Source organism: Python bivittatus, unplaced genomic scaffold (genome assembly GCF_059951505.1).
Source record: "Python bivittatus isolate LINGU-HERP-01145 unplaced genomic scaffold, Pbiv_v1 ctg000020_np1212, whole genome shotgun sequence".
Lineage (NCBI taxonomy): Eukaryota > Metazoa > Chordata > Lepidosauria > Squamata > Pythonidae > Python > Python bivittatus.
In genome coordinates this window covers 47,404,889-47,549,067 of record NW_028277030.1, presented here as the reverse complement: position 1 = coordinate 47,549,067, position 144,179 = coordinate 47,404,889, and the positions used below count along the sequence as shown (strand labels likewise).

Here is a 144,179-nt window from a genome sequence, read left to right as displayed (position 1 = left end):
GAAAACATCACCAAAACCACAAATTAAAACAACATGAAATATGGAAGACACAGGGAGAAAATCTTCTTAAGGTTTTGGAATAGTTTGAGAGGCTAGAAATATTGGGAAATCATGTTGAGAAGGCTATTTTATTTATTTTCATTATGTTTTAGATTAGTTTGTTCTATCTATATTCTGCCTTTCATACAGCAGCTCAGGATATCCTACCCAGTGCTCCTTATTTTTCCACAGAGCAATCCTGTAAAATAGATTGGGTTAAGTGAGAAAGAAAGATAGTCACTGGCCAAAGCCACTCAGGGAGCTTCCAGCTACTAGTTTAAAGCCTGATAAGTTTTGTGTGATTTCAGATGTTATAAATAAACCTCTTACATATAAACCTATCACTTTTCTTGCCACCTTTCTGTATGATTAGCTACTATCTGAAAATATACAATTGATGGCTTCACCTATTGGATTTGTTCCCAGTAGGCAGCAGGTAAGGGCCCAGGAGCCCTGCTGGGAAAGATGGAAAAAATAATCCTGAAAGTTTCACTGATACTATGTTTTAAGAAAAAATGGAAATGGTTTTGTCTTACCTGACTGGATGGGTATATTGTGCGAGTTTTGCAGAGTCTTCTGTAGCCTCAGAAGGGCTGTGCAACTGGAGCAGGAAATAAAAGGTCAATATAGAATGGTTGAAAATTAGGATATTTTCAAAAGGAAGGAATCTGAAATTGGTAATGGAAGTTATTTATTTATTTATTTATCAATTTTATATAGCTGCCCATCTCAGGAATTCAGCATACAATAAAAGAAAACAATAAAAATGATGTTATTATTACATATTTATATTTGTTTGTTGGGTTTATATCCTGCCTTTCATTCAAACAGTGTACCTAGCATGGCCTCCTCCAGTTTTTTTCCTTCAGCAGCAACCTTGCGAGGTAGGCTGAGCTGAAAGGGAATGACTGGCCCAAATTCATCCAGTGATCTCAAAGGAAATATTGGATTTCATTTTAGTCAGTATGCAAAATCTTTGAGCACCTGAGGCACTCTAGTGCAAGGGGCGTGGTTATTTTGGCAAAAAACCCCAGCAATGCTTCTCTCTCTCCTGATTGTAAAATTATAATCATCATAAATCTTAAAATACTAATTAATAAATTGCTGCCTTTCATGGTGCCCAACATAAGCTGATATATCACATTGTGAAACGACCTAACCAATTTAGGAATTACATTTCAATTACACTAGCTACACGTGCAAACTGCTTCAGTGATGAAAACCACTTTGTTCTGCTCCCTAAATGAACCTTCCAGCTTTTTTTTTTTTAAAGGGTCCTTCGTGGAATGCGGTGCGATCTTTATTATTGCCAATGTGCCAGTATCTCACATACTACTCTAGAAGTGGCGGTCACTGTAAATGTCAGACATTTCCTTCCTTTTTAGGTTTCCCCATTCACAGTACGCCAAATTGAAAGAACGCTGAATGAGTTAACTAAGGAAGACCGGCTCGTGCAGCATAACCCCACGTGGAAAGCCTGTCACCATTTATCAGTGGCGGACACACTCACCGCCTCCTCGTTTTGCACACGTTGTCTTTCGGCATCTTCTGGGGTGGGGATCCAAGGTCTCCAGAACCCTTCGGACCTGCAAATAAATTAGACACGCTGCGTTAGCCGGACCGGCTCCATTTTTCCCGCGCGATCAAGAAGCCAGCGTGGAAAAGGAGGGGACGGAGCCACCCCAACGCTTGGCGCCGGTGGCCCCTTACGGGCCCTCGAGGGGACTGCGCTCGACTGGGGCAGAGCTGGCTACCCTGAAGGGTCTTGGGAGCAGTTCCGGGAGTTTATGGGTCCAGGCGGAAGAAGGCTGCGGAGGCAGGGCTGCGAATTCGCCATGCTCCGAGGCTTGCAGCGCTCAGCCCAGCCGACGCGCTGGCAAAACGTTGCAGCCTCTCTTTCCGCGTCGTCTCCCTGGGCTGGGTTGTGGATCCGTGGTGCTGTCGCCCGAGGGGTTTTTATAACGATTGCTTAGTAGCCTCCCAGCCACCTTATCTCATTTGCCGGAGAGGTAAACAAAAAGGCTGCGCGTGAAAGCCGCATCGGGGTAAACAAGGAGCGTGGACGCGTGCAAGCTCCAAATGGCCCAGGGAGAGATTTGGCGAGTGAGTGTTAATCACACTTGAGCAGACACATGGCTGTTGTCATTAAGAGGGGACGCTCACGCTTGGGCTCTCGTTGGCCGTGTCCAGTGTGAGAAAGCCAGGGAATATCCAGAGTTTGTGCTGGAAGGAACAGCGCTTCCGGGCTTTCTATTCCACGCGCTGTTGCAATATTACTATCCGTTCATTTATTAATATATTTATACTTTGCTGTTCCAGATATGGAAATCTGAATAGTCTGAGCAATCGGATAATAGAATTAAGCAATAGAAATAGTGCTTAATAATTTAAATTGTACCAGCAAGAAGAGAAAGGAGGTAAGACAGAACAGTTAAAAAAGGAAGTTATGTGGACCTCCTAGAGCAGGGATATGCAACATAATGCCTTCCAGTTATTTTGGATAACCACTTCTATAATCCCTTGTGGTTAGCCATGCCAGCTAGAGGAGACTAGGGGTCAGAGTCTTAAAAGATCTGTAGGGCATCCACTTGCCTGGCATTTCCCACCAGAGGTTGGTACAGTCTACAACAGAAAAGGGTTTGTCTTAAGCCTTTACAAGAATAAGTAATATTTGCTGATAGGAATACTGATCTTTGAAACTTCCTAGGCCTGAGGCACTTACTTTTTTTTAAAGACCCATACTATCATGAATAACATTCCAGAATATATCTGCAGCCAATGAAAATACAGCAGTAGAGACTTCTTTCTTTTGGAGGTGGCTCAATCAACGATTTGCAACCTTCTTTGGAACAACGGAAATTTCCTGGAAGTCTTAAATCAGCATCATATAGAGTCCATTCCATATATAGGAATTCCATGTTGTAATAGTCTGATAGAGCTCAGTAAAAATAATACCCTACCTTATTAGATTCTAAAATGTTTCTAATGAACAAATATGGCTTTTTCTCTGTTGTAGTAATTTAATTTTCATGTGACTAGAGCTTGTGTATCCAGTAAAGTCATTCCTGTCCAAGAAGAATTGCAGTCCACCTATCAAATTTGATAAAAGGCACTTTAAGTCATAGAATCCATGTGGGTTCCCTGAGTAAGAGCTGTTTCTAAAATTACTGTTGAAGCTTCAAAGCCACCTTTTCAGAGAACAGTATAATAAAATGATTAGTATCAAACTAAGACTGGGGAGATCCCTGAAATAAGAGTTTCTGACTTTGCAGAAATAATGGAATGAAAAAGGTAGAGAGAGAATCTTGAAACAGAATAGGGTCAATACTACTTCGGTCTTACCTGGACTGAGTTAAGTTTTACTAGATTATTCTAGAGTACTGGAGATCCCAGACACTGATTCAGCATGTACACTGAACCATCTGGCTAAGATAGCAAGGAGGAATGGATCTGATAATACTTAACTCCAGTTCTCTGAGTTACTTTAATTAGTGGTTTTATATATGTTAAAAAAATGATGCACAAATGTCAAGGAGCAAAGCTAAATATTACAGCATTGACCTATGAATCACCAAATTATGCTGCCAACCCAGAAAAGTGCCTGATCTGTGATTGAAAGTAGGAATGTGAAAAACGTTGCATGCGCAAACAGTTCCACGCATGGTACAGCTGGTTTCAGAAGGTCTGTTTCCAAACCCAAACACACTTGTTTTGGGTGCTTTGGGTCAGGCACAAAACAAAACAGACTTCTTTTGCTCCATGCATGGAATTAAAAGAATTGTTTAGTTCTGGGGAAAGCAGTTGGCTAAGGAAAAACTAAGGACATTGGTGGCGCAGGAGAGGCAGGTAGGAAACCAAGGAAAAGAAGATGCTAGGAAGATATGAGTATGGGCAAGCTGGATCATCAACATTGGTGGCAGCAAGGAGAAAGGGGGGAAGGTGCTAAGAAAATCAGGGCAGGGAGTAGGATATGGAAGGGCGACAGAAAGCATTGAGAAGCTCGGGGAGACAGGCAGACCAGTGAGATGGGCTATTATGGGAGCTGGGGGGGAGGTAGAGGGGGGCAGCACACACCAGCATCACACTATTTGCCCAGTGAAGATTTTGCTTTGTATGAAACTTGGAACAGCCAAAGCTTTCCAACTTTTCATTCTACTGAAACATAGCTGACCCAAAAAATTCAGGGGAACCACCATAATATGAAGGCTTATTCTGGGGTTCACACTAACATTTCCCCTCTTTTGTGCAGACCCCTAAGGATCCTAACTAACAGGGGCTCCTATCTTTCTTCCAGTACTGATTGTTGTTCAGTGTGACCAAGACTGTTTCTGTATCAGATTTACGCCAGTAGCATAAATATTATCAGATAGTTTGGAAGGGACTGGAATTGGATCACCACCTGTTTTAGCATCTTTCTCAAGAAATAGATGGGAGCTGGAGTCCTTCTCTCAAGGAAGTGTTTATTATCTTTTGGACCTAACTGGCCACTACTGCTGGTTAGATCTAATCAACTAAAACAGTAAAGGTCAACTAGTAAAATGCTTTTGCTCCAACATCTTTTTAAGTATTCTGTTCACATCCTTGGCTCTAATAACTTATCCGAAGCAATAGCAGCAATCAGAATCTTTGCTAGCAGTTGGTATTTGCATGTATCACAGGCAGCATCCAGATCAACACGAATGTGAATGTATGAGTGATTTGATCTATAAAAAGCTTAAAAAAACAAGTCACAGCAGACAGCAAACAAACCAATGTAGCTTCTTCAGAATTTGCAAGAATCAAATTTTCCACCATCCAAAACGAATCTTGCTGGATGGTCTTTGGTAAATTGAATTATTGAAAGAAAGTAATTATATGTAAAACTAGTTCTAGAACCAAAGCAGAATGCTTGCATTGGACACTTCAGAATTCATGGCTCCTGGAACAGATTTGTTGGATTTAAACACACAGCTACAGTCAAAAGCTTACATATCTGCCGGCAAATTGCAGAGGAATCACTAGAAATATGTCATGTTTTAAGAAAGTTGTTCATGCTGTTTTAAATGAAGTTGCTTAGTCACTTCCAGAGGATCTTATGAGCTAAGGACACTTTAAAGCAACATACCACCCAATGCAAGGAGGGGGTCCACATAAATAAAGTATTAAGGTCTTTAAATCGGTTTAACTGTTCTCAAATAATATACAAAAATCAGCATTTTAATAGGAATACTCCATTAAAAAGTAATGGTATTGGAATGATAGTCATCACTGTACTTGGAACCGAGGAGTGAAAGAATTGCTTGAGAAAGTAAGATTGCACAATGAAAAGTTGTGTATCTTTGCATTACCATAATCTAACCAAAGGACATCCTCCCCATTTTTACATCGAAGTCATCATTACAACTTGTTGGACTAAAGGGTCTTGTTAGTATATCCACTGCCTAGCTTCCACCAGCAGAAATCTCATAGTACAAATGTCACTGACATTCTGCAAATAGTTAAGACTTGGTTGTTCTCCCAGGCCTTGGGTTGAGATGGATGGGACCCCTTACTGAGTGTGTCTTTGTTGTTTTTGTCTGTATACAGTGACCAGATCCCATCTTGTTTTGGTTTCTATTAGTTTTTTATGGTATTATATTGTGAGGTGCCAAGACAGCATTGGTTGGAGCTGGGCAATCCCTAAACTGAATTAAGTAAATAAAAGTAAATGAAAAGTAAAATCTTCTTCTTGCTAACACCCATGCCGTTTTCTTGACAACACTAATGAAGGTGATTTGCCACTGCCTTCTGGTATGTTTTTTGACTTCCCAATTGAGCCTACCGCCCTGGTAATTTCCCATCCAAGTAGTAACCAGTCCCAGTTTCTTAATTTCTTGGCCCAGACTGGGCTGCTGCCTGCTGAGGCTCTGTGAAGGGACAAGTACACACATGTCCATAACGTGTAAACACGCTACCACCCTATTGAGATTCTTACTGGTGAGAGCTAAGCCAGTGATTTTCAGGCATAGTAAATGGGGGCCTCTGTGTAAATCCAGTTCCTTAAGAGACATAAAAGCAGTGTTTCGTTTCTTCCTTTTTTAAAAATAGATTATTTACTTGGTGTGATGCAAGAAAACTTTCAGGGGGATTCCTAATTCGAATTGGTGTTAGGCAGAGCTGTGTAATCTTTTCCCTGCTGTTCAGTGTCATACTTGATGCTATAATGAGGCAAGGAAAGGCAGGTAAGAGGTACAGTATGATTAAACCTGCTATGTGACTGAACTCATGTTCACCAATGACAGTGCCATAGTTGCAGAGAGTGACACAGAAGGCACAGACATCTTATATGATATCCTGAATGCTGCCCACTCATATGACACAACAAAGGTTAATGCCGACAAAACAAAGGTCTCACACTCTGCTTCCTTCTTCAACAGGGTCCAGATAGAGCAGGTTAATCAGTTTAAATGCCTTGAGCCACTGGGAGAAGAACAGAAAAGAGCATCAAAAGCAGAAGAACACCCCAGCATTGGCCAGGCCACTGCTATCTTGGATCATTAAATTGGTGCTTGTGGAGAAAACAAAATGTTTCCGTGAAAACAAAGATGCAAATCTTCTGGGCACTAGGCCTGCCAGTCTTGCTATATGGATTTGAGACACGGACATTGTTAAAAGTAGACCTAAATAAACATGATAGTTTTTTAAAGTAATAGGAGATATATGGGATATATGCCCGCATGACCATCAGATTGAGATGCAGTGGACAACCTAGAGTCAAAGATCAAATACAAGAGTCACTTTTATGTGAGATGGGCAGCTATATAAATAAGATAGATAAATAATAAATGAAAGTGCAAACTAAGAAGATTTGGACATGGATGCAGAATGACAGAACACTGCCTTTCTTACAGACCGGTGGAGAAAGCGGCCTGCATGATGGGAAGTCCAGTGAATAGCATCAAAGAAAATATGGGTGAAGAAGACTGAAGATGATCTGAAAAACCTAAGGCTCAATTTGAGCAGCCCTCAAATGGAAGCTGTTGTAAAAAATAAGGAACATCCATAGTCCAGTGACACCCACAGCAACATGCTGGTTCTGAGGTCAGCCCCATCCAGACGCTTGCTAAAGGAACAAAGGAAGAGGAGGAGCTAGAATGCCGGACTAAGCATCATAGCAGCCCCACGTGCTTGCTTTGTCAGAAACAAAGCAACTACCCAAGTTAGAGTTTCCAATGCAAAACCAACAAGGCAAAGCAACCAGTCTTGCTAGTTTCCCAGCTCCAAATAAACATCTTTTGTCATCATCGTCATCATCATTTGCAAGGCCAAAAATAGATGGGAAAGCAGGGAAACACAACTATCAAGAAGAAAGAATTAAGATTTTTTTTTTCCCTATGATATTCACCTATTGAAGCTTGCTTTATGTTTTTTTTAAAGATGCAGTTGAGTCAAGGTGTGAAGGGCCATAGTTAGCTAACTACTATCCATTAGCAAAAGGGCCAAAATGATGGCTACAGCGCAGGCTTATGAGCCTTGCCTGCATATTGCATTCTAACTAGGCATCTAATGTCAGACTGGTTAAAGGGTCTAAGCTCCCTGTTGTTGCATTACCTAATGCAATGCTTTCCTTTTTTTTCCCCATTCCCCCAAAGGGGAGAAACAACAAGGATAACCTTGCTATCAATGTATGGTAGGTGATCTTTGGGTTTTTGACCCTCCTGGATCCAGAGAGGTGACCTCTTTGACTCTTGATGGGGTAGCACTCCCCCAGACAGAGATGGTGAGCAGTTTGGCAGGCCTCCTGGACTCACAGCTCCTGCTTGAGGAGCAGATGGCAGCTGTGCCTAGGGATGCTTTTGTACAAATTAATCTCGTGCACCAATTTCACACGTTCCTGGACCAGGAGGCCTTACTCACAGTCACTCATGCCTTGGTCACTTCCCGGTTGGATTACTGTAGTGTGCTCTACGTGGGGATGTCCTTGAAGACTATCTGGAAGTTGCAACTGGTCCAGAATGCAGCAGTACACACGGTTTTGAGTGCCCCATGGTTTACCCATATTTCAACCAAATCCATATTGCTGCGTGAGCTTTGCTGGCTTCCAGTTCCTTTCCAGGTGCAATCCAAAGTGCTGGTTATCATATTTAAAGCCCTGCATGGCACAGGGCCAAGCTCTCTGCAGGACTGCCTCTCCCTGAGGATATCTGCCTGCTTCACCAGGTCAGATAGGGTGGGCACAACTCCAAGTCCCTTCTCTTAAATGTCTTCCAGCAGGACATAGGAAGCATGCCTTGTCAGGAGCAATCCCTGCCCTGTGGTGCCTCTGAGATTCAACAACCCCACACTCTTTTAGCCTTCTAGGAGGCCTTTAAAAGCTGGCTTTTCCTCTAGGCATTGGATAGGGTAAGGATGGAGCCCAGCGATTGTAATTGTGTATAGGTGTGCTTTTTCCGCCATAGTGCCCACCCTATGGAACATCCTCCAGAGGTTAGGATGGTCCCAACCCTGCTGGCCTTTCGTTCTATGCCCGGGCCTGGAGCCCCGAATGTGCAAAAGCACCTGTCTCCTGTATTAGCATTGTTGACTGTGTTGTTTTTCTCTATGGATTTTACTTTTTGTATTTATGATTGTACAGTAGTTGTTTTTATTTTTATTTAACATGTTCGCCACCCAGAGTCACTTGTTGAGATGGGTGGCTATACAAATTGATTAAATAAATAGATATTGGGGAGTGTTGCTATAGGGTGCTAGAAATTGTTTTTTGAATGTTAGTTTTTATTGTTTCTTTTATGTTCTTATTGCTGTTGGTGTGAATCGCCCAGAGTTATGCCACGTATGATAAGCGGCCATGTAAATCTCTTAAATAAATTCAATCAATCAATCAATCAATCAAGACAATTTTGGCTGATGGAGAAAATTTTCTCCTTGCTTTGCCAACCCCAGCTCATTTGCCCTAGTCTGAATTCTGAATCTTAATAGTATTACTATGTGACAAATCTGTTATTGGCTGGTGTGGGTTTTCCAGGCTGTGTGGCCGTGGTCTTCAAGTCTTGTTTCCTAACGTTTCGCCAGTACCTGTGACCGGCATCTTCAGAGTGAAATTACCATATTAAAATGGCTAGTAAGCATTAATTTGTTCTGCTATTTTCAGTTTACCAAGTTTGTTCATTTTGCTCTAATAATTACTGTTCTTAATTAATTAGAAGTAGTTGCATGGATACATTTGAGTGAAAATAAACCCAATGGATTATTGTGAAAAAAATCCATTTTCATAATTCATTCTAATTTTATTTGAACTTCATATAATTTAACTAGCTATCGTTTTTAGTATTTATGTACAGGGTTGGTTTGTTATACTTGATTTTTAATGGATTATTTAGTTTAATTATTTATGGGATATTTTTAATTGTTGATCGGGTTTTTTATTTTAACTGTGAGCTGCCCAGAGTAACCCATTAGGGGGAGATGGGCAGCATACAAATTTAATAAAAAATAAATTTTTATACAGAGAGAAAAGAAGTAACATTTTTAGTTATGGATCAGAGCATGAGGAGATACAAGTATCTTTTACTTCAGATTTCCACCGAAATAACTGGTATCTTGCCATCTGTATTGTGGACACTCTTAAAGCCGTTCTAATAAAGACATCAGTATTCTGTGTCTGTATTGTACAGATGGAAGGATAAAACACAGATAGAGAAAGAGGTTTTGGCAAGATCTCCCAAAAATCCCACAGGGTTTTGATTAACAACTTAGGTTCTTAATTAGATTCAGAATTAGATTCAGACTAAGTTCAGAAGTCCAATGAACAGTGAAGGATTTACCTCTTTAGCAAGCATGCAGGAAACCACAATGCACAGACAAATTTCTTACCAATAAAGTAACTGCTCTTTTTCTGATTTAAGCATTACTAGTGGAATAAATATGTAACATGTAACATATGATTCCTGCAAAAGTGTCTACCTTCCTGTGTTTGTATCAGAAATACTGATCACCAAGCAACTTCTAAACAGATGAGAAGACTAGATATTACATGTTATATTCTATAAATAAAAGAATTGTTAAGGTATGCATAGGCAAAAATGAGAATGGGAAAGCTGGTATTTCCATATTTTATAGAAATAGCTCTGTATATGCTTGCCCAAACTTTGATGAACTTTGGAGTTCAATTATATCAATGCTATTAATTTGAAATACATTAATTTGATTATTAATTTGATATATCCAAAGAAATATCTTCATTTTTCAAATATATGTCTATTATGTGTTTGTTTTTTTGTTGTTATTATTTGTTGGATCTACTGTATATCCTGCCTTTCCTTCAGAAACATATTTTTTACCTGCCAAATAACCAAAGTTCTCTGAGCGGATGACAAAGTTATTTTAAAAAATTAAAATAATAAAATCAATATGAATAGTTTTTAAAAGTATATTAATAAATATCAGAAGAAAAACTAAATTATAATAAAATATATAATAGACGTTCTATTTTAATACGAGCTATTAAAAAAAAATATTAACCAATATTTCTCCACTTCTTGAACCATTGCTTTTAAGTGATTCAGTGCTCACCAGTATATCTCTTATATTTCAAACATTCCAAAGAGGGATTTTTCTTTTTGGCATTATGCAGTCTGGGAGATGGAGAAGGAAGAATTATAATTCAAGTAACTATGAATTAGAACTGAATTTGTTTAGAGAAATGTTTTATATGTCCACATTTCTATCGTGATGGTATGCCATTTAATAAAAACACAAAGAGTATACAGTGAGATCCTGGTAGATTGGAGTGTGTTATTCTAAACAAGGAGTGTGCTCACAGATGGCTCAGGGTGAGACTTAGCATGATGGTGCTAATGGCACTTTTACATGGGAATACCTAGATGGAAAACATTCCATACTCTTAATATCTACTTCTGTGTGAACATGATTTGAACACTGTTCTTGCTGGAAGGCATTGTGTACTTTCAGTTGTGTATAACAAATAGAATTCTATGCCCATGTCCATATATAACGCAAAGCTGGGTGTGTGAACACTTCCTACTTGTTCAGCCAGACCTCTGCTTTGCTTCACCAGGGATGGGAGAAAAACATCCAAGATAATTAGTTTGTCACCTCTTTATCACTGAAGACTCTCTGCGGTTGAGAACCTTTTATTACCAAAGATTCCACGGTCTGGGTGACTGGTGATTTTCAACTCAGAACTGTCTTCTCTCACTCATTCACACTGTTCAGATGGAAAGTCAGTTTGAGCCTACAGTATATGCATTAGTGTATTGATAGTGTATTGGATTTCTGCATCTTTAGAACCTGATGAGTTAAAGATCAGGATATTTATTCAGACTAGGTACAAGGGTGGCCAAAAAAGAACTAATATAAAAATCTTTTTTCTGTAAAAAAAAATAGCACCAGTGTGTGAATTTAACATGTAAGTGTGATTGTATAAAGCAATTTAGTGGAAGCAAAAATGCTGCTGGAATTATGGGGTTTGCTGCAGAAAGAACTATGATCAGATATCCATTTTGCTATAGTAATAGGAACTGTGTATCTCTGAATTATATGCTGATCATTTACAATCAGTTGCATCTGTGAAATAATTTATCTCAAGTGGCCTGAAGAAGAGGGATGCAGTTACTGTCTGCCTGTTCTCGACAAATGAAATTCTGGCCCTGTGACTATAATTGTGCTGCAAATAATATAGTAATAACCTACATTGCAGTTTCTGTTTCTTACATCTGAGATACTGTTCATCACAAAAAAGGTAGTTTAAAAAATCAGTTCAACAATCCTCAATTTAGTAATGATAAAATAATTTTGTACCATTCATTTTTATGCATCATTCAAATGCGAATATATCAGATCTGACTGCAATGATCATACATCAGTTGCCTAGAAGAACATCCCTTAGATGTTAATCGATTTTTTTTTATGGATTAACCTGCATAGAAGTGCATGTTCCTCATTACTGTTGAGACTGAATGCCATTAAAATGGACTGAACCATTTGTTTTTTTAAAATGCATACATGGTTGAGATCAGAATTTTAATCAAAGTGTGCTGATTCTGAATGACATGAAGGTTGCTGGGGGGAAAAAATGGAAAAACTTACTTTTCACCAGACATAGTTTAGAAGGAAATGTTTAATTGAAAAATGAGTTTCACTGCATTTTTGTTCCACTGAAAATGTCCTTAAAACTTGCTTAGGTAGTGAACCTCATGTATCTAAGTTAAGCTTGGTTGAATGCAGGGCAAACCTTTTCTGTGGTAGTGTCCAGACTTTGATACTTCCAGGTAGTGGAGAAGCCTACGCTGTATCTCCTCATTCTTTCTGGACACCACTTAGTTCCTGAATAGAGATATGCGTTTCCCAGCAGACCTTTGGCCCTTATTTTAATTTTGACTTGTTATTTGAAGTGCTTTATCAGCTACCTTTTCCTCCCTGTTATTATTGATTATCTCAACATTTAAAAAAAATACTTGGTAAGATTTTAAGCTACCTTGGGCTGTATTTTAATGAATAAGAATATTTAGGCTGGCTGGCTGGCTGGCTGGCTGGCTGGCTGGCTGGGCGGACGGATGGATGGACGGACGGACAGACAGATAACCCAGTGAGTGCAGTGGGACACAATTCCTGTAAATGCACTTGCTTAGGACTGCAGCCTCATTGTGAAGCAGTGTGAGGCAAAAAAAAAAAAAATTAAACCTGAGGAAGCAGTACAACCCCAATTCACCAAACATAAACACCTCTCCTTTAATGTGAATAAACAAGGTTCTAACTCCATTCCAGATAAAAATTTCATAATGCTAATAAAAACACCCATTGCTTATGCAGTAGTAAAATTTCTTTCCTCACTCACATACAAATGGCCAGAAAAGCTTCAAATACGACAGTAAAGGAAATGAGTGGTTCTGTGTCAGTTTTGACTCTTGGCAACTGCCCTGTGTAGTTTTCTTGGCAGCCTTTTTTGGAAGTGGTTTACCTTTGCCTCCTTCCTAAGGCTGAAATAAAGTGATTATTACATACATACATACATACATACATACATACATACACACACACACACACACACACATACATACATACGGTCACCCAGTTGGATTTATGCCTAAGGTAGGACTCACAGCTGTCTGATTTCCAGCCTGGTGCCTTACTAAATGTTAAATGGACTTCAAACTTGAAAAAAATGATGCCATTTATTAATACTGTATAATTAAAAGTCATATACTTTTCAACAGGCATTTTAGATTTTTAGTTTTCCCATCCTGTGCTATTTTTTAAAATGAAATTAATTGTGGAAATAATGCTTAGTTATGCTAATACTTTACTTGAAGTGACAATATTCAAGATGGCTTTCATACAATATAAATATAACATTTTAAAAGTCCCATAAATAATATATCCATTCAATAAGGTAATCAAGTGAGGAAAAAAGGGGAAAGAGAAATGCAGACAGGAAAACAGGTTTCATGATGTTCTGTCTCCTCTCCTAGTAACAGCTAAAGAAACTTGGTGCCTATGGAGACTTTCCAATTCTGTTCCACCCAACTTAATATAAAGTTGGAATTCTTCAGTAGAAAGTACCTGCATGTAGCATTATTTTTACTTCTAAGAGTACTTCTGGCTGCTCCTCAAAGCTTTGTTTGGAAATGTGACCACCTGCTCCCCTGCCAAATGACAATCTGAGACATCAGTGATGAGAAGTAAGCTCCCCAGTTTACCTTGGATAGTTAGTTTATGATCGTCTATACCTGTCATGGAAGTCATTCTATCACTCAGCAAGCCCTCTGAACAGTTATTATGTTGTGAGATTCCATAAAATGTTTTAAAATTTCCAAAATTTGAAATATTGCCTGTTTCTGGTTTGTTGCAACCCAAACTATAAAGGATCTGATGATAGCTCAAACACTAACGCATTTATTGTAGATATCTCCATGGTATTGTGGCATGCTATCTTGGGAATTCTGAAAGCCACAGTCCCAACACACCTAGAGGATGCTAAATTGTGGAAATCTGTATAACCTATATAGGTGTATAGAAATACCAAATTTAATGTCGTATAAGCTATATAGAAATATTTTTATACATTAATGCGAACTTAGTAATGATAGTTATGATTGCCAATATGTAACTACATTCTGACAAAATTAACAGTTTATATAGGAAACAATTATCGCTTACTTTTCAGTCACACTGCTAATTAGATAATTGCAGGTAGACTCAAAATTCTGTGGTTTTTGTAAATATTAAACAACTTTTTGGCTGTAATTTTGCACCCATGGGACTTTAGCAGCCTAAATACATACAGCTTTGCACAGTCTTGGAAAGGAATACCAATACTATTAATTTCTGGAGAAATATATTTAGGATCAGAGCATTTATTCAGTTTTATTTTTTACTGTTTACTTTCAAAATTTTTTTTCCCTCCCATATGGTGTAATTTTATTGCCATAATTTCCTTTTCTTCTCAATTAATCTGGCTATATATATATGGGAAATCATTGCCAGCTTCTATGTCACAAGGGATCTGGCTACAATGATATTTTTATAGGCAGTGCTAAAGGACAGGGTCTAGCAACTCCAATTAATTTTCAGTTGTAACCCAGAATGATGTTTAATACACAGTATGATGAGAAATATGACCATATGGAAAATCATTGCTATTTCCTCTAATTGTTCTCCTATCATGCCCCAGGAAGTTGCTATCATATTTGAAAGCCAAATTTATTTATATGAAAGCCAAATAATGTTATAGAATCAATCAGCTGTGATTCTAATCTGATTTTTCTGCACCTCAAAGTTCCTTATTTAGTAGTTTCAATATTGGGACCAGAAATGAAATACAGTATTTTGCCAAAGATAATATAGGTGTTTTTAGCATATTTTTCTACATTGAGTATATTTTTAAAACTAAGACTTGAAAGCTTCACTTAGAAATAATGGATGATTCATGCTCCTTCACACTTATTCCTTTCCCACATACACATCTTCCTTGATTTCTCATCATGTGATGACTTAACTTTTGATGACTCACAACTACAAAGCAAAACATTATCCTTAAGTGCTAGTCACCCAATGGAAAATCTGATCCACATACTGTAAAGTTGGAATATGTGGATTCAAGTTGATCCACAACTGTCAACACATTAGATAATTATAGACCTTACTTTGAGATGAGTTTAGTAATCTCAGCCTTAATTCTGTGTTAAGACTGAATTTTGTGTTACAAATTCAGACAAAATATCTGGGCTTTACTGATTTGCTAATTAGGGTTAAGTCTGGCATTGATGTGTCTCTCACTGCATATATTGAGCTGGTAGCTTAAGTGTTTGTTCTTGATTAGGAAACCTATCTGGAGGAGGCCAAGGAAAATATTTCTTAGGAGGCCTGAATTTTTTTTTAAAAAAAAGCTGCAAAATATCTTTTTTGAGCATAACTGAATGTAGCTAGTGACATTGACAGAATATCCTAGAGATCTGTAGTTTGCTAACAGTAGGTGTTATTTTAGTCAAAATAAGTTTGACATTAATAGAATTTTTTTTTCATAATTAGTACAAATATTATTTTTAGGACCAGAATACATGTAAACAAGTTGACAGATGTGGTTAATTCCAAGAATGGCAACATTTCTGCAAAATGATATTATTCAGAGATAGATAGAAAGGTAGATAGAATCAAAATATGATGAGCTATTTGTCTACCTATTTACATTCATATTAAACCAATGCTCTCTTCTGTTTAAATCGTTAGATATCCTGAGAGAGCTGGTTTAAAAGATAGTATTTACACATTGGCATTAATTTAGAAAAGATATATTTACACATTGGTATTAATTGCAGGGGAATGGGCATGTGGGTGTTTGTGGCAGCATCTAGTTGTCCTTGGCTGATCTAGCAAGCAAAGGAGGGTGAGTCTGCTTAGTACTTAGATGGGCACCACCTGGGAGATAGAGGGCTGTGGATAGATTGGGAAGCCAACAAGACATATTAAAGGAGGATTGCGATAGCCAACCACTTCTGTCTCATGCCAAGAACCCTGCGTGGATGTGTCCATAAAAGTAACTAGAGGTTGAGCTCAACTCAAAGGAGGCTTCACTTTTATATTGTATATATAATGTCTTTCTCAATGCAGATTAATAAAGCATTAATCTGGAACAAACAAGAATTTTCTTGATGCTCAGCAACAACTTGATTCAGACATAAATACAGCTATATTACCTTATCATTACTGCATGATTAGAAAAGTTGTAATTGTTTCTGTGGATTCTGTGAATTGGACACCTCTGTGTAACCAAATGACAAACAAACAAATGTGCCCACAAGATAGGGCACTTCCACACTCAGTCCTTCAAAAGGCATTTCAGACCTGCTTCTATTGTTAGGAACAAGGAACAAAAATTATTGCCCTATCTGAAACTGTTGTAGAGCCTGCAGTAAAAAAAAAAATCCATCCTCCCCTTCCTTACAAAAGGAAACAAAGTGCTTGCAAGCATTACCCAGACTCTTACTTTACGTTGTGTGCATTTGTCTGGTTTTGTGCAAAAAGAAGGGGGAGGGGGAAAATCCAACTGGACCTGGGGCTGGGGCACCCAAAAACCATCCAGGCACCTTTCTTTTTGAAAACCTGAAACCTAGGAGCCAGGAGTTATGGGGAGGCATGAATTTCTGCAAATGGACAGATAGGTTGTCCGCAGGTTCTAGAGCTGCAGAACTTTTTAAAAATAGTTTTACTCTAGTTTCACCAAAAATAAATCAGCCTAGCTTTTGAATACAGCAGATATGGGGTTGCAGAGGTGCTTCTGAACTGGTGAAGTCCTTCAGTGGAAGTGCCTTAGCCCTATTCTTAAGTTATACAATGGATACAATATACTGCCCTTAGCATTATTGTACAAGTTATATATAAAAATCAAAGAGCTTTATGTGACTCTGGCACAGGAAGAGGATTGCTGAATACTTCAGACAACCTAAATAATGCAGATACTCAGGTAACAGGATACTAAAATAATTTAAAATGTCTTGGATTGCACATGTAACTCTTCATGCTTATTGAAAAACTCATAATTTTATCCAGGTATGACTGTTGCATTAGTTGTAGCAGGACATGGCTGTAGTTCTTCCTACAAATGCTAAACTTCAAATTTAAGTGACATGGGCCCCATAACAGAATTATTACTCCAACGGGGAAAGGAAAGGAAACTGGAAAACTAGGGGTGTCAGAAGGTTTAGTCTGACTAACGGCAACCTATTATAATCTTCTATTTCTGGGACTTCAAAGAAGTGTTTGCCACAGAGAAGTTATTTTCTCTCCTGGTTTGTAAGATACAAGTAATGTTATTTACTGACTCAAAGAATTCAGTCTGTATAATGGGAATAGAATTCAAGGTTTTGGGCCTAACCACATGCCATATCCTTTGCTCTGGACAAAATAAACAAAAATAATTGAATGGGATTATGTCCTATAATTTAAATGATACAGACAAAGCCACTATGTCAATTTTCCTTGACTCTTATTTGAGGATGGAATCACTAGGAAAACCATGAAACTCAAAAGGAAGTTCAGCAGAATCATAAGTGTCTGGATTTACACAACATACTAAGTCACAATATGATTGGTTTGTGGCTTAATGTGATGTGTAAACCTAGCCATAGTGATTTGCAAACCATGGTTTATGGATTAGGACTTTGTGGCAACCCAACCATTGCGATTTATGCACACAAATAAAGTGCTTTTAGCTTTGTATCCCCTGAGAGCCTTTTTAGTGTACAGTAGTTCACTGGTTCCAGGAAAATAGGGCTGTCTCTTGTTTTGTTGGTGTGGATGAAGGGAGAGGTGCTAAAGATCCTAATATCATTGGAGAGAAACCAGGTTACTACTTCAGGCCATGGCCTGTGCAGGTATAAGCATTCATTTGGCTAGCAATACAGCGGGATCAGTGCTTCTGGAATTACTTCCTGAAAATAGTCATATCTAATCTAAATGTCCTTAGTCTCACCCACTGATTTTGACTCTTGGATCATGATATAGAACAAGCTGCTCAAATGGTTCAATACATCTGGTGAATTATCTGCTAAGTAATGTATACAGAGTCATAAATAGAGAAAAAAACAGAACTCTAATTGCTGTTGGAAGGATAAATTACTACATGAAATGTACTGGCTAATACCTCTGCAGAATCAATCACTGTGTGATCTCATCTTCCAAAAAACTGTTACCTCAAGTTACTGTTTCTTCTACTCCCTTTTTCTATTTTGGGGCATTGTTCTCTTTTCATATGTGCAGGCATTAAAATCTTTAAATATCTACTTCCTACATATGGCAGGGAATACTTTCCTAACATTTTTTTCCTTGCACCCACATTTGATGTTTATACCACTGTGCAGCTTTTTCCATATGCAATGCTAATCCTACAGAAAGCTTTGTTGAGCATGTCTCCAATCCTTATAGACTATAAATGGAAACCTTGACTACAGTATTTAAGCATCTCACACATGGGATTAATAGTAGTTCTAAAAAACAAACACAGCCAGGTAGATATCATACAGTGTATATGTTTCTTGCCAATTTTTTTTAATAAATAGAGAATCTGGGCTTTAGAACTCTTTCTTTAGAAAAGAAAACACAGTATAGTTTTTTTCAAATAGGAAGGATTTCCAGCATGTCTACCATCTTCCGTTTAGCCTTTTGGTGAGAAAGAAAAACTGTCCATGTGTGTGGGAAAAAAATAAATGGGAAAAAGTACAGCTCCTTCCAGAAAAATATATTAGTGACATTGCCTGATCATAGCTGACTAAGCCATTTAGATCTTCAGAGATTTAAACAGTCCACCCCAATAAATCTAGTTTAGGTTCTGTAAATAAGAAAGGGAAAAGGCTGGTAATTAATGACTACTGTCTACTGAACTTCCATGGCCAATAGCATTAATGATGAGATAAATGCTGCTCTTCATCTCCAGGGAAAGAGCACTTTGACTTGCATTTTGTAACCATGATGAGTGATAGCTAAGGTTCTACAGAGAATCACCACAGAAAGTTGCCTAATAACTACAGGTGTCCATTTTTTTCTTCTTAAGGGAAAGAAAAGACCAGATACTCCTCTTAATAACAGTTCCCCACCCTAGGATCACATCACACGAAGAGAAATTGGTGCTGGAGAGGGGAAATAAGAAAATTTCTCATTTTGTAGTGGGGTGCTAAAGGATATGTGTATGTGTGCACATAACTGTGTGAATATGTCTAGCTACATACAAACGCGCACACACACACACACATATCTATAATAGATATGTAGATATTTCTGGCCAACTTCTATACTACTAAGAACAAGTTCCATTCCTAAGGTCTGTCCTTAAGTTGAAATTGTATGCATGCTGGAAGAGTGTTATTGTATAATACTGTATAATTAATATTGTGTAATTAACCTGAACCACTGTGTATTTAACTTGAATGATTGTGTATTTAACTTGAATTTTGCTACAATAGGCTCCATTCTTAACTATGGGTCATCTGTAAACCGAGCGTTCTTAACCCAGGGACTACCTGTATAATTGTGTTGATGAACGTGGCTTAACTGAGCTACTGTATATTAATGCCATGGAGCCGGGGAAGAACAAAGATAGAAAAGCAACTGTCTGCTACTGAGATCCCTGATTTCAAATAGGCAAGTCCAAATCTAGGGGGAGAAAAGGGCTTAGATAAAAGAGGGTAAGTCCAGGGAGAAGAAATGGAGGTGGAAAAAAGAAATCCTAGAAGAGGCAATGTATGAATTACTCACTGGTGGAGGCTGGAAAAGTGAAGGTGAAAGAATCTAAGGGCACTGTAGAGATTATTCTGAACACATCTTGATAAGATTACTGCAATGAACTCCACATGGACCACATTCCACACTTCTGAAAATGGTTCAGAACTTCAAGTGATAAAACATGTAGCAACCATGGTTGGATCTGGATTCCAATATTTTTCTGTCTTCACTGATTTATGAAAGTAAATACAACAATAAATTGGTTGGGCTTTAAGGTTCACAAGATTCTAGTGTATTTGCTACAAAAGATTTAACACAGTTACCTCTCTTTGGAAACTGTCTTCTAATGTATCTCAGCAATGCCCCATAGGCTATTGGAAAACGTGAATATGCCTGTGTCCCCTCTTCTCCTCTTCCTTATCCCCCATACCCATCCAAAAACTAATATCTTTATAAAATGATTAGGGCAATTAGAACCAGCTAGTTTCTTAATAATGTAAGAAGAGGGTCATCAAGTTGAGATTGGCCACTAAACAATTTCATCGTTGTTGTTGTTTTTAAATTCTGATAAAAATTTTAAAAACAAAGACTGTTGTGGCACTTTAAAAATGAACCAATATATTATCCCATAAGCTTTCTTCAGATGTACAGAGTGAGGTTCAGAGAATGGGTCTTTCTTGTGTACAGGTCTTACAGCTGTTGTTAGGGAGAAAGAGAAGGGGGAAAAAAGGTAAAAGATCAGGGCAAGGACGTACAATTATTTTTAATACTAACCACAGATTAAATGAGAATAAGAGCAAGCAACTTATTTCCAGAGGGAAGGCTCAGCAACTGGCAGCACCTAGCTGACTTTGGCTGATCTCAGAAACCCCACATGCTCAGGCCTGGCTAATAAATGGGACGGAGGGCCACCGGGGAAATCCAGGGGCTCTTGGCCGGACTGGGAAGTTGAAAAAGAATATAGTGGCAATTCACTTCCATCATTCTTTCATAAATGAAGCCTCCACAAGTTGAGCTTGACATGAGGTCATCCTTACATTGATCCTTGTCATATCGCTGAACAAAATGTTACAGAGACCCCTGTGTTGTCTCAAGGGGCAATAAATCCATCAAAGTGTGAGTTTTATTGTCCTGAGAAAGGCTAGGCTTAGGCAAACAGTTGTTTTGGACAGGGAGGGTGTTACAAATCAGAAAGAGGGATAATTTGAAATCTCTTCTTCCAAGCGTTTCCCAGTTTTCAGCCTTTCTGCCAGAACCTCTCCCTTCAGCCCAACTCTGGGAAAACTAGAATGGAAGGTGCTTTGAATCTTCCTGCCCAAGGCCCCAAAATACAAATGTTAACAAACCTTGTTAAGCCTGGAAACATAAGAGGTAGTGGTCGTTTCCATGCAGGAAAAGGTTTTAATAAGAAACTTACTTCTAAAGCCAGTGAAGCCAAATCGCTAGATTAAAAAAGCTATTTTTGGGAAAAGGAAAGCAACAATTAAGCACTTAGGTTTCCAAATAAGATCAGTACAGTCACCTAGCTACACCTGTTACTTATTACTCTCTTCTGGAATTTTGTATCTTTGTCCATATGTAGGACCACCACCACCACCACCACCTCCTCCTTTTTCTTTTTATAAAATGTGCAACGTAAGTGAAAACCAGCCTTTTTGGGAATACTGACTGTTGCTTTGCTGAATCAAGGACAATGCTCCATTTCTGATGTTTTGGATCCAGCCAGCAAATTACACATTATCTAGGAGTCAGCCTACTTTCCTGAAGATCCTTGGAATTATTAAGGCACAATCTGGTTTCTCCACTCCTGCCTTTTTATAAATGGGATTACATAGAAGAGGATTTTTCGGAACACAAAAGCTTCAGATTCATGGGACCATACTAAAACTAGGAATTTGTAACACAGGGAAGTGGTAAAGAAGGGGTAGAATTAAGTTTCATTTGAAAGTGATTTAACAGCCATTACATAATGTTATTGCACTGGATGAGTAATGATGTAGAGTGAAAAGTAGTCCTGGTCTATATTTAATCCATGAGAAATAGTGTCAAATCTAATTAATAGGCTTGTAGTGGAGAAAATAAATCTAACAAACAAAATGGAATCTGCACTCTTCTCTCTCTCTTTCTCTCACCCCCCCCCCTTTTTTTGGATATGACTTGGATCAAACCCAGTTCATCTCTGCCTAATCCCATCAGACCCAAATTGAACCTCCCTGCCCCAGACAAAGCCCCTTGCAATCCCGTCAAACCAAAGAATAGAAGCCTCCTCACGCAGTACAGCCCAAGGGCAACCCTTCAGAGGAAATTACAACATAGAGATACTCCAAAGTTCCACCCTTTATCAGCTGATGACCTCAACATTCCATCTCTTTAACAATCAATTTCCTCAGCTTTGCTGCCCTCCTGAAAGGCCCGTTTTGCCTAACAATAGAAACCACTCCAGGTATGCTGACAAGGACCTGCCTAGTTTCTCCAAACTAGCCAGCAAATTAGATCTCAAGGATTTCCAGCCCTGTAGCCTTCAACCTCTTTGCTTTTCCATTGTTCAGGGTCTCTCTTTCTTGTAAAGCTGGCACCCAACCATGCAATAAACAGGCTCTTCTCTTCAGTGTTGTGCTCCTTACTTCAGCACATTCCACAGCAAGCTTTTTGTGGAAGGATCAAAACAATGTCTGTGACCTGATGTTTTGTAAATATATATTGCTGCATTGAACAGAAATGGTCCTAAGGACATATACCTGATATAGGTCTGATTTATCCCAATTTATAGAGTAATCAAAATACCAAACCCTGTATTTTTAGAAAAATACAGTAAGAAATAGAGTTTTCTACCATAACTACAGAAATAAGATTGTACAGAGAAATGTCTTGGATGTCACCTACTACAATATAATACCATTGATGTTTTCAGAATTTCAAATGTCTCAATCAAGGAGTTCTAAAATGAAATTAAAAAGAAAAAACAGGAACATCTTTTATATGTATCATAGCACAAATTTTTAAAGGGTTAGCAAAACATTATTAGTAATCTCTTATAATTGAGAGTCCATATAAAGGTTCAGATTTCCATAAAGCTTCTTCCTGGTCACCCATGCATTATACTGAAAAGGACAATAGTATTTACAAACCACATATTATATTCTGGAAAACACCATGCAAATGCATAATATAGTTTAATAAATAGGAAGACATTAAAACAAGAACATAAAGTTAATAACTGGACCATTATTCCAGACTGGACCATTCTAACTGCATCAGGAGAAGGAATACAATTGAATGCAGTAGAATTGATGCAGTAGAACGGAATAGAATAGAATTCTATTCTATTCTATTCTATTCTATTCTATTCTATTCTATTCTATTCTATTCTATTCTGTTCTGTTCTGTTCTGTTCTGTTCTGTTCTGTTCTACTGCAGAAGTTGTGGTTTCTTATATGGTTATTTAGCGCCATCTACTGACTGATAATAAAACTGTCTTCTATATCTGTAAGATTAGAGTGTATCAAAGTACAATAGACAGTACTTTATCAGATTTCTATACTACAGCTACTATAATCCAAAATTATTTGCCAGTACGGATGAGGCTAATAAGAATTGTAGAACAAGAGCAAAGCACCAGGTTGCCTATTACTGGAGTATATGCAATGATTATATTGCTTTTGTCTTAGAAATTAACCAAAAGACACTAAATTGTCTGAAAATATGGATGATAACATCCTGCTTTATTCCTACATACCATTTCTTGTATCTGTGCCAGCAGGATATTATGGTAAAATCCCTGATCAGTGTTTTACATCTGCTATTAGTTACATGTTAATAAGATAAAGTTACATATTAATAAAATAAAGACACAAACAATTTGCAAGATGGGCGATCTATTTAATTTCTTAAACATCCACTATTGCCCCCTTATTTTATTTTGGCCCTACTTGCTAAAGCCAAAATAAGATATAATCAAACAGATCTGGAAGGCACTAGGTTAAGAAAGGCTGCCGCAAACGTCATAAATGAAACTGCACATAACAAAATACCCAAATTTAGTTAGTGATACTCATGTTACTTAAAGCAGACTGACGTTTAAAAGTATTTTCTTGCTTTAAATTATAGTATGATAAAAAGGATAAATAATAGTATAAAGTGAGGGGATGCCAACTTGGAATAGGATAAGGAAAATTTGAAAGATAGGATAAATGGCTGAGACATCTCAGCTGAAGAGAGATGGGATGGGGAGAAATCAGGAATTCCAAGAAGGTGATCTTCAAAAGAAATGCTAAGGGCTGTCTTCCTGAAACTTGCCTTTCCTGCTGATAAAACACAGGAATAAAATAGAATAAGAAGAAAGGGAGGGAGGGAAAAGTGGAGGAGGAGGAGAAAGAAGGGCGGGAAGAATAATGGGGAGAGCAGGAGCAGGGAGAAAACGAATTAGAGAAAAAGGGAGTGAAACTTATGAAGGATGTAAGCTGTAGCTATGTGGATGGAGATGGATGGATGGATGGATGGATATAAATGTACCTACATACATGGCATGGTGGCTTGAGGGCACCCTGAAATTAAACATATTTGGAACAGGTCAATGTCTCCATAATAGACCACTTAGAAGCCCCATAAACACTACGTAATGGAAGCAAGGTGTAATACAACTACTACATCAGTGAACAGATGTTTTAGGGCAGGGTGTCGATATGTGAATTTCTGCAATCCAGTGAATAAAATTGATGAATAAAATTGAGGCAAAGTGGGAACACTGACAAAACTCACTCCCACTTTGCCTACAAAAGCTGATTAACTTAAAAAAAAGTGTGACCCCCCCCCCTTTCTAAATTGCTTGGGTCCCTCCAGGTGGTCACAACCCACAGTTTGAGAAAAAAAATCATTTTAAAGGCAACAGTGGCAGAAGGAAACATGATGAAAACTGACTTCTCAGTGGGAACATTTAATAAAGTCAGCTTCAAATTGTAAGAGATCCACAACATGTCCTCTAGGATGAAACGGGCAGAGGAATTTGGTATAGTGAGGAAGGAGGTAGCTAAGCCAATGGGTAAAGTCAACTATTGGGCTGAATACTGTAGTCAAGATACATTGGAGACATCTGTGCTTCTATGTATGTGGCTACAGGACATAGAGTAAACATCCAATCTACGACATGGAGCTGCCTCAGTTGGCATAACACAATATTCTACACAACAATGTATGTGTGTGCAGAAATATACAAAACCCATATAGAATAATAATAGGAAACTTTTACTAGGACCAATCATGTTAGCACAAAATTATAAGCACTGTCTGCCTGAAAAAGAATTATAAAGAAATTGAAAGCTTGGGCACACTTTGATATTAACTCCTGATGTTAATAAAGCCATCCAGAGTTTGTGGGATCAGGCAGGATATAAATTATGTAAATAAATAAATAAAATAATAAAGATTTCTCAGCTATTGCTTTGTAGGGATTGTCAGAATATACATTTTATAAGGGTGTGTTTGTGACTTTCAGTGACAAAACTGCCGTGCCTTTAGAAAAAGTTCCTTGTCAGTGCTTTTGTGAAATCTAATTTCTTTCTAACCTAAAAAACCTGACATGTATAATTGCAATTCTGTATCACTTGAACATGAAACTTATCCATAGCCAGCAGCCTTTTTGCTGGCAAAGCACCCACATGCAGCTTTACAAAGATGCCAATATTTGAATTTAAAGTGATAGGTAACTTTGCTGGAGCAGGAGAATGTATCCTTTCCCCCCGGCAAAGATGCATCATCCCTGAATTACCTAGTTTATTAGCCTTCTTTGCCTTCACTGTTAAATGATATTCTCCTTCAGCATCCAGAGACTGGCTATCAAGCATCTTGTAAATCAAATAATAAATGATGCTATTCTTTATGTTAATTCTCCCTCTTTTCCTGTAACATAAGGGTATAGCATCAGATTTATTTGTCTTCATCAGCTGATTTATACAGCCAGCTGTGATTAAGTATTGGACTCAAAGTTACTTATCACAAATGTATTATAATGAGACAGGCTACAAAAATGTGTCCCAATATGGTGGAATGGCTCTGACTTGAGAAATAATAATCAGGGTATATCCATTCCTTTGCATGATAAATATGAAACTATCCTACATTAATGGATATTATAGGGAAACAACAATATGTTTGCCTTGGCGTCTTCTTTCTTTTGTACACCATCGCTCTATTTTTCACAGCCAGAAAGGGAAATGTGAGCTAAGTGTATCTGTAGTGCATAAACCAATAGGGCATTGATCACTGCTGGGGGGAAACTGCTGGTTTTGAATACCATGGAGTCTTGCAACATTTAGAACTCTGAGCAACAGTAATAACCTGAATTCAATGCATTGGTCTTTTTTGGCGGGAGCGAGATAATCAATAATAGCACTTTCAGTAGAGAAGCCACCCCCTGTGAGTGATTAGCACAATTATTAACACATAATTGGATTTGTTGTTATATTTACATAGAAAATAAATGTTTACAATGTGAAGGAAAAATATGGATGTGGGTGGGGGAACAATGTCTTTCCTTTCTGAATGGAGTGGGCAAAAGGTTTTTGTTTTTTTTTCTTACACCAGAAATTAAATAAGCTCAGTCTGAGGCAGTGATTAAATGATATCATTCACACTTTATTCTTCATATTTTGAGACTGGAAGAAGACCATCATGGATCTTCTTCAAACTACTTTTATGGGACTGGGGAAGGCAAATACAGACAGTGCAAAATTGGCCTTAGAAGGAAAGGACTCACAGGGCAGTATGGGATATAGAAGAAATTGAACGCATCTTTAATTCTCATTAGATGTAGTCCTCATTTAGTGACCACAATTGGGATTGGCAACTTGGTCATTAAGCGAAGCAGTCACTAAGTGAAACTGCAACTGTGCTTATCTTACTTCAGCTTTTCGTTGCTTTGCAGACCTGTGAAGGTTGTAAATGTGAAGACTGGTCATAAAGTTACTTTTTCATCACCATCGTAACTGCAAACAGTCACTAAACGAGGCAGTCACTAAACAAGGATTACTGTACTACTATTTTATATAATTAAATGTAATGTACACCCATCTAAGATCTTTGGCAGTCAGACAAAAGCCTTTTCCCAATCCTATCTAAAATTCCGGGGAAGGAACTGAAAGTAAAACATTGCCTTTATGGCTGAGATATAGACCTTTCCCTTTACCCTGTATATTAAATGCAGAGGATGAGAAAACCCTCCTGATGCCCTAAGGGCTTATCTGCACTGCCAGATTGCTCTATTGCTAGTAGGGCCAGCAAACGATTTTTGAGGGCAGGAATGGACATTGTCCTTTACTCACCCCTTCCTGCCACATATGCAGTCTCTGGGCACATTTTCCTGCTCCACTTTCAAAGTAGTGGGTTTTTGTTTTTTTTTGGCCTCTGTTGGCTCAGGCACTGCTGTCCAGATCTAGATCAGTCCCTGCACTCTGACTGGCTACTTTGCAGAGGCAGGAATGCCACTCACTTAACTTTCTGCTTGTCCTGAATAACATCTGCTGCAGAGTCTGTTGCAGGATTTTTTCACAATAGTTCAGAACGGTCTATGGTTCAAACCTGACAAGGAAGTTAAATATATATATATACTATTTTTCTTTCTCTGAATTGTTTTCCTGCTCGGCTGTTTTCATTGTTTTTAAATAAACCCACCAGTGTACTATTTCATCATTGTTCCAGTTCCTTAGAGAAATCATGAAACGGAGCACTGGTGAACTTACTATGTTTTTTTGAAAAATCCCAGTGGAAAAATAGACGGCTTACAGAAAGAAAGATAGTAATATAGTAATAGTAAACTTCTGCCAGCTTTTGAATGGGGGACATTCTGCATATACAGGTAGTCCTTGAGTTACAAAGGTAATTGGGACTGGAATTTCTGTTGCTAAGCTATGCAGTTGTAAAATGCGACATCATGTGACTGCATCATTTAGCGATGGCAATCCCGTACTCCCCATTGCTGTTGTTAACTGAATCCCACCGGTTGTTAGGTGAGGACCCACCCCAATCCAAGCCTGGCTTGGTCCCTCCCAATGTCGAGCCTTTGTAAGATAAGGGAGTGCCTCCTCTTCAACTCCCCCCACCCACCTATCTCCCCCCCAACTCTGCCCTTTTGGCCACCTTGCACTCTGCTGCCCTGCCACCTCTTTCCAATGCTTCCAAGGCATCTTGAGAATGGCCTGCACAATTTGGAGAATGGCACAAGTGGCCTCAGGAAGAAGGCTGGTGCGGCCAGCAGCTGCCTTGCATAGGACCAGGCTGGGCATGCTTCATCAGCAGCAGGAGGAAGATGACAAAGGGCAGCTGGGGACAACAGGGCTGGCAGGGCAGCAGGGCCAGCAAGTGCAGAGTGGCAGGGCCATCAGGGCCAGCAAGCTCAGGGCAGCAAGGCTGGCAGGCCGGGAGGATGGCAGGGTGAATGGAGTGCAGGGCAGCCAAAAGAGCAGAGATAAAGGGGGAGATAGGTGGGTAGGGGGAGTTGAAGCATCCCTGTGGTCATATGTGTGGGTAGGCTGCCAAGCACCCAAATTTTGATCACATGACCATGGGGGCGCTGCAGCTGCCATAACTTCGGGGACCAGGTGTAAGTACCATTTATTCAATGCCACCGTAACTTTGAACAGTCACTGAATGAATGGTCATAACTCAAGGACTACCTGTAATGCAAATGTTGTAATTGTTATACTAGTAAGAAAGACCTGCTGTAACAGAATCTGAAGCCAGTGTTATTCAGGAAAAGCATGGGAAATGCAAATATATTTCATTTATTTGAAATTTCATTTAATTTTCATTTTAAAGGTGGTGATTGTGCTTGTATATAGGTGCATTTGATTCTTTAACTTGCATATTTGTATTGACTTATTTATCAGCATGGACTGTGGGAGGTGTACAAAAATCAACACAATACCTAAAAACAGACAAAATAACATGACATAGACCTAACAGGGGAAACAGTATACCAAGGAAGACCACACACTAAATGGGCACATCTTCAGTCTACCCCAGAGCTTTGGGAACCCAGGTCTTATGCCATGAAGGGCTTTATTGGTGGCAATCAGCACCTTGAATAGCACCCAGAAGCCCACTTAGAGCTCACCAGTGTAGCTCGCATGGCGGAAGTGCTGCATAGGCGCAAGGAGGTGCACTCAAAATTGCTTGTGCCATTGCATTCTGGACCAGCTGTAGCTTCTGAGGACAGCCCCATGTAGAGTCCATTGTGGTAGTTCACCTGTAAGGTAACAAGCTTTGTATATATACATTTACTTTGTTTGTATGTATGTCTATGTGTATGCACATGCACACACAAACCGATATAAAAATAAGTCCATCTAGTAAGACCCATCCAAACCAATTGGCGGGATAGAAAGTTGGGGGAGTGCATCAGCAGGGGAATTGGCCAATGGGAGGATGTGGTAGCCTGCTGTCCTCACTGCACACTTTGCAAGCTGTTGTCAGAGCGTCTCTGACGCTTGCTTGCGGTCCAGCTGGCGTGAGCACAGGGCAAGCACAACTGAAGGGTACAGTGCAGATAGGCCCTTAGAAGCCTTCCTCCTGTCTTAAGTTTTTCCCGGACAAAACCAAATCCTCAGATGAGCACTTTGACAATGTTGACTAACTTTAACAAAATGGTTCCCAGTTGAAACGGGGTCATGTTTTTCCCCCCCTTACATATAAGCAGCATCCCAATTTGAGAAATCATGAAACTCAATTATTTTAAGGAAATGTGAGCTTTGAACTATTTCTTAAGCAATATTTGATTTGTAGCAATGTGCAAGTTAATTATTACACCACATTTATTAAAGGTCTGGTATACAGGAAACATACCAGAACTTTTCCTTTTCTTCATTTTTTTAGGAATAACCTGCTCTGTACTCTGTCTCCAGCTTCATTCACTTTAGAACCTTATCTATCTATGTAAGCTTTTATTTGCTTACACATTTAGGTTTATCACAATATTTCTAATGGCTAATATCTAATCTCACAATCGATATCAACACAAAACTAAAAACAACAATCCATAAAAGAAATTAAAAATAAAACAAGTATTAGAACTTATAAATGCAGAATTTTGAGTGAATAACCAGGTTATCTTGGTGCTGAAACAGAAGTAAGACCAGCAACAACCAGGCCTCTGGACTATTCCAAAACCAGGACATCATAGCTGAGAAGATGTGTTCCCACATTATGCCCCACTATAAGAGAAGATAGTCCAATCAGCAGATCTTAATATTTCAGCATGTATATGCAAGGAGAGAACTTTCTCAAAAAATGGTGTCATGATCAACACCTTAAACTGAAACAGAAACCAATGCAACTATTATAAAACCAATATTATATCATTTCTATTTGTTAGTTCAGCAGCCCAGCTGCTACATTCTGCATTAATTTCATTTTTTAAATCATTTGCAAGAGCAGCCCCAACTATTGTGATAACTAAACAGAAAGTTAACAAAGCATGGAATAAAGTGGCTAAACGATCTTCGCCAAACACATTCCAGACTAAGGAATGTTGAAAAGAATAATGGTATTTATTTATTTAATTTAATTTAATTTAATTTAATTTAATTTAATTTAATTTAAATGACGATATTATCTCCAATGTTAGGCAATATTCCCTCAGTGCCAGTTGCTGGAGAATATGAGAAGGCACTCATGTTCTGCATTCATGTTCTGCTTGGCTGCTTAAGGATAGAATGAGGCTAAGTGGCTACATTCACAAAATGGCTATTATGGTAGGTGTGGCCAATCACAAAACACTTAAACATCAGAAACCGCACTCCTTCACACATTTTGCAGCATGCTAGCTCCCCTGTTATTATCTTTTTTTATAATTAGAAAAGACCTTAAAGAAAATAAAAGTAAAGCTGAGAGCCTGGTGGGCACAAGTGAGGTTATCAGTTGCACTATTGTCTAATAGTGTCACATTGACAATCACTAACTATGTGGCCTTTGGTGAGCTCTAAATATATTCCTCACTGATGATCAATTAAGTAAGTTTTTTCCCCCCCTAAGGGATTGTATTGACCCAGGCATGCATTGGATGTGATTCTGGAATATTTAATTTTCAAACCCCTGTACCTTTCCACAAGCAAGCATTATGTGGTCTGCAAGGAATATATTTGGATTTAGAAGAGAAAGAGCCCTTCCCCCAAAATAAAATATAAAATATTATTTATTATATATATATATAACAAGATTGAAATTATCATCTTGCTATTTAGTAGCTTAATAATTATATGTTCTAGTATGAAAGCAGGTTGTTTAAAGAAATGGCAGATAAGCGAGAGAGCATTCTGAACTGCCAGATGGGCTTACTAGAACATTGCAGTTATGTTACTGCCTGTCTCTCCACTCAACCGAGAAAGTAAATAATCCAAGCTTTATCTGCATCACTTTACATCACTTATAACTCCAAATGATTGAACACACTGAACTTTAACTGATTTATCTGTATTTTAACATTGAGGCATGAGCCAAATTCCACCAAAGAGAAGTTGCAGTTGCAGGCAGGGTTTCAATAGCTCTTTCCTTCCTTCCTTCCTTCCTTCCTTCCTTCCTTCCTTCCTTCCTTCCTTCCTTCCTTCCTTCCTTCCTTCCTTCCTCCCTCCCTCCCTCCCTCCCTCCCTCCCCACACCTGAATGCACACACACAAATGTAAATCATTAATATGAATTACTATTTATGTTAATAATGACAAATGTATCAATTTAACATTATTCCACCAAAAAGGTGGCTTGTACCAACAGGTTTATTTTATATGGGCAGAAAATACCTATCCATTTTGGATAAAAAGCAATCAAGCTTTCTTTTTCTGACAAAATTAGTATCTTCAGTGTCAATTACAAGTTCACTAAGCATGCAGATTGACATTATCTTTGTTTTTCTAATATTTAACATTAACCCGATGTCATGAGGCCCTCATTGGTTCATGGAATCAGTCCAACAGATACTACACAGTATGTTCCTGTAATTGTTTTTTCTCCTCTTTTTTGCAAAATAAAGCAAGTTATTAATTTCTCTTCCTACTAACAAAATAATGTAAGTTACTAGTTTCATTTTCAGGCAATTAGGCAGCATTTCCTTACAGCAGCTAAACAAGCCATATTCCTTTCTTGCACTCTTCCACCTTCCTCCAGTCTTTTTGATAAGCAATAGTGAAGTAGCAAGACAATAATAAAACAAAAGCTTTATTTATGTGCATCTGTCTAAGCATTTTAAAGGTACCTATCACTCTATGGGATTTACATACAGCCTAATGTTAATGAAATATGTGCATTGCTATTCCTTTCCTACTTAGAGTTAAGTAAGGGGGTTTGGCTGGTAGTCTCTCACAGCTTGTGGAACATGGTCTTCCTCTCTTCAACTTCCCATGAAAGCCATTTGCATTGGGAGGAAATATCTGTTGGTGCCTATCTTCAGGGATTTTGAGAACCCTCTAGATCACTTCAGCAGTCTTCTCTGGACCCAGCCCTGGATTACACAAATCTACAGCACTGCAAAACTTCCTAGTCCATCTCAGGATTTCCATCCCTCTTTTTGCCTACCTCCCAGAACTCCAACTAACTTCTTTAAGTCTCACCATCTTTTTCTCTCCCTTGCCAGCACTGCAGCAGCTCCTATTTTCTTATGAGAAAACTAATGGCTATGAAAAAATGTGTTATCTCTATTCTCAACGCTTAGTGTCAACTAAAAAACAGCATGTATGTCTGGGCAGATATGCAATAGGATGGCAGACAGCTCTGAGCTGTGACATGTCACACCCAGATTTTTCATTTTACTTTCATAATGACTTTATTTTCATAATGAGCTCTTCTAAGTATTCTTCATTTTTAGCAAACAACGTATTATTGTCTGCATGCCTCCAGTTTTTAATGTTTTGATCTCCAGTATGGATTCCAGCTGTCACCTTTTTCCAGCTTGTCTTTTTAAATATTTGCTGTATAAATTAGAGATTATATATGTCCTTGACTTACCCCCATTTCTATTCTGAACTACTCCATTTCTTCAAAGTAAATTCTTACAATAGCTTTTTGTTCATAATAAAGGTTTCTTATAAGAATAATCAGACATATACCCATTAGCCTTAATGTAGTCACATTTTGGCATGATCTACCCAAGCAAAGACCCTCAATAAAGGTAACCAACTTCCTTTATCTTTTTGATCTCTTCATTATCCTTTTGTTGTTGTTGTTGTTGTTAACTGCCTGATCTTAAGCCCCTCTATCTTTTCTGAAATCTGCCTGGCATTTGGCATTTGTTTTTCCATATATGGCTCCATTCTTCTTTATAAGAGCTTAAGCAAAACTGCTGGCATGTGAAAAAAATGCCAAGCTTGAGTCATCTGCACATTCTTTTGCATCCCTCATCTTTGGTAAATCGTGATCTTTTCCAATTTCTAGGACACTCTTGTTCTGCACTGTTGACATAGAGCTGTTAGCACTTTCACTGCTTTCTCTCTTGAAGCTATAAAAAATTCACTGACCATCTGAATTGTGTAACTTTTCTCATTTCTGGTGAAGTCCGTTCCTGAATATATTTTCTCTTTGCAAATATTTTTGTCACTTTATCATTCTGTTTAGGGTTTCGATATAGTTTTTAAATCTTCTTTTGCATCATTGATTTCCATAAGAATTATTTCAAGAATACTCTTGAGTAATCTTTCACCTTAGTGATAAATTTTCCTGTAATTTCTCTCGTCTTTTCCACTATTTGTTAGCATACTTGAGATACCTTTCCTTTATCTTTCTTGCTTGACATTTAAATCTGCATTCAGGCATTGTACAGTCTTTTTATTGTCTAAAGCTTTTCCTAGCTGGCATGACAGCTTGTTTTAAAAGCCATTGGGGATCTTCCTCTTTGAAGTTTTGGGATTTTTTTTCACACTCTCTCTCATCCTCCTTAGGTTCTCCTCATACAAATTATGTGTATTAAATCTGTTCCTTACATTGAACTGTATGTCTTCTAGGTCAAATCTCACTGGCATACTTATCTATGCTCTTTAATTTCCTAAGCTTAAGCTGTATATTTGATACAAATAATTCATATTCTATTCACCAATCTACACTTGGAAGAGACCTGGATGGCTGAATTGTATTGTCCATATTGTGCACATTGCGTTTCTCATTCTGTAATCTATTTAATTCCAATGATGTCCACCAAATGATGTCCAGGTGTACAGTCTGTATTTATGCTGTTTGAAGAAGGTGTTAATAATAAATTGTCTTCATTAGACTTAACCTGTCTATTGCATTATTGCATTTGCATTTGCATGTGAATATGAATTATTCAGTCATGTCTGAGGGTTCAATGTGGTGATTTTTGAAGAGAAGGTATGAGAGAGAAGAGGAGGATTCTAGAATGGACAATACTGATAAGTTTAATGATGATAATGATAATGAAGAATTTTAATCTTCTCAGGCATTTCCCTGCACTGGTACATCAACAGACTTTTTAAAAAGTCCATCTTTACAATGAAAGCTATTTATCAATGGGTTTTACATGGACTGGTGATTCAAACTGTCCTATTCCATTGTACCTCATCTGTGGCAAACAACCTACAAATGCAGCAATGGCTCCAGCAAAATTAAAAAGACACTTAACTACAAACCACAGCCATATGACAAGTAAAAGTTCTGATTATTTTAAACAGCTATAGGAATCACAGAACAAACAGAGTAAAGCTTTTGTTAATAAAATGATAGTCTGTAAAAAAGCCCAAGAAGCAAGTTACTTAGTAGCAGAACTTGTTACACAGCAAAGGAAAAATCATGCTTTGGGTGAGAAAGTAATCAAGCCAGCAGGTAAAATAATAGTGGAAAAAGTGCTAGGCCCAGATGCAGTACAAGAAATTGAAAAGGTTCCACTGTTAAACAGTACAATAAGTCGGCGTATTGATGACATGTCACATGAGGCCAAAGAGGTTTTGTGTGATAAACTGAAGAACAACAACTTTTCTATCCAAGCTGAAGAATCAACAGATTTCACCAATAAATGTCATGTTATGGCATTTGTAAGATTTGTAAATGATGGTGAAATTCAAGAAAACTTTTTTCTGCTGCAAAGAACTACATGAAACATGCAAAGGCCAAGATATGTTTAATGTTTTGTCTTCATATCTGGAAACAAAACGTCTGTCTTGGAGGAACTGTGTTGGCATCTGTACCGATGGTGCTTCATTAATGGTTGGCTCCATGAAAGGTTTAGTTTCTGTTGTAAGAAAAAGAAATCCTGATGTTGTCACAACACACTGCTCTCTTCACAGAGAGGTGTTGATATCAAAAACTTTGGAGATGAAATGAAAAAAGTTCTGGATGATGCTACAAAAATGGTTAACTTGAGTGAACTGGTCTTTGCTTAATAAAGTAGAGTTTAAAGTTTAGTAAAGTTTAAAGAAAGTTTTAAAAACTGTGTGAGAACCTGGACAAAGAGCACATAAGTCTTCTGTTACAGACAGAAATATGGTGGCTCAGCAGGGGAAGAATTCTCAACAGGGTGTTTGAGCTGAAGGCAGAATTGAAGAGTATTTCTGAAAAAATAGTATTCCACATTTTGCTGAGTACTTTGAAGATGGAGAATGGTTGCAGAAACTAGCGGATATCTTTCATCACATGAACTAATGGAACAAGTCTATGCAAGGCACTGGAGAAAATGTTTTGACTTCAAGTGACAAGATTCTTGGATTTAAAAGAAAACTCAGTGTTTGGAAAAATGTTGCAAAAGGAAATATTGAAATGATTCCACTGCTGCTTGGGCTTGAGAGTGAGGAAGGATACCAAAAAGTCTCAAATCTAATTGAAAACTACCTGGAAGTACTGCAGAACAAAATTGATCAGTACTTTCCCTCCTTTTCAACACAAATGTATGACTGGGTAAGGGATCCTTTCTCTGCATCTTCTGCTCAGCCTGAGAACTTCACTTTGAAGGAAGAGGAAGAACTGTGTGAGCTGCAGTCTGATTGTACACTCAAGATGAGATTCACTGATCTCCCCATGGACAAGTTCTGGATTTCTGTGAACGAAGAGTATCCTGCCATTCATAGGAAGGCACTGAACATTTTACTGAAGTTTTCAACTTCTTACATGTGTGAACAAGCTTTTTCTTATTTATCAAGCATCAAAAGCAAAGACAGAAATCATCTTATTTCAGCTGAAGATGAAATCTGTGTGTGCTTATCTCACTTTTGGCCCAGAATTGAGTATTTGTGCAGCAAAAAAACAAGCACGGCTTTCACATTAAAGAGCTAAGTTTCATTCTTTATTTTTAGTTTAAGAACACTGTTAATGCATATATACAGGCCTGTACATGAAACAAATGTAATAATTTTGTAACTTCTGGCCTGTATTTGAGCCTGATATGCAGGAGTTCCTCAAGGCCTGAAAAATATTTCAAGGGTTCCTCCAGGGTCAAAAGGTTGAGAAAGGCTGTTCTAGAGGGAGGCTGCTCCACAGCACAGGTACCGTGACTGAAAAAAGAGGGCTTTCTGGCTTCAGCACCCCACCCCACAAAAGAACACGGGCATCACAAGCAGCTTCTCCAGGGATAGCTCCTTGGACAGGTTGACTATGGCTTATCCAACCAAATCTTCTTGAAATTCTAGGTTCCCCCATTTCTTTGTCAGACTTTTCTCCTAGCAATCCATGGAAGACATATCTCAAGCTCTGATTAGTAATATTTATTAGAAAGAAGGCTGAAGCACAAATATTCCAGTAAGTATTCTACTTTCAAATGAGAAACCTATTTATAGGCAACCTAAAACCCACCCCATTCTCTCATTTGTTTTCAGTGTAAAATGGAGAAAGCTTGTCTCTTTGGTGAAGAAAGGGCAGTCTGCATCCATTTATTGCTTCAGTAACTACCACTAGACTTTTTATTAGTGTCAGAAGTTATTCTCACATTCTCCAACTTTTGCATTCCAATCCCCCATTAGTAATGCTGTCCTTTCAAGATACTGCATTCAGTATCTCTTTCAATTTCCATTGAATTCCTCATTATGTTCTGTTATTATGTCCGTAGTAAATGCAATCACTTGTACAACATTTATGTTTATTGGATATCAACTATATTATTTATTGGGTTACAGCTGAGTATATTTATCAATAGCATTGCAATTCCATTATTTCATATGGTCATGCCCTGAATAGGATATCATGTAATCATTTGATGTAAAGTGGCCCATTCCAGTACATGTAAGTTCACGTATTCATAAAATATCAAGTTTAGTGCACTTTCTTTCCATATTAATAATTTCCCTTTTGTATATTCACAAGAACTCTGTCACTTTGTGCCGTCACACCTGACTACTTATCATCCAATGTTCCATCTATTTCACATTCAGTTTCATTTATTAAGGAAGCCTATTTCGTTCTCAGCTAGTGTAAATTCAAAATTCATTATTTGTACAGAATTTTCAAGTATTACAAAAACATCACTTGCAATATCTACTTGTAATCTCTACAGCAAGTGCAAAATAAATCATTATTATTCCTTGTATTGCAGATGTGATGGAGGATTAGGGAGAGTGGCCTGTCTAAAATCACCTTATGAGTTCATGGCAAAGATAAAATTAAAATCAAAGACACAGCTCAGTCTCAACTATATTATAACAGCTCTCAGGTGTTAAATACCATGATGTTTATCCTCCCTCCTGAGATTAGGACAGTCCTGACCTGTTGGCCTTTCAGAAAGACCTGGTTATGTGCCCAGGCCTGAGGTCCCAAGTGTGTGAAGGGCATCATTTCCTGGTTATGCTAACACCTATGGATTATAATATTGAGTCACTAGCTGGGTGATTATACAAACTGAATAAATAAATAAATGTTTAATTCTGCCACAGTCATCTCTACACATTTCTTTCAAACTGTTAGCTACACTTAGTAGGTAATACATATTTGAGACAGAGGATCATATCAATGCCTTTAATGATATAGTTCTTGGGCCTGTAGGTGACCTGTTCTTATCTTTTCCATATCCTCAAAAGCCCACTGAACAGATTTTTATCAATTTCAGTAATTAATACTATCTACAAAATGAAGTACTATATAAATGCAACAGTCGAGACACTGAGCAGAGGACCAGGCTATTACCTGATAATAACAATTACATGAATGGATGCATTCTTAACAGAAGCAGAACAGGAATCTAATTAGTACCAGTTGTAAATCCATATGCCACAGAAAAAATGTCAAGGAAAAAAGGAATAACCATTTTGTCCTTTACAGTGCAAATAACTGCTTGTCTAATATTCTGGTCACATCAATTTGTAACCAAAAAGAAAACAAATACAATCTCAGTTACTAGCCAAGTAGAGTGGAACATTGTGTCAGCATTCTCTTGGGTTTGAATAGTTGTGTCTTTCAAGGCAATGAGTCCTTTGAAGATTAAAATGTCAGAATGAAATCTGGTAATAGGTTCAGGATACAAATCTACATTTTAGAATTTATACCAGCTTGACCCCTCCAAACACATTCATTTTCCAAAGCAGGAGAAAACAGCTTGAAAAACATTTGAAGTGAGATCTCTTGAACAGTCAAATATAGTTGCTAGTAAAAGTATATTCTTAAATGTGTGTTAAGTGTTTTCTCCTAGCATTTGTCCAGTGAGAAAGATGTCTTTTCCTCATTATCTTCAGAGAAGCCCTTCTTTTGTTCAATTAATATAGCTAATACCTGTTATAAAAGCAGCCATCAGTTTAAAATATTTAAGTTACCTAAGCAGAAATTATTACAGTGGTAAATACAACTGACAGGGTATCAACCATAGAAAATAGTTTTCACATGCACAGTACAAAAAATGTTCATAAAGATCTGGTTACCTGATTGTGTAAATGCATATTCTCTTCAGCTTTTGGCCAAGTGGCTTCTACAGATGTAGGTACATATCATGTACCAGGCTACATGTACATGGCTTACACCCTGCAGTTTCGGTGATAGAAATACAATCTTAATTTAACTAGGAGGGAAAGTATGATTGGGAGACTCATTGGTTCACGCTATTGACATGAAGATGGAAGCAAGGGCTGAATGTGGCTTGGAAGGAAAAGAAAATCCATAACTAAAAGAATCTAAACTGAGGTAGTGAGTCTGAAGACATAGGGCAGTGTAAATGTTGGGGAGGTTGCCAAGGGCATAAGGTCTAAGAAAACAAACTGTAACTGAGTTAAAGAGATTTTTGTATTTCTTTGCTATCTAGTGGATGTCTGGATTTTTGTAGCCCAAATATGGTAGCTCTAGCTAAAAGCATGAGACAGAAAAGCATTGGAAAAAATATACACGGTGAGCTTTCCTTTTGCAGATTACACTGCAAGTTTGTTCACAATTAATTTATATATTATATATACCTGAGTTTATTTCTAAAGCATTACAGTCAACAATAAAAAAAATCTAAATCAGAAGTAGGAATCCAGCTAAAAGGCAAACAGACTACTGGATGACAAGGAAAACATTGCTAAGGAGAGGGATACTGTATTAATTACTTTCACAAGTCCTCACTGCCGAACATTTAGGACACTGATGCTCACTTGAACAGACTTTTCAAATAACAGTGACAGGAAATCAAGTTTTAAGCTTTATTAATGAATTAAAAACTGACAGATCACTAAGACCTTGAGATACCCACCCTATAGTTTTGAAGGAACTCATATATGAAATTGACATTTTTACTAGATGATTGGAATATGGTTAAGTTAACATTTTTTTAAAAAAGATTTCATTAGGGAAAGATTCAGAAATTACAGGACGGTTAGCTTCATAATATTCTTGATTTATTAATAAAAACATAATTAATAATATTAAGTGTATGGAAGAATAAGTCTTGTTGATGAAGATTCAGTATAGAAATTTAGCTCGTACATTGTGCTTACATGGTTTAAACTGTTGTGTGAACCCAGGCAACTGTAGTTCATTCAGTAAACAAAGCACTGCAAGACCCCATAGTTTTTTAATCACAGAATGTTGCTTAAGCTCCAGTTGACTGGGTCTCCATATTGTGGTGAACTATAAACCATGGTTTAAAAACCACAACAGCTATTTCACACAATGCAATTTTCTTTGAGGCTTAATGTGTCATGCAAACCCAGCTACGTGTTTTGCACTCATCAATAATCTATCACAATGACCAGCATTGTGGTCATCATAACATAATGCAATTATAAAGTACAATAACTGAAATCCATCTGAAAAAATATGGAAGCCACAACCCTAAAAGCCAACACTTTAGAACAGGATAGGTACCTGAAGGATGTCATTTTAGGATTAAATATTTATCACATAAATATTCTGAATAAGTAATCACTATGAGCCTATCCAATATAAAATGACTTGGAAATGGCTATTGTAAGTAGTTGGCAAGATAATAAACCCATGCAACTAGCATCATACTGACTTGGGTCTAATTAATAGTATGACTAATTAGATGAATCAACATTTTCTACATACCTCCCCCACTGCTGTTTCACTCACAACCTGCTAGCTCTATTACTGCAGTTATGAAAGTAAGAAAGTGAATTCAGTTACAGTTTGGTGTGATTACAAGTGAAGAAAGCTGAGGATAAAGATCAGAACTAAAACACAATTTGACTAACAGCTTCAATAGCTGGAATTACAATGGCACTTAAGAACTATGCTTAATATGAAAGCTGCCTATGAATATATTTAAAGCGCAGTCTTAAGCTACACACCCTAAACTTGGTATTAATTCTCAGTTTCCCAGGAAACATGCTTTATTGATCATCTACTAAGCTACACAACTAATAATATTTAACTGCAATAATAACATAGAAGCTAAAGAATAAGAAAGTTGAAAGAACTTGAAGCACATGAAATATAACTTAACTTTTACAAAAATCCAGTGTAACAACACTGGATCTTACATTTTGCAATAGAAAGCAAAGGATTATTTTACACGCATCTACATTTGAAATGCGAAATAGGATCTAGGATACCCACACCCTGATGCAAAAATAAATAAATAAAAAAACAGAAAAGGGCAGAACTAAGTTGAGGGGGAAGAAAGGGCTTTTTCTGCTATGAAACCAGCCAGACCTGGGTTAAAAACGTTGCCAGAAGCTGTCCCTCACGTGGTTAAGGGCACCGTTCCTTCCCAGACGAGCGAGGGGAAACTCCCGGTGGTGACGGGCATCCCCTTTAGGAATACAAGGGACTTTCTCCGGTTTTACGGCCCCCAGAGGGCTATTCGGTTCGTCTGCTCCGGGTCACCTGATCCTGAAAAAGCCACAAACCTGCGAGGTTGCGCGCGGAACGGGCCAAAAGAGTCAGCGAGAGGAAAGACCGAGGTGTGTGTCAGGCGGAGAGGGTAGCGTATTCTACGCATGCAGGCATTTGCCTCGTCCCGCTAGTGCCACCCCAGGGAAGGCTTGCGTCCGCACCAGAGATTAGGCTGCCAGGCGAGCAAGCGGAGATTAAGCTAGAAATAGCGGCAGCTCCTGGGCGTGGAAAGCTGCTCCGGAGCCTCTGCAGCCTTAGCGCATCTTCCTCTCTGCCACCCCTCCCCGCACCTGAGGGAGCCGCGAGTGCGCTCTAGGCGCGCCTTCCCGCGCGCTGGAGCAAAGCGGCCGGTGCAAACGGGGGGAGGGGTTTTCGGCGCAGCTGCGAGTCGGGCGGGGGCCAGAAAGGTTGAGGCGGGAGGAGCAGAGACGGGGGCCTTCTCGCGAACAGGAGCTAACCAGGGGAGAGGAAGAGGCGCGGCGCTCGCCAGGAGGACGGCAGCGTGTTGACAGGTCCGCCGCCGGCGCCGCCGCCGCGTTGGGCTCTTCGGCGCTCCCGGGAGGGAAGAAGGCCTCGCCGGCGTTTAGCAGCATTTGTGGGGGTAAGGGGTGCCGCTGTGCCCGAGTAACCGGACGCAGCTGCCTCTGGTCTCATCATTCCCTGCGCATTGGAAAGCGGGGGGGGGGGGGGCGCATTGCATTGCATTGCAGGGAACGAAAAGCTAGGAATTGGATAGGGAAGAGAGCCGAAGGAGTGGGGTTGGGGGGTGATACCGGGGTGGGGTTGGCTGGGCTACTGGAAACAAGCGGCCTGTGGTTGTCTTGTCTTCAAGGAGGAGCTGCCAGGGGACTGGGAAAGGGAAAAGGCACCGAGAGGGCATAATATGGCGCAATGATATGATAATCTCTCATCAGAGAGCGAAGTGGAAGCGCAGGGCGACGGCGAGAGAAAACCCCGTTGCTGCGGTAGAATCAGCTGCAAGAGGAAGATAGTGGCCAAATTGGAGACGAGCTATTAAATCCATTCTCGGAGCCCTCTTGAGGCTCTGGTGGGAAGGCCTGTGCTTTGGAGACGTGGGAGGCTTTCCTCATGCCCTCCCTCCAACATAAATAACGAAGAGGTGGGTGGCAGTTTGCAGTAACCGCCATCATATTGATCAAGGGATGCAGTTCACAGAAGGAAAAGGAATCTCTCCCCCCCCCCGTTTAATATTTTTTAATTTCCTGAGTCATATTTCCTCTTTGTTCCCCCATCTCTAAAACATCCAAGACCACATATTTCAGTACAAACAGTTACACAACAGAAAAGATGGGGGTTGGGGAAGGAGTGAACTGAGAGCTAGGCTTTAGGAATCTACTTTTAACGGGCAAATCATGTTGTGTTTTCTTTTTCTCCTTCCCTCAATTGTTTTCCCCTTCTTCATAGAAGTGGCAGCAGCCCTAGAATTAGTTGAAGATGTCAGGTCAGACGCTGACAGATCGCATCGCAGCTGCTCAGTACAGTGTTACAGGATCAGCTGTAGCTAGAGCCGTCTGCAAAGCAACCACACATGAAGTGATGGGCCCCAAGAAAAAACACCTGGATTGTAAGCATCTTTTTACACGCACAGTCGTGTGCAATTTTATTTTATTTTTTTTAAATACAGTTCAATACTCACAGGCACTCTAATTAGTCTGCCTTCTCGAGGAAGCCTGACGTGAGGCATTCTGGAAAATGAATTTGTGATTGCCTTAGTTCTGAAGTTATCTTGTTTTGACCGTTTTTCTTCATTTTGAACATCAGGAGGTTGGTTTGAATCTGTGAAACAATTACATATTCTTGCTTGCTTTGGACAACTGAATTCAATCCATAATTCGTGTTTGGCTTAACTACTGATGTAAAAATTTACTTTCAAACAAGGCTGATCTTGAGTATAGTAGAATTGAATAGTTCTTCATCACTGTAGCCTATCCAGAATGGTTCATTGGGTATTTTGGGGTGTTAAACTAGAAAAGGCAGAAGTCAGATGTATGCCTGCATTACTCAAGATTCAAAACTCAGTTCTTCAGCAGTTATCAAAGCAAACTGTTGCATGTATTACATGTTCATGGTGATATATCTTTTCAGCAATACAGGTAGTCCTCGTTTAGCAACCATTTTTAGTTACAACGGTGATGGAAAAGTACCTTTATGACCAATCCTCACATTTATGACCTTTGCACATCTGTAAAGCAAAGATGAAGTAAGATTGTAAGCACAGTCACGGTTTCACTTAGCAACTGCTTTGCTTAATGACCAAGTTGCCAGTTCCAATTGTGGTTGCTAAACGAGGACTACCTATACTGATACTTGTACTATTTTTTGTGGTGAGTTTTAATTCCTTCCGGTGTTTTAGTTTGGTCTTCTACCCTTTGGATATACCAGAGTGAGTTCACACATCATATTAAGCCTGGAGCATCAGCCTATAGCCCTCCAGGTACTATTGAGCTGTAATTGTTACCATCTGTGCCCATGGGTCATGCTGTCTGAGACTGATGGATTTTATATTCACTCTATCTGGTGGGTCACAGGTTCTTTTCTCCTGCATTAAACATCGATGGGCAGTCAATGCTATATATGATCTTGTGTTTGCAAGTAGTGAAGCTAAACAGTACTAGTAGGAATGAGAAGATACACAGACAGCCACATGCATAGATTTTGTAACATTTTTGTCAACATTCAATTTATGATCGGTCTTTCCATAATCTCCATGTGAAGAAGGCAGCAGTCAATATGTGGCAATGGCAGGTTTGTTGTGGTAATATTATAGAAACTATCCTTTTCTTACAATTCTCTGAAAAGAGCAGGATATTCCTCATGCAGAAAGTGTCGACAAACAATATTTACTGCCCCACATTCTGGGGTTCCTTTTAATTGAGAGTTTACATTCCTTGTTGCGCCAAACAAATAAGTGTTAAGAAATCAAGTCATGGTGAAATAAAGGAATAAAAGTGTTTTTCAGATCACATTGTCACTTCAAATAAGAAACAAAATGGCCACCCTCCACACAGCCCATAAATGCAAAAAAGAGTAGATTTTTATGTTGAATAAGAGTGACCCAGTTTGCAAGTTATGTGAAGATGCGATGGGATTTCTTTTTGGCTTAATGTGATGTGTGAACCCATTCTGGAAGAAAAAAAAATTCCATGGTTTGTTGAGTTATTCAAACCTGAAATTTGCTTACCCTTCTTTGAGACCCTTTTGGCCTTATAGGAAAGATACCTTTGAGTGTTGGGCCAGGGATACTCTCTAGTATGTGTGGGTTAAAGACAACAATTCAGTCTGATTTAATTTTAATTGAAGTTTAAATGGATTGAAAATTAAATAACTACTATAATTATTTCCTTTGTATTTAATACTTTCTTTGTTCACATTAAACATTACAATTACACAACTATATATTGTGTTGGGACTTTGGGGTTCACACTCAAGGCAGGAGGTTCTAAAGCCACAAGTGTGCAGTTTTTTCTCACCTTGTTGCAGCTTTTTTTTTAAGGTCACAGAACTATAGGTTAATGAACTCACAGCAACCCCTCAAGTTGTTGTTTCTTACCACTGTGTTTCCATAGCAAGGTAATTAATATGTTGTAACTTAATATATTAAGCTAATAATCTATATAATCCCAAGCAATCATGCATAGAGGCTCTGATTCTCCACACATTTTATTTAATAATCAAAATGGTGATTTCATAGAAGAATTGGGTTAATTCTGCAAGGCTCTGTGGTCAAGGCATTCTTGTTTCTACTTCATGTGCTTTAATCAAATATATACTAAAATACTGAAATTTTTAGTAATAATGCACTAGTGTCATTGCTAAGCATGTGATTTTTGTGGAACTGAGCAAAATACTGCAATAGAAATGAGACTGAAGTTGTGAGTGAAAAACAAAATTGCAGTTTTAAATTATCAGGAAATGTTCAGCTTTTAAGTAAAACATTGTGTGATATAACAGTAATAAAAGAGGGAATAAAATGGTTTGCCATGTATGTATTGTCGAAGGCTTTCACGGCCGGAATACGATGGCTGGTGTGGGTCTTCCGGGCTGTGTGGCAGTGTTCTGGAAGTTTTGTTTCCTAACGTTTCACCAGCATCTGTGACCAGCATCTTCAGAGAGCAGGAGCACAGACAGGAGCGGTTCTCTCTGTGCCCTAAAGATGCCAGTCACAGATGCTGGCGAAACATTAGGAAACAAAACTTCCAGAACACGGCCACACAGCCTGGAAGACGCACACCAGCCATCGTTTGCCATGTATCTTTCCTTGGATACAGAACTCTGTTCTATAAGGAAATGGCATTGTTCTACCCAGAATAAGTAGGCCCAGTTAGGAGATGAGCTGGTCACAGTCCCAAACCATTGGTCACAGCATGTTGGTGAGCAGTAGGACAGAGGTCAATAAAGGCTAATGAAGAAGGGTGGAACCCTCAGAGCAGTAAATGTCTTGTATGTTCATCAGGGATGTATAGTTTTCCTTATTTTGAAAAGCAAAGTGGAGAGAGTGATGGAAAAGCTTATTTGCATTATATTTACCAGTAGTGAAGTATAGGATGGAGTAGGAAAAAGTTTAGGCTGCCATGAATTCCTTTTTCTTTCTGAAGTTAAAGGAGAGATAGTTTTAGGGGTAACAGTGATGTCTTCTACTTGTAGATGAGCAGCCAGAATCACTTGGTGCTGTGCTATTAGTAAGAGATTTTACATTTTAGCATCTTAATATCACGTTTCTTTCTGATCTTTGTCTGAAAAATGACTGAATGTGATACACCCAAAAAGCATGGAGCAAAAGAGTTAAACGACAGAGATGTGTGCTGTGTACATATAGCAATGGAAAAAACTGAGATTGTATGTCTTTAAAAAAATAACTAAACAGAAGCAAGACCTATATGTATGGTAGTTTGTGGCACTGTACTTCCATTTATGTGTGTCCTGGTTTCTGGGTTTCAAGTGTCTCAGAACATAATACTAAAAAATTAAAATTGTCATATAGTAATAAGCTACTGGTACTTGGGAAAGCATACATACAATAAAATAGATGAACATGTGGTAGAAGCTTCTGGGACTTGTGCAGAAATTCTCCAGAGTGCACAACTTCCCTTTTGTGAAGTTAAGACACGAGGACAAGATAATTAAGCCATTGAGGCTTGTGTTTTATGAATGGCTTGTTTGGTGTCATGGAACAGATAACAATGTTAACCTAGCTACAACCCAAAGCTTGGCTCTTGTGTGAAAAGGAAACAAACCAAAATGTGTGCCATTATTGTATTTGTAGATGAGTTAATACAGTACATAGAATGACTACATTATTACAAAAAAACTGTGTTTCTTTTATTTATTTACAAGTGATCTTAATTTTGTTGCCCTCTGTTTTTGAGTGGTTAGTAGTAGAATGATTACTAGCACTCAAAATACTAACATCTGGAATTGGTCACTAAACCAGTAGGTGCAAACTAGAGTGATTATTACACATTTTGAGATAATTATCTGTTATTTCTTTATATTCTGGCAAGGAGTAGAGCCATTTTGATCATTTGAGATATCAATAGCTAATGTTATGGGAGATGTAAAATTGGTTTGATTCAGCATTGAATGAAATTTCAGAAAATGAGTTGCTGATGAAGAGTTTCTAACATAACAGAAATACATACAGCATAGCAACCCATTTCTTAGTGTGGATACAGGTAACACCTGGGACAATACGTACACGCAATGGGATTTTTCTAAACTATTTGAGCAAATACCATAAATACTACCCAAACTTTTGTTCAAGAGTGAATACCCTTTTTTGGAGCTACGATCACAAGTAGCCTTTGAATGGCCTACAAAGATCAAGCTCATTTCATGTAGCTTAAATTAAATATAGTTAATATGATTACTCTCCAGTCCTACGTTGAATAATTTCCCCTTTATGTCATATTAAAAATATTAACCTGATAACAAATTTTAGACATCATTCCAAGGATTTCAGGTCTGCATGTGGCCTTGAAGCCTCAGATTGTGAACCTCTGCATCTGCTTCATTGAAATTAATCAACTCTAAAGGTTTTAAGCACACTATTAGTGTCTTGTGGGATTTTCCTATTGGCATGACTAGTATTTCAATATGGCATTTACTCAGGTAGTTGAGTAAGCATCTTTTTCCTTGACAGATTAAGTTTAGTTCTTGGCTATAAAGCAAGCAGGAATATAGCTGCTGAATTTGACTGAACGTGGGTTAGAGCAGGGAGTTTCAAACTTTGTCAGGCTGTGGAATCTTTTAGTTTAAAAGTATTTTCCTGAAATCCCTGATCAAGCAGCAAAGCAATGAGTTGTCATGAACACAAATGTTCCCCCACCTCACCCCGGAGTGGAGCTCCTGAATATCAGCTGACAAGCCCTACCCTTCCTGTTGTATCTTAGAAAAATTGGAGCCTGCATTTTTTTTTTTTTTTTGGCCCTTAATATCTCATAGAACCCCATCAATTTCTCATGAAACCCTAGGGTTCCATAGAATACACTTTAAAAAACTCTGGGTTAGAGCTCTTTGTGAGGCTTATTCTATTATGATGAGAGTGATTCAGTTCCACAGCATTTTGCAATGTCATCTGGTGAAGCTATTTTGTATACTGAAATATTTATGATGATTTGCTCCTCAAAAGGAATTGGCCATATTCTCAATGGTTAGCTGTAATAATTTGCAAGATCCTTCAAGTTAAAATTGTTCCTATCTAGCAAAACTCTGACACCATTGTTGATGTAATTCCATTAGAATGGAGTTATTCATTGTAAGGTCTGCTCTGCTTGAGTTCAGTTGAGATTTAAGGTTTTAGGAAATATTCTTGGATAAATTTGCCTTATCACTTGCATGTTTGATGCCCTGCTTTAGCTTGTTACAATTTAGTAAGGGGGAAATGGCTGATTGGAACCAAGAGAGTTTATTCATTATTTTGAATAAATAAAATATTGCCGTAATGAAAAGAGACAGTAGTTGGAACATCCTTGAAGAAATCTCCTTTGGACCCACAACCTCAGAGCAGTTACTAACATCCTTTTCTTAAGGAAGGACTGTCAGATGACTGGTTAGTAACAAACTCCAAATGCTCTTGGAAAAAAAATGATTTTTTTAAAGAAAAAAATCAGTCTGTTTTTTTTGGGACAGACAGACTTGATGACTGTGCTGAAAGAGAAGGGAAGTACAACCATTTGGCTCCACTTGGGCCTCTCATAAATTTTCAGTAACTTTGAGCATGGTACATGTCTGGATCAACTGTCTGGATTGAGAATAGAGAGTCTTATTTAGTAATGCAATTTCTACTTGAATGTCCATTACCAGAAAGTTTACTGCTTATATTCCCTGGCAATTTATACTGAGTCCTGATAAGCCCTGTGGTTCACTTTCTCCAGCAGTTTTATGTAAACATTATTTGGAAATACAAGTTAAAATGTTATACGAGGATGGCCACCCAATTTCATTTCTCCTTCTCATCTAACCCAGGTGAGGTGGTGGATATCGATATCTGAGCAGAATAATGGACTGGATGCGAATTGATAAATTGAAGGTTAGTCCAGAGAAGGAATTACAAGTGGTGGGTGGTTCATTCTCTAGTTGAGTGGTATTTAGCCTGTTCTGGAGGGAATTTCATTCTATTTTATGGAAGTGCTCTTGGATCCATCATTACAGTGGGAAGAGTAGATAGATTCTGCTGCTTTGAGCACCTTTTTTTAGCACAGAGTAGCACTAAATATGCCAGCCTGTTTGGATGGTGACAGCCTGGCAATATGTATCCATGCTTCTCTTTGGACTATTAAAATATGTGCTCTGTATGACGTGTATGAAATGGTTTGCAAACTCTAGTTAGTCCAAAATAACTGCTACAGTTATGTGATTCTAGTACTTTGTTAGCTGTTCGGTTCCAAGCCCTTTTCTGCACCCAACTCAAAGTATTAATAAATTTAAAATCTGAAATAGTTTGGGGCCAGAATCTAATGGAAGATCTTTTCCTATGTATTTCTGACCAGATCCTTAGGCTACCTATAAAGATTCTTCTGCAAGAATCCTCATTAAATTATATTAGATATTCAGGTACAACAGGAAGCATCTCATCATTGTGGTGAAAACACAAACCCTGAAAACGCCACCCTGGAAGCGCTTCCCAAAATTTTAGTTTGTGCCCATGCTATCTCTTTTGCTCAAAGGAAAGACTCTCGGGCATTTTTTCAAACATGTTGGAAAGACTCTTTTATATTTTTTGCATTGTATCCTTATGATGATGATTGATGTTACTTTTATTGTTTTTATACTTTTAGCCTAATGCGTATCTCTCAAATCTTTTGTTAACTGAGCTGACTAATAATTACATCCAAATAAACATTTAATTATTTTGTCATTTGGTTCAGTGAGGCTTACTTCCTGGTAAGCGTGCTTAGGATAGCAGTCAATTTCCACTGATTTGATTTTATTAGACAATGTTGTATACTCTGTTGTAAATAAAAAAAAGTTAATGTGAATTGGCAGATTTGTATTTTGCAACCCTTTGCAGCAACACATTATCCAACAAGGTTGCATTTGCAAAGCATGGTCATTTAAGTATTCCCTAAGAGCAGGCCTGCACCACTTGTCAAGGGGAAAGGACCATATTAATAAACCAAAATGCTAGAGTGCTGATCAGCTGTTCTGTGATAATGAAGCAGTGGAAGTGCTAGAGGTGGCAGCAAGGTTAGGAGGTGCTTGGCAGCATGCCTTTTGGGTGGAGACTGTAAATTTACTACTTTTTAAAAATGGGCAGGCCGCACAAGGCTGCTTGGTGGGCTGCAGGCTGTGTAGGCTTGCCTAAGAGGTTTAATTTGACATGCCTCAAAACGTTAATGATGAAATTGCAAACCAACTCTTACCCCTATAAAATTTGTCTCCAACTTACTTTCGAGGCTGAGCTTCTCTCAGAGACACAGAATCCTATGTCTTTGCCCATAGCTTATGTTGTCTTAAATGCTAATCATAGGGAAGTTTGTAATTCCATGGTAAAAATCCAAGCCACCTTTGAAGTAGCTGGCCTGTCATAACTTCATGTGTCTCATTTGTAAAAAATATAAATGCGTGTCTTCACTGGCTGGTCCCAGTGATTCTGTCTGGAGGCAGAAAAGTAGAATTTACTTCTTGTTAACTCTTATTAGATGGATCTCCAGGTACAATGATACACAGAACCATGGCTAAGGTAAGCTAACCACAAGCCCGTGGTGTTCTGATGCCTGGTCCATCTTTAGATGACACACTAGGGTTAACCACAGGATAGATTAATATTGTCAGGTGAGCCAGATAATTGAGCCCTAGGTGGAACTATACAGTTATGTCTATTGCTTAGTTACCAATAATACTTCTTGGATCGGTTCAGGTGTATATAATTGTGTTCAGTAAGCAGTGGGTTGTACTGTATAGCTGTGTGCCTTGGAGCTCTGTCCTTGTACTGCCATTTTTCTCCTTTCCATGATGCCCCAATTTACTGTAGTTTATTGCCCTAGTTTACACATAATACTTTCTTATCATGTGGTTTATTTGGTTTTTGGCTTCATGAGATGCACAGATCTGCACATTTATTGTTTTGAGTTCAGCAAGTATCATGCACCTATGGGACACGTTTGCACATACCACTGTAGCTTAATATTAATCATGGATAAGTGGTTGAATGTCTGTGTCACAGATGATGTAGCAAATTTCTATTAGTCATCTTCTGTCAGTTCTTTTCCTCCCCATCTGGTATCTCAGCTACTTTTGTAGTGAATGGTTGGCTGGGATTTTATTTTAGAAACAAAAACATCAGTGGAAGGTGGACCTATTGAGATTGGAGGTGCTACACAATAAGGAAAAGGACATTCTTTGGTTTTAAAGAGTTCCCCATATAGACTTAAACTGGAGCAGCAGAGATATAGCTGCAGGAGTAGTTCTGCTTTTGGGTTACTTCTGTATCCTGCTGCAGTTTGGCGGGGAGACTTAATTATTCTGCAACCACAAACAGAGCCAGTTTGGTTTAGTGGTTAAGGCATCAGGCTAGAAACCAGGAGACTGTGAGTTCTAATTCCACCGTAAGCACAAAGTCAACTGGGAGACTTTGGGCCAGTCGCTCTCCCAGCCTTATGAAGAAGGCAGTGGCAAGCCACTTCCCAAATCTTACCAAGAAAATTGCAGGGAATAGTCCAGGCAGTTGCTAGGAGTCAACACTGGCTCAACAGCACCAAAAAACAAACACCCTAAACCAGTTCTTAGACTGCATTCAAATGACGCTGAAAGCCATTGCTAAATAGGTAAGTCACAAATAAGCCTTGGTTACAAGTTGTGCTTTAAGTTTTTAGACTAACTGGATCATAGCCAATGCACCTGTGTTTGGACAAGTTGCTAAATGTAACTACAATGTGGCTTAATGAATTATCAGACATTCCATATGGTTGCCTTTAAAGCATGGTTAAAAAACTTGGTGTAGCATGTGAACCCAGACAGATTGGAAATAATGGATATGAAAATTAGGATGAGATAAGATATTGAATCCATGCAGGCCATTGTTTAATATCCTGGCTTTTTTTCATCCTAAGCATAGTTTATTGGCTTAGATGTAACAAGCTTTTGTTAATTGTAGAAAACAGTGATATAAGGCAATCTGTTTCTATATATCATGGCTTATTTTTATTAAGCAAATTTCTGTAGCCGCCAATCTTACCAAAAGTGACTCTGGGCGGCATACAACAATCAGATAAAAACAAATATAAAAACCACATCAAAATATAAAAACCACATTAATAAATATCATAAAAACCAAGATATAAACCATAGGGGAGGAAGAATAAAAATGGCCCCCTCAGCAAATATCAAACCCAACATGTCCTTTACAATATGATACTGCAAGCTATAAAGAAGTGTTCACTTTTTCAGATAAAGTGACTAACCCATTTAGATACAGGGACACAAATCAACCACATAATTCACCAATGTTCTATCCTGCAAGCATCATTTATAAAGCTGAAATAGATATAGCTATTGAATGAAATTAAAAAGAAAGAAAAGAGACTGCAATTGAAGATATAGTTTACTATTTAGCAGGGTTTAACTACTCTGGTTACAGGTAATCACCTGTAACAGGAATTGTCCAAATAGAGAATAGCTAATATTTTTATGATCAAGCAGTACACCTGGAAAATTGATAGGGTCCCTCAAAAGCAAAGGGTCATAGGCATTATGTAGCATAGTAGATAGATGTGTTGTGATGGCTTACTAGTCCTTTTGGACATTTAGCTTATCACTAGTATTGTTTCTCCAGATATCTCTGATTTAAGCTCAAAGCAATCCATAGGCAATACATTTGCAGAAGTACAGGCTTACCTGTATGAAATATTGATGCCAGAAGCTGCTCTCTGATTACCCCCCTCTTAAAGTAAAAAATAAAGAGGAAAGATCAGTGGTTCAGAAAGAAACTCTGATAACCAAATTACCTTAGAAGAAGCTGTGGGTGAGTTTAGTGAACATAACGCACTATCCCATTTTGCATGCATATAAAACTACATGGCTTCTGACATGGAACTGGAAGACCTCATGCAAAATGTTTTGTAGGATCTTGGATTGGAATTTAGTGACAGGAATTGATACTGGTTTATGCTGATGTTTTGATTTTTTTTTCCTATTTAACTTTATTTGTTGGATTTATTATACACTGTATGATCTCACTCTGGACAGGCTTATATTATTATGGTTGGTTGCACAGTCAGCCAGATGTTTAGGCTGGATTTGGCATTTTTGTCCACATATCAAGTCCTTCCCAAGGGCTTTGGATAGGCAGATGTTGTTTGATGGTGGTAAAGGTACAGTGGGGCACAATGTGATTTTCTGGATTTTTTCCCCCATTTTGTCTCTCATAGTTGAAGTATACCTATGATGAAAATTACAGGCCTTCTCTCATCTTTTTAAGTGGGAGAACTTGCACAATTGGTGGCTGACTAAATACTTTTTTGCCCCACTGTATCATCGCAGGATGTAAGCTGTTAGTATTATTATTATTTTTTATCCCTCCTTTATATATAGCTCGAAGTGGCGAACCAATACTTTACAAAATAAAGGAACTCTAAATTCAGCTCTTGTAGCTCTCCAGATATTGCTGAATTATAATTCAGGTATATATATCATGAAGGAGAGTCTAGGAGCTGTAGTTCCCCAGCCTTGTTTTCCAGCCAATTTGACCTTAGTGAATAATAATGCTTAAATGTGGGCTAATATTTTAAAATTAATAGGGCAAGATTATTATGATAAGCATGCAGAAAAGAAAACAGAAGAAAATACAAACTTCCATAAAACAAGACAATAAAAATAATGGTAGTACAACAGTTTAAAACAGAGCTTAGTGAAAAGATAAACTGGTCTTGGGACAATAGTTATACTGCAAATGCCAATATGAACAATTGTGCTTTTGACTGATTTCTAAAACAAGACACAGTTGGAGCTAACCATGTTCCCTACTCAGGAAAGAGTTCTAGATTTGGGATATCACCAATGAGGAGGAGTTACTTTTAGTCACAACACTGAGCCACACCTGCCAGTTGTGGCCACGGGTTGGGGCCTCCAGTGATTTTAGCTCATTGGTTGGTTGATCCTGGGAGAGGCAGTCTTTTATGTTTTTGGATCCTAAGCTGGTTAGGCCTTCATTTAGGCTTGATAGCTCACAGGTAGCCAGTACATCAGTTCAAGACCCAGTATTACGTATCCTTTTTAGCCCTCTTCTAAGTAACAAGCTGGACCAGCTGCAGGTTATGGACTGTCTTCAAGTCAGTGTTCATAAGGCTTGTTTCAGTAGTACAGAGTTTATTATAGCATCAGTTACTGAAGCTAAGCTATCCCCATCCAGATAGGGTTGGAAATGGCGCACCAACCATAGGCACTTCCTCCCATTGAAGCCTGCTGTGCCTCTGCTGACAGTTTGAAATCAAGGAGAACCCCCTCAAGCTAGTTATTTGTGTGTGCATTTGCTAAAAATGCTTGAATTTTTTTCATGAACAATAGGGAAGCATTCCTGTGAGGAGCTAGATGCAGCTGTAGCTCCCTGATTAGTGAAGTACACAAAAGAAAACCATATGCATGACACTACAAGAGTAGTGCATGAGTCATTTAAAATAGTTCTTAGTCGGTGTCCAGAGACACCTTTTTCCTTGCTTGGTATTGGAGGTCATTTTTGCTTGTCAACCCATGATGAGGTAAATGGCTCTTGGCTGTTTCTCTTATATAATGTCATGTACCTACTGTATATTCACTTTTAATGTGTGACTGCAGAGCTGAGCAGAGAAATATGGGGAAGATCGTGTTTAGGACTACTCTATATGTTTTCAGAGTAGGCGAAATCATAACAGTTACTAATGCAAATTTTTAAATAACTTTCGTAGAACTATAGCATTTCTGTCAATAGCAGACCAGTGCAAAAACCTTTGGTGCAGTTCAGATTTGAATAAAATACCTGCATACTGTGAAGGATGCATCCTGTGTTCTGTGGCAGTGTTTCTCAGACTTTGAAAACCAGTAAATAAATGTTCAGAAAATATGGGGACCACCTGGATAAACAAGCACACCGCTATATGTTTTCATCTTTAAAAGAATGAGAGTTCACATTTTTAGGAGAATAAGTTAATGATTATTGTTGCAATTGTGTATGCCTTCCCATCCTTTCCATTTTAAAGGCCTTTTAAAACAAAGGTTTGTAACAAAAATTGATCCAAAATTAAATATTTATTTACCACTCTAATTCTTTTCTGTATCCCATTACATAATAATGCTTAGCATAAACTTGCTAGCCAAGAATATTCTTCAGTATAAATTTCTGAATAATATGGTTCTCAGGAAGAGTAATTCTCCAGCCCAATGATATCCAATTTTATATTAATCATTGTACTTTCTATTCATACTTTTCTTTTGGGGTTGCTTGTGTCAGATCACAGTTCAGCAAAGCACCATAGGTGGACTTGACAGTTGGTAACTGCATTTGAGACCTGTTCCCTATGGTCAATTTTCTGAACTTGAATACTCATGTTACTACTTGTATTAGCATTTCAATGCCTCAGTAAACTAGTTTTCAACCATCGTTCCATTTTCATGAGCGTGCTGACTGGTAGTGAATGTGGGGTAGCTGTGTTAGATCACCTGGTGGTAGACCACAGTTTGATAATCATTGTTCTGTAATGTGATTTTACATTTAAATGTCATAATATGGGAAAATGCAAGCCAGTCCATTGACCTTCCCTGTGCAATTGGACTAGTTGTGTATGTATAGCCTGTGATTGACGTGAGACTCAAACCTTGCTCGAAACTGCTGAGAACAACTGTAGATCTGTGCTGAAATGGGACTAAGTTATTAAGGTTATTTATAGGGTATCATATCAAGCCATCTTTCCAGTGGTTGAGATTTCAGAAGAATTCTGCTGTTCAATGTAGTGTGTGTTTAAAGGTCAGGGAGAAACAAATTATGCCAATAGGAGTCAAAAAGTCACAACATAGGAAGAATCAAGAAATCCTAATTCAGTTTTCTTGCTCCAGACCTGCCAAGTTCACCTCTGAAACTCTAGGATACAAAGATGGCAAAATGTTCAGTGGAAGCCCAGAGTCACAGATTTGATGCCTTGCATTGTACTCATGAAAAAGAAGGAGTCTTTGGATTAGGATCTGAATGGACATGCCAAGAAGGAGTAAGGCAGACCTAGAAGGTGTCTCAGTTGGAACCTAGCCATTGCTGAGACCATTTCTTGCAGTCTTCCATGCAAACTGTAACCCCTTATTTTTGATTCTATATTCTCTTGGTAAGTAAGGATTTGATCCTGATATGACTGGCAAGTGCAAAAGAATAAGGCAACTGATTATCCATGTTCCTTCTAGATTTGGCTAATGATCCAAAAATTATCTTTCACTAAATTCTTTTTACTATTTAAAAAGAAACCAGGCTTTTTAAAAGAAACCAGGCTATTTAAAAAGAAATTCAGGCTTTTTATCTGTGTAGGATATAAGAATATGAATAAAAGGATTGAGGTTATCTAACCCAGCCTACAGTATCTTGTACCTTCCCCTGTTGAGGACAGAGATGTGCAGTAGACTTCTATTTACATTTTCTTGAATGTAAGTAGTAATTCCCATGTAACACAGAGCTGTTTTGTCAGAGTTCTTGCCTATATGAAGTTCAATAAATGGCTTTCTACTGAACATAGGGAAATAAGAAGCTTTGAAAATTGGGGTGATACAGAGTGAGATTAGTGTGTAATCTATATTCCTCTTAATATCTGTTTCTATACCCCCTCTTCAGAAAAATGCCTGAGTGTAAATGGTTTCTTTTTACTGAGTGGTAAACTAGGTAACAAAATGTTCTGGGAAAAAATATTCCTAAAATACTACTTGCCACAAATCAGTGTTTTTTGTCCATTTTTCTCTTCTTTTCTTTCATTATAGAACATAGAGACTGTTTTGGTCACAGAACTATTTGGGAAACTCTTCCACTTGCTAGTTACTCTGGGATTGTTTGAGGAAAATCCTCCATTATATTCCCTGGATTAGTTTATCTAAGCAGTGATAGGCAGTCCAGTGGTTTGAATTACATCTCTCACTATCTCTTCCCATTGGTTATACTGTTGAGGATGATGAGCATCAGGTCACCTACCCTTGAGCTGAGCTTCATTGATGTTATCAGTGAAGTTGTCTGCCATCTCTGAGTGATGCTTTCACTGAGAACTCTGAATTAAACTACAGAATCTTGTAACACCTTCAAAAATTAACAAATGATCAAATCTTTCTGTCAACTATAAAAATGCAGTTTTCATAGCTAAGCTGGGGTTGAACTGGAAACCATGTGGCTCAGTGAATGTTCTTTGAACTGTTTATCAAGAACCATTATAGTAAATATACTACTTCTGGAATCTAACCTAAACATGGTTTGAAGGAAATGTTCGTGCAGCATAAATACCTGAAGCATATATTCCTAAAGTAGAAAGCTATTAATGGAATATTTATTCCTTCAGTATGCTATTATCCTTTGTTTGTTTGGCAACACTGATTCATAGTATTGCAATAAGTATTCCTATTAGCAGTCTGACCTGAACCGAAAAAAAAATTGATGCTGGTTGGTATTTATTAGTACATGTTTGATTGCCAATTGAATTTTAATGAAATTGCATCAACATTGGTGACACACAAGACAGTGCTTTCTCAAACTCCCAGTTTCCCAGCAATTTCCTACATATTTTTATAACCTTCATTTAGTTTCACACAGACATTTGTTTCTGTGGTGGGACTCCTCTTTTTTCTTCTTTTCTGCACACTCTGTTCAGTTTTTTTAAAATAACATTAGTAGGAATTTTTTTTTTTTTTAAATACAACCTTGCAGCTAAAGTATCTTGATCTGTTACAAAATACTACACACATTATTGAAAAGATGTTTGAGCTGTGCCCAAAGATGACTACTCATAAGATTCTGTGGATCTCCTCATGTGATCCCAAAATTTGCTTGCAAATTCAGACTTTCAACAGCAGATCTGAAGTCATGTGAAAAGAAAAGGGATGGGAAAACCCTTCAAACAAGATTTTCCTTTTCTGTAGATGGTGGTGAATATTGTTTAAAGATTTATTATTAGGTGTATTTATTTACCTAAGTTATATCCTGTCTTTCCTGAAGCTCAAGCTGGTATATTCCTTCACCAGTTTTTCTGCATAACAGCAGTCCTGTGCAGTAGGTTGTGCTGAGGAAAAGTGACTGGCCCACAGTTGCCCAGTCAGTTTCCATTGCTGAAGGCAGACTTGAACCACGGTCATCCCAGACCTTGTACAACAGCAGAGCCAGTCTGGTCTAGTGGTTAAGGCACCAGGCTAGAAAAAGCAGGAGACTGGGAGTTCTAGTCCCGCCTTCAGCATGAAAGCCAGCTGGGTGACTTTGGGTCAGTCACTCTCTCTCACCCCAACTCACCTCACAGGGTGGTTGTTGTGGGGAAAATAGAAGGAGGAAGGAGTATTAGGTATGTTCGCCACTGTGAGTTATTTATAAAAATAATAAAGGCGGGATTTTAAAAAAATCTAAATAAATAAATATGCTATCATGATTTTGCAACTGAACAAAAGATTTGTACTTAGGTTGATTTATTGTCAGTTTTTTACTGACTTCCTTGAAAAGCAATGTGCAATTTTATTGATAAAGTGTTCCTGATTAGTAACTTATTTTCCGAAACATTTTTCAAGTGTAGCTTTCGCAATTTTTAAAGTCACACTTTTTGTCACTCTTTTTCCCTCAGAAGACAGAGTGCTTCTTTTAAGACTCTTCCTGCTGCATCTTGTGCAAAAGTCACCTAGAAGCAAAGTGAACTCCTCCCTGGGGAAAAATGTTAACTGTAATTTATACAGCTCCATTTCTTTAAATTAACCTACCTAATAATAAAAATTCTCTGTGTGTATTACTTCAGAGTATAAGAATAAACAGAACAATAATAAAACCAATCATACAGTAATTAGGATATTAGTATACAATAAAAAACTATTCCAATAATTCAAAAATCTAAAATGGCAGGGAGAAGAGGAATATTCCAGTAGATAACTGGCTCTTGTAAGTCGCCCTTATTTACAATCAATCCTTGGAGCACATGCTGAAGCTCCTCCCACTTGATTTGATCATCAGCTCTCAAGTGGCTATGATTGGGCATCTTGAAGGAAGCTGAAGGGATAAAAGGGGGATTTATTTTGAAATACCATATACACAACAGTAGGATTTTCCCCCCTAACTTTCCTTTAGAGTTCCTTGGTACCTATAAGAGAAGCAGCTAGGATCTTTTAGCAAGTTGTGAGTATGTAGGGTTCCAAGCGTAACCAGACTTTACTGCATTAGAATGTTCATCATCCATATTTTTGCTCTTGTACTCATCCATTCACTCATCTTACACCCAGTCCAAAAATGTTGGAGGTTCTCCATCCTGACAGAGAGGCTCCGTTGGGCTCTTTTGCTTCAAGTCTTTTATAATCCACCATTGCTGGTCTAAATTGCCTTGGCACAACACTGATTTACAAGCTTACTTGTGTTCATTTCTCCAGTTGGTATCCTCATTCCTCCATAGCCTGCTTCTTGTCCCCCCTCCCTTTTCATCTTGGCATGCCAGGTATCTAGTGAGATGTGGACATTCTTCTGTCCTTTTCGGATAACGGTGTCTTGGGCTCTCTTTGGTGCTGGGTCTAACTTTTTTGCAGAGAGGAAAAATCCTTATTTTTATCACACCAGTATAGCTGGCTGTAGTGTTTGCAGATTGGATATCGAAGGAGGAATACACAGGGGAGATGCCAGGATGATTACAATTAATAAATATTTATTAAGTCCAGATACTACTTTGGAGAGATCCTCCACCCAGTCTGCCATGGTGAGTGGGTAGTGGTGAAGAAGGAATGTAATGACATCCACTCACAAAGAGATTGCTTTTGTTGGGCAGATTTTACAGTATAGCCCTTCTCCCCCCCAAAAAACTAAGTTGCTTAGTTTAGGCATCAGCAAGGGAAGGTTACATATTAATGAGGATTAGCTACATTATTAAGTGTCTAGCTGGTATTGGGTGCTTAGTTAAGGCAAAAGTGGAAAATAATATTCTAAGTCGGGTCAGAGCAGGGAGTTTGTTTTCTTGCAGCTTGCACAAAACAAAGCAGCGTGCCAGTTTGGAAAGCAAATAGGAAGAATTAGCTTGTCTAAGCAACTTCTCTTCCTGGTGTTAATTAAAAATGTGGATTAATGACAGGACATCTGGCACCCAACTCGGTCTCAGCATGGATGCCTCCTGGTGAGGAATACTCCACAAATGGGGCCCCCCAACAGGAAGTCCCTGTTTCTCCTATAGGTAGCTTATAACTGCATTTGATGGAGCACTTACAGAAGGGTCTTCTTGTACTGGATGTATGTAAACGTAATGTGTAAGTTTGGCACAAAAATACCTTTTTCTAGGTTCTCCACCAAAGGAAATTATGTTTAATATAGAATACAGTTTAAAGATTTTTGAAAAATTGGATAGTAGCTGATAAATGCTTGGTAGAATTAAGACTATTTCCATCTTTTTAATGCAAATTATTGTTGTCACTGCTAATTTACCTCTTTCTGTAGCATGGTTTTTAATACATCCTTTTTTTGTAACTCTATTTATAGCACAACCATTTTGAATACTTACCTATACTTAAATTAATCACAATTTACTCATTTCAGTTTCTACTTTGCACAATCTATTGGGGTATAAAATAACTACACTATCTGGGTTCACAAAGCAAAAAGGTGGTTATTTTGTGTCAGTGTATCATGCTAACCCAGCATTATATTAAAAAATGTTTGTTGGACTTGTATAGGAATGACTATAGAATAATTATGTTCTGTATCCTTATTTGGGAAAGACTGTTACTTTATTTATGTTCTTTTTCTTTGTGTTTGTATTAAATATTACCTAACTTATCCTTACATTGCACATTTTACCATAATTATTACAATAAATGAAACATCTGCATTATGGAAGTTCTATAATTCATTTTTTCTCCCACTGCACACCTGTTTCTGGGAGCCTGAAACCAAGAGGTCTGATTTCTTGATGTTTCTAACACTAAGTTAAAGGGAGCTAGACTTTGGCTAGAATAACTTCATTAATCCCCTCCTTCCAATATTCTGAGGATGGATAGAAAAGAAAGAAATGTGTGTGTGTGTAAGCTTTTCTTATACAAACAACAAACAACAACAAAAAAGCAAATAAGTTCCTTTCAAGCATTTGCCAGAATATGTGAGAGTTCAAAATTGGAAGGGAACAGGATTGTGCACAGCTGTCAGAGTGATCCAGAAGCTGCCTTTACTGGTTCTGGACACTGTGGAAAATTGTACTGGTAGTCTTTTCAGCCCTCCTATTCATGATTATATTCTGTATGCAGTTTACAACCTTCAGGTAAATACATGAAAAGGCCTGCAATGGATATTGATCTGATGAGGTCAGCTGAAGTGAGTTTCAGCATTTAAAACTTTTAGAGTCTGGAAATTCTCTTGATTTCTATTTTGCTCTGCCAGAAAAGTAGCCAAAGTGAAGAAGAAAGCAAATTAGGACATCATCTGTTCAAATATGCAACCAAACCTATTCACCATTATTTTTTCATTATTTATCAGTAAATTATATTTTGGCCTTTAACCAACATAAAATAAAAACATATTACAGTATTAGCTGTAGGTTTAATGGCTATAACTTAAGAATGACGTATATTTGTAAATGATAGACCCCAGCTATGAAGTTGTGAAATAGTTTTTATATTCTCTGTCACTATGAAGTTACAATGGAACTCAAATCAATAAAACTTTATACAATTAAAACTATGAAATACAAATTAAACCTATACTTATCAATCATATTTATTGTAATACAGGTAGTCCTCGTTTAGCAACCATTCGCAGTTATGATGGTGATGAAAAAGTAACTTTGCAACCAAGCCTCGCATTTATGACCTTTCTAAAGCAAAGGACCTTATGACCTCTATAAAGCAAAGGAAAGCTGAAGTAAGATCATAACCACAGTCGTGGTTTCACTTAGTGACTGTTTCACTTAATGACTGAGTTGCCTGTCCCAATTGTGATTGCTGAATGAGGTCTACCTGTAACTATATGCTATTATAAAATTTATAAAGTATAAGATAGTTCCAACAGAAGAGAATACACATAGCTCAAGGATGAACTGTGGAGTCCTTTGTGTTCTCTGAGTTTGGTTGTTTGCTTGCAGACGTTTCATTACCCAACTAGGTAACATCATCAGTGTGAGTGAGTGTGGGGTGTGCTCCCTGTTTATATACAGTAGCTTGCCCTGCCAGTGTTGGTTGGGGTGTGGTTTTCTCCTTGGTAGTTCTTTGATTCTAGTGTTATTTTCTGCTTGATTGTTTGCCTGATGTTAACCCTGCTTTTCTGGGTGGTGGCTGCGGGAGGAGATGTGTTTTGGTCTTCTTGTTTCCTTCTCAGCTTTTTTATTGTCTCTTTTGAATGGTGTGTAAATATGTTTTATTTCTATGTGTCTAATAATAAGAACTCTATACTATCCAAAAGCTAAAAGTAATCTTGTAAGATTAATAATTATAATGCTAACAAAAATGTAGTATCAGATTATGGATCTAAAATATATCAAACCAGATTATTGCATTTCTTAGTTCCTGCTGGATTTTGCAGATCGTCATGCGGGACTTGAGAGTATTATTGGTTATATAAGGGACATTCTCTAAAAAAAGTAAATGGACATAGAATTTGTCTATATGGTATGGTAGCCTTGAGTATGATAGGAAAATAAGAATGTTCTAAATGTCTTTATAGAGAAAGGATGTGCTTGATAGTTTCAACTTATCCATCCTTGCAAGGGGATGGGTACTTCAGAAAGGGATCTTCCTGTATCTTCCTCTAACACAGCTAAAGAGAGAGTTACTCCAGCAAGCTGGGGTAAAGGCCCTTCAGATGTTAGATACATCTAGTTGCACCAGGAATGTGTATCTTAAGCTTTCACTAATGGGAAGATTTGGGCCTCAGTCTAGGTCAGGTTGTCTCTCTGCATCCATTATTTGAAAGAGAGTTCTTCCTTGCCCATATACTAGAGAAAGTAAATGTGAGGAAGAGCCCAAGTAATAAGAGTTTCTGCAGTGGTTTTGTTTCTATATAGATTGATACCCATCGTTCAGTATTAAAGGTACTCGACCAATTGAAAAAAGGAATACATAGGTTTAACCAAATGTTGAGTATGGAAAGCTGCATTCTAGATTCCACAGAATCTAGAATGGGACAGAATGGGATTTGTGGAAAACTGCTCTTAAAAACGCAAAATTGGATGAGCTCCAATGGAGTAAATTTGCAGAAAGGACCCAACTGGGCTCCGTAGAAAAGTTGTGCCAACAACTTATATGCAGCTCTTAAACGCTTCAAAATAACCCCCCCCCCCAAAAAAACCCCATCACAGTAAGATGGCGGCAGCACTCTACTGAACACTTTGGGCCTCCTGAGGTACAGAAGACCACCTCCAGATATTGAAACATGAAACCTGTTCAGCTGAATTCCCATTTATTCCCTAGAAATGTATCTTTGGTCTTTTGGCAAAAAACATAATTTTGTTTTTGTTTTGTTTTGATAATTTATTTCCAGGTGTTTTTTCCTTACAAAATTGAGTATAGGCCCCCAATGCTCTCTTAAGTCTAATGTGGGTCCTAGAGAGACTCACCACTTTATATGCATAGAGTATACTGGAAGTATGTTTTTTTGCTAAATGTAGGGGAATGGAAGTCCAAATTAAGCCACTCAGCATGCAGTTTATATAAAAATTAAGCAAAAATGAAATAAGAATATATTGTTTAATGCCCTTGTGGTAGATAGATAACCTACATCTAGTTACATCTAACTTTCAACAACATATCTTTGTGTAGAGCTCAAATGTTCAATAAGGAAGTTTCCAGTTTTTTTTCCACAATTTAACTTGGGATATGGTATCAAATGCAGACCTTAAATCTTTGAAGCCTGAGTATGAGACCCTGGTCAGTTATGAACCATCCATCCCTAAAGTCACCCTGTTCCTCTGCTAGGAGGTTTTCTTATTCCAACCAGTCCCTCAGTTTCCAATATGAATGTTAAGCTAATACTGATCAAGTGATGGGTCTGTAGGTTGCAGAATTGTCCCACTTTTTTTTTTAAAAAAGGGAAGCAATTAATGTAAGTCCTCAGTCCCTGTGGATATAACCACGCCTGCCTTTTTACATGAACAAGAAGGGCAGAATTGGAGCCCACCAGGCTGAATGATTTTTAACTAACTCAAGGGGATTAAATCATTTCCTTGAGCCTTCCTGGGTTTTAACTGAGAGATTAAATTCTTCACCTCCATGAGGACCAGACCAGTGGAGTAATGACCAGTGACCAAAGTGTTATAAATCATACTGAACTCTCTTTATAATCAGTGTTTTTCCTACATGTTTTGTAACATCGGGTATGTCTTTATTGACTAGATTGGTCTGAAAAAGAGGGTGGTGGTTGCTTTAATATTTTCAAATGGGGGGTGGGGGGGTTCTCAGGGAAAATGAAAAAAATATTGCATATTTTATACCATTATTTAATTTGTGCTGCATCTTTGGAGTTCAGAGGAGATACCAGTTCAACATTATTACTAACAGTTGGAGGAAGAAACAGTTGACTCACACTAGATCTATCCATAAATGCTAGGGGAAAAAATTAAGCTAAAACAACAAAACATTTTGTGGTGCTCTGTCTTAGTTTCTATCAGACATATAAAGTATTAAATATACACATAGTTGTTCTTGGGTGAGTGCTGATGAGAGAGAGAGAGGAGAGATGGTCATTAACAAAATAGTTGGGTATGACACAGATGTTTTTATATTGAGGTAACTATAACTACTGATGTATACAGATGTGTTATCAAAAAACTATGTCTCTGTTCAGTTTGTGAGAATACTGTTAAAACTATCTAATGTATTCTAGATTAACTGTGTTCTGACAAAATTGTACTGTATATGCAACATTTCTCAAACATAGTCACTTTGAGACCAGTGACAGCTGTCTTTCATGTCCAGCTTCAAGTGATGAGGCAGCCATGGAATTCCAAAGATGTTGGTTAAACCTGGATGTGGAAAAATGCCGTGAAAGAAGGCAGGGCCAAATCACTTCTACATGGTTATCAAGGAAGCTGCATGGCTACGTCCATGTGGGTACTAGGAGTTGACATTGATTTGAGATTGTCTTTGAATTAACTTTTAGCTTTCCCCAGCTGCCTATAATATGTGCCATGAACGCTCCAGTGCTCTACCTATTTGCAGATTAGGGCCAAGAGAAGAATAGAAAGGAGGCAGAGAGGAGAAAAGAAATATTTGTGAATTCTCACTCTGCGGTGTTTGCAGGGTGTCTCCTTGAAGTAAATGGTGTGTGTGTATCCATCCACCTATTTTGCTTATAGAAGAACTGCTGAGATTTCACTTTGTCTTGCTTTTATAACATGAAATCACCCATACAGAGATTGCCTAATGGAGCTGTTTTCAATTTTAATTTGATCATGAATTATTTCCTTTGCTTCATCTAGTTTCGCTGTAAGTAGCAACCTTGTGATGTCAAGATTACTACATAATATAAGCTCCCAACTGTTCCTGCTTTTGAGGAGTAATAATATCTTTGCTTGATCATACAACTGAGTTAAATGGTATGCTGCAAAATAAGCATTTATTCAATTTCTTTTTAATTTGACAACAAGAATTCAATTGAGTAAATAGTGACTTTATAGAATCACTGACAAATGAGTATGTGCCAAACTGAAGTAAGACAATTTTTTTCAAGTAAAGTTTTTCCCCCTTTGGGCCAAACTGACCTCTATATTCCATACATCCATATGTAGAATTCTGTCAAACAGCAGCATAGTGGCCTTACTGAGAATAATGCAGGTTATAATTATGATTCTCTTCCAGTCCTACTTATGATCAGAATGAGACTGCTGCCTTAGATGACAAATGTTGGGAAATGAAAGCAACTCTCCCTGTTGGTCATTCCTTCTGATTCAACATGTCCAGGAATCGTTCATCATGTGTTCTATGGTGACTTTACTACTGCTCCATTGCACTTAGAGAGTTGTGAGTGTGCCCTGAAAAGGCATATAACAGAATGTGTCATACAGCCTTCACAATTATTTGTTGCTTCCCTGTGTCACAATGATTTGTTGCTCTGAAAATGGTTCAGAAGAAATAGTTTTGATTTCAAAAGTACTCTCTACTATTTATTAAAGCAACTCATATTTTTTCAGGTTTCCATACTAGCCTGAAAATGTCTGTGATTGTTTTAAGGATGGTTTTACATTAAAAGTTAATGTAACTCTTAAAGCAGCGACATCTTTTTTTCAGGCTCACACAAAAGCCTGAAAAGAATCAGGCTGTTTTAATTACTGTACTAGTAGAGGAGTGCTATGCTCATATGAAGTCTAAAGTACTTCTCTGGAACAATTTTCCAACCATGTGCAGCGCTACTGTAGATATATGGGATTTTACTGTATCAGTATAATGATATGTGAGAAATACCTTGGGAGACGGGGCAAAGAGATGCTGCTTAGGGAATGGTCAGATAAGAGACAGCACAGCCTGCAGCTGGATAGTGGGCAGGGCAAGAGGCTCAGAAGAGACCCTCCCTAGCTTCCCAGACTGTAAAGGAGACAGCCGGAGATTTGCACTTTCAGACTTGCAAGATTCTGTTAATGTAGCCTTACAATAAAATAGAATTAACTCATCTGGCCATGTTTCCTGTCTGGTCTACCTGGGAAGGCTGACAGTCAGTCTCATGAGCAGAAACTAATTCCAGTTCAGGAAATTGTTATGGCAGCAAAAGTGTACCTGAGTTACTTTGTACATAATAATAGGAAGTGACTTTAAATTATTGCTCATGAACCCTGAATGTTAAGTCCGTATTGATCTTCATACTAACCATATTAATATGGAAGTCCAGGAGCCTTATAAGCTAGTAGCAAGTAAGATTAAAATCTATAATAATAGCAGCTCTTACTGAAATATAACAAGAAATATGATCAGCATAGGGATCAATATGAGCATAACGATAAGAATAAATCTGCAATAATATAAATTGCTTCACATTAATCTGCTTTATTATAGCTGACATGATCAGGTCACTGAGCTCCCAGACATGCTTACAAGAAAGAAAAAGAAATTTTGTATTAAATCAGTAAAATATACTATGACTAAGAAGACATATGTAAATTGTGACAATACCTGCTGTTTTCTGTGTGTTTGTTTTATGTTTGTAATGTAACATTTTTGTATCTATTGCCTTTGAAGCACAGTTGATTTGGGTAATAATAATTGAATTATTATTCAGTTCTAAACTTGATTGATAGTATAATATCCAGTCATGTGTAAAAAGCATAGACAGAATATGTGTGTGTGTGTGTGTGTCTGTATAGATCTAGATCTAGATCTCACCCTTAATTTAGGGTCCAGAAGTTTTTCTTAACTGAACTTGAGATGCTGAAAAGATAAATGTCTAAACCAACTCTAAACCAATTCTGCATGTATTGGCCAAAAGTAGAAATGGCTGAGGGTATAGTTGGCAAAAAGTCTTGATTAATGAATTTCCTTCTGCTACAGCTTTTGTGGCATGAACTGTTAGGGTAGGAGTGGGTATGAGAGAAAACGATAATGAAAAAAAAGATGTTCCTTGAACATGTACTTGAAAATGCAGGTTGCTCATTTAATCTTTCAAAGGCAAATCTGTAAAGACAATAGCAAACGGAAGAACATGTTTCATTAACTGGTTATTCGATATACTGGGGAATGTGTAGGAATGGGGAGAGACTTTGAAAAGTTTAAAACAACAGAACATCTATGCACACACACAAATGTGGCTATAATTTGAATTGGGCTCAACCCTAAATGGACTTGGGCCACATATTTATTGTCTGCTGTTTATTCTCCTGTTGTTATTCTTTTACTATAAGAACAAACTCTCACTTGGCAAACTTTGGCAATAACAATAACCTTAGACCATCAGTAAGGAGCCTGTTTTTCATTTTATTTTATATTGGTTATTGTGCTTTTCTGAGTATTTTACACGAATGACTTACTTTTAACTTTAAGCTTCTTTTTTTAGTGAAATTACTACTGTATATTGTAGTGATTTTGGTCAGTAACTTGTAGCTATATTATCTTTAACGAGTACATCATCATATTTACTGTTACTATTCTCTCTTTCCCAAAATAGACTTAATCCAGGCCACAAATGAAACAAATGTCAACATTCCACAAATGGCTGATACACTCTTTGAGCGAGCAACAAACAGTAGTTGGGTGGTTGTGTTCAAAGCTTTAGTTACAACGCATCATCTAATGGTCCATGGCAATGAGGTAAGCATTTTAATCCTCGAAGCTAAAGCATGGGAATGCTAAGAAAGCCTGTGTTTGTTTTGTAGACTCTTCTAAAAAAAAAGAGTGAATGGTAGGAATTATCTAATAAAAGTTAAGGCAATATAAAACATTGAGGTTATGTTGGGTTTTCTGTAGGAAAGTTTCAGAGAATAAATGATCCACTCTGTTTACTGAGGGAGCTAATTCTACCTCTCAGCCTTTCATGCATCTAAAAAAATATGCTCTGGAGATTGGGGATCGTTTGAAATAGATCTTAGAGGATGTGGAAATGCAGGAATTGGGTAAGATAGATAGCTTTCCATTGAGCAATTAGGAGTGTTAGAATCCGCTGAAAGAGCTGAGTGTTATAGTGTAAAAATGGGATCCCTTCTTTGACATACAAAGAAAGTGTTTTGACCTACACATATTTTCATAGATTTTTTTTAAAAGGCAGTCCTTATTATCTTGTTATACCATATGTGTGTGTATTTATGAACTGAGATCTCATTTTGTAATTGTTTTTTACTTTGAATGTATGCTAAAGTATTTGCTTCAGATCCTGTCTTTAAAGTTGGTGTTTTTTACAGCTATCTCCCTTACCAGTTTCAGCTTTTATTATACAGATCTGAGTTAAAACAAGAATATGTATTTTTCATGAAGACAACATGTCATACAAATCACTTGATTGTGCCCAAAGTAGTCCATACAATACAGGAAGTATCTTTGTTTTGTTTTCTGAAGCTGATTTCTCTTTAATAAATACATAGAAAGATATATGTATCTTCTCAGATTGTACTATGAGAACTCGAGGGCCCTTTTCATCCATGGAAAGCATTTGAGGCAGTGAATTGATCCCACAGGTGAAAGAATAGGATTCAATGTTTGCTGACCGTAACCCAGTAAATGCTCAGAGGTGCATGTTATAAAATTTTCAAATTAAGTCAAATCTCTAATTCCCCCTTGTTTCTGAAGTTCAGTACTAATTTGAAAATACTGAAACCAGCGAGGTGGGTTTAGGCCAATGTGAAATAAAGGTCTCGGAAAGGTCTCTTGCAGTCTGTATGAATTATTGCCTCTCCATGGAGTGAATTTCTTTGGGCTTTCTTCTTCATGAAAATAAACATTTAGTAATAAAGCAAGAAGGCAGAAAATCTGGACTAATTCTTTTTCTGTATTTATTCCAAACATTCTACGCTGTTTATTATTGCCCAATCTCTTATAAATTGTTTATTACTATTTGTATCAATCCAAAGATATTGATGGAGAATCTCTGGAAATCCTGCTCCTTTCATAGAGTGGCCAGAACTTAAGGAGATATAATCCACTCTGTGATCCATGTTAAGCAACTGGCATGGTAATATAATTTGAAGTTTGGAACCACCAATCTGCCTCATTTTTTCATATCCTGTAGAATCTTGTATTTAATCCTTGGTCTTTTATTGGACCGTATGCAATTTGTTACTTGTTAGTCATTTAATACCTTCAATATTTATTGGAATCATTTGGAACAAAATCTTGATAGAATATATTTATTTTAACAGCCACAATTTTTCCTAACCACAACAATTTTAGTTTTCTACATCCTAAAATATCTATTATATTTTTCCTATATGTGAATAATTATCTATTATATTTTTCCTATATGTGAATCATTATTTTAAAATAGATCTTTATTCTCTGTCAAATAAATTCCTGGAAATTTTACCTTTTTTTTTTTTTTGCAGTAGTGCTGACCCCTACTATTAGATGCAGGTGTTGCTTTTCTTCTTCTGTTAGATTCAGTGAGAACATTTGAGTTCTTCTTTATTGATCCAAAACCCTGACACCAAGCTAAACTGCTCTATATTTTCCACTAACAATAATAAAGAATCCTTTGGCTGGATAACTGTGATTAGCAGCATATAATTTTAATTTTTGCTCTTGAGTTGCTGATTTAACTTTTGAACATATTTTCCCTAACATATGTTCATTGCCAGTGTTTAAAATGGCAATAAAAATAAAAAAGAGAGTGAACAACCTTTTCTTGTCCCCTTCAATATATTGCACTGTTGTGTTAGAGACCTCTTTATTATTATCTTGGCTTCTAATACTTTGTAAATAATGGGTATAAATGTGAAAAAAATAGAGCCATGGTTCATCTTTTTCAAAATCACAAGCCTAAAAGAGCATTCTAAATTGTCAAAGGCTTTCTCTGCATCAAGAAAAATCATAGTCACTTTCTTTTTTTAATTTATCTTATCAATACATAATGTTGACTGTCATATCTCTTCAGGACAAATCCAGTCTGGTCAGGATGTGTGTGTGTGTATGTGTTTGTGTGTATACACACATATACATACATACATTTTCTTTATTCATATATATATGTATATATATATGAATAAAGAAATAGGTCTATTGGATTCTGGTTGGGTCAGATCATATACAGTGGTACCTCTACTTACGAACTTAATCCGTTCCGTGACTCTGATCGCAAGTCGAGTTGGTCGCAAGTCGAAGTAAATTTTCCCATAAGGTTCAATGTAAATACAGTTAATCCGTTCTGCCCTCCGAATTTGGTCGCACCCCGAAGCAACTTTTCCCATAAGGTTCAATGTAATTACCATTAATCTGTTCTGGCGTCTGCGGACCACACATCGGGGCAGCAAAGCGCCTGTGTGCCGCACGGCGGGGGGGCAAAACACCCACACACCACGCGGCGGGGCGGCAAAGCGCCCATGCGGCGGGGGCGGCAAAGCGCCCGCGCGCTGCGCGGTGGGGGCAGAAAAGCACCTGTGCACCGCACGGCGGGGCAGAAAAACTCCCGCGGACCACATGGGCAGAAAAATGGCCGCAGACCACGTGTCAGGACGGAAAAATGGCCGCGGACCACATGTCAGGGTGGAAAAATGGCCGTACCTCAAGGCGGAGTTCGCACATCGAGGTAAATTTTTGGGGCCGGAGCTGGTCGTATCTCGAAAATTTTGTAAGTAGGGGTGTTCATAAGTAGAGGTACCACTATACTTCTTTGTGAATCAAAGAGATGAAAGCTTCTTTCCATAATGAAGAAAGTTCTTAATGTTCCTGAATCTCATTCATTATTTTAATTAATGGTTTAACCAAAATTTCTTGAAAAATTTTTATAATATAATACAGAAATACTGTCAAATCTTAGAGCTTTATTCAGTTTCAGGATTTTTATTGCTAACATTTGTAACTAAGTAAGATATCCTTCAGTCTTTTTCAGGTCATTTGTGTGTTTGCTCTGTAATCTAGAATAATAATTAACAAATTGCTCTACAGTCTCCTTCATTGTAAAAACATGCCTGGTTTCATTCCAAATGGAGGTAATAGTTATTTTATCCTGTGCCTTGCATTGATAATTTCTGAACTGTGTAGTATTCTGTTTGCTAATATGAAAGTAAGAGATAAATTAATAATTTTGATAACTGACCTCTCTGTAAAAGTGCAGAGACAAAAACTATCAATGAATTGAGAATGTAGGGAAATGGAATAGAACGGGACAAAGAGGAGTTAAAAATGCAAAGGACAGAGGAAAAGGATAAAAAGTGAAACAAACTGAACAGAACACATTTCTGTGGGTTGGGAAGTAAATCTTTGGTCATGAAGCATACCCTCTATTGACTAAACTTAATTATGGCAACAGGCCAGACTGGTTCCTATTTAGGAATATTTTAATGAAGTTCCTTTACTTATGGATAAGACAGACAAGCAGAGAAAATGCAAAAGGTACAACGACAAAGAAATGCAAGGCCTGATTATGTAAATAGTGTCATTCTGAGAGCTGCTCCTACTTTGAAGATGCTTAAGGGAGCATGTTCAAACATGCAGATTAGTAAATATTCTTACATGATCATATTCTTTTTCTTCAGGGCTCTTTATATTCTCTGGCCAAAAGTTTTTGGATGGGCTTCTCAGTTACTATTGAAATTAAGTAATCATCATATTAGAGTTACTACATTGTATCAATTGAATGCAGTCTAACAAAAATGTTTCTTTTACTATTCCACTTTTATCAGTCCATGCTTTCAGTCGAAGCGTTAACTGCATTGCCTTCTTTTATTTAGATAGATCCATCCTCAAAAAAAAATTCTGACGGTTGTCTATTTGCACCACCTTTTATCTAATCAGAACCTATCATTTCAGAGTTAAGTGATAGCAGTGTTCCAGCTGCATGGTGTCAAAAAGAACTAGTGTATCATTTGTACTATAAAAACAAAACTCTCCATTCTGCAGAAATAGGCATTAAAATGTTTTAATAAGTAGCAGTGGATTACAGAAGACAGCCAGTTTGGTTGGTGGTTAAGGCACCAGGCTGGAAACTGGGGGACTGTGAATTCTAGTCCCACTTTAGGCACAAAACCAGCTGGGTGACCTTGGGCCAGTCACTTTCTCTGAGCCCTAGGAAGCAGGTAATGGCAAACCACTTCTGAAAAACCTTGCCAAGGAAACTGCAGGGACTAGTCTGGGCTCACCAGGAGTCAACACACACACACACACACACACACACACACACTTACAGAAAGAAGCTTTTGATGAAAACATCCTTATGCAACAAACTTCTCTTTTATAGAAAATGCACTGATATGATTTCATTGATATGATTTAGTTGCTTTGATATGATTCAGATACTTTGACCAAAATACAATCCAAGAAACAGAAGAAATATTTCAAGAAAAAGAATGTTAGCTACATTCTTTCTTATGTAAGAAAGAAAGTAACAAGTGTTCAGATAATCTTAGAGGGAAAATTATTACCTTCAGTCTTGATGGGTGGAGCAATATCCACTTCCTACATATTTGTATATCAACAAATGAAGGCAGTAACCCTCCATATTGAAACGAAATATGAGAAAATGTATAGTGCTCAATACTTCCAGAAGTGGCAGTACAATCAATACGGGTAGTTCTCAGCTTACAACAACAATTGGGGCCCCAATTGTTGTCATTAAGCAATGTGATCATAAAGCATGACATCACATGACCACACTGCTTAGCGATGGCAATTCCGGTAGTTCTAGTTGCTGCCATTAAACAACCTCACATTACCTCAAGTTCTGACCTCCTGCCAGCTTCCCTATTGACTTTGCTTATGGGAAGCTGGTGGTGAACATTGGAAATTGTGACCACAGGATGCTGCTGTGTCATAATTTCAAGCCAGGCACAAAACACTCGGATTGCAATCACGTGAGTGTGGGAATGCTGTGACATTCCCTCTTGTTCAGTGCCATTGTAACTTTGAATGGTCCCTGAATGGTTGTAAGTTGAGGACTACCTGTAATACATACCTACTATGTCACTTTGTCATGGGTAATGCTGCAAATGTATCAAGAAATGTAGAAGATTTTGAAGAGTTCTCCAAACTAATAGCATAAAATTGCAGTTCTTACATATTGTGGCTCCCAGCAGAAGACTTCGGTGCTCCAGAAACAAAGGGTGATATAGCAGACATTGCAAAGTACTTTTGCAATTCAGTAACCACTTTGCAGCAGCTGCTCTGAAGAAAGCAGGGAGAACTTAATTAACTCTCCCATAAGATCTCTGATGGAACATAGTAGTGAGCATTGTATCAAAAACTGGCTTCTTCCTAAACAAAATCACAAAGAAATAGATGGAACTGTCAGGAAAGTTCTCCATTTGGGACTAAAGCAAAACATTGAATGTTTGATAACTGTCTTAAAGCCTTAAACCAAATGCAAACTGTTTTATTCCTGATATTGCTGAAGTTTCAAAGGAAATTAGTATAACTTTGAAAAAAAACAAGAATACTCTTTTACTATATTTGATTATGATAGAATCTTCTTAGCTAGAAAATAGATTGTGCTTTAAATTGTTATTTAAAGTATGAAATCAGATCTGCCCTGGTCCACTTTTGCTGGCAGGTACAAAGTCTGGATCCAACTACACATATTTTCTTTTTATTATATTGCCTTCAGAGAGACTTTTGTCAAGGAAAGAGGTACTGTAAAGTGCCAGTATTTGCTATTGGGAGGGAACTAATAATTGTTTATTTGTGTTTGCTTAAAAAAAGTATTGACCTATTTAGACCGTCTTCTAGGAACCAAGAAAAGAAAACAAATCTTCACCATAAACCTATTCTCCATAGTTTCTGGAAGGTCTTTACACCTCTACAGGTAGTCCTTGACTTACGATGGCAATTGGGACTGGAATTTCTGTCACTAAGTGATGTAGTCGTAAAGTGTGATGGCATTGCTTAGCAATGGCAATCCCTGCAGTCCTGGTTAACTGAATCCCACAATCGTTAGGCAAGGTAACTTCCTGCCAGCTTCTCACAACCAAGTCAGCGGGGAAGCCAGTAGGAAGTTGAAAGTTCCAGGGAGCTTGCAAGCAGACCAGCAGGCAAGTAAGTGGCTGCTGCCAGGTGGGGGAGGGTGGGTGGGGGTGGCATCACAAGACTCAGGGGAGGTGTGTGGAGGTGCATGAGGATGCAAGGGAGGCATGTCATGGATGTGCGGCGGTGTGAAGTGGCTGGCGTGGCGCAGTCACAGAGGTGCTGGGGGAGGGTATGTGGGTGGGGGAGACTTACCCCAGCAACTGGTTTCCCCACTGACTTTCTGGGGAAACCAGCAGGGAAGGTTGAAAATGGCAATCATGTGTTTGCAGGGCACTGTAACCAGTCATAAGTTTGAGCTGGTAGCCAAGCACTCAGATCACGATCACATGACACAGGGGTGCTGGGACGGCCAGAAATCGAAGGACTGGTCATAGCCACCATTCATTCAGCGCCGTTGTAACTTTGAACCATTGCTGAACAAATGGTCATAAGTCAAGGACTACCTGTATACTCACAAGATTAATATATCTTGAGGTTTCTGTGTGAGAATTCAAAAATTTGTCTTGCCCTTCCTGTTTTCTTCCAACTTCCATTCTGTCTTGGTTTATTTTTCACTTCTTACTATATTCAAGTTCAAGTTCAAACTTCACTATATCAAGAGATTTCTTTTGTTCTTCATTCTTTCATCTGGGAAATCACAGACAATTCTTTAGAGAAGTTAGTGCAAAAATATGCCTCTACTATACCTTCTAGTATAAAAAGAAATATGCTTAAGGATTAAAAAAAAACCCCTCACTTAACCTTTATTAGAATCAAAATGACACATGAGAATTTGTAAGCTTTTGAGTTATAATTTAAACGTAATAAATGTCTGCAAGGTTGACGCCCCATACATGATCAGTTTTTGCCTAGTAAAGAAAACTAAAAATAAATTCCTTTATCTAGAGCTTGAGGAGAGTGAGAACTTAGTATGACATGGGTTTTATGTGAAGTAGTATTTCTCTACAATGGTCAAGTTGTTTACTCTTTTAGAAACCTAGCATATGAATAAAGATTGTGGTCTTTTTTTACTCAGGCTACATAGTTCCATCTCATTCTTTGTCCACAATAATTTCTTGTAAGAGTCATACTTGATCTTAGGTTTTCCTGAATTGGCATATGTTCAGTGAAAAACAATAGTTTCCTGACATATGTTAGCAGTAACACTGTTGTGTCAGTTTTGTTCAAAGAGGCAATATGTTAACCTTAACCAGAGGTACTGATCGTATGTAAAATGCAGTTGTTTGCTGTTAATTTTTAGATTATATCTTTCAAATAATTCACTTCTAGGAGGTTTTTGTAATTACTGTGATGTCTGTATTTCTAAATACAACATGAATGGTTTAAATTATTTTTTTTAATATGGAAGGATTCAGTGCATATTCTGATTTTTGAACTGGACCATCTGTGTCTAGGCAGCCTGTATGTAGGCTGACAAACATAACTAGAGATACGTACAACCCTGGTGTTAATTATGTAATGAAATCTTCTGTGTTTTTCACTGGAAATGAAATATGCTTAGGGATCTATCATGAAGCAGGAAGAAGAGATATATAACTCATTTTCTTTTTCTTTTTTCATCCCTCTTAGAGATTTATTCAATATTTGGCATCTAGAAACACACTATTCAATCTCAGCAATTTTTTGGACAAGAGTGGATCACATGGTAAGAACTATTAACTTTATCAATTTTAGTTCGGTAGCATATTTACAGAAAGTTAATCATGTAAGCAGAAACATAAACTTTTTTTCATAATTGTTTAGGCTTACATAATTTGGATCAAGGCAAACATTTATCACAAACTTATACAGTAAAGGATAAATTTATTTTTGCTCTTAATCTGCATTTCTGGGTATTTTTCTAAATATGCCGAAATAATCTTTCTAAGCACTTTGAGGTACTGCCTTATTTGCTACTCTGATTCACAAACAGTTAAGCTGAAAATAAGACCATTTCAAATTCTTTCTTTTTTAAAAATAGCATTTTTCTTAAGAAAAAGAGTAAACAGAAAACTTTAGTACTCAGTCTGAAGGTAATAAAAGCTTATATTCTAGAAAAAAGGCTTTAATAAACATTGTGTCAAAAATATGAGTAAATTTATTTGTGTGTGTTTATTCTATGTGTTTGTTCCAGATATGGTTCTCTAATATCAAATGAGGATAAAAATAAAATATAAAGTTGGATGCTTAATAATGAATGACCACTTTTGTTTATTAAGGAGAAAAGAAATTACATCAGGTTCAATATTCTGTAAAGGGTCATTATACTGATTCTTTGCTATGTGTCAGACCCAGTCAGTTTAGTGTAAGTTTTCAATTCCTGGTAAACATGTTTTTTAAAAAAAAATCTGTAGGCAGCCATACATCTGTTAATTCCTCTGAAATACGGTTTGGCAGGCTGTCACTTGATGTTTGTAGATGTGTGTATCTTAGGAGGAGTGTACTGTAGGTGCCTTAATTCTCTTTATAGGAGAATGAAAATGCAAAGAAAAAATGAAAAGGAAGAAAACCTTCTAAGATAGAAAGTTGCTTTTGATTCCCGAAATTTCAGTAGTGTGCTCTTTCCCCAAGGCTATTAACGAAATAACCCCATACAGGATTCTATCAATTAAAGCCTGACAATGAAAAGATTGCAGAATTCTGCTGTACTGTAAGTCTGCTTTCTGCAGAACAACTTCATGAGCACATTGTAGAGCTAAGTAAAATTTTATAGGAATACTAATAGGGGAACTGTCTTCCCTCTACTATTAAACCTCATCTAAAATATATTTAACATCCTTTTGCTTTAAATAGATTCAGGTAGCATATGTTAGACTTTTCATCATAGCCCTGTCAAACATATAGCTTGTCTTTATTTCAATCCAATACACCATGATTCAACCATTGTTTCCTACTTTAACTGTTCTCTAGATCAGGATGTATATCATTGATTATTGTAATAACTTGTTTAAAGTGTTTGCTGTCTGTTATTCAAAACCAGTTGTATCTTAAAATTTCCAAGATACTCTGCTGTGCCTTTGGGGTTTATTATGTGATCTCCTGTATTTAAAAAAGAGATTTTGGAAAATGTTCAGTGATTCAGGAAGAATAAAAATCAAAGCTTATATATATTGTACTAATTTTGTGTTTACAGGTAGTCCCCACATTAAGAACGTCCATGTTACGGACAACTCATACTTACGAATGGGCAGCCTGTTACTGAAAATGGTGGATGGAGTTCTCCTTCCTGGAGCCAACAAATCGCTGAAGCCGTGCAATGTTTTCATGAACCGCTAAAGCCGCATGTTTTTAATATATAGCTGGTTTTCAGCAGTTCATGAAAAGTTCATGAAAACATTGTGTGGCTTCAGCATTTTGTCGGCTCCAGGAAGGAGAATTCTGTCTGCCATTTTTAGTAACAGGCAGCCTGTTTATAAGTACAATTCTGACTTATATACAAATTCTAGTTAAAGACAGGCTTAGGAACGGAACTCATTCTTAATCTGGGGACTGTCTGTAACTAATTTTTGGTTTGGTGTAAGTAGATAGGCAATTATTGTACATGTAGGCCTTCTTTATTAGGCTTTTAGAGTTTTAGGGTAGCGGTTGGAATAATAACTGAAATATCCAATAGGTTTGCATCATTAATATTATCAACCTCTCTCACGCGCTGTTATAAATTAATAAATCAAAATTGTCCATATCATGGTTTCTTTTTCTAGGATATGACATGTCTACCTTTATCAGGCGCTACAGTAGATACTTGAATGAAAAAGCATTTTCATACAGACAAATGGCATTTGATTTTGCAAGAGTAAAAAAGGGGTAAGCTGTCCTTATCTAATATCAATATTATTGGTTGCAATTTAATAATGTTGTAATTATTTCTGACATTGTCCTATATAATACTATACTATTATTCAATATAATAAATTAAATGTTGCTGTAATTATTTCTGACTCTCCTGTTATTATATTCATGAGAATCATTAAAAAGGAATCAGAGTAAAACCATATATAAAAAGGGGTTCTGGCTTGCAAGTACTGTGATCTGTTAGATTTAATATAGATTTTTTTTTCTGTGTCCATCCAATGGAATGTCCAAGAGCCCAAAATTTTGATAGGATTCCTGCCTTCTCTCATACTACGTTCTGTGTAAAAATAGGATTCCTTTCATTTCCCACAGTTTTCTTCTGAAAGTTTCAGTGGTAACATCTTTGATTGGTTACTCCTCAACCATTTGAATCTTGTTAATCTCAACTTTTAGTCCTTTAAACTGCTTGGGTTTTATGGCCCTTAGAGCACCCACCAGGAAGTGGTAGAGCTGTAGTAATAAACTTTCTCCGACTGACAGACATTCATGGTGCTTTTTTTGCCTTGGGGTGGAATCTAGCATGTATTATCAGAAATTTATGAAATAGGATTGCTCTCTCACCTAAGGGCATGTCTTTGGGGGAAGACCCTCAGTGAAGCAGCTTCTGACACTAAACTGGCTTTGAGGGAGCTTGGATATCAACCAGCTATCTAGTTTATGAGGTGGCCTTTGTCAGCCACTCCTGCAGGCCAGATTTGGAGCACAGCGTGCCCAGTTGTTCTACAGAACATTGCACCATGGTTCTGGGGCAATCAGAAGGTATTTGGGTGTATATAGAACAGATAATTGAAGGGGTTCACTCCTCATGATTTGTGGCTGAGCAACCTTAACATCTCATACAGGACTTAATTTTTCAACTAATGTAAGATTCTATAACCATACTTGTGCATTTTCCCATGCTAATGGCCTGTTCAAAATGGCTGAAGATTTCTGATTTAAACCACTGTTTATGCCACCAACATCAAAATCTCAAGAGTCTTTATTGAGTATAATATTACTTCTTTTTCCACCACCTGTTCAAATTCAGATTCAATTATCATTGCAGCTTCCCAGTTTTTATTCAACGTGCTGGGGTGAAAGCCTGAACCTTTACTTGTCAGATGCACTCTCTCACTTTCTGACTTCCAGGCTTATGTGGCTATGTACAAGTGCTTTCATAGGGGGAAAAAATAGTATTTTCCATCTCTCAGACCAAACACAGGGAGTCATTGAAGTGTTTCATGTTGGAGAAATTTCCGTTGCCAAGCAGCAGATTATATCACTAGATACTCTAGGGATTACATATCCACTATGTTTTTTTTAAATATTACTTTAAGATATAAAAAAGAAAGAAATCATGATGCAGAAAAGAAGGAAAAGGAATAAAATACATAAGAACATATTCAGTTTTTAAATAGCAGATTAAACCCTGAAGACATAGAATAATGTTAACCAGCCTTTCCAATACAGTGATACAAAGTCAATTCATAAGTGGAGAATAAGCAAATAGTCCATGATTTTAAACCTGGTGTAGTATGTTGTCTTCATTAAAATAAAACAATATTTTTGGCTACCCTCTGTGCACAACAAATCCAGAATTCTTCATGAATCAATAGATTCCAGAGTGTTAGTATATAATTTAAATAGCGTTGACATATTAAACTTTCTCTTCCCAACATCAAATAATAAAGCAAAATGGGACAATCGTAAAACTAGTCCAAAATATTCACTGTGTCACATAGTACTTCCAATCTATTGAAGTTGACAGCCACCCCTTGGTAAATATCCAATAAACAGGATATTCAATTTTTTTGTTCCAATTTTCTTGTAAATTACCAATACTAATGATATGCTTCAATTTTCTATAAAACTGTAGATTTAGGATCATTTGAAACTCTTTTTACATTATGCTAAATTAAAGAAGCAATCTAAATTATGATAATTTAGACAGTTCATAAAATGCTAATGTATCTGGTCTAAATCATATGGTTAAAATATGTTTTAGTCAAGTAGCAATTCTTCTATTTTAAACAATCCAAATTCAACAGAGCTAATGTTTGAAAGACTGGCTAAAAGTGAGATGATACAGAATAGTAATGTGTTTTTTGCTCATGAAGTTGAAAAAAGGTTTAATCTGCATTTTTCAAACTAGGATCATCCCAGAATTTCAGTTTCTCATGGGAGTAGGGAACAAATGTAAGCTTCATTCCCAGCCTCACCCAAATATGTCTTCTAGTCTTTAATGCTGAAAAAACAAATGACTTTTAGCTAAAGCCAGAGCCAACCCATTGCAAAGACATTAGAGGGGTCAAATATTAACTTTCTAGTTGGGCTTGTGTCTTTGAAAAGAATCAATTAAGTTCCATGAGGAAATAGATGTCAAAATATAAGCCTAACAGTTGAGCTGAAATTGAGAAAGCTAAAACTCCCATCTTCGTAAGGAAGTAATAATTTAGATAATGAAAACCTGGAGGTTTGATCATTGCACAAACATTTTCTCAGTATTTTATCTGTCTGTTTAAAATGAATTAACATGGGAATCCTTCTGAAGGTATACAATAATCCTGAAGTAACATTTATTTTAACATTTATTCTTCCCCTTAGATTCATAAGGATTTTTAACCATCAACTAATGTCAGTAGTGATATATTTGAAATTTTTACTACTACAAATGAGAAATTCTTCCATGGAATAAATACCAGGATATGATAACAATTTGTGTTAGGCTATCTAAATACTGAAAACATCCTTTGAATATCTAGTGAAACAGGTCAAATGTTCCAAAGGCAGATTAAATAGAAAAGAAGTGTACATCTGATAAATTCAATAAACCATCTTGATGGGTGAAGAAATAATTCCATTTGTAATAAGCCTGGCTGATGGATTAGAATCCTGGATTTTAATCCAATTGGCACAGATAGAAGGAAAGTCATATTTAGGTGAGCCTTGTTCTAAAAATTTGAACTGAGATGTGAGTTGTGCAGCTATCGAAATACAATAAATAAATATTATCAAAAACCTTCTCTATTTGATTGCATGTCTAATATACAGTGGGGCAAAAAAGTATTTAGTCAGCCACCAATTGTGCAAGTTCTCCCACTTAAAAAGATGAGAGAGGCCTGTAATTTTCATCATAGGTATACCTCAACTATGAGAGACAAAATGGGGGGAAAAATCCAGAAAATCACATTGTCTGATTTTTAAAGAATTTATTTGCAAATCATGGTGGAAAATAAGTATTTGGTCAATATCAAAAGTTCATCTCAATACTTTGTTATATATCCTTTGTTGGCAATGACAGAGGTCAAACGTTTTCTGTAAGTTTTCACAAGGTTTTCACACACTGTTGCTGGTATTTTGGCCCATTCCTCCATGCAGATCTCCTCTAGAGCAGTGATGTTTTGGGGCTGTCGCTGGGCAACACGGACTTTCAACTCCCTCCAAAGGTTTGCCATGGGGTTGAGATCTGGAGACTGGCTGGGCCACTCCAGGACCTTGAAATGCTTCTTACGAAGCCACTCCTTCGTTGCCCGGGCAGTGTGTTTGGGATCATTGTCATGCTGAAAGACCCAGCCACGTTTCATCTTCAATGCCCTTGCTGATGGAAGGAGGTGTTCACTCAAAATCTCACGATACATGGCCCCATTCATTCTTTCCTTTACACGGATCAGTCGTCCTGGTCCCTTTGCAGAAAAACAGCCCCAAAGCATATTTCCACCCCCATGCTTCACAGTAGGTATGGTGTTCTTTGGATGCAACTCAGCATTCTCTCTCCTCCAAACACGACGAGTTGAGTTTAGACCAAATCTGACCATATGACATTCTCTCAATCCTCTTCTGGATCATCTAAATGCTCTCTAGCAAACTTCAGACAGGCCCAGACATGTACTGGCTTAAGCAGGGGGACACATCTGGCACTGCAGGATTTGAGTCCCTGGCGGCATAGTGTGTTACTGATGGTAGCCTTTGTTACTTTGGTCCCAGCTCTCTGCAGGTCATTCACTAGGTCCCCCCATCTGGTTCTGGGATTTTTGCTCACCGTTCTTGTGATCATTTTGACCCCACAGGGTGAGATCTTGCGTGGAGCCCCAGATCGAGGGAGATTATCAGTGGTCTTGTATGTCTTCCATTTTCTAATTATTGCTCCCACAGTTGATTTCTTCACACCAGGCTGCTTACCTATTGTAGATTCAGTCTTCCCAGCCTGGTGCAGGTCTACAATTTTGTTTCTAGTGTCCTTCAACAGCTCTTTGGTCTTGGCCATAATGGAGTTTGGAGTGTGACTGCTTGAGGTTGTGGACAGGTGTCTTTTATACTGATAACAAGTTCAAACAGGTGCCATTACTACAGGTAACGAGTGGAGGACAGAGGAGCCTCTTAAAGAAGTAGTTACAGGTCTGTGAGAGCCAGACATCTTGCTTGTTTGTAGGTGACCGAATACTTATTTTCCACCATGATTTGCAAATAAATTCTTTAAAAATCAGACAATGTGGTTTTCTGGATTTTTTTCCCCATTTTGTGTCTCATAGTTGAGGTATACCTATGATGAAAATTACAGGCCTCTCTCATCTTTTTAAGTGGGAGAACTTGCACAATTGGTGGCTGACTAAATACTTTTTTGCCCCACTGTATAAACTAATAAACCAATGTTATTCATAATTTGATGTTCTATTATGTTGCACAGGATGAATTATTGAAGGTAAATAATTTGGAGTCCTCATGTCAGATTCACAGACTTTATCAACATTTTACCATCAACACTTAACAATGACATTGGACAGTAGCTTGCACAATTAGCAGTCTTTCCTATTCTTCAGAATAATAATTTCAAAAACATTGAATGTAGATCGAAAACCTTTATTTAGAAAGCATAAGTATAAACCTCTAAGAGGAGGAAAGTAAAAAAAAAGTCTTATACAATCTGGAATATGATGTGGATGAAGAGCCTTGATTATTTTCATTAACCTAATAATATCTGTTTCTTGAAGATATAACAATCCAGCAAAATTACCAGTTTGTTTAGGGATAAACTTCAAGAGATTGATTTTATCCCACAAATTATTAATTTGTTTCGTTTGTATAAAAAAAGGAAGAATTGCTGTTTTTCCAAAATTAAATCATTATATACTTTACCCTGAGAATCCTTAATTGTAGGGAGAATATAATTAGTTCATGATAATCAGTCTAGAAGCTGATAATTTATCAGTTTTCCCTCCCATTGTATAATTCTGGTATGGTTTGTATCACATAGTTATTCAATTGTTCCTTAACTTTATTTTTCAATTTTTCATGTTCCAGTGTTTGCTTCTGGTTCATACAGTCATCCAACTATGAATATATGCCTTGAAAACATCCCAGTTGATAAATTTGTGGAAAGCCTATTAATTTTAAATGAATTAATGATGGGTTAATAAAAAATACTCAATAATATTTTCATTAAGTTGATATTAGTGGGGCATGGTCAGATATGATGATGACGAAACCTATATTACAGTCCTATCCAGGGTAAAAAATCTAGCTGGGAAAGATTTGGTGAGGAATTGTGGAAAAAAGTATATTTGTGTAGTGGGATTCAGGTTAATACTCCTCTAGTGGAATCTGAGTTGCCATTAATATATTTGACTAACTAATCTTCCACTTTTTCTTTTCCCTTTTTTTCTTGTTATGTTTTTGTAAATCTTAATATATTATTTCAATACAATGATATTTATACAGTATTAACTGAAGATTAATAATTAGTAATTAATAAAAATAAATAATAACTGTTTAGATAGAATATTTCTTTTTCTTTATTTCCAATAGTCTATCAATATTAATTACAATTTTGGATGACAGTATTACAAGCATAAGATTATTTGACTATTTCATCCAGAACTGAACATAACATTAGAAAAAAAATGCTACAGATTGCATCAAAATAATTGTTTTATGATAAAGGTTTTGGTCTTGAGCTGATTGTGTAGTGTTAAGGTCTCCATTGTATTGTTACTTAATATTTTTTTACATGTTATTAAAAGGAACAAGTAGATAAAGCAAAGTTAACAAAACTTAACCCAAAACAGAAAGAAAAACAAAAAATAACTATTGGGTTTCTAACTTCCCCCTTTTTATACATTTGTTGATTTACAGTGTTTGTAGACATTTAGGTCCCCTTAGAATCCAAAATCTTCCTTCTCATGAGGAAGAATATAAGTAAAAATCTGTTCCCTCTAAGGCCTTTCTCGTTATAAAAAACCACTGAAGACAATATGAGTATCAAAATTGTATATTTAAAATAAGTTGGATTTGCTTTTGTTTCTTCAGGGCTGATGGTGTAATGAGGACAATGGTTCCAGAAAAATTATTGAAGAGCATGCCAATATTACAAGGACAAATAGATGCACTTCTTGAATTTGATGTATGTGCTTATATTTTCCTTAAACCTTTATGGTTAAAGAGACACATTTCTTAATTTGAATCTTAAAAAAGCATACCATGAAACATTTAACTTATAAAAAGAAAGTTATTGTGTTTTGCCAAGCTGCAGAAAAAAGTAAGTGGCTGAAGATTGATGATTGAATTACCTTTTTGCACTTCATTGAAGGTCAGCGTAGAGCTTCATGGTTCAGCCATTAACGTTATGCAAACTTCAAAATGATGTGCATTAATATTCAGTTTCTTACTGGGTTTATCTAGATTTCACTATTTCTAGGGGCCAAAATTGAGCTGTTCATTCTTGTAGTTTAGTATTGCTGAATTTACTGCATTTTCAGAGGCATAATTCTGTTTAGCTATGTGAAATAGACTCCTTAGTCTCTTTAATCTGAACAATAAATATATCTGCTAATATTTTATATTGTACTGAAAGAAAATCTAGTCCAAAATGTTGTACATTCATAATAAGTAAATCATGGGCTTTTATTTTCATATAGGTTCATCCAAACGAACTGACAAATGGTGTCATAAATGCTGCATTTATGCTTCTGTTCAAAGATCTCATCAAGCTTTTTGCTTGTTACAATGATGGAGTTATTAATTTATTAGGTATGTATACTGATAAAAGCATATCCTTAATTATTCTCATTATTTAAAAAAAATCTTTGTAGTTAATCTTGTTAAAGAAGAAGCAATATTGATTTTCCAAGTCAGTGGCTGTTTTGATTCTCTTATGTTCACATCTGTCTGCCTGTTTAGACCAAACGTTGCAGTTAATCTTCACAACTCTCAATCATGTAAGATGGAGTGTTGTGTAGATGAGCAACTAACTATGTATATGTCATTACCCACTCTGTAATGTTTATTTATGTTCTCATAATCACTGGTTTTTAGATTAGCATCCTCAATTTTACAAAATAAGCTTTTGAAGAATGAAAAGTGATCAAAGTAATAATTGTTATTTTTGTATTTGATCATGGATTGCTCCTCAAACCTAACATTTTTTGACTTGTCTGTCTTCATGGTTCTTTAATCCATCTTTTTTTTCAAAGCTGGAAAACTAGTTTTCACATATTTTCACAAAAGCTCATCCTTATGTCCTCTTACTCACAAAAGCATACCCTGGTAATCTTTTTTATGCCATGCCTTTATGATGTTGTCATCACCTCATCCCCAGCCCACAGATGTAGCTCCTTAAAGTCCACTCCTTTAGTCACATCATCTCCTGACACAGTTCTTGCCATGAATATGTCAGGATAGAACATGTTCAACTCCTATTGGGTTTAGGCTTTGAAGGCATGTCCCCTTTCCTTTAGTCATTGGGAACTGTTTGCCTTGGACATATTTCCTTGGGCTGCAAGAGACACCTTCCTTTCACAATGGGATCTGCCCATTTTCTAAAGCACTTGTTGGGTCTTCAATGAGCTTCTTATAAACCAGGTTTAGCACTCTTTTGAAGGAACCCTAGACATGAGTTTAAAAAAACAACTAGAGTACTAGTCCTATTATGTGCGAAGGTTCACTGAAATTGGGAAAGAGTTCTGCAACCTATCTTGCATGATCTGTCACCACTGGGTGCATTACAGGTTTTCTGCTGCTTCTGCCAACTAGGGGTTCCATGTGACTATACTTTTTACAAGGATGCCACTGGACTTACTGCCAACCCTGCCATTCCTTTGCAGCACTAGTTGAGAATTTGCTTAGTATCAGTCATTCTCTCCAATTTCCCCCTGTGATCCTCCTCCACACCTGTGACCTGTCAGCCAAGTTATTTTTGGTCATGGATTTAATATTCTCTCAGAAGAGGACTAGACCTTTATTCAGAAATACTGTAGTCTGACTGACAGTCAGTCACAGATGTGGAGCATCTCTCTGCTCAGGCAATTTAGTTAGCCAACTTGCATTAAAGCAATAAGAACCAGCACCAGTTGTCAGGCTCATTATTGTTGGAGAATAAGTCTCAACAATCCAGGTAGCAAATTCAGTACCAGTGTACTGTTGTGCTAGCTTAAGGACTGAAGGCTTGCTTTCTGTTACAAACATCTGGCTGTGTCCAAATACTGTTTTTAGTGATGCTTAGGTAAGCATTTCAGTGCATACGTTTTTGGCGGTGTATTAATGAAGCAAACTTCCTACTTGGCACAGATTATATTTTCATGTTTCTTGTTCTTTCGCCAAATAAATAGCCCCTATCAGTAAATAATAAGTTGAACCAAGCAAATGGTTGCAAGCACACTGGGCTGGCCAATGTTTTCTGAATTCGTTGTTAGATTTTGTCTTAGAAATATATTTTCCTGGGATTTCAGTTTAAAATGGGGAGAAAAAAGAATTAAGGTTAGGGGATACTATAAAATAAGCATGCTTGATTTTTGTTGTATATATTTTGTAGGTTCAAACTTGAAATTGGGATCTTCAATAGAAGTTCGCTGGGTAGAATAGGGAAAAAAACAGGCCATAAATGCTTTCTGCCACCTTTTTAATAGTATGATTTATGAAGACATTTCTTCACAATAATATGTCAAGTGTTCAGATGTTCTGCTTATAAAGATTACTAGAGTTTTGAGACTTTCAAATGTATCTCTTCCAGAGAAGTTTTTTGAAATGAAGAAAGGACAGTGCAAAGATGCTCTTGAAATTTATAAACGGTTTCTTACTAGAATGACAAGAGTATCAGAATTTCTTAAAGTTGCAGAGGTAAGTGAAATTTTCACAGAGAGAACAATAGCCTGTAAAGATTGCAAATATTCTGCTGTGTACTGAACTTTGTGAAAAGATATCATCAGAAGGTAGAAAAGATAATGGTATTTGACTTTCTGTATCATTAATATATTTAATATAAATTACACATTTAAAATGAGAGTACATTGGTTTGTGATATAACTAGTTATGTACATTCCTAAAATGAGGTGTTTGGAAATGACAGTCAACTGATGGAAGTAATCACCAGGTGGTTTTTCAACATCCAGTGTTTACATGATTTTTCAGCTGAATGCATGGAATGTGAAAAGAGGTCCCAGAGACCTATGTCTCAATCCATAAAGAAATTTAGAGATATCCTTGGGGAAGGTGTGAAAGAACTAAGTACCAAGGAGAGACTTAACGACCACACAGTCCAGAAATTAAAGCAAGCATGAGAAAGAAACTCAAAATATCTCTATCTTGATTTTGTTTGTTTATTTTGTTGGATTTGTTAAGGCTCCCAAACTCCAAGAATATTCTGGGTGATGTACAATAAAAGATGTGTTAAAACACAACTAAAATTCTCATGATTGTTTACTATAAGATGGGACAGAGAGAAGCTTGGAAATGCATTTATTTATTTATTTGATTGATTGATTGATTGATTGATTGATATTGCTTAAATAAGATTTGGTTACTATACCCTACAACAACAAAGCTGCATTCCTGAAATCCCTGCAGTGTCTGTTTTTTGGCCTGGCTTATCTCAAAGGACTGTCATCATTCTTGAAAGCCTTTCCAAGTTTCTCTCTGTCCCTGTCAGAAAGTAATTAGCTATGTTACTCATAACAATTTACTTCACATGTTGTTGTTTGATGTTTTATATTGTATTTTGGTTTGTGAAAATGTGAAACTTGAAACAATTTTATTTTCATTTTTTTTTCTTTATCCACAGCAAGTTGGAATTGACAAAGGTGATATTCCTGATCTCACACAAGTAAGTTACATTTAGCTTGACTGTGGTTAAAGGTAGCAAAGATACCAACAGAAAGATAATTTCTGTACATTTAGCATGCAACCTAAAAGCATTAACTGTTTAAAATATTTTAAAGTCAGCATATGCTTCCTGAAAATAGCAACCATTTTGACTGATGTAGATTGATCATATCTTTGTTTCTAGATTAAGACTTCCATTTTTAGGGCACTTATCATTTGGAGATATGTAATGAAGAGAATCCCCATTTCTTCTCCTTTGTAGATGTGCAGGTCTCTAAGAATGCAAGGAATGCATTTGAGAGAGGAGGTTCTTAAGGATTTGGACTCATGCTTTGACTTGGTCCATAACATCACTCAATTTTTTCTTTCCAGAGAAGAGATAGATTTAGAGCTGCCATAATAAAACCAAATGTTTTACTTAATTATTAGATGTAAAATACTTGATACAGAGAAGTGAAAACTTCTATTCATATTTCTACTCTGTGAATGAATGCAGTCATTATTTAACAATCATTGGTAATATAGGGTGTTAATAGCTACCTTTAAGGATTGGGTAAATATTATTTATTACCAATATATGTAAGCAACATTTTAAAAGCCTAGGAAATATGTTGCTAAACAAAAATTAAGTAATTTCTACAGAAATTTAAACTAAGGATAAAGTTCTTCCAAGCATTACTGCGGCATCCTATCAGTATAACAATTAAGTCTCTTGCATATAAATGAAACAGCTTTACTTCCAATTACATATTACATGTAGTCCTTGACTTACAACCATTCATTCAGTGACTGTTCAAAGTTACAGTGGCACTGAACGAATGGTTCAACTGGTCCTTGGAGTTCCGGCCATCCTAGCACCCCCGCAGTCACATGATCGTGATCTGTGTGCTTGGCAACCAACTCACACTTACGACTTGTCACAGCACTCTGTGATTATGTGATAGCCGTTTGTGACATTCCCTGCCAGCTTCCCCAGAAAGTCAGTGGGGAAGCCAGCAGGGAAGGTCACAAGTTGCAACCCGCACACCCTCCCCCAGCCCCTCTGTGCTCGTGCCAGCCACTTTCATACCCCGACATACCCTCCCTGAGCCTCACCCACCTCCATCGCACCCTCCCCGAGCCTCACCATGTCTCCGTTGCAACTGGTACACAACACAAATTCCACACTTGCATACGACAGGGCGTTATGTAATTTTTCAGTCATTAAAATGAAACCTTCTGTGATTTTCATGAGAATTCTTCAGTTGCAAGTCATATCAGGAAACTGCAGATACTCATTTATTTTTAGTCTACATAATATTTTCAAGTTGCAAAATTGTATGATTTGAGGAGCCAAAAGTCCCAGCTAGTTTTCTTTACTGTGAAACCGTACAGGGATGCTTTGACATGGAAGATCGTATGTGCAGTCTTAAATTAATTTCTGTGGGTGTTTTTCCTCATAAACTAATTATAGCATATTTTTGCCTAATATATTTGTAATGTCACTAACTTTAATTTTTAATTGACACATCTTTTCTGAGTAAAAATACAAAAAAAGAACCATTAGTATTACCTATTCAGAAAATAATATCCTTATATTGCCATCCTATGTTTATATATACCTTTCAGTACAATTTATTGAATTCTGAATACTGTACATAAGATTGCATCCATAGAGAATCAAATGGCAGGTAATTGTCATGCTTGGAAGATTATTTAAAAGTCTTCTATTTATTTTATGTGGTCTTGGCCTTCTTGAAACTTTTATGATAGAAAGTGTAATACAATAACCCAGATAGAATTAAAATTATACTGACCTAATTTATTGCAGGACAATCAAAAGAATCCTTGGCTCTTTCTTGTTGCATAGTAATGTGCTGGAAATAATTTAAAATACAATAAATACATTCAACTACCAATACCTTTTTGCTTACTGTTTTTCTTTTGAGAGAATATGGTTACTGTAGCTTCAAGTGAACACGAAGTGTTTTGTTTTATTTTGCTTTGCTTACAATTTTTCCTCTGATATTTTTATTTGATAATCCCTGAACATAGTTGAAAATTGGCTGTGGGAAATGTAATCCAAATTAAATTGAAACCAAGAGATTTTGTAAACTCTTTAGACATGAATAAGAACATTTATCTATATCTTCCAATATTTATATATTGATATATCTTCCAATATTTTAGTGCATTAGGAAATTGTTCATGGGTTTAGTTCAAAGCAGTGGTCTTTTTAAGACTGCTACTAGTGTTACATTCAATAATGGAGACTGCAGACTTTCCCCTCTCCCATCAGCATCCATTGAGGACAACTTTGGCATAAAGTGGGTAGAATGCTCCATACCCATAAAAGCCAAGGCAGTGATTTTTTGCTTGCCTTTTGGCAAGCAGCTAAAACAGTTTTAAGAGAACTTGGATTTTGAAAGGATTTGGCTTTAATTTTATTATTTTTTTCTTATCCTTCATTTTGGATATCTTAAAATTATCTTTTCATTCTTTTTATATCCATGCTGTTAAGTAGTGTATGAGCAGTCTTGAAAGTCCTTGAACATGATTTAGAATATAAAACATCTGCATTTGCAGTTTCTTAAAAGTTTTTCTGAGGTTTCATAACCACATACAGTGATAAAGTGCCACATAAAGTGCTTTCTATGCAAAATGAATGAAACAAGAACAGAACATGACTTTTGAGTTCATGCATGATCATATACAGTTGGGGATATACTGTTGTATAAATAAATAAATAAAATAGCATAACCATTTATTTTCCCTAAAAATCTGTTCCTCCTCGTTAACTGCCAGACTTTCAATCTAAACAGAAAAAGTTGGTAGGGTCGTTTAATGTTCTGACTTATTATTGAATACAGAAAGGCATGCAGTAATCATTTAATTGCAATTGTATTTTTTAAAATGCCCAGCTAGATGGCAGCACCTAGCTGACCTTGGCTGATCTCAAAAACAAACAAGGTGGACCTGATGGTACTTGGATGGGAGAGCACCAGGGAATCCCAGAGTAACAGACTAGACTGGGAAATTTAAAAAAAAAAATTCCCAGAAGGAGGCAGTGGCAAACCAGTTCTATATTGTTGATGAAAGAAAGCATGAATATATCCTTGAAATCCTCAAGCATCAACCTCAACTTGAACACTTGGCTTTATACATTCACATACATTGCATACATCAAAGTTCCTATGGTTTCATGAATGAAGATTTCCAGTTATACTTCTAAGTAGTATAAAAGCTAGATTTTATTGTTAAATGGATATGTTCTAATTATGTATACAAACTAATCAACAGGTGTGTGTGTTCATAAAATTGATACTTTGTGAACACTGAATCAGTAAATTAGAAAACTTGATTTTAATTGAAACTTTAGTTATCTGTTTTGGTGAGATTAGAAACATTTCCTAATCATGAATACATTTTATGATTTTGTATTCAGTATTCTATCTGTGCCTTCTTACATTACCAATAGAAGAGAATATCTGTAGCTCAGGGTTGAACTGTGGAGTCCTTGGTGCTCTCTGAGTTTGGTTGTTTGATTGCAGATGTTTCATTACCTGACTAGGTAATATTATCAGTGCTTATGCGTGGGGTTTGCTCCCTGTTTGTAAGTCCAATTCGTTCCATATGCCTGGGTAAAAATGATAAAGAGTTTTCACAGGGGAAGTAGATTATATATTAAGTATAATTAGTTTGAACCTATTGCTATCTATAAGGCAGCTTATACTTACATTAAGAAACTTTCTCCAGTCAGGACAGCACATCTCTACCTATTTAAAAAAGAACTTTACTCCAGCATCGCTGTTGGGAACCTAGACAATAGCTTGGTCTTCTTCCAAGCTATACTTTGCAAGTTAAGTTTAGATAAGGTTAGAATGAGTTTGCATTAAACCTGTGGCATATGTCTGCTTTTGTTGCAGTGTAAAGCTAGTTTGTAATAAATTGAACAATAAATTTGAACAGGCTCAGAAGCTATGTATGCTAATTTAATCCTAACTGCAATCATTCTATATTGTTATGCACAATTATTTTTTGATGGGATAAATCTAATTTACATATTTAGAAAGTCATAGGCATTGCTGATCTAAGTGGTGAAAATGAAGGGTCTTCATTTAAGGACTGTACAGTTGATGGACTTGTAATCTTGGTCAAACATAACTTGCATCTACTTTATCTCTGAAAATTTTCTTCTCTGATCACTGGAAATCTGTTTATCTGAGTATTTATCTGGGAATACCAAAGATACTCTTTGTTCTTACTGCATTTCCATTCTTTTCTCATTTTAACAACAGCAAGAGCATGATTGGATTAAAACAATTGACCATAAAAGTTAAGGGAGAGATTACTTAAATTGCATTAAATCATAATTGCAATATTATTTATTATTATTTTTACATTAGCTGACTGGAAAACTCTTATTTTATGGTCCTTTAAAAAAACACACACCCTGAGCATTGGTCTGAAAAAAAAAAATTCTGAGTTGCTTCCAAGAAATATTCAGACCAGTAGCATAAACTTTGAAGGGGGAACTACTGTAGATGTTATGAGAGACAGAATTTCCACCACTAACTTTCAGTATTCAGAACCTCCAATATCTAATGCATCCTGTGTCTTATGCCCCTCCTTTAATATTATTAGACATGGGAAAGTGAAGCGTGGTAGGTGTTGTGTTAATGTTACAGGGAGGAAAGATCAAGTATGGGGAGCTTGGGTTTTGTGTCCATTTCAGTATATAGTTCTGCACTGTGTTACAGCTGTAATTCTATAGAGAAGAAAAAATTGCTAGATTTTTCATTGGTTGAATATGTAAGCTTTAAATATGCATGCAAATATTTTTGGTTGTACAGATTAATAGAGTGCTATAATTATTAATAGAGTGCTATTAATAATATCTAATATATACCCACTCTGGTTTCAGTTTGCATTCCAACTAATAACCTCTTCCCCCCAAAAATGTACTTCAACAAACTATAAATTCATAGTAGCATGGAAGTAGTCTTTTGCCCAATTGTGTTATGGATTAAATGGAATAGCATAAGCATGCAAATAACTAATTCAAAGAAAAAGCTCTAGAAATGCCTCTTGAGCTCTATATCAGTTGCTTTTTCTCATGCTTCTTGGTTTTAAATGTATCTTTTCACTATCTTTTTAGGCTCCTAGTAGTCTTATGGAGACTCTTGAACAGCATCTAAATACTTTGGAAGGAAAGAAACCTGGGAACAGGTATGAAGAGATTTTATAGATTTATATAGAGAGGTTGTGGGGAGAGAATCTATATATCAAATTGGGTATGTATGTATGTATGTATGTATGTATGAAATTTGTCCCCACCCATCTCCCCACTCTGGGCGGCTCACAACTCATTAAAACTCATTAAAACTCATTAAAAACAATAAATAAATATACAATTAAAAGCCTATATACACAGTTACTGCTTGGTGTATTGCTTGGTGAATTTTTTTGCTCCTTACTAGAAAAAGCATTGAGCATTCATTATGCTATAGCGAACACAAAACAGAACATATCAACTGATGATTGTTTATAAGCTCCTGTTCCTGAACTTCTCATTGCCTAGTGATAGCTTTATTGCTTGCATCTGATGTCCTTTCTGAATCTGATAACCACTTCATGAAGGAATATTAGCAACATAGAGACACACCAATGTCTATACCAGTGTTTCTCAACTTTGGCAAGTTTAAGATATGTGGACTTCAACTCCCAGAATTCTCCAGCCAGCCATGCTGGCTGGGGAATTCTGGGAGTTGAAGTGCGCACATCTTAAACTTGCCAAGGTTGAGAAACCCTGGTCTATACACATTCTCCTTTGCCCCAACACAGTATACACATTCTCCCTTTCAGAATGGTTAGCACATATACATGTTGTGAACCTACTGCTTACTTGTTGGCATGAAGTGTACAGTTGTTTTTTCCTGGGCAGCAAAAATGGCGTAACAGTGCTGTTTCCAGCTGATGAAAGAGGGCTGTGGTCAGGAAACACAGAGTAGACATGGGCTAATGCATGTGGTATATTTGACCATATAGGATTGCAACTGTAAATATTTATAGGTATTATAAATTAGTAAAACAGATGGCAATTTGTAGCTTGTATCAGTAGGTTGCTTCAATCACAGAGTGGACATGAACGTGGCTCTGTCAGTTGCTGCAGGCAGTCTTGTGTTAGAATGTGCAAAGAGGTTTTCGGCTAACAATCTGGGCTGCCATATTAGTAGCGGAAAATTATTTTCTTCAGTCCATGTATATTCACTGAAAATTGAACAAATATGGACAGTAATATTTTCAGGAGAGAGCCTCAGTAAATAATTTGACTGATTTAGGAAGCTAAACAGTCAGCCTGTGGTTAGTACTTGGATGAGTAACCCACCTCAGAATCCTAGGTCTGTAGGCTATGTTTTGAAGTCAATTCCTGAAGTAGCCTGTAATGCACTTAAGAGAACTACCTTACCTTACCTGTGTGATCACCAGGAGCCAAATGTGATTTAAGGGATCCTTTACCTTTGGCTATTTCTAGGACAATTAGAAGAAACATAATTATTTTACCTACTGTAAGGAAGTTATATACATTTATGAAATTATGTAAAATTAATTAATAAGGGATATCTCTTCCTTTTCACCTCTGTATTCTTTGAGTATTCCAAAACTAATGACATGATGTAAATTCAGAGTTAGATATCCAAGGTCTAGCCTTGTGTTGCACAGAAACTCTTGTAAAGTAGAATATGGATGAAAATTGTAATTAGCATAATACAATCCAGTTAAATTTAACCAAGGTTGTCATCCTAATTAATGTAAGACCAATAGAACTCAACGGAACTTACTCCTGGGTATACGTACTATAGATATAACTTATTAAGCTAATGTGAAGTTCCTTGTGTTCTACTCTGAGCAAATATTTTTTTCTGGTCTGCATTTTACCATCCAATGTTGGTACTGGTTGGAAGAAATTAGAATACACTGACATTAACTAATCTTGTTTTTCTGTATCCCTCTCTTTTATTTACATAATGGCTGTTTTGCTGTTTAGTGAAGGGTAAGTAAACTTATACACTGATGTGTATGCCTGTGTGTATTTTGCAGCAGCTCCTTTAATGAAAGCTTATATTTTATGAATATTAGTGTCTTGCCAGTTATTTGCATGCTGTTTTGGAACTCTGCAAAATGAAATGCCTGTGAAACACAATGGTAATTGTCATGCTTACAGTATTTATTAAAACATAATTTCTGTTCTAAAAAGACAATTAACTGTATGCTTACACTGTCTGGCTAAATTGTAGCATGTCTTACTGGCTTACTAATTTTATTTAGGTCCTTGGAGGAATCCATAAAACTATTAATCTGCTAAAATGCTTTGTGGATATTATAAGAGCCCACATTCAATCTTTTTAACAAAACTATTTGAAATCAAGGGAAGTTAAAAGAACATTTTTTTAAAAAGTTTTGGATAACAGATATTGATTGAATTTTGTCTGGAGATGATAGACTTTAACTGGTGGGCAGGATTTGGGGCAAGGTTTAGATTTCCAGAATTTTTGAAGCACTAAAAAACATTTTTTCCATAGAAGGAGGGAGCCCGCAAAAATTGGAAATTTGGGGAAAGTAGACACATTTGTAATATTTAATTTTAATACTCTTTACATTATATATAAATGTGTGTGTATGAACAGATATATATTATGTATAACATGATAAGTTTATGAAACTATATTTAATGCACAGAATTGAAAAATATATTTTTCTACTGCTAATAGCTATAAAATTATTGACTTAATTTACTTTAAAATGTAGCTATATCAAGATAGGTAGCACAGATAGCTAGTGTTTCCTGGGCTGGAAAAGCTAAGTTAATATGTGGATGGAAAACTATGAGGAAATCCCAGAGCTAAGAAGAAAAAAAAAAAAAATCTGGAAGAAGAGAATGACAAACCCCTCCTGTACTGTTGCCAGAAGTGCTACGTGTCGATGAAGTTACTAGGAATGAATCTTAACTTGAAGGGGACTACTTTTTAAAATATAGCTCTAGTTGTAACAAAATGGAGAACTAAAAATCAAAAGCAAGCTACTGAATTCTGAGAATATACAGTACATCTCTTCATTTTGCTAATACCATCACCATTTGGAGTTAATCAAAATACCTTAAATGTTGTGGTGACTGTTTCAGTTAGGGCAGTATTTTTTAAGAAAAAGGCAGGGATGAGATTAAGGCACAGAATACATATATAGTCACAAAACTCACCTTTTTTTTTTTTTCCTGAAGTACTGTTATTATCGGCAGTTTCTATTTGCCTTGTTCTTTTCTGTATCTTTTCATTATTTTCAGGGGCGCTTTAGCTTCTATCTTGATTTGCCATGTTTCCAAACAGATCGATTTGTTTCACATTTTAACCATGTTGCTGTATGTTTGATTTAAAATGAAATTATTAGGGAATATTTTAAACCTTTTCCTCCAATTCAGAAAAAGAGCAAATGAAAAAAGGTTTAGGAAGAAATGAGTTTTTCCCCATTTTTTTAATGTGATTTTCCAACTTTTTTTAAAATAGAAAATATTACTCTACAATTGCAGAGGCAATTGCACTATTTTTTAAAATTATATTTATGCAGTCTTCCAGATTCTTCTGTGAGTTTATAACTAGCAAACAAAGTCTATTCCTGAATTGTATTTTCTTATGTTAATTCTTCTAGCTCTGGTGCTCCTTCCCCCTTAAGCAAGGTAATGATTTAAAGATTTATATTACTAGCTGACTGTTCAATTAAATATGTAAAATGGAAAAGTCATGTACTTCATAAAAATGTATAAAATTGATGTTTGATCTCTTTTATTATAATTTATATCCTACACTCGTATATTACTTTTAATTTCTATGTGAAAAATATTACACAGAGTGATTTCTTTCCAGAGGATTAAACTATAGAGTCAAACATAAGTGTGTTTCTATAGGAAATTATTTGTCCTTTAGCCTCAATGAAATAGATAGGATTTCAGTGGCACCAAAAGAGGCTAGTTTCCCTGGATTCAACCAGTTGTTAATTAATACAAGTAGTCCTCGACCTACAACCATTTAGTCAGCAACTGTTCCAGGTTACAACAGCACTGAACAAATGGTGGTTATGACTGGTCCTCGGAGTTCTGGCTATCCCAGCATCCCCACAGTCACATGATCATGATCTGGGTGCTTGGCAACCTGTTTGCTAAGCATCATGTGATCACCATTTACAACCTTCTCTGCCAGCTTCCCCAGAAAGTCAGTGGGGAAGCTGGCAGGGAAGGTTGCAAGTTGCTGGGGTAAGCCTCCTCCACCTGCGCACCCTCCCCCAGCCCCTCTGTGCTCATGCCGCACCAGCCACTCATGCAACCCCATGCACCCTCCCCAACTCATATGTGCCTCTTGCACACCCACCCTGACCTGTGCAGCACATTTCATGCACACTCCCCAACCCGCACCACTGCACACCCTCCCCAACCTGCAGCCTGCGCAACCTCTCTGACCCATGTGGCGCCTCTCGCGCAGCCTCTCATACCCTTGCAGACCCTTCCTGACCTGCGCAGTGCTTCTCACACACCCTCACACCACCTTCATGACCTGTACTGCACCCCGCACACCCTCCCCAACCCACGTGATGCTCTCACACACCCTTGTGCACTCTCCATGACCCACACTGCACCTTCGCGCACCTCCCGAACCCCTGCCACAATCTCATGCACCCTCCCTGACCTGCATCTCTCATGCATCCCCCCACACGGTCCCTAACCATATGGCACCTCTCATGTACCCCCTCGCATTTTCACATACCCTCCCTGACCCATGCAGCACTTCTTGCACACTCTCTGGCACCCTTGCAAGGTAAAAATAGGTAATGGTTAAGTGTATTTCTTTTGGAAGAAATCCTGTAACATTGGTGGCAGCAGTGATTTCTAGTAACCATGGCATTCCATGCATATTTTCATTGCAACTCAGTGTGTTCTGGGAAAATATTGAAAATTGGATTTGTTTAGGTGTCGGTGAGATCACAACATAATCTGTACAAGAGCTCTCAAAAGTAAAATGTAAGGATTACATGACAAAAGTGAACTCACAGTAGGCAAATATGTATTAAAGGGAAAAAGTATAATCTGGATTTAATCACATTGTGTTAGCTTGTTTTTCACTGGATGATAATGAATAACCTTAGAATTTAGGCTGCTATTTTATAGGGGCTCAGGACATTGCAAATAGGTGTGGCTGGTGAAATGAATATTACTAATTGCACCAGAAGTGCACGGTTCAGTTAAGGAATCTGCCTTGAGTGTGCATTTACACATGTTGAGATTTGGTTTAATGTGAAGCCAGAGCAGGACCTAGACTGTAGTGAACACTGAGTTGCTTCTTTGTTAACTGTAAAAAAAAAAGGGGGGGGGAGGAATGAGCTTTTCCCTACCCCACGTATGACAACTTGGAACCCAATCCAAAGAAAGTCAGTTGGCTAGGATAGGTGGTTGTGGATCCAGCAGACATGAGCAATGTATATGTTTGCCTGTGGCATAGGACATGTATTTATAATTGTTCTTCTTCCTGGCAGCTATTTTGTAATAATGCCCATAATATGTTTTCAACATTCCCAATGTACCTTTTTTTTTTCAATAACTTCCTTGCTTATAACCTATTCTGGCATCCTACTGGGCGTGTTGAAGGTTATTTTTTTTTAAAGTTTTTTTTAATTCAATCTACATAAGGTTTTATGCATGATTTAACTTTGAAAGTAATTTAATGGAAAATTTTCCTCCTGTGAAACATAAATGTGAACATAGTGGTTTCTTGGACATTTCTTATTTACTATAGATTTCAAATTTGATAGCTTTGAGGTTGCTGGCCCAGACTGCTTTTGGCAATACAAACTTTAAATAAGATTGAATATACTTCTCAGGATTAAATCTAGGGCTGCCTCCTCCCTAATATATTTTATGATGATTTCATAGCACAGTCTTTTGATAAAAATCTGTGCTTTTTTTTATCAAATCTGTGTGGTTTTTCTGACAAACATAGATACAGTAGTATATTTAGTATTTCAATCCCTAGAATGCTCTTAGTAACAGACAAAACAAAAGCTGAATAATCTAAAAGAGTTAAAATCCAGTTGAAAATATCAACAAGAATAATCAGTAATTAAAAGGTCTGGTTGAAAAGATTTTAATGTATTTCCTAAAGACAAAGCAAAGATTAGTGTTTCTTAGCTTTGATGTGATGGTAGAAGGCTACTACCATATCCTGAACAAATGGGCTTCAGAAATGGGATGAGGGATCTGTGGTAGGCCTTTCTCACCAAACTTAATGTTTCACACAGCACACAAAAGCCTGCCTTAAAATACTTTATTCAACATTCCAGAACCAAAATTCCATTGTTGTATGTCAGGTGTCTGTCATTGTGAACAGTCTACATTTCAGAGTTGCCACCTCCCTTATAATTAACTGCATGCAAATTTCTGTGTGAAATATTTTATATGAACATCATTTTCATAAAATATGTGGGACTGTCCGAATCTTAATGTATACACCGAATAGGTTTTTTCCTGAAAAGATCCAAGTGGGACTTGAATTTCTCTACTATTGTAAAGCCAACTTTTAGAATGTATTTAGTTTCTAAGCGTTTAAATAAGGCATTTATTGTTCAGAGGATTTATACTCCATACAAACTCACCTTACATCAGGAATGTACAATTTTTGTTTTTGTTTTAAAGGGTAAATGTATGTGAACTCCTACAGCAAAGGAGCACTCTTGCCCAAAAGATATACTGCTAATATCTTTTCCTAGGTGGATCTTGACAAAATGCCAATTTTTGTGCTGGCCAGGAAATTTGAGATCTTGCTTAGTCATTGATCCCCAGATAACGCTGAGCTGTTGCGAGCAAAAATTCAAGGGAAGCGTTCAGAGCAGCCTTCTAAAATGTTTTTCATGCTGTAACTTCTTTATCCTTCTGTTTTGGCTCTTGACTCTTTAATCTTAGCCCATGTGCTCTTTTCTGTAAGGGCTTTCCAAAATAATTAAATAATTTTAAAATGGTATTTTTTAAAATGCAAATTTGGAGTTTATTAAATAATGATTAAATATTGTTCATTAGGGTCAAACTACGTGTTACTCTCTTATGATTTATGCCCTTTACCTAAGTTTTTTTTTTTTCAGAGGGCCTGCGCAGGCTTGGAAACTTCCTGTAATGATAGAAACACTTTAGCGTGTTGTTCACCAATAAAATCTCCATACATTTGCAGTTTTCAAATCTGAGGAAGGAAAGCTAAATATTAATACTGACTTGCTGGAAAGTGGAGCTAAGGGATGCACGTTTCTTGCATCCTATGAACATTATTTCCATCTCTTTTGCTGCTTTTTAACCTTTCAACCTGCTTCATAAGAAATTACTAAGGATATAAAATTAAGAGAAGTATTCAGCAAATTTTTCCCCTTAGATTCAAATGTATACTTTTAAGCATATTTAAAAGACAGGAGTAAATAATTCAATTTACTAATAATAAGTACAATGTTTCATATAAAAAGTGCACCTTTTCATTAAACAAGGCTAAATAGATGCAATGTTCTTGGTTTCAGCCTGGAAGGGGGGGGCAGGAGTACCAAATATCTATAATTGACAGAAATGGTTAATATTTTAGAAAGATTTCTTTATGGTGATAGCATGTTGAATGTTTTTTAGCTTCCCACTTATAGGAAATGCCAGAGAGGCATATGATTGAAAAAAATTAAATAAATCTAATTTATATAATATGTACTAACCAGCTCTTCTTTTCCAGTCTTCTCCAGCCACAACTGTTACATCTCCCAATTCTACCCCAGCAAAAAGTATTGATACATCTCCTCCAATTGATCTTTTTGCAACATCTTCAACTACAGCTCCAGTCAGGTTAGTTTGGCTGCAAATATAATACTTAGTTTTAAAATATTGGGCACTTACAAGGTGTTATAAAGTATGCTCCCTCTTTCATACCCCTTAAATTTCTCAGGTCATGGAAGACAAAGTCTTTTGTAAAAGCATGACAAACAAAAGCCAAAACACATATGTGAAACTGCAGTGTACAAATCACACCCACTCACAAACCTTGATGTTTCTCTTTCATCGGGGGAAAAACAGGTCGTAACAAGCTATAGACATACCTTACTCCTTGTCTCGGTGTCCCATAAATTCTTCCTGCCTGAGTATTTATAGCAGTTGTGGATTGTAGATTAATCACTAATAAGGCATAAATTAGCTTTACCAATCTGGAAATTACAGCTTTTGAAACCTAACTTATCTGGAGAACCCTAGGTTGGGGAAAATTAATATAAGACTATAACAATTTGTACAGTTCTAATTATATTCTTGAATATGCCATTATTTTTGTTTAATTCTTTTTTAAATGAATTAAAAATCTTTCACAGGTCTTCAGAATTACTTTTATGACTTTTATCCAAAGACTTTTTGGTGTGTGTTTTTTTTCTTTGTAACAGTGCTTCCAAACCCTCCAGTGACCTTTTAGATCTTCAACCAGACTTCACATCTGCCCCTGCGCAAGCAGCTTCAGCAGCTCCCGCTGGTGGAACAACTTCATGGGGAGGTAAAACCTTTATGATTTTAGTTCTCTAAAACATAATTTCAGAATAAAGCTGGAATGCTGACCATGCTCTCTTAATCCACCTCCTAAATAGTCTGAGACTATTTGTGCTAATTACAGCTATTTTGTAAATCAGACTTTCCCAGTTTTTTAGCCCTCCAGATGTGTCAGACTACATCATTTCCACTTGCCAGCCATCAGAGATAATGATGGCTTTGGAAATCACCAGTTTGAGGAAGGCTGTTCTAGCTTTCTGTATTTGCTTGCATTATATGATGTGCATTAATAGCAGTAAGGTAAGTCAACCAAAGATGGCATTCTGAAGAATCAGTAATGTACCATTTACTAGAAAATATTTCAGTATAGGAAAGTTTTCTTCTTTACATTTCTAGCTATGCATAAAACGGTGACAAAGTCTCAAGATGCAACTAAAATATTTTTTGACAAAGTCCAAGTGGCACAGGGTATATAAACTAAGCACCTTTAGTTCTGAATGGGGTTGCATTTCCCCAGATTCAATTGGTTTGCAGTTTGGGAGTTTTCCTAAACTCTCAGCTCCTGCTCAAAGAGCAGGTGGCAGCATAGCCAAGAAGGCCTTCATACAGATTTGTTTAATGTGCCACTTGACCTCTTCCTGGACCAGGAGGTCCTTTTCACAATCACTTATGCCTTGGTCACCTTGTCTGTGGACTAATCAATGCTATTTACATGGGGCTGCCCTTGAAGAGCGCTTGGAAGCTTCATCTGGTCCTAAATGCAGTGGTGCAAGCAGTTATGGGCATGTCACAGTAGGTCTCTATTACATAAGCTGCATTGGGTAACAGTAGGTTTCCAAGTACAATTGCAGATGCTGATTGTCATCTTCAAAGCCCTACATGGCATAGAGCCTCGTTACTTCAGGGACTGTCTCTTTCCTGTTATTTCTGCCCATTCCATAAGATCAGGCAGAAATGGCATGGTTCAGGTCTCATCCATTAACCAGTGTGTCACACTGATGGTACATGGGAGGCATGCCTTTTGTGTTGCAGCACTTGCCCTCTGGAACAGCATCCCCTCAGAGATTCAGATCGGCTTTCCTTTGAAAACCTAGCTCTTTCCCCAGGTTCTAGGCTAAGGTAGAGTGTGGGCTCCTTCTATAAGAGGCTTTATGGGTTTTTAGTGGAAGTTTGTTCCACCAGGATGATCATCTCTTTTTTCTTTTGCTTCATGTTTTATACATTTGCTTTTAATTTTGTATGCTGCTCAGAGTTATCAATGAGTTGGCCAATCTCAGAAATAAGAATGACGTTGAAGATGATGATGATGCAGCAGCTCCTAGTAAACTATTTGTTTCCTGCATTGAGCTGGTCTTGTAATTAAACTTTTCATTGGTGTCCTGGGGGTTTTGTGTACCTTTTCCTTGTGTTTTGCTGCATTCCTTCCAGTTTGTATATGAATTTTTACAGGTGATAGAATTGTTCTTGAAAGAAGTCAACATAACAATAACAATAATAATTATTAAATTTATATACACAACTGTCCTGGTGCTGATTTAAATAATAATGATGATGATGATGATGACAAAAATCATTCTTAACATTAATATAAGCCTTGCTAATGCTTACTTTAAAAAGTGTTAATTAGAATAAACAGTGCAGCACAATTTTTTAAAACTTTGGACTATTTATTGCAGACCATGTCCTGAAAGAATAATTCAACCTCATGACATATAGAGATACTTGCAGTGCCAGTGTGTAGGCATACTCTTAGTCTTAAGTATCTAGTAATTCATGCTAGTTCTCTGCCATAACTAGACATATAATCAGTGAGGTTCACACAATGCATGCAATCAGTTTCATCTCTCTTGTTCTCAACTCACAGTGCCCAGTGGTAAGATTGTGAGATCTCCCTCACATTCAAGTACAAATAACTGGGAGCAGAAGTTGCATATCATTTCAATTCAGGAGCTGTTGTTAAAAATATGTTTCTAGTACCTCTGCAAGGAAGACTACACAATGCCAAGCTGTACTTTTGGTATCTATCTCTCTTCTTATATTCTATGAAGAGTGTATATGGGACAAGAAAAAGTGAAGTCCTGAAAAAAAGACTTCTTGAACTTTTGGGGAAACTGGGCCCATATGATATTGTGAGCATATCGGAGGTACTCAAAGTTTATGGCTGCCATTCACAAAATGACTGTCATAGTGTATGTGGACAGTCACAAAACCCATTTATCAGAAAGAAAACTGGTGAAGTTGCTCCCTATTCAAATCCAAAAAAATGAAGATGGTTAGGAAGGCTGGTTTGTTGTTTTGCAACTTGTCAGCTTGCTTTTTAATTTTTGTTTAAAATTAAAATAATCTTTTTAAAATGTTAGAGTGAGGGGCATCAAGGAAGAAGTTTGCAGGAATTGTGACACCCAGAGGTGCTATTTTGAGGGTCCCAGATGCATATTATGTTTAATTATCAATTTGTCAAGGATTTTACAAAGAAATGCCATTATAATGAATTTCAAAGTTTCATGTTTATAACAAATTTTAACCTCAGAATAATATTTTTGAATACAATGTCTATTTGTAGTGTCATTATTCTATTTCAAACGACCATATCCTGAGGGTTTCGTGTTGTGAAATAACCTATAGTTGAATCTAAAGAAATTCTGAAATGTTGATCCTGAAATGTATTCTCATTTTACATTTGATTGGCCTATAACCAAAGCACTATATCCCTAACCATGTTGGATTGTAATTCTCTCCTTCTGTAGAAGGAATTTGATGTTTAAAACTTGAATGCCTTCACTTGCCATTCAAAATGCAGGAAATTAGAATCACAGAGGATGCTGCTAGAACTCAGAACACTTTCTAACATCTACTGAGAATATCGAACCTATCGTAAAACCAACAGGGCATGCAGATTTTAGTCATTTACAAATAGCATTTTAGGTCATATGATGTTTTGGTTGAAGAGTGCTTTTAATTGCGTTATCCCCTTTTGATCTGTGCTTGTATTGCTTCTAGCAATGCCCAGAGGTGCCACCTTGTCTGTTGTAGCAAGACTCAGTTGTGAAAACTAACATATGTATTATGGGTTAAGATTTTTGATGGAATCCTTTACTACATCTGAGAGTAGCAGGCCAGGCTATATGGTGCACACCCATCTTTATTCTCCAACAGAAAAAGAGGCCAGGAGACTTGGGCAACTCAGTTAGGATTGCTTCCTGGCCTTTGGGCTGAAATCATGTGTAGCATATATGTATAAACAGCTAGGATGCTCTCCCTTCAGCATTTGCCACTTGAGTTGCTTCCCTCAATCTTCATAGTGGTAAAGCCAGTCCTGCCCAAGAGGTGGTCTTCATTTCATTGCATTTGTTTAATGTATACTTTGGCAGTGCTAGAGAAGGGGGAGGAAGAGGAAATGGGTTGTCAGCTATATGCTTTCCTCTATGCATTTGCTCCCTCAGGAGGTCAAATGTAAAGAGAAAATCCCATCTACGTCCTGTCATGGAGAACAGTGCACATAGATCTTCCCTTTCTGAGGCTTAATGAAATATTGTCTTTTTCAGCCATCCCAGGTAAACCAGATAGGAAACACAACTAGATGAGTTAATTGTACTTTATTGTAAGGCTACATTAACAGAATCTTGCAAGTCTGAAAGTACCAATCTCTCGCTCTCCATATTAACCACCTGAATAGTTAGGGTGGGTCCTTCCTAAGTTTCTTTCTCTAACCATTACTCTGATGCAGACTCCTTTCTCTTTTATCTGATTGTTCCCTAGGCGGCATCTCTTCCCCCGTCTTCCAAGGTCACCCTCACATTCCATTAAAGTCCTTGACTGTCTTTTTCCTTCCCCAGTTTGCCCTATCAAAGCAAGAATTGTTTAGTACATCCGCATATATCTGAATTGTCTCAAGAGCCTTTCCAGGCAGGATGAGAGGAAAATTATTTTTAATCCTATACCTACATCAACATGGCTCCAACAGTGAATGAATGGATTGTATTCCTGCAGGATCTAGATTTTTATTTTGGGAAATATAAATAAATATATTTATAAATATATTTAAATAATTTAAATAATTTAAATTTATAAATAATTTAAATTTATAAATATATATTTATAAATATAAATATCTTCACTGGAAACAAGTGATGCTCAAATTGGGACAGTTTTACAAAATAATTACTTTCTGGGGGAGAAGAAGCTTTTGTTAGGATTGATCAAAGATGTGACTTCCATTTTTTCTAAAGGACAGCACTATATTTGTGTCGAATGACAAAGGGCGTAAAAAAAACCATTTAAAAACTGTAATGGAGGGAAATTGCTACTGATGACCACTGATGTTAGATGAATTAGCCAGTTACTGCCAAAAGATTTCCATAATCATAATTCACAAAATCCTCCAACTGATAATAGTGAATATGGGAAATATCAAGGTAAGCAGCAGCACAGAACCAAAAGGAGCAATCATGAGTCATCTACACACCCTCCTCACTTAACAACAAATCTTTTCCTTGAAGTACTAGAGAGGCAGAGGAACTGCAGCAATCAGGCTAACCAACAAATTCAAATATGGCTTTGCAGCAAAATGCATTAAGCAACTATATCTACGTATAGTACACGAGCATGAATAGAGAACATGTACACACTTGGGTCTGTGTGTACAAGTATGTTTATTCTCTTTTGTCCTGGACTATAGAACTTTTGGAGGGCCACTGAAAATTAAGATTCGCTTAATTTTTAAAGGTGGCATGAATTTCACCATGAGCCAGACAGAAGAACATGAATAGAGTATGCACACTTATACTAGTTTGGCATGACTTAACTTATACAATATATGGATCGAAGCACATTGTTTTTCAGAAGATGCACACAAGCCCATCAAAATCCATCTACCTTGTATTAGAGAATCTTTTAAGAAACAACAGTAGTTTCCTTCCAGGCAGTCAGATCATGGCATGATACAGCTGCAGAGGGACAGCAGTGTTTTCTGGGATGGGCTTTTGGCCACAGCATTACCTTTATGTTGCACATGCAGCTTGTGATGTGTGTGTGGCCTCAGCACTCGCATCCCCTTTTGACCCAACTGCCTACACGACTGCGCATAGCAGCAGCGTTGGCTGCAGATGAGTGTGTGTGGGTGATGAGACTGTACAGCAGGGCAGGGAGACGGATGCGGATGAATCCTGTAGCAATTCAGGGAGTCTCATCCAGCAGGAGCATCACTCAGGTGTTGTTCAGAGACTGGAAGAAACTTGCATCATTAGGTGAGTCAGTGGCAGGCTCAGAGTACGATCCAGGTGAGTTGACATAAAAAAGACAGACTTGTTCCTCATCATTGGCCATATCTGGGAAGGCTGCTCTCAGTCTTCTGGAGGGCAAGATAAGGGGACTAATCCTCAATATCTTTCCCACTGCAGGTCAGGAAAACCCCAAAGTTAAAGGGTCAGGTTCCAAGTGCCAGTGATAGGGGTGAACCATGCCACCTGCCTGAACAGAACTCTTCTCAACACACTGGTTGCGAGCGAGAAGTATATATTGCTAAGCCAAGCCTAGCCAGAGCTTGACATTGGCTATCCAAAAAACTGGAATGGGTCTATCTTCTTCTTTCCTCTGCTTGTTCAGTTAGCATGGAATGGAGTGTTCTGTGCTGCCTGTCAAGCCAGCAAACAGTACCTTTGCCTGGAAATGGGCCATGCATGCTATCCAAAACAAGGTTGGTGTGTTTGGGCATGTCATCACAAATCCTATGCCAGAATTAAGGCTCTGGCTACTCTTGCTACTGTTAGATGGCTTCTTCCTAGGCATAGCCTAATTTTCCTCAATTGGACCCTTCTGGAACAAAGAGAGAATTTTCCAGAAAGGAATTGTCACAACTGTTGGAAACACAGGGCAGAAATGGGCAACAAGGGGGAGCCCACGGGGTTTCCTGTATCTGTTAATCCCAAGGCAGCTGCCTCACTATATTTACATCATTGCATGTTGGGTCTCTCCCTTCCAGACTGCCAAACAACCTTACCATTTTTGCACTCTTGACCTGGAAGGGGCAAGAATTATAAAACACGTGCTCAGGTTATTTCTGCTCATCTCTCTAGCTTCAAAGGTCAGGAAAGTTTATCTCCTATTTTACTCATCACTGGATGGATGACATGCTGCTTTAAAATGCAGGAAACCTGTGTAGTAGTAATAACAATTTAAGACTTTGATATTATTGGTCATTAAAACCAAATTATAAACCAGCTATCAGAATTGTTAATTTGCATTCAAGCCAGAGATACCTAATTCAAGACTTTTCAAATGACCTTGCTCCTGTGATTTCTAAAATGAATGTTTAAAAGCATGTATCTCTGCTGATTTTGCTACCAGTTGGATTGTGAAGTGTTGTGCCATTTCTTAAAGCAATGTTCAAGTTCACCTTGCGGTAGTGAAAAAATTAAATAATAACTACTTGCCAAATATATCAAGTTAATTCTTCCTCTTTCAGAGATAGTTTGTAGTTGGATAAGGCTGTGTCAGAAGTGGGTTGAGATAAGTCTTAGTCACTTAAGTCTTTGCTTCTAGGCACTTTGGAAGAGGCAAAGAGACTGCATCATGTAAATCTGCATGCCGAGTACCTGTGACATATCTGGACTTAGAGCAGCATTCTGTTGATTTGAAATAGCCCCAGATTGGCAGAGAGTGACTTCTGAATAGCATGCATGTTGACTTTCTTAACTCTTATTTCTTTACATTGCTGTCTTTTAATGGACATGTTACAGACCTCTTGGGAGAGGGTGAGTAATGCTTGATTTCTAAGCAGTTCCTTCCGCTGAAATATTTAAATATGCAACTAGACTAGGCCTGTCTGTTTTTAATTTATTTTACTATGAAATCTAGTATTACTTTGGCCTTTTCTGCTTACTGTTCCTATTTGATCTTCCTGTATGGACGCATATAGACAGTTTGGCTGGATTTTCCAGTGTTACCTCTGAACCACAGATTTCAGATCCTTTTGCACCAGAACCCATCCTAGCCCCTCCTGCTGCAACTGCTGACATAACAACTACTTCTGCAACTGCTACTACTACTACTGCTGAGGTGGATCTCTTTGGAGGTTAGTTTAGTCTTTTGCTACTACGTCCTCAACTGAAGAATGGGGAGGCAGGAGGAAACACTGATAAAAACCTGGTAATTTCCTTCACTTCACCTACAGAATTAATAAAACAAAATTCATATGATACCTTGAAAAGAGGCCAGATGTGCATGTTACCTGTGCAAAAATATGGTTCTTGGAAGTAATTTCACAGGAACACTGTGGGGCTAACCTACACATGATAAATGTGTTGCATTACATAGTGTGAATCTCTTTACTTGCAAATAGCAATGGGAGGGAAAAAAAATGTTTGGGAGCTAAAGAAGAAGAATTTAATCTGTTTTTTCCCTGCTTATGGGTGGTCCCCAGTTCTGAAGCTGTATTCAACCTGAATGGGAAACTCCAGTTAGTACCCCAAATGTATCAGCTATACCCTCTGAAGTAAGTTGAACTTTGGGTAACTAAGCAAAGAAGCTGCTTACCAGAGATGCTGGTTAGAACAAATATCGCACTGGTTGCTTTCCCCGAATCGGAACCCACCATAGATTCTCTGTTGGCATTGCCACACTTATCGCCATCAGCCTTGTGATGCCAAAAATTGAGTAGTAGTATATCCCCCAAACTGACAGAGTATTGGGGGGGAGGGGGTTGGCCCTTCTCTTGCCCTATTTGGTTAGCTTCAGTCTGCAGAATAATATAATTTGACTAGATAAAGGTTTTTCAGGCGGAAAAGAACATATTGCAAAACAGACATACAATTGATTTAGTGATTCTTCAGGTAAGCAAACTGTTTCCAGTATAACAGCTGTGAAATTTTATCCCATTTTCAGTATCTGCTTTCAGCATTTCACTGTGGCTTTAGGGTAAAGCTTCCTGTTTACCTTAAATAAGTAGCGTGTTTGAAATTGAAATGTTCTCAGTTATTGGACAACTGCCATACAGTTTTCTGTAATGTGTTAAGCAAAACAAAAATGCTTAAATGCTTCATTTATGAGAATACAAGTTCAGCACAATGAGAATTTGGCAGACTCCATTTCCTGTTGCTTTTTTCCTATTACTTTGCTCTTTAGTAGATCTAAAGGCAGCTTTGACTTGCTCTGTTGCAGATCAGATGCATGTCTATGTGAGCTTTTTAGAATAGCAGGCAGCAGGATTTTTGTTTTTGACGATGAACATTTTTAACATTCAATTGTCTAAGACTTAGAGTTAATAGCATGTGAGCCTTTCTAGGGAAATTGTAAATGTTATCTTTCTAGTAGGAAATTGCATGGCAGCAGAACCAACATTGTCCTGTTTTAATTCTGAATTGCCTTTTCAAAGTTCCCACCATTGTGGCTACTTCAGCCTTTCTCCTTTTCTTCTAATCATTTTGTTCAGTCTTGTCTTAATGCTGATGAAGCAGGCAGGGTTTGTAGTACTGTAATGCAACTGTTAGAGAGTAAGTAATGAGGGGGAAATTGAGAAAAGGGTAGCTTATAGCCACCTTTTTCACAGCTGTAAGGTTACTTAGAGGCATGAGATTTTTCTAGACTTTAATCTAGAAAACTAGAGCTAGCCTTTCTCTTTTTCTCACTACCCCATGGGCATTTCTAGGTGCCTCTGATTGCAATAAGTGCAAATGGTATCCCTTTATTTCTGAACCATGTAACACAAGGGAACTGCAGCCTGTACTTTTCTCTGCTAGTTGATAAAGGAGGGCTTGTTTCAATTAAGCCTAAAGCATAGTTTAGCACTGCATCAACAAGCTAGTGAGTCTTTATCTCTGAGGATGCCAGAGAAGAGGATTAGAATCAATCTCCTTATTTAAACTGACTGGAATTGGTCATGGATAATGCTTTCATGATGTAGTAAAGCTGAACTTATCATTAAAATTGCTTTGAAGTCTTAACTGTGAGATACCTGAGGGAACAGCAATTAAGTGCCACTACTTTTCCTTCTGTGGTTTAAGCTAAAATGACTTGAACTGGATTGGGGCTGCTATGCCCACTGTGAGAGATACCTAATCTTTTCCTCACTCCCTTTGTTATCAAGAAACATTCTTGAAGGAGATTAAAAGAAAACCAGTGGCAAGAAGGTAGCACTACCAAAAGTATCAGTAGTATCAACAACACTGATAAAGTAGTTTCAGTATAATACTGTTCTTTCTAACATCTCTGACCCCAAATTAGCCATTAACAAGCCATAAATTCCTGTTTGCTAAGTGATGAACCCACCATACTTTGCCTGAGTGTCTTAACTGGGAATTAGTTTGAACTATGATTTATTGACACAAGCCAGAATTAGAAAACACACCTTGATTTTGGCTATTTTCAATTATACCATATGAAGCAAGTCTAAAGCCCGAAGCAGAAGATTCCCATTTCCCCATTCCCAGAGTGTTCTTGAAAAGGAGTTTGGGTCTTGATCCTGAGGCTTAAGCTCGCTTGCTCATGAAGTCCTAAAAAGGAGAAAGTTATAGCTGAATTCACTTGGTGCGTGCAAGAGAGGGTAGACAATGTGGTTGGCTTCCTACAATGAATGCAGTGGAGTCTTAGAGAGACAAGTACTTACCTTTCTTTTGCAAACTCCACTTTTAAAGGTCAACCCCAGGCTTGACCAGTACCTTGCAATCGCTCTGTGTGTCACTTATGTCAAGAAATAAGGCCAGTAATGTGACTTGTGTTAAAACCCTTGCTAAAATCCAAGAAAACAGGTTGCTAAATAAGAAATTCAAATCAATTCCTTTGTTCTGGCTCCTCCTCCTTCTTCTGAATAAATAGACTTTAACCCTCAAACCTGATTTCAAAAACTTGTTTTCAAGTATTGATTATATATGAATGCCTATACATAGAGAAACACAAATACCTTCAAGCATATTATTTTAGTTTAATTGGCTTCCTGAGAAGTGCAGATTTATTTAAGTACTTTTCTAATCATCATAAAGCATAGCTAGTCACATTCTTACTGCAGGAAGGGACTAGAAAGTGCTCTCTGCTTTGAACTGTATCCCTTTTATCTTGAAGTACTTTTTCTTTTGTCCAATAGGAAACAATACCTTTTTAATTGAAAAATTAGCCCAAGGGATTGGGTTAGAAATGGGGCTACTAGAGCTGGCCTGTAAATATCTGAAACAACTACTGGAGGGCAGCAAAGATATAGGAAATCTTAACTCTTTGCTGCTGCCTACTGGGTGTTTGATTTTTTGCATTGCAGGTCTGGTGGCCCTACTAGACCTGAATTCCACCCCAAGACCATGTATGAGGAGAGCTGTGTTAGGCTGTAGTGGCAAAAAATCAGAAGGAGTTTGGTAGCACCTTTTCTAACTAACAAATTCTGTTTTAAGACATACGCGCTCGTGAGCTGCAGCTTACTTCATCAGATGCATTCTATAAACTAACAAAAGCTTATGCCTTTTAATAAAATTGTTAGAAAAGGTGCTACTAGATTTTTTTGTCCCCAAGACCTCTTGTCGTCTTGCAGTATTTGGAAGGTTGTCTTCTGAATCACTGGACCTAATGAAATGGAAATAAAGCAGTACAGTTTGTTTATTTTAGGAACCTCAAGCTTTCTTTTAGAGGAAAAAAAGATTCCCTGCCTCAGTTCTCAGTGCTTTACCAACCAGGGCTAAGGAATCATGTTGCATGATAATATCTGGTTTGAACTTCAAAAAGCCCTGTATGCAGGTTGGATGCAGGTTCTCTGAGGGGTCACTTTTTTCAGATATAGTTATCCAGATTTCCTCAGAGTAGAGAGATGCAGGAGGTCATCAGGGAGAGGTGTTTTTGGTAGTAATATTTTAATTATGAATCATCCTGCCTGGAGAAGTACACCCATCCCTGGAACCTTTTTTGGTACATGGTGAAGGTATCTCTGTCATATTATGTGACCAAATAGTTCATCAAGGTATAACTGCAGAGAGAATTAGCTTTTAAAATAAACCTAAGACTTACCAAATTACTGATGGTGTTATCAAAATGTGATTAAACATATTGAAATATTAATATTACATTTGTAGAATTCTTCCATGTTCAGTTTCAGGAGTGGGGGACAAATTGAAATCCAAGTTGATATGGGCATGTAACTATAGATTATTGGGGTATATGTATGGAATTTCCTGTGACGTGTCAGTCTGAATACTTGGAGGAATGAAGGATTCCTGGCCTTCTACTTTCAGTAGAAAACTGCATAAGATGGCAATATAATTTAGGACAGCATAGCTCAAACTACTCAATTCTACTCAGAGTTCTTAAAAATATAATTATAAGCTGTGCAGTTGCTGGATTGTTTTTCTGATAATGCATCTGTTTAAGAGGTTGGTTGTTAACATTTTCAGCATAATTACTGTGGTCCAGGTCAAGAGGAGTTGTAATTGTAGTGCAGGTATCGTTTATTTGTCTACTTTAGTTCCCCAACCTTAGAGAATAAATGAAACAATTGGACAGAACAGGAAAAGTTACCCTCTTAAATGTATTGGTTATTGAATGATTTTTATACTGTTTATTAGTTTTTCTTTTCTTGGAGGTTACATTTGCATGCTGCTCAAAACCCTTATACAAGGAGCATTTTTCACCATTAGCTTTTCTGCTTCCCTTGCCTGTACTTGCAGACTATCACAATCATCTGACCTAATACGATTACATTGGTTGAGTTTAGTTTGAAAACTGTTGGTAGTTGCACAAAACAAACACAACCTTCACCCTATGAACCCACATTTTGTATAAGGGATTTTTATGCCATTTAACCTGGTTCTTTTACTCTATTTTCTTCTTTTTTTACTCTTCTTGATTTCTGTTTCTAACCCTGCGCTCAAGACGCCTTTGCAGCTTCTCCTGGTGAAGCCCCTGCAGCGCCTGAGGGGGCAGCTGCTCCAGCTACCCCAACCCCTGTAGCAGCAGCTCTCGATGCATGTTCAGGAAATGGTGGGTGCATCTCATTAGCTCGTCTGTCGTCGTCGTGTGTCTTGTGCTAATTAAAACAAACTTCATGGCAGCATGTTTGTCATTTAACAGTTTTGTTTTTTGTTTTTTGTTTTTTGTTTTTAAAAAAAGGTTTTCTCCAAGTATTTGGACAAAAGCTCTGATCAAAATTGTGTCAGGGAAGCATTCCTAAATGATTTCACCAAAGCCCTTTTTAATTGAAAAAATGTCAACAATGCAGAATCTTGCATGTTGCTGGTAGAATTTGTCTATAATTATGAACATACTTTTTCAAAGCACCTTATTTCAGGTGAGAGAGTGCATGTGTGCACATGTGCACCCATTAGTAAAGGTGTCAGAGAATGAACAGTGGTTGACAAATCTATGCATTTGATTTCTGTTTTGCATGTATGTATAACTTACGAGATCTGTGTGTATGGTTTAATCCACACAGGATGTGGTTTTTCCAATCTCCTTCCCTGCTGATCCTATATGTATATATTCTGCCATTTCCTTTTACAAGACCCCTTTGCCCCATCAGAAGGCAGTGCAGAGGCTGCTCCTGAGCTGGACCTCTTTGCTATGAAGCCAACTGAGACCAGCGTTCCTGTAGTTACCCCTACAACTAGTGCAGCCACTTCAGTTTCCGCAACCAGTCCTACTCCAGCTGCTGCTGTGGCCCCTCCAGCCCCTGCTACAACTGCTGCTACTACTGCTACTATCACTACTGCTACTACATCTGCTACTACCACCACTACCACCACCTCTGCTCCTCCTCCTGCTCTAGATATCTTTGGTGGTAACTTATTTAATTCTTTCTTTAATTAAAAAATATTGGGTGAATTAGATTCTCGGCATATGGAAACAGTCTTTTGCATACTTAGTGTATATGGCAATTATTCTTGGACAGAAACAAGATTCCAAATATGTTGGTATAAATTAGTAAGACATTATATATTCTTCATCTAGATTTGTTTGAATCCACACCTGCTGATGCCCCTGCACCACCTAAGGCAGACGCAGCTCCTAGCATAGATCTGTTTGGGACAGGTAAAAATATATATGTACTGACCTATAATAACCCAAGCTTGTGCTTTTAAATTTCTATTTTATTTGATTGGTGAGCATTTTTTTGGTCAGTCATATGCATATCTATCTCTAATCTTCATGTAATTTCTACTTCATTTTTCTTTGGCTTCTGCAAGACACTTTTTCTTCTCCACCAACTGGAGCTTCTCCTGTGCCCGAGAATTCTCTCACTGGTGATCTCTTATCAGGTAAGTGCTTCCTCTTTAGACATAAGTTATTCTCGTGTGACTTGTCATCTTCTTTCAAAAATACATGTTAAACATGATCAGTTCTGAACTGCTGAGAAATTTTAGTAATGTCAGAACTGAGCTGATCTCCTAAATATTCTCTGTGTCACTTTAGGTGACCTTTGAGCCCATTTATACCATGATACTCCGAAAGAGGCAATCCCACCCCCCAATTTTAGATTATATAAGCCTTGCCCAAGATCTCACACAAGAGATTCATCTAGAACTCTCATAAGATTTTGATAATCAAAAATACAAACATAATTATTTTAATTTTAATTTAGGAAGGTAATATGTGCTAACTTTGTAGTGCTAACTCTGTTTACAGATGTCTATATGCAGTTTACACTCAACTTCCTCTTCAAATCATTGCTGAAAGATGGACAGAGTTAAAAGCCAGCTGCCTTCCTATTGACAGATTTACTTGGCAATTCAGATGTAGCTCTAAGCAATATTTACTTGCTATTGCAATGCACATTCTCATGCTCTAGGCTCATAATACTGTCCTCCCCAGCTTATATACCAAAAGAAGGATCATGAAGCTTCCATGATCAGGAAGTTCTCATTCTATCCAGAATCCAGGAAGTCTAAATAGTTTAAATTCTGCAAAGTTAAACAAATCTGGCTTTAAAGTTTGATCATACTTTGAATTAACCAGAATTCCCATAGCTTGGATGAAATGAGAAACCTGAAAGCAACAGCTCTTGAGTGTATACAGTAATATAAAACCAAGGCTAATATAGGCACGTACATATTACTCTGTGCAGTCCCCACATGTACACAAGGTAAGTAAAAAAAATGGTCGTAGAACAGTGTTTCTTTTAATCTAATCTTTAAACATGCTGCTTTTATAGTATAAAGAACCAAATTTTGGATACTGTATGAAAAATTTAAAGGGAGTTTAGTTTTTTCAAGTCATTACAGGTAGTCCCTGGGTTAAGAACACCCAGTTTACGGACGACCCATAGTTAAGAATGGAGCCTATTATAGAAAAATTTGAGTTAAATACACAGTGATTCAAGTTAAATACACAATGGTTCGAGTTCATTACACAATAGTACTTATACAGTATTATACAATAGTACTGTTCCGGTTTATATACAAATTCGACTTAAGGACAGATTTGGGAACAGAACTCGTTCTTAAAATGGGGACTGCCTATATATATACACTGTGATGTCATGGATTCAAGGTAACAGCCTCATCACTCCTAATTTGCTGATACTAAATATTATCATGCTTACTCCAGTGGATGCATTTGCAGCACCATCGTCCCTGCCCACTGCTTCCCCGGCTAAAGTGGACTCTTCAGGTGTGATTGACCTGTTTTGTGGTGGGTATTGTTCTTTCTCACCACTAGAGTACTTCATATTTCATTTCAGGGTTCATTTCATTTTTCTTTGCCAGCAATTCAACATTTCCTAACAGTTACTTTTATTATGCTGTGTTGTAACTTAATTTGCTTTTTAACTGAGTGTTATAAAATACAGTTGGGGTGTTTTTGTACTGTTGTCTGTCCTTATTTCCATGCATGGAATTCCTTTCTTGTTCAAGTAACTATTTCATTCTTGCTCTTACAGTATGTAATTTTCAGTTTTACAATTATGCTTCTCTATAGCATGTATATTTCCCTTGACAACTACCTGTTGTCTATTTGTAGGTAAGGGATGGAGTGTGAGGTTTCTATATGTATGTTTAGATGAGTGTGGTGGAGTTGATTCTACTCTTGTAGAGCTGAGATATTATTTGTGTATTGGCCTCTGGGATGTACACTGAAATTATTACAACACATGGTATCAGCTGTCTTTTAATTACAAAACATGAAGGAACTATATAACTGTACTCAAGCACAAATCACAAACTGTTATTTGATTGCTTTTTATCAAAAAGCATGTCCTTCATAACTTGTAATACTCATAACTTGTAAAACATTAGATACCCTAAAGGAAAAAAATAGCATAAATGATGACAACTTTCATTAACAGCAGTGATTAAATACAACTGGGCAGAATGTTTACGTTACAGAAAGTACATGTTTGATGATTGGAAGCAGAATTTCAGTATAAATTAAGGAAGTCACCAGATTTACAAAATAGCTATAGATATGAAGCACATTATTTGATAGCATACTCATTAAATTTAATAGATAAATTTGGTTCATTTCAGATACTACAAATAAAAACTGTGAAATTTTTGCCCTGAAAATACTAGTGATATATTGACTTTTTTTTTTTTTTTGGGGACAACCTCCATCTCAATCAGATGAAGAGCAACCCATATTCCATATGCCTCATAGCAATTAGTGTCTCTCTGCTGGTTCTGATGCCCCTTATGTGTTTGCCAAAGACAGATGGGGAGGCAGGCAGCCAGGCAGGCAGGCAGCCAGGTAGGTGTTGGAGCAATCTGACTGTAGGTTCTCCTGAAATGAGATTCAGAGATGGAAAGCTGCAGAATACCAAAGAAGGAGAGGAAGTAAAGGGTATCCTTACCGGACTGCGTGTTTGTGGGAACAAACACAGGTTGTCTTGTTCGTGTGTGCACAGAGAATCTGTGATGATGGATGGATGGGTAAGACGCATCTAACAGTGGATCAGAAAGGAGAAAATAAAGGGTTTCTATTGAATTCCGAAGCCACATCTTTTGTGTCTGCTTCAAAACCTGTTTGTACTTGTCTCATCAAACATAGAAACTTGAATTGACTTTCTTCCCTGTGAAGTGCATTGCAGAGCACTTTATTCAAATGCTTTGTACATCCCTACTGTCTGCATCCTTTTTTTGGCAGTTGCAAAGCACCAGACTGCTTGCTTTTTGTTTTTGTTTTCTTAAGTGACTGCTTTGTGGATGGAGAGATACCAATATTTTTCCATCCCTTCTTATTTCACTAAGACTCTCTTCTTCCACTCTACTTCTCCAACAACCTTCAGTGTCCTCTTCATGGTGCCTCTCTGTAGGATTTGTTTAGACTACATCTTCACTTCTCAACTGCACCCACCACAGCTACATGTAACTATGGTTACAGCTACCCAGAAAAGTACCTCTTTGCAAAATTGCCAGCATGCTATCCTTTCATCATCAGAGCTAGCAATACACTTTTAAATGCAATAGAAGAATGGTGGCTTGGAATTCTGCAGCTAGCCCTTTATAGCAACGCTCAGATATATTTGCAAATGGCCAGATAAGTACACACAAGATCTTACGAAAATGTGAAATGAGGTTAGGGAGGTGGCAATATGTTTTATTCCTTTTCTACATGGTTTATCGGGAAAGGGAGATACTTGTTGGTCAAAAACCTGCTACATTTTGCGGCAGCACAGGAATTGAGCAACATCATTTACACAATTCTATTGGTCAGTGGAGAGAGAATACACATTGGCTCAGGTATTCCTTGATGTTTCTGTGCATCCTTAGGTCTTCATAGGATTACAAAGCTAGTTTCAAAGTAGTTTGGAGAAATGAGGAAGTGGAAATGCTCTTAGAAAGCTGAGTAGTTCTGTTGGAGTTATCTTCCCTTGGAGAACCTTATCACTGCCATCACTTTTCATCAATACAACTGTCATACTTACAAAAAGGTCCATCTGGATCCTCCTTTAGTTTTTCCTGGTTTTAGAACAACTACTACTATTCTTCAGACTGTCTCATATATTTTACCAATTACCATTCCTCTATGGTCTTAAAAAATTATGTCATATTCATAGTTGCATTTTTCCTCTCTATGTTATATGTTAATATATTTATAATATGTTTAAATCCTATTACCTTTTATTGCTGCCTCTTGGAAAAATCCATAGATGCTTTTGGAAGTGGCCCTTCAGAGCCCCAGCCTGCAATTCCAGCTGCTTCTAGTTCTTCTGCTTCTGCTGACCTATTAGCTGGTAATGAAATATAATTGTGTGTTATTTTTAATAAAGAGTGTATGTGTTTGTACTGCACCTTTTCTGTACTGTGACAAAAAATAGTGGGCAAATGGTTATGAAAGTTGGAGGTCTCACAGCATTTTCTTATTTGGTATTTCTGCAAGCAGGATGAAGATGATGATGAATCTGCCAAAATGCTTCCAAGTCTTGGGAGTAGATAGTAACTAAAATAGTTTAACCTGAATGTGTTCCATGAAACTTTGCAGTGCATGGTTTGATTATCATTATTCTCTGCCTCCCCCCACCACCACCACAAAGACTAGCACAGTGCCTACTTTTCAGATTAAGTGCTTCTTACATGATTTTGACACATGGACATATGCACTTGGTTAACAATAGATATTGCTGGGCAGAGCTTCCTATGGGAAGAATACTTTAAAGATGAATTTAACAGGAGAAAAATTAGTAACAAAAGTATTCTGCAAATGTTGATGCCTTTAAATTATAAGAAAAAAAATAGAACTGAAGTCATACAAGATGAATTTTCCAAAGGCCATTGTTTATCCAAACATCTCTAATAACTGAACCATGCAAGGCACACTATGACTGGGTTCACACGTTATGATAGTGATACTGTACTGTATTTGTACAGTAGTTTCTTCAGTGAACATTAGTGGCTGGATTCACATCTTGCTAAGTCATATACCTTGATTTACAATTCATAATGGATGGGTCTAAATCATACAAAGGGACCATCACTATGGCTACCAGACTTCCAAACCATAAACACTGTGAAATTCACCACCCCCAATACCCTCCCACTGGTGCCAGGAACCCTTAGGATCCCACCACCTAATCTGGTAATAGAAAATGCTCAAAAATACTTTTCAATAGTCTAAGCGTTGGTTATGGTAAAGAGTATAAGTGTATGATTCCCTGGTTCAATCTTACTTTGGTGGTTGTTAAGCTTTCGGTCCTATGTATGCCCAAGATGGATGATAACAAATAACAGAAGTATTATATTGTAGTATTGATATTTGTTCATCTATATTAGATTTGTCCTTACAGGATAATTATAAATATTGGTAAGTGCTGCTTGCAGAAAACATCCTTAGTCATAATTAAGGCATTGGGAAGATCATGAGTTTCCCCTGTTTACCCAAGAATTCACATGGTACCATTCTATATAGCTACACATTGGTCTATAACTACTACCAGTCTTGATTTAACTAGTAGTGTATCTAATTAGTAGTGATCTGATTGCTATGGTATAAGACTCTGTACTAGATTTGAAAGAATGGACTAGGAAAAAGGCATAAATTGCTGCTAAATAAGTGCTTTCCAGTCAAGGGTACATGAGCCAATTAAATTACATTACAGGGTATTTCTGATCTTAGTTCCTTTCCTTAGGCTTGTCAGTAATTTACAAAAATAGCCATGTTGGCTTTCTGTTTGTTTTACTGAATGTCTGAAACTAGGGTCTTCAACAGGACAAAGAATGAAAATTCACTCAGACTCGGAAAGAAATTCTTGTGTCCATTTCTAGCTCCATAGATTTGTCATTGTTCTTGCTGTTGTTACTGCTTTGTATATTCAATGAAGGCCCAGATGAATAGATATAAAAACAGATAAAGGTTTATTAGAAAGCCCACATTCTGATAAACAGCTATATATTGTTTAAATTTTTATTTTATTTTGGATATACAGTTCAGAAAATATGCTTGACAGTTTGGTTTTCTTTCCTATGGGCCAAACTAGATATTGCATACTAATATGTATAGCATTTTCTGTTCTGTCAGCCCTTCAAGGTAGACCAGATTAGGAAACTGAAGTCATGCATGCTAATACTACTTTCATTATCAGGTTACAGTAACAGTGACTTGCAAGTCTGAATTTGCTTCCCTCCTCCCTCTCTTTATCTTCATGAGAACTAGGGAGGGTCTTGTTTGAGATGCTTATTCGGGTTACAGTTGTAGCCCTGACGTAGATTTCTTTTATCTGACCGTTGTCTTGGTTGTGGCTCTTCCTCCCATTCCTCAGGGTTATTCCTTCTGCCCTTTGCAGCAGGAAGGAAAAGCGATCCATACAAACTGAAACAGAAGTAGTTCAAAATGGACTGTTGGTCTAATCTATGCTAAATCTCCCAACAGTTCTCAACACAGGGGAAAAGAATGACATTAATTTCTGATCTATTGTGTCTTCCTAAGATTGGTTTTTAAAGCATAAATGTAAACATGCAACTTTTCTCCTACACGGATACAAATCTAACTTTAAAAAAAACCTGTGTGTTTTATACTTTGGTGCTAAAATACATGCATACATTATGGTAATCCTTTGTGGAGTAAGGCAACATTTTGCAAAGTGCAGAGAAAGCAAGTAAAATGCAGTAACTTCTCACTTTTATCTGAAGATCTTATTAACTCCATCCAACCACAACATTCTCAATTTTCCCCTTAACAATCGCTGTTCCTACATATATTTGTTTCTGATTTGATACTCATTCAATCTCTGCATAACATCAAACTTTAAAGTACTCCTTTCATACCGGTCACTAATTTTTGTGTTCAATCTATATTCTTTCTGCACTCATTCTTGGCCCTATCTTTTCTTGTTTTACCACACTTACTTCTAAGTAAACAGCTCCCAATTAGTGTTTTTGTTTCTCCTAAGATTCCCAACCCTTACAAAGTTAGCAGAAGCACACTTTTATGGATAGCCATTTTCACTTTTTTTCCTGCATTCATTCTTCATAACCGGTTATGTGTTACCCACTATCTTTCTATGTCTTAATATTTCTCCATCCATTTTCTCACCTTTAGAAAACATTCTTCTAAGATACACAATTCATATATTTGCTTTATGTTTTACCACTTACTGTATGTATAAGTTGTAATTGTTCACTTCATTTTGCCTGTCAAACACAAATGCCTTGGTCACTGGTACATTAATTTTCAGATCCACACTCCGTACTGCATCATACAAGCTACCTAACTTTTGCTGTAAATCATTTAGGTTTTCAGCCAGCAACACGTTTGCATACAAAACTACTATACATGTCCCTGACCGACACTAGACCAACCACAAGCATTTCTTACACACTTTTATCCATACATGCATTCGTGTAACAAAGGGAACATCACATATCCTTACTTTTACTCTCCACTCTGCTGAACAGTTCACTAACCTTTTCATTTATTCTCATGCATGCTTCTGTTGTATATTACTCTTACCTTAGGAATCAACACTTTCACACAAAGCATATCATATGCTTTCTCCAAATAAACAAACATACAATAAAATTTCTCATTCATATGTTTTTCAGTGACCTGTTGAAGAGCAAAAATCTGCACTGCAAACCCCTTATCTGGCATGAATCCACAGTGCACTTCCTAACTTTAGCTCATTGTCACACCTTATACTGTTTCAGTCAGAATTCTGCTAATCCCCCTCTATATTTTTGCATTCATCCTTGCTGCCTTTTACTTTCAGTATGGGAACAATAACAATATTCTTATCAGGTATGGATGCAGTCTATACATATAGAATGGAAGAGCTGAGCCATTCCATAGGCAAACCATAACTATATTTTAATATTTAATATAATGTACTCCTGCACTATTAACAATTTTTCAATGTTGTTACAGTATTTAGGACTGAGCTTTTTTCTTCACAATGTTATGTTATTGTACATTGCAGGAAAAAAAGTGAAAATGGCTATCCATAAAAGTGTGCTTCTGCTAACTTTGTAAGGGTTGGGAATGTTACCATACAGATCTCTAAAATACTCTTTCCAATATTCCCTTACTTTAGTTTCATCTCAAATAATTTCATCACTTATTTTTACTTACTCTCTGTTTTCATCCATTTCCAAAACAATTTTATTTCCATCCATATTGCTCTGCATTTTCTCTGTCTCTTTTAATCTTATTTTTTCTTACTCCCTTAGAAGACATTATTGCAACTATTTATTTCTCTGTAAACATATTACAGGTAGTCCTCACTTAACAATTATTGTCCCTGAAGTTATGGCTTTTGCAGCACCCCCACAGTCATGTAAGCAAAATTTGGGTGCTTGGCAGCCTACCCACACTTAGGACCACAGGGGCACTTCAACCCCCCCACCTATCTCCCCCCCATCTCTGCCCTTTTGGCTGCCCTGCATAGTGGCACTCCCAGGTGGCGGAGCTGGGGCTGAAGTAGAGGCCTGGGGCCTTCAGTCTCAGCTGGCCACCCCCCCCCCGGCTTCTACTTCAGCCTCAGCCAAGGAGTGCCGCTTCAAGCTCCGCACCACAGCCAGCCACCCAGCACCACAGCACAAAGCCCTTGCCACCCTGCGCTCCATCAGCCCTGCCATGCCCAGCTGACCTTGGCAGTCTTCTTCATCCCACTGCTGATGAGGCACACTTGGCCTGGCCCTTCTTCTCGAGGCCGCATGCTCCAAATCATGCATGTCGTTCTCACAATGCTTCAGAAAACTTCTGAGGCCTTTTGAAACCTTGCAAGAAGGCCGCACCCACCTTTCTCCAAATTGCACACAGCCTTCTCATAAACAAGAGACCATATTGTAAATCAACATACTGTTTCCCACATCACACCAATTAGGAGACATATGCAGTGTACTGATGTGCAGCCAGGATACCACCTTGCATGGAAGAAAATGAATTTGTCCTAGAGTGGTTCATGATCCAATTCTCTAAAAATGAGTTTGAACATGTAAGGGGAAATTGCTTTCCACTGTATGATAGAAATTATAGAGCTTTGGTCAAAAATAAATATTTTGGTTACAAAGCTATTATTTAAATCACAGTTGGACTAAAATCATCCTACATCTTTATATAATCGTAACTTCTTGCTATCATTAGTTTTTGGGGCCTTTGGCAATACCCCACTCCATAGGCAGACCTTGGGACTGTCCACCCCAGGACTGAAAGTCCTTAGATGCTCTAATGAGCCTCCACTGTTCAGGGAGTAAAGAGGTAACCCTGGTATTTTCTTCAAAAACCTGGGCAAAAGCTGCAGTGGATGACACTTAGATAAGAGTGGGGTGGTGCTGGGAAGCTATTTTAGTATTGTCAAAACCTGGCATTTGAAGAATACGCCGGATCTGGGAAGAGGAAGGGACTTTGTTTGCCAAAGCCAATTACAATGTTTTTTAGGCCTATGGGTCAGTTCTCTTAGTATTAACCTAATGATTTATTTCTTTCTCTTTAACTTTTTAAAAGGCTTTGGAGGTTCTTTTATTGCTCCATCTCCATCACCTTCCCCCATCACACCAGCTCAGGCTAATATATTGCAGCCCAATTTTGAAGCAGCGTTTGGAGCATCCCCTTCTCCTTCCCCCGGTGGCAGTTCCTTTGATCCCTCAGGTGAGTGAAAGGATTCCTCCATGCCTTTCGGAAACAAAATGTGCCCTTCGTTTCCAAAATATGCTATTGCAGTTCTCCCAGATATCCAAAGCATTTGGGTTTTTCATGAACACATTCTTCTGAAACGGTCGAATATTTAGTATACTACTTCTAATATATAATTTGAAAAATAGTTCCTTCTGCTCAGTTCTCTTCTATAGGATTTCCGCATGCATCAAACCAAAGCGCATATATTCTGTATTTTTGCACGTGCTTTATATGCATGCTCATTTAAAAGAAACTCCTGAAATTGCAGATATCTTATCCTGTATACTCAGTGTATGGATATGTGGTACTGCCATCATTACGGAGCCTTTGCCAAGCATGCATGGCACCAGAAGTTAAAAATAATGGAGGTCCAGGGTATTTTTCCTTTGACACAAGGCTTGACTTTTCATTACTGCTCTGTCGTTTCTGTTTGTGTCTCTTTCATTCTCTACTTCCATGCTGGGGCCTTGCTACAAATTTGCCATTTCGGTGAGTTCTGAAACAGAAAAAGTTAAAGAAACCAAATAGTTCAGTATTGCTTTGCTTTAGTTACTGCTTGCCAAGCATAGTGCAACTCTGCTTACTAACATTAGCATGCATATCTGATGTGAACTGGCATACTGACTATGTAATGTTGGCCTGGATTAGATATTTCGGTTTCATTAGGTATAGAGGGATGATATCAGTTGGTTTTTGGTATTACAGGTAGTCCTCAACCTTTATGACCTTATCACTTAGCGATGGAAATTCCGGTCCCAATTGCCGTTGTAAGTCGAGGACTACCTGTATATCTAAAGGTGATACTTGTGCTAGAACTAGGCCAATGTACCGTATTTTTCCAACTATAAGACGATACTTTTTTCTAAAATCCTTACCCTAAAAACTGAAGGGCGTCTTATTCAAGGAAGTCAGCTGAAAATCGCGGTTGCAAAACTGCCAAACTTTGTTTCTGCAGAGAGGCTTCCTCCTATTGCTAGCCTCCAATCACGAGTGAAATAGCTTGTCTCCCAAACAGACTTCCTCCAATCATGAGCCTGATGTAACTGACATCAGCTGATGCTGAACAAACCAATTAGAGGAAGGCTGTTTGCACAGACAAGCTATCGGCAGTTTCACTTGTGCTTGAATGTAATTAGTTATGCAAAAGAGCCTGGAAATAGAGCTGCAGAGAGACGGTTTGGACCTCCTCCCACCGAGTGTATCAGGTAAATATTAACTAATTACTAAATAAAAATGTGTTCTGCACTATCTTTAAAATACTGATTTTTTAATTTTGGGCTGGAAAAGTGGGGGGCGTCTTGTACATGGGGGCCTCTTATTGTCGGAAAAATACGGTATGTGAATCCTGGAACATTTTCAAAGCAATAGAGTTTGAAAAATCCATTATCCTTGGTGTAATTATTAGATGGGAGGTTTTTCTGTGGGGTGGAAAACTTAACTTTGCAGCATGTGTGTGCGCACCAGTGAGTCAGTTTTGATTCCTGGCAACTGCCTGGACAAGTCCATGAAGTTTTCTTGGCAACATTTTCAGAAGTGGTTTGCCATTGCCTTCTTCCTAGGGTTAAGAGAGTGACTGGCCCCAGGTCACCCAGCTGACTATGTGCCCATGGTGGGACTAGAACTGATGGTCTTGCAGTTTCTAGCCTTCTAGTCTGGTGCCTTAGCCACCACACCAAACTGGCTCTCAGCTATGTAGTTACGTCTATGAATTTACACAGATAAAGGAAGATTTTTTAAACATCAGTACTATTGAAGATTATAGATTTATTTATAATTCTGTCCCAGGAATTCTTTCTACAAGGTATTTTCTTTGGATTTCTTTTCTTTACTTTTGTTAAGCAAGTATTATATTATTCAGCTGACATTCCACTGAACTCTTTTATAGTAACACTCTAGAGCAGTGTTTTTCAAACTTGGCAACTTTAAGATGTGTGGATGTCAACTCCCAGAATTCCCAGCCAACATTTTGGGAATTGAAGTCCACACATCTTAAAGCTGCCAAGTTTGAAAAACACTGCTCTAGAGCAATCCCATATCTTGTCTGTATGAAATTTGTCCATATATCTTGATGGGAAATTGGAAGACATAAATGTTTTGTATAGAGCATAAGTGGGTTCTTTGTGAAATCCATCACAAACTCAGAGAGCCTGTTATGAACTGGTTGGTAAAGAACACGACTACTATAGTGTGTCCATTAGCAGCAGAGAACTACAGTAATGACTTTCATCACAATAAGTAAAGGGGAAGGCCCTGATCTTGTCCCATAGAAATCCTAGTTCAGCCAAGAAGGGTATTTCCCACTGACGACAAAGACTCTAAACTTGCCCCATTCAGTAATCTCTTCTTCTCTCCACTGATGGGTGAGGAGATGATTGTGTATTTCTGTCCCTACAAATATCTTCACAGGATGCCATGGCCTCCATCTCCATCTATTGTCCAAGAATTTTCTAGCCACTAGTGCCCTTTCCAAGAACCAAAGGGCCAGGTTGGGGACAGATCATCCTGGAGAAGGTCTGTCTTGGTGGTTGCTAACAGTCAACACCAACTTGACAGCATATCATCAGTGCCCTTTCCATCTGAAAAAGGTTTCCCACCCTTTGGAACTTTTTGAATCTCCCAGGGTGTACCTGTCAACAGCAAAAACAATTGTCCCAAACCTTTGTCTTTACTTTCTCTTCACAGCTACCTGTGAGGTTGCTCAATTTCTTTTCTCCCTGAGCTTGTCCCTAGAAAGCATTCAGAAATAGGCTGTAAATACTTTACCTTCTAGCTTCCTTTGTGCTTGTCAATAGTTAAATAAAAAAATCCTTACATAAAAGACAATTCTTAATTACAATTCCTTCCAAATCTGCAAATGAGCAATAATAATTAGTTTGAGTACTCCCTTCCACCTCAGATACATCCTCATCTCAGTCTTAAATAGCTAATTGCCTAATGAATTATGATGATTCCGTTGGAATCAGATATTAAAAATTGGTACAACATCTGGTTCAGTGGTTCTGGGAAGAATCCAGAAATGGAATCTGCAAACCTGAGCCCTACTCCAAATCAATTCTAGGGGCCAGACTGGGTGAAAGTAATGTCCAAATAGGCTTTTTATTTCCTGTTACAGAAAATGATAATGTTCTCATAAGATTTGTGGATCACAATATATGAATAACTCCTCTATATATCAGTGTTAAAAACCTAAAGTGTGCAGTGCAGTTCATAGTTTAAAAAAAGTTAGTGTTGTCTAATGCTTTGTCTTATTGTAGTATGTTTGGAATTCATTTATTTCAATGTGTTAGTCAAACAGCATGCATGCCTTCCATTGGCATTACATTGACATTAAACCTGTGTGATGGTATAAAGATCTGTAGGGATTTGTATGTTTTAGAAAGGTGATGAGTTTATCTGTTAATTATGTGAAAGTTTAATTAAAAAGTAGTTTCCTGATCTGTTGATTTTCTTAAATCTTCAGTGTTTGATGGCTTAGGTGATCTTCTTATGCCAACTACAATGCAAACTGGTCAACCTTTGTCCAGTTTAGGCACAGCCACCGCCACTGCTTCAGCTGCAACCAAAGCCATTGGAAGTGATCTTGATTCCTCTCTTGCAAACTTAGTAGGAAGTAAGTTAGAAAACGAGTTAGGTTTGGCAATGATTTTCTTTTAATGACTGCTATCTTTTACATGTTGCACCAGTCGGTTATTCCTGAGCTATAATGAGTATATAACTATAACTATGCTTTGAAGAATGTATTTCTTCCCTTATATGGGAGGACAGTATAGTTGGGTTATCATTTAGGATGTGACAGAAAGTTCATTTTCTCATCCTGAACTTTGAGATTAGGGTGCATCATGTTTTCATATTGTTCAGTCAGTTTGTTATGTAATGGGCATTATTTAAAAATATGTTTCTAGGAGTAGCTTCCAAAGTGGAAAATAAAGAAATCATGATTTTATGGAGGAACAATTGATGTTTTCTTAAACTTAGCTTACTATGTCCTATGTATTTACAGTTAGGAAAGTAATCAAGACCATGTAAGCTGAGGTCTAGATCAGACAGGGTTATGGCATCAGTGACTGAATGGTATAGGAAACTTTTCAGAGATATAGTTGGGTGTGCATTATTTTATTGTCACTTTTAGATAACTGACTGAATGCCTAAGTCCGCTAACCCTGAGTTGCCTAGTAATTTGGTGGACTACAGAACATGTTATCTCTTGACATCTACTATCGTATGAAACAATCTTTCAAATTCCTGATTTCTTTTACAGATCTTGGAATTTCTGGTACCACATCAAAGAAGTAAGTAGCTGGTTAATTCAAAGTTCCAGATAGTTGTGTACTTCTCTTTTGTGCTTTATAGCATAATTCTGTAGTCAGTATTTTTATATTTCTGTATGAAGTCTTTCAATGGTGGTTATGGTGGTGGTGGTGGTTATTAGTATTATTATTCCTATAAATCTAATATTGGAAATCTTGCAAAACAGCTCTAAATGTTAAAACTTTTACGCTCCAAGAAATCAGACTTTTATGATAGAATGTTATGTCAGTAATTCCCACTTTCACTTTCCTAAAAACAAATTGTAAATTATACCTGAATAAATATGAAGAGGTACAGCAGTGCCACTATACACATAATTAATCCAGATACATTATGCAGTTTCTTCTGTTATTGTGGAGTGCCGTTAATGGACATCAAATTCTCTTCTGTATTTGTCATGTGAATGCTTTACAAATTGTTGCATTTTTTTCCTGCACTTAGTTAAGATTAAGGATCATTCTGTCATGTTGGTTTGTAATATGCACCAGGTTGTAATAATATCATTATGCCACTAAGATTCCAGCCCAGAACTTCACTATGGTTGCAGTTCTACCTCTTAATAAATTAGCACTAGAATTCTGAATCATTGACTGTCTTAGGGGAGACCTTCAGTGGAATGCAGGAGAGAAGAAGTTGACAGGAGGAGCCAACTGGCAACCAAAAGTAGCACCTGCAACATGGTCAACTGGGGTTCCTTCAAGTGGCCCATTGGTATGTGGCAGTACTGCATATTTCATAGATTTTATTTATTTACTTATTAAATTTGTATGCTGCCCATCTCCCCCTGAGGGTAACTCTGGGCAGCTCACAATTAAAGTAAAACCCGAAAAAAATACAAATATCCACATTAATTAGTTAAAAAGTTAGACTTTATAAAAAGATCATATAAAAAGATGTGGAGAATTCCATATGAACCTGATTGCTAAAATATTGGAGCCCTGTTATTGCATTAATACACAGCCACATACACAGATGTCAAGAGTTTTGACATCTGGAATAATCAGCATAATTTGTCTATTCCAAAACTGCAGTTTTGGTACATTTTTTAAGGAAATGTGAATCCCATCCTATTATTGTTGTGTGTTACGTTGTTATCTTACTGTTCTAGCAGCAGAACATTTCCTCAAATGCTCTAACGATAACAAGTTTTGAGTTTGTTTTGCACAGTTTTCATATAAGCCTTGTTAAGCATTTATTTTCAGGGTTATGCTGTTCCTATAAGCTAATAGTAATACAGCAGTTGGAAACTGCAGTTGGAAACTTATAAATCATTTTAACAAAAGACAGTATCATGTTAAATGTTGTACAGAGTAATGATCTTTCCAGGTAAGGAAAACAATACACTAAATACACTCCTTGTAACAAGTTTTTTTCTCTACCAGAAAGGTTGGGCGATTGTTCTTTATGTAAGTAGCCTTTTGTTATGAAGTTGTACTAACTGAGAGACTTGGCTACTAAACTAATGCAAAATTAAACCATTCTTTATCTTTACAGTCAACCTAAACTTGAGCTACTAATCTCCTAATAACCCTTACATCTGTAGATAAAGTAATTTTCTGCTTGATAGGTATTTCTGGATATTTCTCTTTTTTGTGCAGTGAAACAGAGGGGCAGGAATATTTCTTTTATATATTCTCTTCATTTATAAGAAAAAGGTACAGATTTTTCACACGATCCTTTTATCCTGTGCAGCCTCATTGCTACATTTTGTACCAGGTGCAACTTCAGGACATTGTTCAAGTGTAGCCCCGTATAAAATGCATTGGAATAGTCAAAAACAACTTGATTCCATATAAATATGTTTAGCTGAAGCTACAGTGAGACCAACTTCCTATGTATGTTGTTTTCAACATATTTTTGTGTGCCGAATAAGTCTAGCTTTTTCCAACACGTAATTAATTAAATGAAGTATTTGCAGTATGATATGATGGCTGCACTTAACTGATTTGATATTGCCTTAATCTTCTCGGCAGACTAGAGTTCTTTACTGAGTGCTGAAAACGACTACATTTGAGAATTGAATATATGGGGGGTTTTAATCTGATATATATATGTAGAAACCTTAACCAGTTAGTGATTTATCTCTATTACTCCAATCTCTAGACAGGATCTGTGCCTCCAGCAGGTCCTGTCGCTCCTACATCAGGTGCCCCCGCTCCACAAACTGGATCAGGATTTGGGATGGTAAGAAAAGAAAGCGGGTGGAAGGATTGACTCAAATAATGATAGGAAGGACAAGTACTACTTTCCACTTCTCCCACTGACCTTTGCTTCCTTTTTGCATTACACTGGCCTTTAAAAAAATCTCAGTATTCTTGTCTGGGAAAATGCAATTTGAATAACTTCTGGAAGGTATGGAACAAAGAGACCACTATAGAGCTTCCTGGGAAATAGGGAATCTGTCCTCTTTTTTCCATATCACATTTTAAGGACCCACACACTGAAGCTTATCTTCTGAACCTTGTGGCCAAAATACATGCTTTTTTTTTCAGAAATGTGCATTATACATGATCTCTTTCTGAGAAAAAAAAAGCATGTACAGTGGTACCTCTACTTACGAACGCCCCTACTTACGAATTTTTCGAGATACAACCAGCTCTGGCCCCAAAAATTTACCTCTACTTACGAACTTGCCTTGACTTACGGATCCGCGGCCATTTTCCACCCGTTCCATGTGGTCCGCGGCCATTTTCCGCCCATTCCACGTGGTCCATGGCCATTTTTCCGCTCATGCCACGTGGTCCGCGGCCATTTTCCGCCCGTTCCACGTGGTCTGCGGCCATTTTTCCGCCCCTGGCACGTGGTCCGTGGCCATTTTTCTGCCCTGCCGCGTGGTCAGCGGCCGTTTTTCCACCCCTGACGCGTAGTCTGCGGACGCCGGAGCGGATTAATGGTAATTACATTGAACCTTATGGGAAAATTTACTTCGACTTGCGACCAACTCGACTTGCGATCAGAGTCACAGAACAGATTAAGTTCGTAAGTAGAGGTACCACTGTAATGTATAATGTACTGAATAATGTATTCTTCTAATGCAATATACACAATACACTGCTGGAATTTACCAACCAACAGCTTAAGTTAATGTAGTCTACTCTTGAGACACATGTAGATGGGAATGGGTTCAAATTTGAAAGACACCCAAATTTGTGTAACACCCTCCCCCCACAAATGGAACATATCTACTTGGTCAAGACATTTCTTGAGTCCCAAGTGGTGTCTTTTGCTTACACTGTAGACATTATTTGTTCTCAAATGTTTTCCAGCAGACTCCTGGAACAGGTGTTCCAATGATGCCACAGCAGCCTCTTATGTATGGACAGCCAATGATGAGGCCACCATTTGGAGCAGCTGCAGGACCTGGTGCACAAGTGAGAACTTGCCTGGCTTTGGAGAAAACAAAGTCTAATCTTATTTTTGTTTTCCTCCCTGTTTTGTCCTATAGGCCTGTTTTCCAAGTTATTTCCTTCTTATTTCTGGATAGTCTAGTGTGACATGTTATTATTTTCAATTTATACCATCAAGACTTTTCAGTGTTATAATAAGGATGTTGTGTAACTGTTTAGTTTTTATTTTTAATACACTTAATTTTTTTTAAATATTACTTCTTAAGCTGTTTTGACCATTTGAAAGATGTGCCACTGGTCCAGAAGTGGTTCCTGCTCCCAGTGAATGTGATAAAGTATGATATATGATGAAGTAATTTTATTTCACTTTTTATTTACTATTAAAAAACTGAACATCACAATAGTTCTCATATTCATTCAGTGGGACATAGCATAAGCCTGCATTTATGAAGAGAACATTCAATGCCAATTAATGTTGGTTAGAGCTGGATCTTAATACTTGTCACTGTATTTTTTTCTTTTTTTCTGTGTGCGTGTCATTATCCTTCTGGAATAATGGAAAACTGTTAAGGTCTCTCCAAGTCCAACACCTGCCACTCAGAGTCCCAAGAAGCCTCCAACAAAGGACCCATTAGCAGATCTTAACATCAAAGATTTCTTATGAACTATTTAAGGTATGGCTTTTCCCCTTCCATTCTTCACTGGAATATATTCAAGCTTGTATTTTCCTCTGTATTTCACAGGTGATGCTAAGAATTCATTTGGTTTAAATGGTGTTAGTTCAGTACTGAGCTTGCTGAAAGACCAGCTAGCATGGTATAGTGGTTGCAGAGTTGAACTAGGACAGAAGACACCCAAGTTCCCTCAGTCATGGAAGCTCACTTGGATGTCTCTTCTGTCAGCCTGCTCTGCTTCACAGAAATATTTTTGTGGTGATAAAAGGAAGGGAGACCTCCATGTGAGCCGCCTTGTGCTCTTGGGGAACACACAAGATGTCAAACTAACAGATCAAATCAATAAAGTATTACTTTAGAATAATGTAGAATGTTTAATTAAACAAAGCATGCTTCTTAAAATACTTCCTAGAGCTGTTGTAGTTATGATTTGATCTAGTATCTGTGGTTGGGGACAGGAGACTAGGGAAAAGAAAACATACCTTGCTATCTCGTAGTGGGATAGAAGGAGGAGCTCACAGAGAATTGTGTGACATTTTCCTATTCTCCTAAGGATTCCTTGGGTCATTGTGACATCTCTGGAAACAGACAGACCAACTGTGTTCTCTGCCACATCTGTAGTTCCCTTTTTGTATAAACTAATTTAAAGCATTATTTTCTTAATTCAGATGTATTTTATTTGCAAACATTTAGAATTATGAGAAAGATTATAGGACTAGGATACTTGGCTCAGTAAGGATTTAAATTCAGGTCTGACATTCTGCAGAATTGATACTGTGTGACCAGAGTGAAAACACTATGTGAAGTCCTTTCAAAAAAGTTAGTTAATAAAATTCAGATCACGCCCTTTCAAAATGTTAATTAATAAAGCTACAAGTAGTCCTTGCTTGGTGACCACAACTGGGATCAGCAACTCCATTGCTAAGTAACAGGGTTGCTAAGTGAAACATCATGTGACCATGACAGACCTATGATGTCACTTCCCATTTGATCATTAAGCAAGTCACCACAGATCGTTAAGTGAGACATCATGTGACTATGATTTGTGATTTTACCGCCAGCTTCTCCATTGACTCTGCTTGTTGGAAGCCAGTTGTGAAGCATGCAAATGGCAATCATGTGACCGCGGGACATTGCAATAGCCGTAAACGCTCACCAGTTGCAAAGTGACCAAATGTGGATCATGTGACTGCGGGGATGCTGGGATGGTTGTAAATGCAAGGACTGGTTGTAAAGTTACTTTTTCAGCACCACCGTAACTTTGATTGGTTGCTAAACAGGGCAGTCGTTAAGCAAGGTCTACCTGTATTTGTATTCCTTTTAGTCCTGCTAATATCTTACAGGAAGAAGCTCAGCATAAAATAATAAAGGCTGAAGCATTTCCACTATTAAAGCCCTGAACAAATGACCAGGTTTGCACTGGGCACTAAAAACCATCAAGCTTAAAAACAGCAGTACCTTTCCTCTCCCTGACTCTTACAGAAAAAGAGCAGGGAATTGTATATATAGACATTTGTGTATGCAGTGCACTTGCGATCAAACATCCATATCTCTCCTGAACACTTCTCCACTACTGGAGCAGAATTTAAGTCTAGATTATTACCTTAAATGTTGTAGCTCACTCTGTGTGTGTGTGCATGTGCAAGTGAAAGAGACAGAGAGTCTATGTGTATTAAACTCCTTTATAATAAGCGTGGAAGAAAATGTGTTTCAGTTACCTTGCCTCTTAGAAAAAAAGAAGAAAACATTAAGTAGTTGAGGGAGGGAAGGTTATATCTTCAAAGTGTCATCTGGCACGTAAGTCAGATCACGAAACTGGGTTTGAATGCCTGTCCCTTCAACTTCCTAATGCTTCTTTCCCCCTCTTTTTGTGATTGTAGTTTTGTGAAAGGATAACTGAAGATGCAAGTTTGGATTCTGCAAGCAGGAGTTTTGTTGCTCAGAATTTCCAAGTGAGCCACCACTACCAAACCCAGTGCTTACTCAGACTTCTCTCCTACTTCCAAAACCTGTAGCACAGCTGTGAAAGTGAACATAGGAATGTGTACTATTTTAGTTGTTATCCTTTCTCTCTCTCTCTCTCAGTTTGTGTACTTGGGTTATAATTTATGTGTTTCTCAATTTAAACAATGGATGTATGTTTCTGATGCCTTTTAGTGCTTTTCTGGACCAATCCAGTAGGGACAGAATATGCAGCTGTTGTGTGGTGAGCCATTTGGAGCGATGTGTCTGTGTTTCTGGAGGTCTTAATGTAAATAACCTTGGCAACCCTCTAAATTTTCTCTTCAACTCCAGTTTCCTTTTCATATCCGTTATACAAAACAATATTGTGGTTATATCAGGTAGCAAGAAAAACACTGTCAATCCTTTTTTTTTAAGTGTGTGGAATGTAACTTTTTTCAAAAGCAGGATGATTATCAAATTCGTTGTGGGTAGGTTTTAATTTCCTGACATTTTATCTGCTAATATGAATGAAAACTCCCATTTAATACCTCTTTGATCAAGTTACTTGATGAAGGATGTTTTAAAAAATCCCCCACGTGAAAATACTTTATCAGATTTCTTTAAAAATATTTGCCTTTTGTTTTCATTTAAAAACCATCTTATTTATCATTGTTATTTTAAATGCACTGAAAACAAGTAAAGGGTAAGTTTCTTGCCATATAATTGAGAAAAATCAAATATAATAAACAAAGCAAACTCCTTTAGGTTCCTTAGACTTTGGCTGCCCACTGTATCCAGGGGCAATTCATGATTTTTCCCCCTTTTGCTTTTATGTACATCTGTCAGTTTTGTTCTCCTCTGTATATATCTTAGATTAGTGTTTTTCATCCCCATACAGTACTCTGTATTTTCTGTACTGTTTGTGATTAGAGGTCACACTGAACCTGAATTATACCCTTTACTGTAAACAGGAGTGTTCTTTTATCATTTTAGTTTGTTCTCTCATACTGTGTGTGCTGATGGCTTAGCTTAAGATTTTTGACTCCTTAATAAGGTCACTGTTGATCAGTGTTACAAGTGGCTTGGCAGCTCTTTGTTAAAGCATATTAGGTTGGAAAGATGTTCATCTAAGTCTTTCAAATTAATATTTAATCAATATGTGGTACCATTTTTAAAAAGTGGTTGTATATTGTGGGGATAACATACCCTGTAACGACAGAGAGTTAGAGAGAGAATTTCAAATGGGTTTCCTTTGTATTTTGGTTTGAGAAAAACCCAATGCATGTACACCCTCTGAGATGCAATAAAACACCTTGATCAAAGTAAATTCAAAATAAAGTGGTCTCTGCTATTTTCTTAATTATCCAGAGTTTATGATGATGGTAGAGCACAGCAGCAGTAGGGCAATGTTGGGCTTCAGGGTTTCGTGACCATGGTCTAGAGAACAGATTTCCTGACTTCTCACCAGCGGCTGAGTCTGGATTCTTCGGAGGCAAGGTGGTCTGCTGCACAGGGGCTAACTGGGCTCCTGTCGTTGTAACCAGGTGTCCTGACTTCTGATTGGTGCAGGTTGGTGAGGGCCTCACCAACCTGCACCAGTCGGAAACCAGCTCAGCTAAAGGCCAGTCAGAAGTGTTGAAATGTCAGGAAATCTGTTTTCTAGACCATGTTCACTAAATCCTGAAGGCCAACGCTGCCCAACAGTTACTGGTTATGAAAGCTTAAACCAGTATACAATAGCAGTAGTTTACAATTTTTATATCTTCCTGCAAAACAAAAAGATCGTTATTTTGTTTTAAAATTCAGTCATGTCAAATGTATGCCGACCCTCCCGCCATGAATTCATTAGTATTTTAAAATTTATCTACATAAATTTTCTAAAATGTGCAAAATCATTTCAACAATCTGAAATACAGTACTCTGTATTATTTATTCAATAGCAGCTTCTTCAGCAATCAGTGGAGCTTGGTTCTAGAAAAATGTACACAGTAACATCAATCAATACAAGAAGTATATTGGGAAGATGTTTATTACTGATGTCAGTTAAGACATTTATTGAGCTGACTGGCACTGCAATATGTGTCTTAAACTGTTGAAACTAGTTTAACTGTGGTTTCTTTTCATATCAAAAGAGATATTGCAGATTTGGAAAAGGTTCTAAAAAGGGCAACCCAAATTATCGGGAAGCTAGGAAAGGGTACAGCGCTTTTCTCAACTAGAATGAGGTTTTGGAATTGCAACTTCCAGAAATTCCCTGCCTTTGGTCACGCTGGCTACATTTTGGGAGTTATAGTATCAATATATCTGATTGAGTCGTTTAAGAAAAAATGGTAAATAAGAACATAATAGAGGAATGTAAAATTATATTATGATGAAAGCCGCTACAGTGTTGTTTTTTAATAACACTCAGACTGGTTTTTTTATTCTTCGTGTGAGAGAGATGGGATAACCCAGTAAAATTGATAATGGGAATTTATAACAGACACAGTGCTTAGTTAAGTGACAGAGTCCCCTACTACAGTGTGTACTGCCACCAATTTTGACATCTTTAAAAAAATTAAGACAAATTCATGAAGGGATGATGTCTGTGGGTGTTAGACATAATGTTTATTATGCTACATATACTCTTTTGAGGTGCCTTTGCTACAGTTATGCCAATATAATAATAGTAAGAAGCAGCATACTTCTGAACTGAGAAGAAGAGCTAGAAATGGCTATTGCACTGAACTGCTGCTCTGGTCTTCCTATCAGCATCTGGTAAGCTACTTTGGAAAACAGTAAACTGGATTAAATAGGCCTTTAGTTGAACTCAGCTAGACACTTTTAAAGTTCTGATACTGGGTTAGAAGTTCTGAAACTACAGTATAAGTGGTTACTCATCTTACTGTCTGAAGCTATGATAGAGCATATGCGTGATCCAATTAGAAGCAGCTTTCCAAAGTCTCAGAAAAATACCCTTTCCAGAAGTAGGATCCTTAACTCAGCTGCTAAGCATAGAGCCATGATCTGTCCTTTACAAGAATTAAGGCATATTTTTAAAAATAACTACCATAATCCAAGGAAATGTTGATGTTCCTCTCAAACTCAGTCACCTTCTGGGGGAGATGGGCAGCATATAAATTTAATAAACAAACTTGCTGAAAAAAGCTATGTTCATTGTCATTTGGAGATATTTTGTGATTTTCAGAGGAGTCCAGATGATGCCTCTTGACCTGTGAAGGCCAACTTTTTAAACATCTATCTGTCATCATCTAGTCCAGGGTACATAAGCTAGGGGCCACATGCATTCTTAAAAGTATGGTTCAGCCACTCATTTTAGATATTTTTTCAGTGATGGGGGATTTAAGGATGGAGATGGAACAGCTTGCTTCCTGCTTCTATTCCCACCTTAAAACATCTCACCCAAAGTCCTGAAAAAACTCAGTCCCACACCTTCCAGTGATATCACGGTATCCCAGATAGCCTCTTATAGCCCTCTGGAAGGCTAGGGGGATTAAATGTGGCCCCCAATATCTCAAATACTGTCCATCACTGATCTAAATTTTTATCACAGTGTCCCTGGAATTGGAACTGGTTATGGATATCAGTTGAGGGATCCATAATTCTTCATTTCTCACATATGATCTTAGTGATAACAGTTACATTGCTAGGTAAACTTGCCATGAATTAAAGATTCAAGTTGGAATCTTGTGAAATACAGGAGCAGATCAGGTCTTAAGGAGAAATTGCAGATTAGACTATAATGGATGAATGATCTTGGTTGTGCATTTGTTATTTGTTCCACTGTGTTACACTTCTGGCATACTTGTTCACTTTTATAAATCACACCAAATGTCCGAATAGTTTATGGCAGATATTTCTGCTGCTTCAATCAAAGCCAGAGTATATTTCTCCAGTCCATATAGCAGAAAAACTCCCAGAATTGTGCTTATGATAACCTTGGGGTCCAGATTATTCCTCTTTAGGAAGGAGGTTAGATCTGAATCACCTGGGACCATCATAGCATCTTAATTTAGATCCTTGAAGACTTTAACATTGTACATGAACAGTTCTATTCAAAAGAAAGCTGCCTTAATTCCAGGAGGCTCCATTACCATGTATACATGCATACAATTTATCTTTAATTTTGAGATGTTTAAATAGCCTTGTATTATTGCCCAACCATGTACAAACCAAAGGAAAAAAGTAATACTTTTCTGGAGCTTTTATTTTAATCCTGTTGGTCAAGTCTGGACATGTTCAAGTTCATTATCTGAATTAACTGCAAAGGCTTAAGAGGGAAGCTTCTTAGCATACCATTATTTTAATTTTGAGAAAAGTGTTAAGTGTTTCTCAGACTATAAATCTTGTTTGATGTGTTGCACAAAATTGGTTAAGGTGTGTGTGTGTGTGTGTGTGTGTGTGTTTTTAACAGTGCAGCATTACTTTTAAGAAACAGCCTCTTTCCTTTTCATTGTGAGTAAATTCTATTCAGAAACGGATATTAAAGTTGGAAATAAAATATGTATTTGTTGAGTTTTCAACATAGATGTGATATTCCTGTTTAAAGGTTAAAAAACAAATGCTGAGAGAGTTGGGTTCGTTAGTAGGGGGTTTTATTACAGGTTAAAATTGTTTAAGAAATGTTAAACTGGAACATAGGCTTTTGTATCCTAGGCTGCCCCCTGCCGGATACACAGTACAGTGTAATAAATTTAAAGAAATATATGATGCAGCTGTCCATGTAATGTTTTGTTTACATCACACCAGTGGTGTGATAATCATACAGCTAATCAGTGACAGTCTGGAAATTGCTGTCAAGTGAAGCTGCATAGGCTCAAGATTCTTTCAGACTTTCAGGATTTCTGTGGTTACAAGTGAGAAACAATTGTGCAGAGAGCTGTTCTCTAGCATAAGGAAAATCAGATAAAATCAGATACAATAGAATACAATGTTTGGATCCCCATTAACTTCTGTATGTATGGAAGGCCATTGCAGAATAAAGCACCAACGTGAAGCACAGCTTATACATAATTACTCAGAAGTAAGCCCAATTTAATTCAATGAAGTTTCTCATAGGTAAATATGAATGAAGTTACAATCTTTTTTTTTTTTTAATCTTTTGTCTCAGGCCCTATCAATCATGACAGCACATAGAATATAGTGCTAAGAATCTGATTGTCTTGCCACATTTTTTTATCCTGTTTTAAATGTTCTGAAGTGTTTCAGAATATCCCATTGCCAATATTAACGCAAAATAAATTTATTTGAGGGAATTTAATGAGCTACAACTCAGAGAAATATATGCAGATTAACTTTGTGCGTCCATATTTTTTAAAATTTGCTTGAAAACAAGATGTAACTTTGGTGCTTTTCTTGTAAAAATACCACAGGAACTTACAGTGTGAAGCAAGAACAGTAACTCATCCTTTCTTTGAGTTCTAATCAAGGCTTAGTCCAAAAAGCAACAGGCAAAATCAGTACTGCACACAGTCAGTAAATGGGTGCAAGCAGTTTTTCTCTTCTAAATACAGTTCTTACAGCATATTAAATCGTTTCACCAAGCAAGTAGTCTAAGTGCTTTGTGGGAAGACTTCATATAGCATAGCAGTTTCTATTTACTGAAGAGTTTTGTGATCTTGTGAACATTTTGCTCCATAAGTTAACATTATGGTTTAGTTTTAACTTACTCTGTAATTTTTGTGTGGTTTTCATAGTTTTTTTTTGCTTTAGTTTGCCACCAACTAAAAAATAGATTAACTTTTGTTTTGTGATATTTTTAAAAGTTGTCAAATAAAACATGAAATTTGCCAACACAGTACTTTACAAGCTTAGAATTTACTGGCTTTTTTGGGAAAAGGGCATGGTGATTGACATCTGGTGTCTGAAATAAAGTTCTCCATAGCTTGTGTTCAGAGAAGATTCAAAGGCAGAGCTGGATTGCACTGTTGCTCCAGTCTTTTATGTGAGAAATACTGTTTTTATTCAAGGGAGAATTTACAAGATAGTTACACAAGTTTGTCTTACCAGAGTTTTACTAAGGTTAGTTTGTGCAGGTTTATGTTTGAATGGGGCGTGTCTCCTTTATTCTAAGTTCATTCATTCTTTTTGTTTTTAAAGCAGTCTGTGTTGTAGCACAGGTGCTGTTCAAATGTTTTGGACAAGATCAACTTTCCATTTGGGACAGTGGTGGTGAAGTATAAATTGCTGTTCTAAATTAATACTTCAGCTTAGATGTTCAAGTATTTTAACACAGCTTTATTAATAATTTCAACCAGAAATGGTCAACGTCTTGAGAAAGAAGCACCATAACAACTTAATATAGTGTAGAAATGCCTTAGCCACACAATATAGGTTTGTCAGACTACAGTTGAAGATACACTTCAAAATTGTCTCATATGGGTTCTCATGAGCACTGGGCTGATAGTTCCTGTATTTGGCTTTTCTGAAAGAGGCTATGTTGTTGGGTAAAGACAAAAGTAAACAACATACTTTAGACAAAATATTTTTAATGAACAAAATTCAACTGTTTGGAAATGGATGAATTTAAATAGATTCATCCAGAATTAAATAGGGGGAAAAGCTGATTGCTATAAATGTAATTGGGTAGTCATTGCTTTATAAAAGGTGTCTGCTCTGCACCTTCTATGGTGTGTGTGTGTGTGGGGGGGGGGGAAAGAATGATTGATTGACGGAGAAAATCTATGTGGTTGCTAGGAGTCCAAAACAACTTGATGGCACATAATATATATAAGGCTTGTCAGGTACTCCTTGTACGAGGTTTCAGCTTCAGCTATAAAGTTAGTGTCCAAATTTAGCTGGACAAATTGACTCCAAAATGAACTGAAGGTACCAGTTCTGCAGATGTCACTCTTACCAGCTTCCAGCTGCAGAAACTGTCCAGTGTGGTCATGATACAGTCAAAATACATGGCTGCACCCAGCTGTTAAACACGGTATAATTTCAGCCCAAAACAGCAGTCGGTAACTGATGTGGTTAGAAGAGCAGACACAAGGTCCACTTAGTAAACTGTCATGTGCTTGCAATGTTGTCTCCACCTTATATGTTGAAATTAAAGGCTGTCTTTTCCAGTTTAGGATGAGTAGTGCTGACATCCGAGTAGTTTTCAGTAGCTGGATACAAATTAATAATCCCTGGTTGTCGGCCACAGTTTGGTGATGGAGAGAGGAGCTTTGTGAGGCACTACATGCTACTTTTCTCTCTTTTGTGCAAAATACAGCCCTCTTACTAGATGGGGCTTTATTTTATTGGAGCAGCCTCTTTGATGGAATACTACAGAAGCTAAAACAGAGGAGTATGTGAAATCACACCCCATACATCTCTCAGTGGCAACCATTTAAACCTCAGACTTCGCCATCTTGGCCCTGTGTTAAAGATAACAAATGTAGCATTATATCCACTAGACCCCCTTGCCATAACCTAGCACTCTCCAAAGATGCAAAAATAAACACATAAAATTCCTAGCAATAGCATGCTGATGATGCATTTAGGGTTTTAAGTATCATCTTACCTAGACCCCAGGTTGGGGGAAAGCTACACTAGAACATCATAATAACTAATACTATGGTTCTGTCCATTTTGACTTTTTAAAATCCCATTACTTTTCTACCAAATAAGCTTTCTATGTTTATTCAGTCACGTACTGTTATAGTCTTCCCCAACCTAGCCAACCTCAGGGGCCTGATTTATTGTATATCCCCTTTCATATATTACCTGCCTTGGAAAATGGCAGCTAGAGAAATCATTGTGATTAAATTACTCATGTTAAATGTGTATGTTGCAGACATACATTGCTAGATTCTCTGCACGTGATTTTTATTTTATTCCTGGACTATGACTGCCAATTCCAAAATGATATAATTTGTGTTCTGAACTGCAACTATTGTTCGTACAAGATGTTTCCTTCTTTCTACTGTTTGTTTCCAGAAATAAAACACAATTATGTTCTATTGAGATTGATACAGTTTTCATTTAACTTTAGGCAACACATAAATATTTAAGTGCAGCTTGCTTATGCAGATTTTCAGATGAACCCTAGAAGAGGAGTTAGAATAAATTGACTGCAGTGCTTTGAATGTGTGTCAGTTTTTCCCAGTATTTTCCATTAAAATAATACATCTTAAAATAATATTTCTCATTGTCTGAAAACTGCAAGCATTTCCATCAACCCTCCCCTTGCAGTTTTTCAGGCATCTAAAGGCAATTCCTTATCTTCCATTTTGTGGTTGGCAACCGGGTCTTGAGAAGGATGCCACTAGAACATTGGCAAATATAAAACCTCACAACAAAAGTAGGAATTAAGGCAGCCCCAGAATATCCTCTGGCCAGCCTGCCAATTAGAGTGAGCCAGCTGCAGGAGACAGATGTTGGGAGAGAGGCCCAGCTGTGGGCTGTTGCAGAGAGTGGTATTAGTGTGGGTCTCATACTCTGCCCTAATGCCACTCCGGTCAAGGTGATTCCTTTAATAACTGAAAAATAACTCCAGATTGAGACTAATCTTCAGGAAATAATCTAGAACTTTTTAACATGCGCTTCAAACCAACATTTTTACATTTATGTAAAACTAGGGAGAAACACTAGCCAGCTGAGTATTTATATAGTCAGTGTTGTACAGTGTTGTAACAAACTGATATGAAATAGATAGTTCTGTTAAACCTTCCGTTGCCTAAATATACACATTTAGCCATTCTTTTCTTCTTAGGAATGGCATAACAAGCAGGAAAGTAGCAGGTGGAACCTGCAGTGGCCTCTAAACACTTAATGGTGTCTAAAAAAAAAACTGGTAATGTGTGTCTATGTATATGTATACATAATGAAAAAAAAGACTCTAGCTTTTGATGTGGACTTTACTTTGTACTGTAAGAATATATTGTACAGTGAGAATATGTATAAAATGTGTTTTCTCTAAACAGAAAATGATTATAATTGAAAATTGAAATGTTTATTCTTTTAATATTTACATATTTAGATGAATGAATTTCCTACCATTTCATTTCAATTTGGATATGTGTAATCAAGAAGAATTGATGAAATGATAATGAACACGACATTATGACATCCAGCCAAGCACTGTGGCAATGTATCACTGATGAAGAGGCTTTATATTGGCATGGGAATGATCAGTGTCTGAATATGTCCCTTGTTCTTTCAGTTTGTGGGTTAAAAATTGTAACCAGGAGGAACAGGGAGTTTAGTTGCAACCACCATAGTCGCATAATGATTATGGTAAAGATGAGGAAAGGCATACTGTAGCCTACTCACAAACCTACTTTTGTAGCCTAAATGAGTTAGGTGGAGAACTTTTCACCTGACCTTGCTATTGTTCTAATTATAGGGTTTGATAAAATGGGAAGATGGTTACTTTGAAGTGGCAACAATGATCTACACTTCAGTAACCTTGTGCGATGAATGCCTTGATGTGAAATGCCTGAAAAATGTACAAAGTCTTTGTATATAGTATTCTTTCTTTTATGTTTGTTGATCCCTCTCATCAGCAAGTTACTTTTGATGTAGGAAAGGTCTTCAGATATTGTGATGTAATCTTCTCAACCTGTATTTGTGGAATATTTGTGGAACTTGTCATCTCCCTTTGGGGTAGCAGTTCTTCAATTCAAAGTGAAGTCTTTGTTGGCCTTTTGTCACTTGTAAACATGCAATTTTCACATTTGCCTAAGATATTCCCATATTTTAGTGGCTTTCACTGGCGGCAGGAGATACAATT

The 144,179-nt window shown here is 37.4% G+C and overlaps 2 protein-coding genes across 2 annotated transcripts in view; one reads left to right on the top strand and one right to left on the bottom strand.

Moving 5' to 3' along the window:
- Positions 1–2,395, bottom strand: part of RIPPLY2 (ripply transcriptional repressor 2) — a 6,493-nt gene extending 4,098 nt beyond the window's left edge. The window contains exons 1-3 of the mRNA XM_025163877.2: positions 1,794–2,395; positions 1,550–1,625; positions 576–640 (exon numbers count right to left, since the gene is read on the bottom strand). Of these exons, the coding sequence (XP_025019645.2) occupies positions 576–640; positions 1,550–1,625; positions 1,794–1,876 (224 nt within the window). The 5' untranslated portion in view covers positions 1,877–2,395. The remainder of the gene's footprint in view (positions 1–575; positions 641–1,549; positions 1,626–1,793) is intronic.
- A 38,372-nt stretch (positions 2,396–40,767) lies between these two features.
- Positions 40,768–136,303, top strand: SNAP91 (synaptosome associated protein 91). The gene is made up of 32 exons (XM_088138131.1): positions 40,768–41,562; positions 41,876–42,081; positions 42,387–42,546; positions 67,711–67,853; positions 75,777–75,852; positions 77,888–77,990; positions 84,321–84,414; positions 84,929–85,040; positions 87,019–87,125; positions 88,066–88,107; positions 93,244–93,314; positions 95,134–95,139; positions 96,789–96,816; positions 100,883–100,992; positions 101,577–101,683; positions 108,414–108,428; positions 108,593–108,748; positions 113,518–113,625; positions 114,146–114,421; positions 114,592–114,672; positions 114,828–114,899; positions 116,188–116,271; positions 118,727–118,810; positions 124,015–124,158; positions 127,646–127,795; positions 128,444–128,474; positions 129,093–129,204; positions 129,876–129,899; positions 130,597–130,677; positions 131,760–131,864; positions 132,412–132,514; positions 134,395–136,303. The coding sequence occupies exons 3-31, from the start codon at positions 42,417–42,419 to the stop codon at positions 132,502–132,504; spliced, it is 2,745 nt and encodes a 914-aa protein (XP_087994257.1). The 5' UTR covers positions 40,768–41,562; positions 41,876–42,081; positions 42,387–42,416; the 3' UTR covers positions 132,505–132,514; positions 134,395–136,303.
- The last annotated feature ends 7,876 nt before the right edge of the window (positions 136,304–144,179 follow it).

Excerpts from the sequence above, each read along its gene's own strand:
- SNAP91 (XM_088138131.1), top strand. The coding sequence starts at position 42,417 with ATGTCAGGTCAGACGCTGACAGATCGCATCGCAGCTGCTCAGTACAGT. Across the intron at positions 88,108-93,243 it reads ATATTCCTGATCTCACACAA|GCTCCTAGTAGTCTTATGGA; the intron begins GTAAGTTACATT and ends CTATCTTTTTAG. Across the intron at positions 129,900-130,596 it reads GTTGGGCGATTGTTCTTTAT|ACAGGATCTGTGCCTCCAGC; the intron begins GTAAGTAGCCTT and ends TCCAATCTCTAG.